General features: G+C 36.6%; 2 protein-coding genes across 2 annotated transcripts in view; one reads left to right on the top strand and one right to left on the bottom strand.

Annotated features, from left to right (window-relative positions):
• Positions 1-12,309: 12,309 nt before the first annotated feature.
• LOC144452148 (N(6)-adenosine-methyltransferase non-catalytic subunit METTL14-like) lies at positions 12,310-77,508 on the bottom strand. Its single transcript, XM_078143185.1, has 11 exons — positions 77,321-77,508; positions 71,533-71,630; positions 70,674-70,770; positions 61,296-61,355; positions 58,263-58,350; positions 57,934-58,024; positions 27,974-28,115; positions 27,716-27,808; positions 21,957-22,073; positions 20,436-20,646; positions 12,310-12,620 (listed from the first exon to the last, which is right to left on the bottom strand). Exons 1-11 carry the CDS (start codon positions 77,381-77,383, stop codon positions 12,310-12,312), a joined length of 1,371 nt encoding a protein of 456 aa, XP_077999311.1. The 5' UTR covers positions 77,384-77,508.
• Positions 77,509-84,855: 7,347 nt separating this feature from the next.
• LOC144452321 (small ribosomal subunit protein mS37-like) overlaps positions 84,856-121,896 on the top strand; it is a 44,936-nt gene continuing 7,895 nt past the window's right edge. The window contains exons 1-2 of the mRNA XM_078143395.1: positions 84,856-85,009; positions 119,668-119,786. Of these exons, the coding sequence (XP_077999521.1) occupies positions 84,877-85,009; positions 119,668-119,786 (252 nt within the window). The 5' untranslated portion in view covers positions 84,856-84,876. The remainder of the gene's footprint in view (positions 85,010-119,667; positions 119,787-121,896) is intronic.

Raw genomic sequence — 121,896 nt, 5'->3', positions numbered from 1 at the left:
ACGTTAAAAGTAAGTCAAATTCAAATGACACTAAATCACCTCATGAAGGTAATCATATTGTATACATGTGTGGTATATGAACTACAGGCATTCATCACTTGTACTATACATGTGGTGATAACAAGATATTGAGGAGATGTGCACTTGGTTAGTTACTGCAAAATATGTATTGAGATACTGAGTTACTTACAAAATGGTGACATGGTGGCCATTAATTTTAAAGTGTCATGTGTACTTATTGAAAGCATTCAACCAGGAACCAGCCCTCCTACCACCTCTTGTTACAACCACTGACTCTGTTGAGATTTGACTCATAATGTTACTTTGTTCATGTTCACTGTCACTACATGTACCATCAAGTTCATGGATCACAACATCATCATCATCACTATTGTCATCTGTTTCACTTTCAGTTGATAAAGTAGCTTTTTTTAACATTGAGGTATCCACATTTGATTTCCTGAGACAGTCTGCCATGATTGCTTTGATTTTATCATCTTTCTTTCCTTTTTTACTTAGATGATGATGATCTAAATATTTTTCTAACTCTTTGACTCTCAGTTGTGAAAGTTTTCCATTCAGGGAAATATATGTTTAAAATGTTTCATATATTTATCACTTGTTATTTATAAAAGTTACATTTATGTATTTCTCATAATTTATATTCAGATGTTGTGTTCATATATAAAAAGAAATATGGTAAAGAGGTATTTACAGAAGTTTATTTTTGAGTAGCCCCCCCCCCCCCCCCCCCTGGCCATCTCCAATTTTTAAGTGACCCCCCCCCCTAAATTCCTCCGACCCCCCCCCCCCCCAGGCCATAAATAATGACGACTCCCTTACCATGGAAATATTATCACTCCATGGTTTTAGTTTACAGTCCAAGACTAGTGGGACCATAACCTAAGGTTAAACCATACACACTGTAAAACTACTTTTAAGGAATATTCCGCTGTACAGTGCACTGGGAGAGACCGTGTGCTATCCAGTTGCTGTAGGTTTTCATACACAATAAATATGTCTAATTTCTATTTTGGGTTTAGTGTAAATTTGCAGAGGTAAATGTCAGACAGAGGTGGAACAAATCATAATCTGGCTTCGATATCAGAACCAAAAGAATTGCAGCACATTTATTGATTCCCCCCCCCCATCACCTAGGTGATTTGTCACTGGTTCTATTTTCAGAATGATTCCAACTTGACTATAAATACTAACTGCTTCTAAGGGAGCCGTCATTATTTATGATTGGGGGGGGGGGGGTCAGAGGAATTGGGGGGAGGGGGGTCACTTGAAAATTGGTGTTGGGGGGTAGCCCCCCAAAAAAAACAAACAAAAAACCAAACCCCCCCAAAAAACACCCCAAAACAAAAAAAACAAAAAACAAGGGGGGGGGGGGGGGAGGCTACACAAAAATCTGTTTCGAAAAACTTGTGTACACAGTATCAGGATTATTTAACCTGTTACATAAAATGTAACTTTATTAACATTTTAAAACATTTTCCTAAATATTTGTTTATGTACTACATGTACAATGTGGAGTTGTGTGTGAAGTAGAAACTAAATTATATAACGATATCTTAAAATAAATATGTGAGTAATATATAACTACTAGTATAAACTCTGAAAGCAAACTTTGAATCAATTTGTTGTCAGGTTGTCACCACGTTTGTAAATATGTACTGAAGTCATTATAATTTGACAGGTGTCACTGTAACACTAGCTTGTCATTACTAGTTTGTTTCAGCTTAGAAGTGCCTCTGCTTTGTATCAAATAAGGTAAAACTTCTGATTGCAAATATATCAATGGAAAGTCTTGACTAGTAAAACACACTGCAAAAAAACTGTCTTACAGTCTCATAAATTTCACCTGATTATTTCACTCTTTGGATAATTGACTACTAAAAGCAAAGCTATGCAGTGATGCAATACCTGTGAGCAGACAGATGACCATTCCAACAAACTTTGGGTAATTTGGCTTACTTTAATATATCACACATTATTGTGATGGTTACCCTTACTCTCACAAGACTTGCCTTGTTTCTGGTGAGTCTAAATTATTTAAATTACAAAGAAGTGAGACAAGGGTTGTAACTGGATTTGTTGTTGCTTATCTGTCTTATCTGTGGCAAAACTTTATCAGCACACTATTGTTTTTCTTTTAATTAAAAAAAACAAATAAAATATAAACTTTGTAAAATACTGATATAATTATGTGTAAATGTAAGAAATTCCTTCTGCAAAAACTGTTTTTCCAATAAAATTTGAATTAAGTGGTGTCAGAAATTATGCACATATTACATTTACTGTATACTGTAAAACAACTGGCACTTGTACAGATCATAAAACTTTCATTACCCTGAAAACTTCGAAAGAAACCTTCAACCCTGCATGCAGTCAATAACATCAGCCAAACACTTAAAAACAATTACATCTAAAAAATCACATATTGGTAATATCCACATCAAGTTATCATTATGATTGGTACAGTGGATTTTGACTTTAAAATTTATGTTGTTCACGTGTGCGCGAGACGATAAAATGAAAGCCATTATGGCTAACTGTCTTCAAAAGTCAGTTGTTGACAAGGGCGGAATGCTCTTAATGAGTATTCTTACTGAAATGAAGTTGTTTTGTAAGTACCCCAATAATCATTAATAATACAATTGTAGCAATATAAATAATATAATTTCCTCTCTTTAATACCCACCACTTCATGTATATATAAAGCAATGTAAATGGGGGCGGGGGGCGGGGGGGTGGGGGGTTCATCCCAATTTCTAAAGTCAGGTGGGGGCGGGGGGGGTCATTGATTTTTTTCCTTGCAGGATGGGGGGCAGTTGAATTTCGACTTCTTATCAACCAATTCCTCCAACAACAACCCCCCCCCCCCCCACCGAACAATAAATAATGACGGCTCCCTAAGGTCCTTCCTTTAACCCATCTTTCCAGTCCTTTCAATAGGGTGAATTTTCAATTCTGTTTTCTTACATTAATTCTAGTATGGTATATCAGGTCACACGAACCAATTTAGGAGGTGGTCAGTGCTTCCTACTCCTCACAAATAGTCTTGCACACATTCGTTGCAGTCACTGTACTTGGCACATACTTATTCCTACCACCAAATCCTTTCATTTTAAGCAGCCACCCCAGTTTGTGCAGTCTGAACTGAAGTCATATCAACTATTTTTATATTGACATATTACATATTCCTTACAGGTAGACATCGAACTGCATTTTCACATATTTGATATCAACAACTGCTATACAAGCCTTGCCTTCTATATCTCTACACCATTCCCTGTTAACTGTCTTGGGGGCATTCATTGCATTCATACTGGTCAGCAGTTACTCTTTCTGCTACTTTTGGGCCTTTCCCCAATCCAGTTACAGTCAGTTGAATTATGAATACTATACATTGGTCTACTATGGTCTGAGATTTAGAATACAAATTCATCACCTAGCTATGTCTGCCGGGTCCTCCCCAGACAGATTGGTGGCAGACACCTGCCAGGTTCTCCCCAGACAGATAGGTGGCAGACACCTGCCAGGTTCTCCCCAGACAGATAGGTGACAGACACCTGCCAGGTCCTCCCCAGATAGCTAGGTGACAGACACCTGCCAGGTCCTCCCCAGATAGCTAGGTGACAGACACCTGCCGGGTCCTGCCCAGATAGCTAGGTGACAGACACCTGCCAGGTCCTCCCCAGATAGCTAGGTGACAGACACCTGCCAGGTCCTCCCCAGATAGCTAGGTGACAGACACCTGCCAGGTCCTCCCCAAATAGCTAGGTGACAGACACCTGCCAGGTCCTACCCAGATAGCTAGGTGACAGACACCTGCCGGGTCCTGCCCAGATAGCTAGGTAACAGACACCTGCCGGGTCCTGCCCAGGTTCTTTTGTATGGTATGTTACTTTCCAGTGCTATATATTTTGTTTTTATTTAAGTGAGTAGTTAGATTTTACAATTGCATTAAAGTTTCATATTTCAAAGACACAATTGCCTTCACTCCATCATTCTACATTTCTGACAAGGACAGTAACAGTGACCAAATATGTTAGGTATAAATTATTATTTGACCGTGTAATTATTATTTGACCTTGTAAATTTCCCTCTGCATAATTCTATATATTTTTACAATGTATACAAAAAAAGATACGATCATCCTCAATCTGATGTAGGAATTAAATATATGATTTGATTACTGTTATCTCTGTTTCCTTCCTACATTGTCATTTGTTTTTGATTTTGTTGTTCTGGGAGTGTGCACCTTTCCCAAGGCTCACTCCCAGAGCAACCAAAAAGAAAACAATGATATATGAAGGAATTAGAGGTATATAAAGCAATGGAACTGTATTCCCATGTCTGATTTTAATTAGATTGTGTCATACTGGGCATCTGACTACATTATGTAATTGCCATTTTACATTACAACACTTAACGTCAATGTCATTGAAGCACAACTGCATACTATGCAAGTACACTGATGTATTTGGAACATCTGGGTGGGTAATCTGAAACGGCTCTGATTTACTGCCATGGCAATCAATGGATTTCAAAGGGTATTTTGGGGTACATGTATATGCAGTAAATGACAGACCATACCAGATGGTGGTTACTATGGCAATCAATGGATTTCAAAGGGTATTCTGGGGTACATGTATATGCAGTAAATGACAGACCATATCAGATGGTGGTTACTATGGCAATCAATGGATTTCAAAGGGTATTTTGGGGTACATGTATATGCAGTAAATGACAGACCATACCAGATGGTGGTTACTATGGCAATCAATGGATTTCAAAGGGTATTCTGGGGTACATGTATATGCAGTAAATGACAGACCATACCGGATGGTGGTTACTATGGCAATCAATGGATTTCAAAGGGTATTCTGGGGTACATGTATATGCAGTAAATGACAGACCATATCAGACGGTGGTTACTATGACAATCAATGGATTTCAAAGGGTATTTTGGGGAATGTGTATATGCAGTAAATGACAGACCATACCAGATGGTGGTTACTATGGCAATCAATGGATTTCAAAAGGTATTTTGGGGTACATGTATATGCAGTAAATGACAGACCATACCAGATGGTGGTTACTATAGCAATCAATGGATTTCAAAGGGTATTTTGGGGAACATGTATATGCAGTAAATGAGACCATATCAGATGGTGGTTACTATGGCAATCAATGGATTTCAAAGGGTATTTTGGGGTACATGTATATGCAGTAAATGACAGACCATACCAGATGGTAGTTACTATGGCAATCAATGGATTTCAAAAGGTATTTTGGGGAACATGTATATGCAGTAAATGACAGACCATATCAGATGGTAGTTACTATGGCAATCAATGGATTTCAAAGGGTATTTTGGGGTACATGTATATGCAGTAAATGACAGACCATATCAGATGGTGGTTACTGTGGCAATCAATGGATTTCAAAGGGTATTTTGGGGAACATGTATATGCAGTAAATGACAGACCATATCAGATGGTGGTTACTATGGCAATCAATGGATTTCAAAGGGTATTTTGGGGAACATGTATATGCAGTAAATGACAAGAGCATATCAGATGGTGGTTACTATGGCAATCAATAGATTTCAAAGGGTATTTTGGGGAACATGTATATGCAGTAAATGACAGACCATATCAGATGGTAGTTACTATGGCAATCAATAGATTTCAAAGGGTATTTTGGGGAACATGTATATGCAGTAAATGACAGACCATATCAGATGGTGGTTATTATGGCAATCAATGGATTTCAAAGGGTATTTTGGGGTACATGCAGTAAATGACAGACCATATCAGATGGTGGTTACTATGGCAATCAATGGATTTCAAAGGGTATTCTGGGATATATGCAGTAAATGAGACTATATCAGATGGTGGTTACTATGGCAATCAATAGATTTCAAGGTATTTTGGGGTATATGCATTTGGGGTATTTGCAGTAAATAACGGACTATAACAAGATTAATTTCTATTTTTATTGTCTTTTATTGTTAAAGGTAAACATCAACTAGTCTTACTTTATAAAATCACTTTGACATGGCTAATATCAATATACTGGGGTAATCTTACTGGACAACCACTGAGCCAAGATGGCCATACAAACAGAGCGTATAACTGCGAAATAAAGAAAACTGACTCACTCCAAACTGTTCTTTATAAATCTACATTAAATTCTTTACTAATGTTCATATCATGGAAACTGAGACAGACCATATAAATAAAGTGTTTTGTTTCTCATCTCTGCCTACATTCTTTACAGATGTTCATATCATGGAAAATGAAACTAAGGCCATATAAATAAAGTGTTTGTTTCTCATCTCTGCCTACATTCTTTACAGTTGTTCATATCATGGAAACTGAGACTAAGGCCATATAAATAAAGTGTTTTGTTTCTCATCCCTGCCTGCATCACCTGAGAACATGTTTCAGAGTTACAAAACCTGTGAAGTGCATATGAAAATGCCAGTTTAAATACCACCAATGGCGTTGTAGCACAACTGTAGTTTTTAACAAGTCATTGAGAATGACATAGTCCCCGCTATGATTGGGTTTTAAGGAATTATCACTACTCTGATCACACAACAACACTTGTGAACCTAAATCAAACAGACTTAGATATGTTGTGTCTGCTTGTTGGACATGGAACATGCCTACAACAATAAAGGATTGGTCGGGTATGGGGGATCATATCACGATGAAAATGGATATGCACATGTATGTCATAGAACACTGTCCTAATACCAACTTTGAATGTGATCTGTTCAAGCATGTCTGAGTTATGGCTTTGGACATAGAAAAATCGCAAACAAAATGGCTGCCAGGCGGCCATATTGGATCGTATCACAACAACAATGAATTTGCACATGTATGTTATAGAACACTGTCCTAATGCCAACTTTGAATGAGATCTGTTCAAGCATGTCTGAGTTATGGCTTTGGACATGGAAAATTCACAAACAAAATGGCTGCCAGGCAGCCATATTGGATCGTATCACGACGAAAATGGATATGCACATGTATATCATAGAACACTGTCCTAATACCAACTTTGAATGAGATCTGTTCAAGCATGTCTGAGTTATGGCTTTGGACATGGAAAAATCGCAAACAAAATGGCTGCCAGGCGGCCATATTGGATCGTATCACAATAACAATGAATATGCACATGTATGTCATAGAACACTGTCCTAATACCAACTTTGAATGTGATCTGTTCAAGCATGTCTGAGTTATGGCTTTGGACATATAAAAATCGCAAACAAAATGGCTGCCAGGCGGCCATATTGGATCGTATCACAACAACAATGAATTTGCACATGTATGTCATAGAACACTGTCCTAATACCAACTTTGAATGTGATCTGTTCAAGCATGTCTGAGTTATGGCTTTGGACATAGAAAAATCGCAAACAAAATGGCTGCCAGGCGGCCATATTGGATCGTATCACAATAACAATGAATATGCACATGTATGTCATAGAACACTGTCCTAATACCAACTTTGAATGTGATCTGTTCAAGCATGTCTGAGTTATGGCTTTGGACATATAAAAATCGCAAACAAAATGGCTGCCAGGCGGCCATATTGGATCGTATCACAACAACAATGAATTTGCACATGTATGTCATAGAACACTGTCCTAATACCAACTTTGAATGTGATCTGTTCAAGCATGTCTGAGTTATGGCTTTGGACATAGAAAAATCGCAAACAAAATGGCTGCCAGGCGGCCATATTGGATCGTATCACACCAACAATGAATTTGCACATGTATGTTATAGAACACTGTCCTAATACCAACTTTGAATGAGATCTGTTCAAGCATGTCTGAGTTATGGCTTTGGACATGGAAAATTCACAAACAAAATGGCTGCCAGGCAGCCATATTGGATCGTATCACGACAAAAATGGATATGCACATGTATGTCATAGAACACTGTCCTAATACCAACTTTGAATGAGATCTGTTCAAGCATGTTTGAGTTATGGCTTGAGACAGGGAAAATTTGCAAACAAAATGGCTGCTAGGCGGCCATATTGGATCGTATCATGAAACAAATTGACGTGCATATGTATGCCACTGTATGTTGCCCCTGTACCAAGTTTGAAAAAAATAGGTCATCTCCAAGAAACGGCTGTGGGCGGACGGACGGACGGACGTTATCTTCACAATATACGTGATCATTGGACTGTTTCTGTGGGCATGGTCTTGTTGCTAGGCAAATATACACGGACACACGGACAGACGGAACCCAATCCATAAGTCCCCGTCCCGGACTTCGTCCGGCGGGGACTAAAAATGTTTATCTATATGCCAGTCCATGCTAACAATAGGTGTTCATTTGCTGAATGACTATCCAGTTGGCTATCCAACCATGTTGCTATCTTTGCGATATACACGATTATTTGGCTGTTGTTAGGGGCGTGGTCATGTTGCTAGATATATTTGCATACATTTGTTAATGTTTTTGTTCACCTGTGTATGAATTCCTGATATCATTTTTGCAACATACGTGATCATTTGCCTGTTGCTATGGGCGTGGTTTTGTTGCTAGGCACATTTGCATACATTTTTAAATATTTATTCATTTGTCTATTAATCTTCGTTATCTTCACAATATACGTGATCATTGGACTGTTTCTGTGGGCATGGTCTTGTTGCTAGGCAAATATACATACATTTTTTGAATGTTTATTCAATTGTCTATTAATCCCTGCTGTTATCTTCACAATATATGTGATCATTTGGCTGTTGCTATGGGCGTGGTCTTGTTGCTAGGTACATTTGCTTACATTTTTTGAATGTTTATTCATTTGTCTTTCAATTCCTGTTATCTTTGCAATTTACGTGATTATTTGGCTGTTGCTATGAGTGTGGTCTTGTTGCTAGGCACATTTGCATACATGTTTTGAATGTTTATTCATTTGTCTTTTGTGTTGTTGTTCTTTGCAGAATACGTGATTATTTGGTGAGCATGGTGTTGTTGCTGGGCAAATTTACATATATTTTTTTTGAATGTTTATTCAATTGTCTATTAGTCCCTGTTATCTTTGTGAAATACATGACCGTTTGACTGTTGCTATGGGCATGGTCATGGTTGCTAAAGATATTTGCCTACATTTTTTGAATGTTTACTCACTTGCCTACCAGATGATGTCATTATTTGACCAAAATATACTGCCATTTGGTTGTTGCTAAGGGTGTCATCATGGTTGCTAGGGCCAATTGTGTCAAAATATATTGAAGAAATCTGCATAATAACACTTCACATTTTTACACCTAATTTGCATATTACTGATGAGATCATTATATGGTAATATTTCTTCATCTATACACCCACAGATGCATCCCTCTTCAATTTCAGCCCAATCTGCTGAGTAGTTTTGGAATTATAGGTTTCTGACCAAAAAGACACATTTATAGTCCTAATTTGCATATTACTAAGGGAGTCATCATGTCATGAACAAAATCTAAATTTACTCACCCTTAACAATATTCCTACAAAATTTCATGCCAATCTGCCCAGTAGTTTTTTTTTAAAGCTAAAATCACATTTTTTGACCCAAAACCCACATCTCTGATGCAATCATTTTCATTTGAACAATTTCCCAACTAGACACCAGAAGTAACCAAATATTAAAGCAATTCGTCTAGTAGTTTTTGACTTTAAGTTGTTCACACACACACACACACACACACACACACACACACACACACACACACACACACACATCCACAGACAGACAGACAGACAGACAGACAGACACTTTGCCATGCCTATAGCACTACTGAACCATAAGGTTTAGTTGTGCTAAAAAAAAACCACACCACATCACTTTTGCATTTCCCTGGGATGAGAAACAACCATTTTTTTCTTGGCCTAACTTTAATGTCACTGTATGGCCTTACTACAATCAGACTAGTAGAGTGGATTTATTGGTAGTTACACAGGATACACAAAAGTAAACTAAACACTAAACACTACAGCATTATTCAGCAGTATATGATATATATATATATATATATATATATATATATATATATAGACAAAACTAGTATGCATTTGCAAGCAAAAGCGTAGTTCCAGGGCACAGTAAGGTAAGAACAAGCATGAAGGCTCTGTCTGAGTTAGCATCTAAGAAAAATAAGGAAAAGTTATTGAGGACTCTAATACCTCCGTCAGAGAGAAACATGCTACATGCAACACCATGTACCAATAACAAGCACATAGTAAAAACATGATTTTGATTCGACAGTTTTGTACAAATAAACATGTCTTCTGTCAAATTAGTTAGTTTTTGGTAGTCGTGTCTTTGCTGATATGACGTACGTGCCACTCTCCACATATACATGTACGTATCTCGAACTCTCTGTAAATTGCTGTTGACATTCATTTCACTCAGAATAACACGATAAAAACGTCTTGAATTGTTTAAACAAGTCATTGAAAATGACATAGTCCCCGCTATGATTGGGTTTTAAGGAACTGGCAGTTTATGTTGTCATTTTCAAACCTGGTTAATGTTGTTTGGCCTCATATGGTTGTTTTTGCTATCATTACTCTGTTCAAGCATGTCTGAGTTATGACTTTGGACATGAAAACTGTGCCAACAAAATGGCTGCCAGGCAGCCATATCGGATTGTATCAAGATGAAAATGGATATGCACATGTATGTCATAGAACACTGTCCTAATACCAACTTTGAACGAGATATGTTCAAGCATGTCTGAGTTATGGCTTTGGACATGGAAAATTCGCAAACAAAATGGCTGCAGGCAGCCATATTGGATTGTATCATGATGAAAATGGATATGCACATGTATGTCATAGAACACTGTCCTAATACCAACTTTGAATGAGATTTTTTGAAGCATGTCTGAGTTATGGCTATGGACATGGGAAATTCGCAAACAAAATGGCTGCCAGGCAGCCATATCGGATTGTATCATGACGAAAATGGATATGCAAATGTATGTCATAGAACACTGTGCTAATACCAACTTTGAATGAGATTTGTTCAAGCATGATCTGCTAGGCGGCCATATTGGATCGTATTATAAAAAAAATTGACGTGCATATTTATGTCATAGTATGTTGCCCCTGTACCACGTTTGAAAAAAATCGGTCCAGGCATCCCCAAGAAACGGTTGCGGATGGCCGGACGGACGCACGGACAGATGGAACCCAATCCATAAGATATACTAATAATATTGATGTCGAAAGACGTCATTGACAAACAAATTTGTCACTAGACAAAAACTAGACTCAATTGGTATACCGCTACCACGTAGTAGTAGTCAAGTATGCTCGACTTCGGAGCAAGTCGCTGTACCTGAAGGACCGGCCCGATCGGCCAGGAGGAGTAAGTTTACACGTGGAAGCACATGTCGTGTGCTTGTATGTTGGCGAATCTATGCGGATTGTTTTTGGTAAATACAGATGGATTTCGTAAATAGGAGAAGTTTAATATTCATCATCAAAGAGCTTTAGCCGTTCATACTTTCAAGGGGTGTGGATAGAAAATCATTGAACGATCTTGAACACAAGAAATCGTGTACTTGTACAGTGCAAGGTCACTGGAAGTACTGTACTTTCCGTACATGTAGTTTTGACTTGCACTTGTGAATTTAGTTTGCAGTCAATTTACCTAATACTGTTAAAAACTGAGCAATGTGTCCCACATGATGAAATATTTTGCTATCCGTTAAAAACAATTTTCGCGTTTTCAAATTTGTGTTACGATCAAAGTAACCAAAATATGAATCATTGAAATTTGAATGTGTAAACACGTAACCTTTGGACTCAGCATTTAAACACGACCCCTCAACTGCACAACTTTTAGGACAGTACCACCTACAACACAATATTGTCAGCTATCAAAAGTTTTTAGCTTATGCAAATAGCAACGGAGGTAGGGGGTCCCACATGACTCGCGTTTGTCGCAATGCATGCTGGGAAACCCGGAAGAAAACTGCGTGAGGACCCCCTACAGAGTTGTAAACCGGAAGTGGATAGAAAGTGAGAAACCTCAGTAAAACACAAGTTACAGGTTGCCCTTAGAGGGCGTCCTGGAACTAATTAGCTGATAATCTTAAAAGTCCTTTGTGTCATTAATGAGTCTACTTTCTATCCTGACAACACAATAATTGAAATATAAAAAAATGATATCTTAAATTCACATATAAACAAAATATTGACTGTAAACACAAGCCCTGGGTGAAGTCAACTCTTACATTTTGGTATGAATTGGTGAACCGAATGACTTATTATGTTATCGTTGTTGAAATCCACCTCTATGTAGCCCTCTACCCCTACCACCAAAACCACCCCTTCCTCCCATCCCACCTCCTCGACCCCCCATCCATGGCCCCTGCTGAGGTGCACCACCCCTACCTCCACCTCTACCAATAGGTCCTTGGTTTCCCCTTTCTTTGATTTTTGGTGGAGGAGATTTTGGTCGAAGTCTTTCAATTTCTTCTGAGCAGCCAGTCAGGAATCCAGTAGGTGTTTTGTTAAAGTTAGATGTGTATGATTCACTGTTATAATTACTATTTGTCAATTGTGGTCCAACTGTTAACCAACCTATCAATAAATAAAGAAATATTCATCTTGAGAATGTAACTTATAATTCCTAATTAAAATGTGCCATATTTTCATTACCTAAGTTCAACCCATATCTTGGTTACCTAAGTTCAACCCATATTTTCGTTACCAAAGTACAACACATATTTTGGTTACCTAAGTTCAACCCATATTTTGGTTACCTAAGTTCAACCCATATTTTGGTTACCTAGGTTCAACCCATATTTTGGTTACCTAAGTTCAACCCATATTTTGGTTACCAAAGTTCAACCCATATTTTGGTTACCAAAGTTCAACCCATATTTTGGTTACCAAAGTTCAACCCATATTTTGGTTACCTAAGTTCAACCCATATTTTGGTTACCAAAGTACAACCCATATTTTGGTTACCTAAGTTCAACCCATATTTTGGTTACCTAAGTTCAACCCATATTTTGGTTACCTAAGTTCAACCCATATTTTGGTTACCTAAGTTCAACCCATATTTTGGTTACCAAAGTTCAACCCATATTTTGGTTACCAAAGTTCAACCCATATTTTGGTTACCAAAGTTCAACCCATATTTTGGTTACCTAAGTTCAACCCATATTTTGGTTACCTAAGTTCAACCCATATTTTGGTTGCCTAAGTTCAACCCATATTTTGGTTACCTAAGTTCAACCCATATTTTGGTTACCTAAGTTCAACCCATATTTTGGTTACCTAAGTTCAACCCATATTTTGGTTACCTAAGTTCAACCCATATTTTGGTTACCAAATTCAACCCATATTTTGGTTACCTAAGTTCAACCCATATCTTGGTTACCTAAGTTCAACCCATATTTTGGATACCTAAGTTCAACACATATTTTGGTTACCTAAGTTCAACCCATATTTTCGTTACCAAAGTTCAACCCATATTTTGGTTACCTAAGTTCAACCCATATTTTGGTTACCTAAGTTCAACCCATATTTTGGTTACCTAAGTTCAACCCATATTTTGGTTACCTAAGTTCAACCCATATTTTGGTTACCAAAGTTCAACCCATATTTTGGTTACCTAAGTTCAACCCATATTTTGGTTACCTAAGTTCAACCCATATTTTGGTTACCTAAGTTCAACCCATATTTTGGTTACCTAAGTTCAACCCATATTTTGGTTACCAAAGTTCAACCCATATTTTGGTTACCTAAGTTCAACCCATATCTTGGTTACCTAAGTTCAACCCATATTTTGGATACCTAAGTTCAACCCATATTTTGGTTACCTAAGTTCAACCCATATTTTCGTTACCAAAGTTCAACCCATATTTTCGTTACCTAAGTTCAACCCATATTTTCGTTACCTAAGTTCAACCCATATCTTGGTTACCTAAGTTCAACCCATATCTTGGTTACCTAAGTTCAACCCATATCTTGGTTACCTAAGTTCAACCCATATTTTCGTTACCTAAGTTCAACCCATATCTTGGTTACCTAAGTTCAACCCATATTTTGGTTACCTAAGTTCAACCCATATCTTGGTTACCTAAGTTCAACCCATATCTTGGTTACCTAAGTTCAACCCATATTTTGGTTACCTAAGTTCAACCCATATTTTCGTTACTCAAGTTCAACCCATATCTTGGTTACCTAAGTTCAACCCATATTTTGGTTACCTAAGTTCAACCCATATTTTGGTTACCTAAGTTCAACCCATATTTTGGTTACCTAAGTTCAACCCATATCTTGGTTACCTAAGTTCAACCCATATTTTGGTTACCTAAGTTCAACCCATATTTTGGTTACCAAAGTTCAACCCATATTTTGGTTACCTAAGTTCAACCCATATCTTGGTTACCTAAGTTCAACCCATATTTTGGATACCTAAGTTCAACCCATATTTTGGTTACCTAAGTTCAACCCATATTTTCGTTACCAAAGTTCAACTCATATTTTCGTTACCTAAGTTCAACCCATATTTTCGTTACCTAAGTTCAACCCATATCTTGGTTACCTAAGTTCAACCCATATCTTGGTTACCTAAGTTCAACCCATATCTTGGTTACCTAAGTTCAACCCATATTTTCGTTACCTAAGTTCAACCCATATCTTGGTTACCTAAGTTCAACCCATATTTTGGTTACCTAAGTTCAACCCATATCTTGGTTACCTAAGTTCAACCCATATCTTGGTTACCTAAGTTCAACCCATATTTTGGTTACCTAAGTTCAACCCATATTTTCGTTACTCAAGTTCAACCCATATCTTGGTTACCTAAGTTCAACCCATATTTTGGTTACCTAAGTTCAACCCATATCTTGGTTACTTAAGTTCAACCCATATCTTGGTTACCTAAGTTCAATCCATATTTTGGTTACCTAAGTTCAACCCATATTTTGGTTACCTAAGTTCAACCCATATTTTCGTTACCAAAGTTCAACCCATATTTTGGTTACCTAAGTTCAACCCATATGCCTGAAGTCATTAACAAAATGTGGATAACAGAACTTACAAAATGTGGGTATTAAACAGAACTTACAAAGTGTGGGTAACAGAACTTATAAAATGTGGGTATTAAACAGAACTTATAAAATGTGGATAACAGAACTTACAAAATGTGGATAACAGAACTTACAAAATGTGGATAACAGAACTTACAAAATGTGGATAACAGAACTTATAAAATGTGGATAACAGAACTTACAAAATGTAACCTATATTAAATAAGGTAATATAGGTTACAATCAAGTAGGCCATTGCTGTAAATAAGGTACTATAGGTTACAATCAAGTAGGCCATTGCTGTAAATAAGGTACTATAGGTTACAATCAAGTAGGCCATTGCTGTAAATAAGGTACTATAGGTTACAATCAAGTAGGCCATTGCTGTAAATAAGGTACTATAGGTTACAATCAAGTAGACCATTGCTGTAAATAAGGCATTATAGGTTACAATCAAGTAGGCCATTGCTGTAAATAAGGTACTATAGGTTACAATCAAGTAGGCCATTGCTGTAAATAAGGTACTATAGGTTACAATCAAGTAGGCCATTGCTGTAAATAAGGTATTATAGGTTACAATCAAGTAGGCCATTGCTGTAAATAAGGTACTATAGGTTACAATCAAGTAGGCCATTGCTGTAAATAAGGTATTATAGGTTACAATCAAGTAGGCCATTGCTGTAAATAAGGTATTATAGGTTACAATCAAGTAGGCCATTGCTGTAAATAAGGTATTATAGGTTACAATCAAGTAGACCATTGCTGTAAATAAGGTATTATAGGTTACAATCAAGTAGGCCATTGCTGTAAATAAGGTATTATAGGTTACAATCAAGTAGGCCATTGCTGTAAATAAGGTACTATAGGTTACAATCAAGTAGGCCATTGCTGTAAATAAGGTACTATAGGTTACAATCAAGTAGGCCATTGCTGTAAATAAGGTACTATAGGTTACAATCAAGTAGGCCATTGCTGTAAATAAGGTATTATAGGTTACAATCAAGTAGGCCATTGCTGTAAATAAGGCCTAAACTAAGTGGTCAATATAGTACCCTAAACTAAGTGGTCACTATAGCACCCTAAACTAAGTGGTCAGTATAGCACCCTAAACTAAGTGGTCAATATAACACCCTAAACTAAGTGGTCAGTATAGCACCCTAAACTAAGTGGTCAATATAGCACCCTAAACTAAGTGGTCACTATAGCACCCTAAACTAAGTGGTCAGTATAGCACCCTAAACTAAGTGGTCAGTATAGTACCCTAAACTAAGTGGTCAATATAACACCCTAAACTAAGTGGTCAATATAAAACCCTAAACTAAGTGGTCAGTATAGCACCCTAAACTAAGTGGTCAGTATAGCACCCTAAACTAACTGGTCAGTATAACACCCTAAACTAAGTGGTCAATATAACACCCTAAACTAAGTGGTCAATATACCACCCTAAACTAAGTGGTCAGTATAGCACCCTAAACTAAGTGGTCAATATAACATCCTAAACTAAGTGGTCAATATAGCACCTTAAACTAAGTGGTCAGTATAGCACCCCAAATGAAGTGGTCACTATAGCACTACAAACTAAGTGGTGAATATAGCACCCTAAACTAAGTGGTCAATATAGCATCCCAAACTAAGTGGTCAGTATAGTACCCTAAACTAAGTGGTCACTATAGCACCCTAAACTAAGTGGTCAGTATAGCACCCTAAAATAAGTGGTCAATATAACACCCTAAACTAAGCAGTCAATGTAACACCCTAAACTAAGCAGTCAATATAACACCCTAAACTAAGTGGTCAGTATAGCACCCTAAACTAAGTGGTCAATATAACACCCTAAACTAAGTGGTTAATATAACACCCTAAATTAAGTGGTCAATATAACACCCTAAACTAAGTGGTTAATATAACACCCTAAACTAAGTGGTCAATATAACACCCTAAACTAAGTGGTTAATATAACACCCTAAACTAAGTGGTCAATATAACACCCTAAACTAAGTGGTCAATATAACACCCTAAACTAAGTGGTCGGTATAGCACCCTAAACTAAGTGGTCAATATAACACCCTAAACTAAGTGGTTAATATAACACCCCAAACTAAGTGGTCAATATAGCACCCTAAACTAAGTGGTCAGTATAGCACCCTAAACTAAGTGGTCAGTATAGCACCCTAAACTAAGTGGTCATTATAACACCCCAAACTAAGTGGTGAATATAGCACCCTAAACTAAGTGGTCAATATAGCATCCCAAACTAAGTGGTCAGTATAGTACCCTAAACTAAGTGGTCACTATAGCACCCTAAACTAAGTGGTCAGTATAGCACCCTAAAATAAGTGGTCAATATAACACCCTAAACTAAGTGGTCAATGTAACACCCTAAACTAAGCAGTCAATATAACACCCTAAACTAAGTGGTCAGTATAGCACCCTAAACTAAGTGGTCAATATAACACCCTAAACTAAGTGGTTAATATAACACCCTAAACTAAGTGGTCAATATAACACCCTAAACTAAGTGGTTAATATAACACCCTAAACTAAGTGGTCAATATAACACCCTAAACTAAGTGGTTAATATAACACCCTAAACTAAGTGGTCAATATAACACCCTAAACTAAGTGGTCGGTATAGCACCCTAAACTAAGTGGTCAATATAACACCCTAAACTAAGTGGTTAATATAACACCCCAAACTAAGTGGTCAATATAGCACCCTAAACTAAGTGGTCAGTATAGCACCCTAAACTAAGTGGTCAATATAACACCCTAAACTAAGTGGTCAATATACCACCCTAAACTAAGTGGTCAGTATAGCACCCTAAACTAAGTGGTCAATATAACATCCTAAACTAAGTGGTCAATATAGCACCTTAAACTAAGTGGTCAGTATAGCACCCCAAATGAAGTGGTCACTATAGCACTACAAACTAAGTGGTGAATATAGCACCCTAAACTAAGTGGTCAATATAGCATCCCAAACTAAGTGGTCAGTATAGTACCCTAAACTAAGTGGTCACTATAGCACCCTAAACTAAGTGGTCAGTATAGCACCCTAAAATAAGTGGTCAATATAACACCCTAAACTAAGTGGTCAATGTAACACCCTAAACTAAGCAGTCAATATAACACCCTAAACTAAGTGGTCAGTATAGCACCCTAAACTAAGTGGTCAATATAACACCCTAAACTAAGTGGTTAATATAACACCCTAAACTAAGTGGTCAATATAACACCCTAAACTAAGTGGTTAATATAACACCCTAAACTAAGTGGTCAATATAACACCCTAAACTAAGTGGTTAATATAACACCCCAAACTAAGTGGTCAATATAGCACCCTAAACTAAGTGGTCAGTATAGCACCCTAAACTAAGTGGTCAGTATAGCACCCTAAACTAAGTGGTCATTATAACACCCCAAACTAAGTGGTCAATATAATACCCTAAACTAAGTGGTCAATATAGCACCCTAAACTAAGTGGTCACTATAGCACCCTAAACTAAGTGGTCACTATAGCACCCTAAACTAAGTGGTCAGTATAGCACCCTAAACTAAGTGGTCATTATAACACCTCAAACTAAGAGGTCAATATAGTACCCTAAACTAAGTGGTCAATATAGCACCCTAAACTAACTGGTCAATATAGTACCCTAAACTAAGTGGTCACTATAGCACCCTAAACTAAGTGGTCAATATAGCACCCTAAACTAACTGGTCAGTATAGCACCCTAAACTAAGTGGTCAATATAACACCCTAAACTAAGTGGTCAGTATAGCACCCTAAACTAAGTGGTCAATATAGCACCCTAAACTAAGTGGTCAATATAGCACCCTAAACTAAGTGGTCGGTATAGCACCCTAAACTAAGTGGTCAATATAACACCCTAAACTAAGTGGTCAATATAACACCCTAAACTAAGTGGTCAATATAGCACCCTAAACTAAGTGGTCAGTATAGTACCCTAAACTAAGTGGTCAATGTAACACCCTAAACTAAATGGTCAATATAGCACCCTAAACTAAGTGGTCAGTATAGTACCCTAAACTAAGTGGTCAATATAACACCCTAAACTAAGTGGTCAATATAAAACCCTAAACTAAGTGGTCAGTATAGCACCCTAAACTAAGTGGTCAGTATAGCACCCTAAACTAACTGGTCAGTATAACACCCTAAACTAAGTGGTCAATATAACACCCTAAACTAAGTGGTCAATATACCACCCTAAACTAAGTGGTCAGTATAGCACCCTAAACTAAGTGGTCAATATAACATCCTAAACTAAGTGGTCAATATAGCACCTTAAACTAAGTGGTCAGTATAGCACCCCAAATGAAGTGGTCACTATAGCACTACAAACTAAGTGGTGAATATAGCACCCTAAACTAAGTGGTCAATATAGCATCCCAAACTAAGTGGTCAGTATAGTACCCTAAACTAAGTGGTCACTATAGCACCCTAAACTAAGTGGTCAGTATAGCACCCTAAAATAAGTGGTCAATATAACACCCTAAACTAAGTGGTCAATGTAACACCCTAAACTAAGCAGTCAATATAACACCCTAAACTAAGTGGTCAGTATAGCACCCTAAACTAAGTGGTCAATATAACACCCTAAACTAAGTGGTTAATATAACACCCTAAACTAAGTGGTCAATATAACACCCTAAACTAAGTGGTTAATATAACACCCTAAACTAAGTGGTCAATATAACACCCTAAACTAAGTGGTCGGTATAGCACCCTAAACTAAGTGGTCAATATAACACCCTAAACTAAGTGGTTAATATAACACCCCAAACTAAGTGGTCAATATAGCACCCTAAACTAAGTGGTCAGTATAGCACCCTAAACTAAGTGGTCAGTATAGCACCCTAAACTAAGTGGTCATTATAACACCCCAAACTAAGTGGTCAATATAATACCCTAAACTAAGTGGTCAATATAGCACCCTAAACTAAGTGGTCACTATAGCACTACAAACTAAGTGGTGAATGTGGCACCCTAAACTAAGTGGTCAATATAGCACTACAAACTAAGTGGTGAATGTGGCACCCTAAACTAAGTGGTCAATATAGCACTACAAACTAAGTGGTGAATGTGGCACCCTAAACTAAGTGGTCACTATAGCACTACAAACTAAGTGGTGAATGTGGCACCCTAAACTAAGTGGTCAATATAGCACTACAAACTAAGTGGTGAATGTGGCACCCTAAACTAAGTGGTGAATGTGGCACCCTAAACTAAGTGGTGAATGTGGCACCTCAAACTAAGTGGTGAATATGGCACCCCAAACTAAGTGGTGAATGTGGCACCCTAAACTAAGTGGTCACTCAAATCAACCAATCTTACCTGGTCTTATTGATTCATCATTGCCAAATAAATGTAGTCTTCTCCTCCCAAGACAGAAATGTTCAATGATGTGAAATATCTCAATAGGTTTCTCCAAACTACCATACTTTGGTTCTTCTGATATGATAACATCTAAATCCACATTAGCATGAATAAAATCACCATCAGTTGACCTCCGCACTGTTCCTCTGATTCCCATCAAACAATGTTCCTGTAGATCATAATCATATCAACAATTAGCTGGTGGAAACTAAGTCTTTGATATAACCCTACCTTAGTTCTCTGAAATATAGCAGTAGGTTCTAAGTCTATGATATAACCCTACCTTAGTTCTCTGAAATATAGCAGTAGGTTCTAAGTCTTTGATATAACCCTACCTTAGTTCTCTGAAATATAGCAGTAGGTACTAAGTCTTTGATATAACCCTACCTTAGTTCTCTGAAATACAGCAGTAGGTTCTAAGTCTTTGATATAACCCTACCTTAGTTCTCTGAAATACAGCACCAGGTCCTAAGTCTTTGATATAACCCTACCTTAGTTCTCTGAAATACAGCACCAGGTTCTAAGTCTTTGATATAACCCTACCTTAGTTCTCTGAAATATAGCAGTAGGTTCTAAGTCTTTGATATAACCCTACCTTAGTTTTCTGAAATACAGCACCAGGTTCTAAGTCTTTGATATAACCCTACCTTAGTTCTCTGAAATATAGCAGTAGGTTCTAAGTCTTTGATATAACCCTACCTTAGTTCTCTGAAATATAGCAGTAGGTTCTAAGTCTTTGATATAACCCTACCTTAGTTCTCTGAAATATAGCAGTAGGTTCTAAGTCTTTGATATAACCCTACCTCAGTTCTCTGAAATATAGCAGTAGGTTCTAAGTCTTTTATATAACCCTACCTTAGTTCTCTGAAATATAGCAGTAGGTTCTAAGTCTTTGATATAACCCTACCTTAGTTCTCTGAAATACAGCACCAGGTTCTAAGTCTTTGATATAACCCTACCTTAGTTCTTTGAAATATAGCAGTAGGTTCTAAGTCTTTGATATAACCTTACCTTAGTTCTCTGAAATATAGCAGTAGGTTCTAAGTCTTTGATATAACCCTACCTTAGTTCTCTGAAATATAGCAGTAGGTTCTAAGTCTTTGATATAACCCTACCTCAGTTCTCTGAAATATAGCAGTAGATTCTAAGTCTTTGATATAACCCTACCTTAGTTCTCTGAAATACAGCACCAGGTTCTAAGTCTTTGATATAACCCTACCTTAGTTCTTTGAAATATAGCAGTAGGTTCTAAGTCTTTGATATAACCCTACCTTAGTTCTCTGAAATACAGCACCAGGTTCTAAGTCTTTGATATAACTCTACCTTAGTTCTCTGAAATATAGCAGTAGGTTCTAAGTCTTTGATATAACCCTACCTCAGTTCTCTGAAATATAGCAGTAGATTCTAAGTCTTTGATATAACCCTACCTTAGTTCTCTGAAATACAGCACCAGGTTCTAAGTCTTTGATATAACCCTACCTTAGTTCTCTGAAATACAGCACCAGGTTCTAAGTCTTTGATATGGCCAGGATTCTTGATATTTGTCTTAATCCAACAAATATCTTCACATCTTCTGTATCCCCAGTCTTTCAAGCACTGTGGAGTATCAGAGAGTAACCAAAAATAAGGGTAAAGAAGTCTGAATAGAGTAACAAAGATAAACCTTGTTTGTATGGAGACATACATACATACATACATACCTACATACACACAACCTTATAGTCCGTCAACCAAGGACAGCCGTGTTTTATTTACTACCCAAGATACATAAGGTTAATATTCCTGGTAGACCCATCGTCTCAGCTTGTAACTGCCCTACGGAACACATCGCGCGTTATTTAGATGCCCTTTTACGACCTATTGTGGCATCTCAGCCTACCTACATTAAAGATACGAACCATGCTCTTAAAGTATTTAATGGCTTCCAATTCCAACAAGGTAAGCCACGATACCTTTTTTCTATGGACGTTAAGTCCTTGTATACTTCCATACCACATAATGAAGGGTTAGTTGCAATCGAACACTATCTTAATTTAAGACCTGTACTTGACCCTCCTACCCACGTACTTCTTAGATTGGCTGAACTTGTTCTCACCTGTAATTATTTTACCTTTAATGACAGGTATTTTGTGCAGAAACGCGGCGTTGCTATGGGAAGTTGTCTTGGACCTAGTTATGCTTGTTTATTTATGTCTTATCAAGAACACCTTATTTTCAGCTCATATCAAGGGATCTTACCTGATCTATATAAACGATTTATTGATGACGGCGTTGGTGCAGCATCACTCAAACTTGAGGACCTTATGCAGTTTATTAACTACATATGTAATTTTAATCCTGCTATTCAGTATACTTATGATATTTCAGAACTAACAATCAATTTCCTTGACATCTCCCTTAGGATTGATGGTGATGATATAGCTACATCTATTTATACTAAACCTACTGATTCACATTCATATTTGCAGTATGGTTCATCACATCCTAATAAGTGTAAAGATTCCATTCCCTATTCACAATTACTTCGTTTACGTCGTATTTGTAGTAGTGATTTGGATTTCAGAAAAAGGTCTGCTGAATTTTGCACGTACTTCCATCAACGTGGTTATCCTATGTCTGTTACCAACGCGGCTTTACATAAAGTATCATCTTTGTCTAGGGAAGCTTGTATCAAATCACATGATCAGAGGAGTAACAACGATCGTCCCATACTAGCTCTTACATACCATCCCTTTTCAACTAGAGTTAAAGACATTATATACAAGCATTTTAATATCTTACGTTCTAATAGGGTTACCAATTCATTGTTTCCTGCAGTACCATTAACAGCTTGGCGTCGTGATACCAGTCTTAGAGATATGATGGTACGTACAGAACAACGTGAATTTGAAGTTAATGCTGGTTCTTTTCCATGCGATCGTACTCGATGTGGTACATGTCGTTTCATTATTAATACTAATCATGTTTTTGGCCCTAAGAACAGTGTGCCTGTTACAAGTAGATTTACTTGTATTAGTACTAATGTAGTGTATTGCATTACATGTCAAAAATGTGGTTTTCTATATATAGGTTCAACTGTACGTCGTCTTGGTGATCGTTTCGTGGAACATCTCCGTTTGACCAGACAAAGGAATCGTAACTATCCCGTATCTATGCATTTTATTACAAACGATCATAATGTATCAGATATGTCCATTTCAGGAATTTGTAAGGTTTCTGGTGATGAGAAAGCTTAACTTTTACACACTAGAAAATCTTGTGATATAAACAAACTTAGTCAGGTGTCTGACATTGAGAAAAGGTGGAAGCATGATGGCGGGGATGCGTATGTTCCACAACAGACAACCAAGGTTCCATAAAAACACTTAGAAATGCAAGTCGATGTAATTAGGGTTCGACAGGATTCATCAAACTTCAGCAATGTATTAGCAAAGTACAAGACAAGATGGTCATATACCTAACGTAGAAGAGTTGTCAAAATTGTCGTCAGAGCTGAGATATATCCGTTGCATTGTGGAGTGAGCAATTGCCGTGATTAATTAGGGTTCGACAGGATTCATCAAACTCCCGAAATGTAAGCAAAGTACGAGACAGGATGGTCATATACCCAATGTAGAAGAGTTGTCAAAATTGTTGTCGGAGATAAGACCATTGCATTGTGCAGTGGGCAATCGTTGTCGGAGATAAGACCGCTGCATTGTGCAGTGGGCAATTGTTGTCGGAGATAAGACCGTTGCATTGTGCAGTGGGCAATTGTTGTCGGAGATAAGACCGTTGCATTGTGCAGTGGGCAATTGTTGTCGGAGATAAGACCGTTGCATTGTGCAGTGGGCAATTGTTGTCGGAGATAAGACCGTTGCATTGTGCAGTGGGCAATTGTTGTCGGAGATAAGACCGTTGCATTGTGCAGTGGGCAATCGTTGTCGGAGATAAGACCGTTGCATTGTGCAGTGGGCAATTGTTGTTGGAGATAAGACCGTTGCATTGTGCAGTGGGCAATTGTAATTGGAGATAAGACCGTTGCATTGTGCAGTGGGCAATTGTTGTCGGAGATAAGACCGTTGCATTGTGCAGTGGGCAATTGTTGTCGGAGATAAGACCGTTGCATTGTGCAGTGGGCAATTGCCGCAATTGCGCAATTACAGAGGGAACTACGAGGGTCACGGGACTTGAAATGGAGATCCCTCCCAGCGATAATAAAAACTAAGACACAACTCTGTCATAGGTTATATATATATACATGTAATACCCTTAACTAAGGTTTGGACTGAAAGAACAATACTGTGAGTCGTTCTTTTTTCTGTTGGCCAACTTAACACACTTGTATGGTATACAATTGGCGTACGTATGTACAACTGATGTGATGATGCTGCTTAGACATTGAAAATGTAACATGTGTGTTCAGAAAACTGTATTAACTTGACTTTTATGATAAATATCTAGTTCTATCTCTATCGAGTTGACACTAACTAAATCAGAATTGCAGCTGACACTGTTATTGTGTTTTTTTAATTTTCTTTATATTTTGTTGTTGTCCATGTACATGTACATTTAAGTTTGTGTGTGTTTGTGTGTGTGTGTGTTACTTCTAGCATAACAGTAACACTGTGGCTACTAGGATTATTCTATAATTGTTATGGTTTTTAAGTTGTTACTGTCAATCCTTTGTTATCACTTTGATTATACATGTACATGGCAACTCATCTCTTGTATACTAGTACAAGGTATGCAAATCTATCTATGCAACTTACCCCAAAACTCGGGAAATGAATTCAAAAAGTAACAATTTGTAATCTACTGTAGTTATATACCAGGGCTCGAAATTAGCGGTAGTCTCACGTCAATTGAATACCAGTTTTTCCAAAATGACTTCCAAGTTCGAAAACTGGTAGTCATCCTTGACTGCCACGAAAATCCTGGGGACGCTAACCCACCGTATGCATGGAAGGCCTGCTGACAAGTTGGCGATGTAGCGTGAGCGCTGGACTCTAAAGCTACATGTGATTAGATATGGCTGGCATGTTTGATATTGCTTACTTTGTAGTCAATAACAATGGCTTGGTAAAATAAACAAAATACATGTAGCTTATATGTGATGTTACAAACGCCATAACATCTACTCAAACGCAACACTCTATTGATTTCATGACTGTTCATCGTCTTTTCTATGTCACACAGTTGCGATCAAAATGATACAAAACTTAGGAAAATATACGGAATAAAATTCTCCCACCACTAATCGCGAATGTAATAGTATTTTACAACTAGTCATTCAATACTATGATACCTCAATTTAGCGGAAGGATGAAAATTTACGTCGTTTATCGAAGCCCTTAGCGGAGGAGACAAATCCTAGACACAATCAGAATGATTTCCTATATGTTTATAGATAGTAACAGATAAGATTTAAGGGACGTGCCTTGGCGCATACCATTTCTCTCTAGGGTTGGGTCATAGTATGTTATTTTTTAATTTAAGGGAAACTGAAATGGATGGTGACATGTGACGTTTTATCTTTTACAAAGTAAATAATAATAAAGAGCATAAATGCTCAGATTTGAGAGCATTTGTGTTAAAAGTTTGACAAGCAACCCACACTCCCGAAATGGAATGAGCCACTGATCATTACATGTAACTCTACACTTCACACCATTATTGATTCAGTGAAATAAACTACAACATGGAAAGTACATAATTTTGCTGTGTGACTAGCGATTTAATTAGTGTTTTGAAGTTTATTTCTGTCAATCTCTCTCACGTCCTGTATATATGTTTGAGGCCAGTAACTGTTTGGTGTGTGTGTGTTTGTGGGTGGGGGGGGGGGGTGTTTGTACATGTATACATATGTGTGTGTGTGACTGAATGAATGTAAAATATGTGTATATTTATTACCCTATTTACGTGTTATGCCAAAATTTGTGTCAGTTTGAGGTTTCCAAGTGGACATTGCAAAATAAGAGCTTGGTACACACAATACCCATTTATATGATATTTACTTACTATGATACTAATATGATATAACATGTCAGGGGTCGAAATAATGGCCTTTTACTTGCCCTGGGCAAGTGATTTCAAGGCTTGGGCAAGTTATTTTGAAAAGTACTTGTCCCAAGGGGCAAGGAGAATTTCTTATGATTATTGATCAGGGATGTGTTTTTGCCTGTGTTCATGCTGTACTTATCAGACACTGCACATGTCTGATAGGATTTTGGATACATTGTATAACCATGGTGCCAACAAGTCTGGAAAATTATAACATTGTAGCAATATTGAGAAGACATCTTTCTTGACTGATCACTTTTCAAAACAATCTGGACCAGCTGTCCTTGACGTACTTTGTTTACTCTATCAAGAAAACATACCTGGAATGACCAGTGACTCATTGAATATTGTTCATCAATAGTAAATTACAGCATGATTTTTCAGGTTTTGGGTGTTTGAATCAACTGCAAATTTTACAACAGTCATTTTATTTGAAAATACTACTAGGAAAATATAAACAAATCATACTGGGAGAAAAAAAGTTGGTGGTGATGAGGAAGGAAAGAAAATATATTGACATGGTGGAAAAGGAAATACTTAGAAAGATTTTACATCAGTGTTGAAATAAATGTTAATTTTTATATTGATAGCTTATGAAAGTGCTGAAAAAATTATTTTAACAACTACTTTTCACAAGTGAATAAAAAATTGTATGCTATGCTATAGTATGAATATTAATTAGGCCATGAAAATCAATATTATTTAGGACACTTGTTTATTGTGGAGAGAACTTTTCAGTACCCACAGAAACTTTCAAAGTGACATTTTTTTATAATAAACAAAAGAAAGCCCAATCAATCACAACAGTGCATTTGTAAGCCACGCAAAAATACCCCACTAGTTGGAATGGGCAAGCACTTTTTGATTTGGTGAAGTACTTTTTGTTTTCTACTTGCCCAGTGGACAAGCGAAATTTTTTTATTATTTCGACCCCTGCATGTAGTATTTTAGGACAGGTCAAATGTTTGCATAATATGAATGTCACTAATTTCATGGAAAAAAACTCAGGTGTTATCAGAACATTTATTACTTAATGTTTTGTTTATGCATAAATTATTAAATGCTGAAAAAAAGAATGACTGCCAAATAGTCCCTGTTGACTACCAGTTTTAAAAAGTGGTAGTCAAAGTGACTACCAACTAAAAAAGTTAATTTCAAGCCCTGCATACACATTGAGTATTTTGATATGGTCTTACCTTTCTTCCTTCATCAAGTCCATCTGATGATCCACACCATAAAAAGATGAAAGATCTATGTGCAGCAACAGACGGTATATCTAACTTGAAGATCTGAAATCATAAATTTATAATATTATGAGTTTAAATAGACATTTTTCTCACCTCACAGCTCTGCTTGATCAGAGCTGACACACACAGACCTGAAAGAATAATATGCAATAGTTGATGTATACATTACTACTACAGTATGATATTTCACCTTAGTACAGAACTTACATCATCCCAACTCCAAAATTTTTGATTGGCCATGACACCTGGTCTGATTTGGTATTCCTCCAATGGTGGCTCCACCAGGATTACATCAAATTTGCAGTCTAACTCTCTCAGATCAAATGTCTCCAAATCACAGTTTTGATACCTATTAAAATATGAAACATATCATTTAAAATTACACATGCCACATTCCCGTTATCAAAGAGATAAAAGATTTCATAGTTTGGCCACTAGGAGTGCTGTTTGCAAGCCATTATGGGGCCAGACATGTGGGCCAGAGTAGATGAGTATCACAGTATAAAGACAGCAGACAGAGTTACCAAATATTTTCCACACTTTTTCCAGTTGTAGTGTTGTCAGTGACTACTAGTAATCAATACATACCTAAGGGAGTGTCCAGATTTTACTTCCAGGGGGGGGGGGGGGGGCGCTAAACAAAAATTTCACAATTTTCTGGGGGTCTTGGAAAAAAAACATGATTATTTAATGCAACATAAATCGACCTGCAATTCTGCCACTTCTCTAAGTAACTTTTCCGTGAAGATGTGCAAGACTTGTTTCATCACAATCACTATCAGTGTTATCATCTGTACATAAATTTCCTGAGCTATCAGTATCACAATTGCCGCCATCACTGCCCAGAACATGCATTACAAAAGTATCACTTTCATCAGTCTCAGAGTCACTACTACCTGTTTAACTCATGTTTCACTCATTTGCAGTCATTTTTCTAGCTCTAAATTCTAGTGTTCCTACTCTGTGAGTGGATATTATGTCTAATTTTTCTCTTTTTAATGTTCTCTGTTTGGGTAATTTATGCTCATCAAGATATTTATCTAACTCTTTCACTTTCAGTTTTTCAAGAGTTCCACACAAGAACAACTTCAACCAGTCATAGTCATTATATTTTATTTTCTCTTTTTTTTGTTGCTCTTCCCGATGTCTGGATCTGATGTTTTTACTCTCTCCAGATTTTTCAGATGTTTAATGTAGTTTTTGACAACACTTATGCTGACAATCTCGGCAAAACGAGATTTGGCAATTGCATCATGTAATTGTTTGAAGCATACAGCTTTTTATGTTAGCACGGCGATTGGATGTCATCTACAGCTTGCTTTGTGTTTGCGAAATCACCTAATACTGGAAATAGAAGTTAAACGTAAATATCAGTCAAAGTATAACAAGCAAAAATGTTGATAGTTAAATTATTTCAGTTTTTGACTATTCCTTCTAACAATGAAAATGTTCATATTTACACTTGCATTGTTGACAAGCTGAGCAACAAAACAGGCATTGAAACTAAAGTTGTATTCAATACGTATCTAAAAAGTAAAACAGTTGTGTGAAGTATTTAAAGTATATACCCACATTGCCCAATGGAAATATGTTGTTCTTGTCATTGTGCATGAAATGGTTATCTCCTTTTTTAAGCATAATGATTTAACCTGAAAAAAATACACGAGGAAAAGGGGAAATTCTCCGGGGTCTCCCTGGAAGTAAAATCTGGACACTCCTTAACCACTACTATCATGTATTAGTGACTGCCCGTAATCAAAATCTACCTAACCACTACTGTAATATATTAGTGATTCCTAGTAATCAAAACCTACCTAACCACTACTGTACTGTATTAGTGATTCCTAGTAATCAAAACCTACCTAACCACTACTGTACTGTATTAGTGACTCCTAGTAAACAAAACCTACCTAACCACTACTGTACTGTATTAGTGATTCCTAGTAATCAAAACCTACCTAACCACTACTGTAATGTATTAGTGATTCCTAGTAATCAAAACCTACCTAACCACTACTGTAATGTATTAGTGATTCCTAGTAATCAAAACCTACCTAACCACTACTGTAATGTATTAGTGATTCCTAGTAATCAAAACCTACCTAACCACTACTGTAATGTATTAGTGATTCCTAGTAATCAAAACCTACCTAACCACTACTGTAATGTATTAGTGATTCCTAGTAATCAAAACCTACCTAACCACTACTGTACTGTATTAGTGATTCCTAGTAATCAAAACCTACCTAACCACTACTGTAATATATTAGTGATTCCTAGTAAACAAAACCTACCTAACCACTACTGTACTGTATTAGTGATTCCTAGTAATCAAAACCTACCTAACCACTACTGTAATGTATTAGTGATTCCTAGTAATCAAAACTTACCTAACCACTACTGTAATGTATTAGTGATTCCTAGTAAACAAAACCTACCTAACCACAACTGTAATGTATTAGTGATTCCAAGTAATCAAAACCTACCTAACCACTACTGTAATATATTAGTGATTCTTAGTAATCAAAACCTGCCTAACCACTACTGTACTGTATTAGTGATTCCTAGTAATCAAAACCTACCTAACCACTACTGTAATATATTAGTGATTCCTAGTAAACAAAACCTACCTAACCACTACTGTACTGTATTAGTGATTCCTAGTAAACAAAACCTACCTAACCACTACTGTACTGTATTAGTGATTCCTAGTAATCAAAACCTACCTAACCACTACTGTACTGTATTAGTGATTCCTAGTAATCAAAACCTACCTAACCACTACTGTAATGTATTAGTGATTCCTAGTAATCAAAACCTACCTAACCACTACTGTAATGTATTAGTGATTCCTAGTAATCAAAACCTACCTAACCACTACTGTACTATATTAGTGATTCCTAGTAATCAAAACCTACCTAACCACTACTGTAATGTATTAGTGATTCCAAGTAATCAAAACCTACCTAACCACTACTGTAAGATATTAGTGATTCCTAGTAATCAAAACCTACCTAACCACTACTGTAATGTATTAGTGATTCCAAGTAATCAAAACCTACCTAACCACTACTGTAAGATATTAGTGATTCCTAGTAATCAAAACCTACCTAACCACTACTGTAATATATTAGTGACTGCCCGTAATCAAAATCTACCTAACCACTACTGTAATGTATTAGTGATTCCTAGAAATCAAAACCTACCTAACCACTACTGTACTGTATTAGTGACTCCTAGAAAACAAAACCTACCTAACCACTACTGTAATGTATTAGTGATTCCTAGTAATCAAAACCTACCTAACCACTACTGTAATGTGTTAGTGATTCCTAGTAATCAAAACCTACCTAACCACTACAGTAATGTATTAGTGATTCCTAGTAAACAAAACCTACCTAACCACTACTGTAATATACTAGTGATTCCTAGTAATCAAAACCTACCTAACCACTACTGTAATATATTAGTGATTCCTAGTAATCAAAACCTACCTAACCACTACTGTACTGTATTAGTGATTCCTAGTAATCAAAACCTACCTAACCACTACTGTACTGTATTAGTGATTCCTAGTAATCAAAACCTACCTAACCACTACTGTAATGTATTAGTGATTCCTAGTAATCAAAACCTACCTAACCACTACTGTAATGAATTAGTGATTCCTAGTAATCAAAACCTACCTAACCACTACTGTAATATATTAGTGATTCCTAGTAAACAAAATCTACCTAACCACTACTGTAATGTATTAGTGATTCCTAGTAAACAAAACATACCTAACCACTACTGTACTGTATTAGTGATTCCTAGTAAACAAAACATACCTAACCACTACTGTAATGTATTAGTGATTCCTAGAAATCAAAACCTACCTAACCACAACTTTAATGTATTAGTGATTCCTAGTAATCAAAACCTACCTAACCACTACTGTAATGTATTAGTGATTCCTAGTAAACAAAACCTACCTAACCACTACTGTAATGTATTAGTGATTCCTAGTAATCAAAACCTACCTATCCACTACTGTAATGTATTAGTGATTCCTAGTAAACAAAACCTACCTAACCACTACTGTGCTGTATTAGTGATTCCTAGTAAACAAAACCTACCTAACCACTACTGTAATGTATTAGTGATTCCTAGTAAACAAAACCTACCTAACCACTACTGTAATGTATTCGTGATTCCTAGTAATCAAAACCTACCTAACCACTACTGTAATGTATTAGTGATTCCAAGTAATCAAAACCTACCTAACCACTACTGTAAGATATTAGTGATTCCTAGTAATCAAAACCTACCTAACCACTACTGTAATATATTAGTGACTGCCCGTAATCAAAATCTACCTAACCACTACTGTAATGTATTAGTGATTCCTAGTAATCAAAACCTACCTAACCACAACTTTAATGTATTAGTGATTCCTAGTAAACAAAACCTACCTAACCACTACTGTACAGTATTAGTGATTCCTAGTAATCAAAACCTACCTAACCACAACTGTAATGTATTAGTGATTCCTAGTAAACAAAACCTACCTAACCACAACTGTAATGTATTAGTGATTCCTAGTAAACAAAACCTACCTAACCACAACTGTAATGTATTAGTGATTCCTAGTAATCAAAACCTACCTAACCACAACTGTAATGTATTAGTGATTCCTAGTAAACAAAACCTACCTAACCACTACTGTAATATACTAGTGATTCCTAGTAATCAAAACCTACCTAACCACAACTGTAATGTATTAGTGATTCCTAGTAAACAAAACCTACCTAACCACTACTGTAATGTATTAGTGATTCCTAGTAAACAAAACCTACCTAACCACTACTGTACTGTATTAGTGATTCCTAGTAAACAAAACCTACCTAACCACTACTGTAATGTATTAGTGATTCCTAGTAATCAAAACCTACCTAACCACTACTGTACTGTATTAGTGATTCCAAGTAAACAAAACCTACCTAACCACTACTGTAATGTATTAGTGATTCCTAGTAATCAAAACCTACCTAACCACTACTGTACTGTATTAGTGATTCCTAGTAAACAAAACCTACCTAACCACTACTGTAATGTATTAGTGATTCCTAGTAAACAAAACCTACCTAACCACTACTGTAATGTATTAGTGATTCCTAGTAATCAAAACCTACCTAACCACTACTGTAATGTATTAGTGATTCCTAGTAATCAAAACCTACCTAACCACTACTGTAATGTATTAGTGATTCCTAGTAATCAAAACCTACCTAACCACTACTGTAATATATTAGTGATTCCTAGTAATCAAAACCTACCTAACCACTACAGTACTGTATTAGTGATTCCTAGTAATCAAAACCTACCTAACCACTACTGTAATGTATTAGTGATTCCTAGTAATCAAAACCTACCTAACCACTACTGTAATGTATTAGTGATTCCAAGTAATCAAAACCTACCTAACCACTACTGTAATGTATTAGTGATTCCTAGTAAACAAAACCTACCTAACCACTACTGTAATATATTAGTGATTCCTAGTAAACAAAACCTACCTAACCTCTACTGTACTGTATTAGTGATTCCTAGTAATCAAAACCTACCTAACCACTACTGTAATGTATTAGTGATTCCTAGTAATCAAAACATACCTAACCAGTACTGTAATATATTAGTGATTCCTAGTAATCAAAACCTACCTAACCACTACTGTAATGAATTAGTGATTCCTAGTAATCAAAACCTACCTAACCACTACTGTAATGTATTAGTGATTCCTAGTAAACAAAACCTATCTAACCACTACTGTACTGTATTAGTGATTCCTAGTAATCAAAACCTACCTAACCACTACTGTACTGTATTAGTGATTCCTAGTAATCAAAACATACCTAACCACTACTGTACTGTATTAGTGATTCCTAGTAATCAAAACCTACCTAACCACTACTGTAATGTATTAGTGATTCCAAGTAAACAAAACCTATCTAACCACTACTGTAATGTATTAGTGATTCCTAGTAATCAAAACCTACCTAACCACTACTGTAATGTATTAGTGATTCCTAGTAATCAAAACCTACCTAACCACTACTGTAATGTATTAGTGATTCCTAGTAATCAAAACATACCTAACCAGTACTGTAATGTATTAGTGATTCCTAGTAATCAAAACATACCTAACCAGTACTGTAATGTATTAGTGATTCCTAGTAATCAAAACCTACCTAACCACTACTGTAATGTATTAGTGATTCCAAGTAATCAAAACCTACCTAACCACTACTGTACAGTATTAGTGATTCCTAGTAATCAAAACCTACCTAACCACTACTGTAATATATTAGTGACTCCTAGTAAACAAAACCTACCTAACCACTACTGTACTGTATTAGTGATTCCTAGTAATCAAAACCTACCTAACCACTACTGTAAGATATTAGTGATTCCTAGTAAACAAAACCTACCTAACCACTACTGTAATGTATTAGTGATTCCTAGTAATCAAAACCTACCTAACCACTACAGTAATGTATTAGTGATTCCTAGTAATCAAAACCTACCTAACCACAACTGTACTGTATTAGTGATTCCTAGTAAACAAAACCTACCTAACCACTACTGTACTGTATTAATGATTCCTAGTAAACAAAACCTACCTAACCACTACAGTAATGTGTTAGTGATTCCTAGTAAACAAAACCTACCTAACCACTACTGTAATATATTAGTGATTCCTAGTAAACAAAACCTACCTAAACACTACTGTACTGTATTAGTGATTCCTAGTAAACAAAACCTACCTAACCACTACTGTAATATATTAGTGATTCCTAGTAAACAAAACCTACCTAACCACTACTGTACTGTATTAGTGATTCCTAGTAATCAAAACCTACCTAACCACTACTGTAATGTATTAGTGATTCCTAGTAATCAAAACCTACCTAACCACTACTGTAATGTATTAGTGATTCCTAGTAAACAAAACCTACCTAACCACTACTGTAATGTATTAGTGATTCCTAGTAATCAAAACCTACCTAACCACTACTGTAATATATTAGTGATTCCTAGTAATCAAAACCTACCTAACCAGTACTGTAATATATTAGTGATTCCTAGTAATCAAAACATACCTAACCAGTACTGTAATATATTAGTGATTCCTAGTAATCAAAACCTACCTAACCACTACTGTACTGTATTAGTGATTCCTAGTAATCAAAACCTACCTAACCACTACTGTAATGTATTAGTGATTCCTAGTAATCAAAACCTACCTAACCACTACTGTAATGTATTAGTGATTCCTAGTAAACAAAACCTACCTAACCACTACTGTACTGTATTAGTGATTCCTAGTAATCAAAACCTACCTAACCACTACTGTACTGTATTAGTGATTCCTAGTAATCAAAACCTACCTAACCACTACTGTAATGTATTAGTGATTCCTAGTAATCAAAACCTACCTAACCACTACTGTAATGTATTAGTGATTCCTAGTAAACAAAACCTACCTAACCACTACTGTAATGTATTAGTGATTCCTAGTAATCAAAACCTACCTAACCACTACTGTAATATATTAGTGATTCCTAGTAATCAAAACCTACCTAACCACTACTGTACTGTATTAGTGATTCCTAGTAATCAAAACCTACCTAACCACTACTGTAATGTATTAGTGATTCCTAGTAATCAAAACCTACCTAACCACTACTGTAATGTATTAGTGATTCCTAGTAAACAAAACCTGCCTAACCACTACTGTACTGTATTAGTGATTCCTAGTAAACAAAACCTACCTAACCACTACTGTACTGTATTAGTGATTCCTAGTAATCAAAACCTACCTAACCACTACTGTAATATATTAGTGATTCCTAGTAATCAAAACCTACCTAACCACTACTGTACTGTATTAGTGATTCCTAGTAATCAAAACCTACCTAACCACTACTGTACTGTATTAGTGATTCCTAGTAATCAAAACATACCTAACCACTACTGTACTGTATTAGTGATTCCTAGTAATCAAAACCTACCTAACCACTACTGTACTGTATTAGTGATTCCTAGTAATCAAAACCTACCTAACCACTACTGTACTGTATTAGTGATTCCTAGTAATCAAAACCTACCTAACCACTACTGTAATATATTAGTGATTCCTAGTAATCAAAACCTACCTAACCACTACTGTACTGTATTAGTGATTCCTAGTAAACAAAACCTATCTCACCACTACTGTACTGTATTAGTGATTCCTAGTAATCAAAACCTACCTAACCACTACTGTAATGTATTAGTGATTCCTACTAATCAAAACCTACCTAACCACTACTGTAATGTATTAATGATTCCTAGTAATCAAAACCTACCTAACCACTACTGTAATGTATTAGTGATTCCTAGTAATCAAAACCTACCTAACCACTACTGTACTGTATTAGTGATTCCTAGTAAACAAAACCTACCTAACCACTACTGTACTGTATTAGTGATTCCTAGTAATCAAAACCTACCTAACCACTACTGTACTGTATTAGTGATTCCTAGTAATCAAAACCTACCTAACCAGTACTGTAATATATTAGTGATTCCTAGTAATCAAAACCTACCTAACCACTACTGTACTGTATTAGTGATTCCTAGTAATCAAAACCTACCTAACCAGTACTGTAATATATTAGTGATTCCTAGTAATCAAAACCTACCTAACCACTACTGTAATGTATTAGTGATTCCTACTAATCAAAACCTACCTAACCACTACTGTACTGTATTAGTGATTCCTAGTAAACAAAACTTACCTAACCACTACTGTAATGTATGTGATTCCTAGTAATCAAAACCTACCTAACCACTACTGTACTGTATTAGTGATTCCTAGTAATCAAAACCTACCTAACCACTACTGTAATGTATTAGTGATTCCTAGTAATCAAAACCTACCTAACCACTACTGTAATGTATTAGTGATTCCAAGTAATCAAAACCTACCTAACCACTACTGTAATGTATTAGTGATTCCAAGTAATCAAAACCTACCTAACCACTACTGTAATGTATTAGTGATTCCTAGTAAGGGTGAGGTTTTTTTTTTTTTTGTTTCTCATCTCCAATGGAATAGTCAGGCGGGTCGGGCGGGCGAAATAAAAAAAAAAGGGGGGCAAGAAAAAAAAATGTATTTTTTCAGTTCTATTCTCTGTCCTTTCTGTCCTGTTAGTCTCTATACAACTTCATTTCTCTTCTCTTTATTGATTTCCTTGTTACAAGTCTCTTTCCTTCATTTTAGCAAGGTTGACAAGTCTGTAGAACAACTTTGTAAGAAGATGATTAAATACTTATCATCCTGATGGGTGTATATCTGTAGCCATGAACTATTGTGTGATTTTATCAGGAGTACTAATACATTCGTCCTATTAATCAAAGTGGCATTGCCATCGCTAACAATGTTTTCAAGTTATCCAATTTGAACTTTAGTGTGTAACTTTTTGAAACACGTACGTGATTGTCACTGATCAGTGTGCTAGATGAATTTTCATTTATATAAAACATTACTTCTATGAAACATTTTTCTTCAGTGTGAACTTGTCAAAATAATCCACCAGATAACATGTCAAGCATTTCTAGAACTCAGAACCCCTTTGGGATTTACTGTTTAAAAGTAATTAAAAGTAATAATGTAAACATTGGAATGTCTTCAAAGGTCATGCATGTCATGGGTCATGAAACGGCTATGACTTTTACCAATTTTAAGCATAATTTTGAAAATGATGGAAATATTCTGAGCTATTATTGCATTGCAGCAAAATGTACCGCGTGACAGTATTAATTTTGAGCCCTGTCCCTCATCAAACCTCAATGGCTTCTGCCATGATGAAAGACACATGCTGCTCTGACGTAACAAAGGGGTTGGGTGGGTGGGTGGGTGAGAGGGGGGGGTTAGACGGCGGTGTTCTGCCAAGGTTTCCAACAAGTGGGGACACAGGCCCCTTGGTTCCAAAAAGTGGTGTCATTTGACAGGGAGTGGGGTCAATTATTATTGTTTATGAAATATTCATATAAATTATCTCAGACCACTATAGAGATACTGTGGTCTGAGATATTCCATTACGTATAGACCATTACCTAACAACATAAAAAAATTCCATTCATAATAACAGTTCCCAGTAAGCTATTTTTTGAAAATAGTGTACTACACATTACACCTTAGAAAAAGAAGGCAATTAAGATTATGTAACTTTAAGTTATATATATATATATTTATATATATATATATATATATATATATATATATATATAGGAAGTCAGTGGTAAGATTTGTCCGTAGTACAGTGCTCGATACGTCTGCACGCAGAGCGGAGTATATGTTGAGGGTAGAGCCTGTTTCGTGAGTAAATCACTCGTCAGGAGATGTTGATGTACATATATATATATATATATATATATATATATATATATATATATATATATATATATATATATATATATATATATATATATATATATATATATATATATATATATATATATATATGAATGATATATTGTTTAGAAAGATTGGACAGCCGGGTAGTCACAATTTTTAATCTGAATATCAATGAATAGCAGTGCTAAAATTTATAATTCCCTTTTTTCAGACAAGGACAATGACCAACTTCAAAATAAGTCACAGTGAACATATGATTGAATAAAAACTTTGAGAAATCCTAAACTTGTAACCACTTGTTTCATTTTTAAAATTGTTAGTACACTGCTGTGTTTATCATTCCCTCTTCAAATTCATGACATTTTGAAGAAAAAAATCCCTGACTTTAAAAAGTACCAAATGTGAACGAAAAACTTACAAATAATAGTCAAACAAACTTTAAAATAATTTATTTTTTATTAATTAACCGTTACTGGCTGTGTATCATGATTTGGTCCTGCTATATCAAATGACAGCATAGTTACCTACCGTAAACTTGCAATGATACGGAAAGCTGACATTAGGTGTCCTTGAAACTCAGAACTTGAATCTTTAACTAAAACTATCAACAAAGTCAAAGTTGGGATGCTCTGTAAATATTACATTAATTTTTTTCTGATTTGCACAACAAGTTCGTTCTTCATGTCTGACCGGGCGCACATGCATCGGCCGTCTATAGTGGCCATGCCAGTGATTACGCATTGATTCAGTGCCCAACACATGTGTCACTAGCACTGTCAACATCATGCAACACGATCCCCTAACACAGCTTTTTCGGAATCAAAATACACATGTACTCATTTAATTTAACCCATCAACAAATGAAAATCACAACCTGTCCCATAAATTTGGTTCACGAAGGCTTCTGAGCTGTGGCATGGCAGATAGATGTTCCGGTAGCAAGTTCAGTGTTTCGCACACGTCAGTGATTAGGTCAGAGGTCACGACAGTGACAGTAGACAAAACATGTGACGAGAGACGTCCATTTCGACGTCTCATCTAATCCCTCTAATGTTTTAATTTGTAGATTAAGTTTATCAAAGTTGATCTTTTTGTGGCATTTTTTATGTTAACAATAGAACTGCGCGTTGTCACTGTATCTTATATGATGTCAACAAAACTTTCCCTTACGCAGTCAGTATACTTCTTGTGGGATTCACGTCGAGTCAGAGCCTGGCCTGGTCCGGCCGTGGACTTAGATAATTTTGATGTCTGCCGTAAAATGAATGCGCCAAAGCGACGCAAGGTGGGAAAATTATTGCTTCATTTGTAATTTTAGGGGGCCAATGTCGCAAGGTCGTGGCCTCGGCAGAACTGGCCTAAGACGCCATGGGGAACCTTACAATTTTGCTGTGCTCAGGGGTCGGTCGGAAATAAAAAAACTTTTTTTTTTCTGATGTCGGAGCTGCAAATTAGGGTCGGTCGGGAGATGAGAAACAGAAAAATAAAAAGGGCCGCCCTAAACAAAACCTACCTAACCACTACTGTACTTTATTAGTGATTCCTAGTAATCAAAACCTACCTAACCACTACTGTAATGTATTAGTGATTCCTAGTAATCAAAACCTACCTAACCACTACTGTAATATATTAGTGATTCCTAGTAATCAAAACCTACCTAACCACTACTGTAATGTATTAGTGATTCCTAGTAATCAAAACCTACCTAACCACTACTGTAATATATTAGTGATTCCTAGTAATCAAAACCTACCTAACCACTACTGTAATGTATTAGTGATTCCTAGTAATCAAAACCTACCTAACCACTACTGTACTGTATTAGTGATTCCTAGTAATCAAAACCTACCTAACCACTACTGTAATATATTAGTGATTCCTAGTAATCAAAACCTACCTAACCACTACTGTAATGTATTAGTGATTCCTAGTAATCAAAACCTACCTAACCACTACTGTAATGTATTAGTGATTCCTAGTAATCAAAACCTACCTAACCACTACTGTAATGTATTAGTGATTCCTAGTAATCAAAACCTACCTAACCACTACTGTAATATATTAGTGATTCCTAGTAAACAAAACCTACCTAACCACTACTGTACTGTATTAGTGATTCCTAGTAAACAAAACCTACCTAACCACTACTGTAATGTATTAGTGATTCCTAGTAATCAAAACCTACCTAACCACTACTGTAATATATTAGTGATTCCTAGTAATCAAAACCTACCTAACCACTACTGTACTGTATTAGTGATTCCTAGTAATCAAAACCTACCTAACCACTACTGTAATGTATTAGTGATTCCTAGTAATCAAAACCTACCTAACCACTACTGTAATGTATTAGTGATTCCTAGTAAACAAAACCTGCCTAACCACTACTGTGATGTATTAGTGATTCCTAGTAATCAAAACCTACCTAACCACTACTGTACTGTATTAGTGATTCCTAGTAAACAAAACCTACCTAACCACTACTGTACTGTATTAGTGATTCCTAGTAATCAAAACCTACCTAACCACTACTGTAATATATTAGTGATTCCTAGTAATCAAAACCTACCTAACCACTACTGTACTGTATTAGTGATTCCTAGTAATCAAAACCTACCTAACCACTACTGTACTGTATTAGTGATTCCTAGTAATCAAAACATACCTAACCACTACTGTACTGTATTAGTGATTCCTAGTAATCAAAACCTACCTAACCACTACTGTACTGTATTAGTGATTCCTAGTAATCAAAACCTACCTAACCACTACTGTACTGTATTAGTGATTCCTAGTAATCAAAACCTACCTAACCACTACTGTAATATATTAGTGATTCCTAGTAATCAAAACCTACCTAACCACTACTGTACTGTATTAGTGATTCCTAGTAAACAAAACCTATCTCACCACTACTGTACTGTATTAGTGATTCCTAGTAATCAAAACCTACCTAACCACTACTGTAATGTATTAGTGATTCCTACTAATCAAAACCTACCTAACCACTACTGTAATGTATTAGTGATTCCTAGTAATCAAAACCTACCTAACCACTACTGTAATGTATTAGTGATTCCTAGTAATCAAAACCTACCTAACCACTACTGTACTGTATTAGTGATTCCTAGTAAACAAAACCTACCTAACCACTACTGTACTGTATTAGTGATTCCTAGTAATCAAAACCTACCTAACCACTACTGTACTGTATTAGTGATTCCTAGTAATCAAAACCTACCTAACCAGTACTGTAATATATTAGTGATTCCTAGTAATCAAAACCTACCTAACCACTACTATACTGTATTAGTGATTCCTAGTAATCAAAACCTACCTAACCAGTACTGTAATATATTAGTGATTCCTAGTAATCAAAACCTACCTAACCACTACTGTAATGTATTAGTGATTCCTACTAATCAAAACCTACCTAACCACTACTGTACTGTATTAGTGATTCCTAGTAAACAAAACTTACCTAACCACTACTGTAATGTATGTGATTCCTAGTAATCAAAACCTACCTAACCACTACTGTACTGTATTAGTGATTCCTAGTAATCAAAACCTACCTAACCACTACTGTAATGTATTAGTGATTCCTAGTAATCAAAACCTACCTAACCACTACTGTAATGTATTAGTGATTCCAAGTAATCAAAACCTACCTAACCACTACTGTAATGTATTAGTGATTCCAAGTAATCAAAACCTACCTAACCACTACTGTAATGTATTAGTGATTCCTAGTAAACAAAACCTACCTAACCACTACTGTACTTTATTAGTGATTCCTAGTAATCAAAACCTACCTAACCACTACTGTAATGTATTAGTGATTCCTAGTAATCAAAACCTACCTAACCACTACTGTAATATATTAGTGATTCCTAGTAAACAAAACCTACCTAACCACTACTGTACTGTATTAGTGATTCCTAGTAAACAAAACCTACCTAACCACTACTGTAATGTATTAGTGATTCCTAGTAATCAAAACCTACCTAACCACTACTGTAATGTATTAGTGATTCCTAGTAAACAAAACCTACCTAACCACTACTGTAATGTATTAGTGATTCCTAGTAAACAAAACCTACCTAACCACTACTGTACTGTATTAGTGATTCCTAGTAATCAAAAGCTACCTAACCACTACTGTAAGATATTAGTGATTCCTAGTAAACAAAACCTACCTAACCACTACTGTAATGTATTAGTGATTCCTAGTAATCAAAACCTACCTAACCACTACTGTAATATATTAGTGATTCCTAGTAATCAAAACCTACCTAACCACTACTGTAATGTATTAGTGATTCCTAGTAATCAAAACCTACCTAACCACTACTGTAATGTATTAGTGATTCCTAGTAATCAAAACCTACCTAACCACTACTGTACTGTATAAGTGATTCCTAGTAATCAAAACCTACCTAACCACTACTGTACTGTATTAGTGATTCCTAGTCAACAAAACCTACCTAACCACTACTGTACTGTATTAGTGATTCCTAGTAATCAAAACCTACCTAACCACTACTGTACTGTATTAGTGATTCCTAGTAATCAAAAGCTACCTAACCACTACTGTAATGTATTAGTGATTCCAAGTAATCAAAACCTACCTAACCACTACTGTAATGTATTAGTGATTCCTAGTAAACAAAACCTACCTAACCACTACTGTAATGTGTTAGTGATTCCAAGTAATCAAAACCTACCTAACCACTACTGTAATATATTAGTGATTCTTAGTAATCAAAACCTACCTAACCACTACTGTACTGTATTAGTGATTCCTAGTAAACAAAACTTACCTAACCACTACTGTAATGTATTAGTGATTCCTAGTAATCAAAACCTACCTAACCACTACTGTACTGTATTAGTGATTCCTAGTAATCAAAACCTACCTAACCACTACTGTAATGTATTAGTGATTCCTAGTAATCAAAACCTACCTAACCACTACTGTACTGTATTAGTGATTCCTAGTAATCAAAACCTACCTAACCACTACTGTACTGTATTAGTGATTCCTAGTAATCAAAACCTATCTAACCACTACTGTAATGTATTAGTGATTCCTAGTAAACAAAACCTACCTAACCACTACTGTACTGTATTAGTGATTCCTAGTAATCAAAACCTATCTAACCACTACTGTAATGTATTAGTGATTCCTAGTAATCAAAACCTACCTAACCACTACTGTAATATATTAGTGATTCCTAGTAATCAAAACCTACCTAACCACTACTGTAATGTGTTAGTGATTCCTAGTAATCAAAACCTACCTAACCACTACTGTACTGTATTAGTGATTCCTAGTAAACAAAACCTACCTAACCACTACTGTAATGTATTAGTGATTCCTAGTAAACAAAACCTACCTAACCACTACTGTACTGTATTAGTGATTCCTAGTAATCAAAACCTACCTAACCACTACTGTAATGTATTAGTGATTCCTAGTAATCAAAACCTACCTAACCACTACAGTAATGTATTAGTGATTCCTAGTAAACAAAACCTACCTAACCACTACTGTGCTGTATTAGTGATTCCTAGTAAACAAAACCTACCTAACCACTACTGTAATGTATTAGTGATTCCTAGTAAACAAAACCTACCTAACCACTACTGTAATGTATTAGTGATTCCTAGTAATCAAAACCTACCTAACCACTACTGTAATGTTTTCGTGATTCCTAGTAATCAAAACCTACCTAACCACTACTGTAATGTATTAGTGATTCCTAGTAATCAAAACCTACCTAACCACTACAGTAATGTATTAGTGATTCCTAGTAAACAAAACCTACCTAACCACTACTGTAATGTATTAGTGATTCCTAGTAATCAAAATCTACCTAACCACTACTGTAATATATTAGTGATTCCTAGTAAACAAAACCTACCTATCCTCTACTGTAATATATTAGTGATTCCTAGTAATCAAAACCTACCTAACCACTACAGTAATGTATTAGTGATTCCTAGTAATCAAAACCTACCTAACCACTACTGTACTGTATTAGTGATTCCTAGTAAACAAAACCTACCTAACCACTACTGTAATGTATTAGTGATTCCTAGTAATCAAAACCTACCTAACCACTACTGTAATGTATTAGTGATTCCTAGTAAACAAAACCTACCTAACCACTGCTGTACTGTATTAGTGATTCCTAGTAAACAAAACCTACCTAACCACTACTGTAATGTATTAGTGATTCCTAGTAATCAAAACCTACCTAACCACTACTGTACTGTATTAGTGATTCCTAGTAATCAAAACCTACCTAACCACTACTGTACTGTATTAGTGATTCCTAGTAAACAAAACCTACCTAACCACTACTGTAATATATTAGTGATTCCTAGTAAACAAAACCTACCTATCCACTACTGTAATATATTAGTGATTCCTAGTAATCAAAACCTACCTAACCACTACAGTAATGTATTAGTGATTCCTAGTAATCAAAACCTACCTAACCACTACTGTACTGTATTAGTGATTCCTAGTAAACAAAACCTACCTAACCACTACTGTAATGTATTAGTGATTCCTAGTAATCAAAACCTACATAACCACTACTGTAATGTATTAGTGATTCCTAGTAAACAAAACCTACCTAACCACTGCTGTACTGTATTAGTGATTCCTAGTAAACAAAACCTACCTAACCACTACTGTAATGTATTAGTGATTCCTAGTAATCAAAACCTACCTAACCACTACTGTACTGTATTAGTGATTCCTAGTAATCAAAACCTACCTAACCACTACTGTACTGTATTAGTGATTCCTAGTAATCAAAACCTACCTAACCACTACTGTAATGTGTTAGTGATTCCAAGTAAACAAAACCTACCTAACCACTACTGTACTGTATTAGTGATTCCTAGTAAACAAAACCTACCTAACCACTACTGTAATATATTAGTGATTCCTAGTAAACAAAACCTACCTAACCACAACTGTACTGTATTAGTGATTCCTAGTAATCAAAACCTACCTAACCACTACTGTACTGTATTAGTGATTCCTAGTAATCAAAACCTACCTAACCACTACTGTAATGTATTAGTGATTCCTAGTAATCAAAACCTACCTAACCACAACTGTAATGTATTAGTGATTCCTAGTAAACAAAACCTACCTAACCACTACTGTACTGTATTAGTGATTCCTAGTAAACAAAACCTACCTAACCACTACTGTAATGTATTAGTGATTCCTAGTAATCAAAAGCTACCTAACCACTACTGTACTGTATTAGTGATTCCTAGTAATCAAAACCTACCTAACCACTACTGTGATGTATTAGTGATTCCTAGTAATTAAAACCTACCTAACCACTACTGTAATGTATTAGTGATTCCTAGTAATCAAAAGCTACCTAACCACTACTGTACTGTATTAGTGATTCCAAGTAATCAAAACCTACCTAACCACTACTGTAATGTATTAGTGATTCCTAGTAATCAAAACCTACCTAACCACTACTGTACTGTATTAGTGATTCCAAGTAATCAAAACCTACCTAACCACTACTGTGATGTATTAGTGATTCCTAGTAAACAAAACCTACCTAACCACTACTGTAATGTATTAGTGATTCCTAGTAATCAAAACCTACCTAACCACTACTGTAATGTGTTAGTGATTCCTAGTAATCAAAACCTACCTAACCACTACTGTAATGTATTAGTGATTCCTAGTAATCAAAACCTACCTAACCACTACTGTAATATATTAGTGATTCCTAGTAATCAAAACCTACCTAACCACTACTGTAATGTATTAGTGATTCCTAGTAATCAAAACCTACCTAACCACTACTGTAAGATATTAGTGATTCCTAGTAAACAAAACCTACCTAACCACTACTGTAATGTGTTAGTGATTCCTAGTAATCAAAACCTACCTAACCACTACTGTAATGTATTAGTGATTCCTAGTAATCAAAACCTACCTAACCACTACTGTAAGATATTAGTGATTCCTAGTAAACAAAACCTACCTAACCACTACTGTAATGTGTTAGTGATTCCTAGTAATCAAAACCTACCTAACCACTACTGTAATGTATTAGTGATTCCTAGTAATCAAAACCTACCTAACCACTACTGTAAGATATTAGTGATTCCTAGTAAACAAAACCTACCTAACCACTACTGTAATGTGTTAGTGATTCCTAGTAATCAAAACCTACCTAACCACTACTGTAATGTATTAGTGATTCCTAGTAATCAAAACCTACCTAACCACTACTGTAAGATATTAGTGATTCCTAGTAAACAAAACCTACCTAACCACTACTGTAATGTGTTAGTGATTCCTAGTAATCAAAACCTACCTAACCACTACTGTAATGTATTCGTGATTCCTAGTAATCAAAACCTACCTAACCACTACTGTAATGTATTAGTGATTCCTAGTAAACAAAACCTACCTAACCACTACTGTACTGTATTAGTGATTCCAAGTAATCAAAACCTACCTAACCACTACTGTGATGTATTAGTGATTCCTAGTAAACAAAACCTACCTAACCACTACTGTAATGTATTCGTGATTCCTAGTAATCAAAACCTACCTAACCACTACTGTAATGTATTAGTGATTCCTAGTAATCAAAACCTACCTAACCACTACTGTAATATATTAGTGATTCCTAGTAATCAAAACCTACCTAACCACTACTGTAATGTATTAGTGATTCCTAGTAATCAAAACCTACCTAACCACTACTGTAAGATATTAGTGATTCCTAGTAAACAAAACCTACCTAACCACTACTGTAATGTATTAGTGATTCCTAGTAATCAAAACCTACCTAACCACTACTGTAAGATATTAGTGATTCCTAGTAAACAAAACCTACCTAACCACTACTGTAATGTGTTAGTGATTCCTAGTAATCAAAACCTACCTAACCACTACTGTAATGTATTAGTGATTCCTAGTAATCAAAACCTACCTAACCACTACTGTAAGATATTAGTGATTCCTAGTAAACAAAACCTACCTAACCACTACTGTAATGTGTTAGTGATTCCTAGTAATCAAAACCTACCTAACCACTACTGTAATGTATTCGTGATTCCTAGTAATCAAAACCTACCTAACCACTACTGTAATGTATTAGTGATTCCTAGTAATCAAAACCTACCTAACCACTACTGTAATGTATTAGTGATTCCTAGTAATCAAAACCTACCTAACCACTACTGTACTGTATTAGTGATTCCTAGTAAACAAAACCTACCTAACCACTACTGTAATATATAAGTAATTCCTAGTAATCAAAACCTACCTAACCACTACTGTAATGTATTAGTGATTCCTAGTAATCAAAACCTACCTAACCACTACTGTAATGTATTAGTGATTCCTAGTAATCAAAACCTACCTAACCACTACTGTACTGTATTAGTGATTCCTAGTAAACAAAACCTACCTAACCACTACTGTAATATATAAGTAATTCCTAGTAATCAAAACCTACCTAACCACTACTGTAATATATTAGTGATTCCTAGTAATCAAAACCTACCTAACCACTACTGTAATGTATTAGTGATTCCTAGTAAACAAAACCTATCTAACCACTACTGTAATGTATTAGTGATTCCTAGTAATCAAAACCTACCTAACCACTACTGTACTGTATTAGTGATTCCTAGTAATCAAAACCTACCTAACCACTACTGTACTGTATTAGTGATTCCTAGTAAACAAAACATACCTAACCACTACTGTAATATATAAGTAATTCCTAGTAATCAAAACCTACCTAACCACTACTGTAATATATTAGTGATTCCTAGTAATCAAAACCTACCTAACCACTACTGTAATGTGTTAGTGATTCCTAGTAATCAAAACCTACCTAACCACTACTGTAATGTGTTAGTGATTCCTAGTAATCAAAACATAGCTAACCACTACTGTAATGTGTTAGTGATTCCTAGTAATCAAAACCTACCTAACCACAACTTTAATGTATTAGTGATTCCTAGTAATCAAAACATACCTAACCACTACTGTAATGTATTAGTGATTCCTAGTAATCAAAACCTACCTAACCACTACTGTAATGTGTTAGTGATTCCTAGTAATCAAAACCTACCTAACCACTACTGTAATGTATTAGTGATTCCTAGTAAACAAAACCTACCTAACCACTACTGTAATGTATTTAGTGATTCCTAGTAATCAAAACCTACCTAACCACTACTGTAATATATTAGTGATTCCTAGTAATCAAAACCTACCTAACCACTACTGTACTGTATTAGTGATTCCTAGTAATCAAAACCTACCTAACCACTACTGTAAGATATTAGTGATTCCTAGTAAACAAAACCTACCTAACCACTACTGTAATGTATTAGTGATTCCTAGTAATCAAAACCTACCTAACCACTACTGTAATATATTAGTGATTCCTAGTAATCAAAACCTACCTAACCACTACTGTACTGTATTAGTGATTCCTAGTAATCAAAACCTACCTAACCACTACTGTAATGTATTAGTGATTCCTAGTAATCAAAACCTACCTAACCACTACTGTACTGTATTAGTGATTCCTAGTAATCAAAACCTACCTAACCACTACTGTACTGTATTAGTGATTCCTAGTCAACAAAACCTACCTAACCACTACTGTACTGTATTAGTGATTCCTAGTAATCAAAACCTACCTAACCACTACTGTACTGTATTAGTGATTCCTAGTAATCAAAAGCTACCTAACCACTACTGTAATGTATTAGTGATTCCAAGTAATCAAAACCTACCTAACCACTACTGTAATGTATTAGTGATTCCTAGTAAACAAAACCTACCTAACCACTACTGTAATGTGTTAGTGATTCCAAGTAATCAAAACCTACCTAACCACTACTGTAATATATTAGTGATTCCTAGTAATCAAAACCTACCTAACCACTACTGTACTGTATTAGTGATTCCTAGTAAACAAAACTTTCCTAACCACTACTGTAATGTATTAGTGATTCCTAGTAATCAAAACCTACCTAACCACTACTGTACTGTATTAGTGATTCCTAGTAATCAAAACCTACCTAACCACTACTGTAATGTATTAGTGATTCCTAGTAATCAAAACCTACCTAACCACTACTGTACTGTATTAGTGATTCCTAGTAATCAAAACCTACCTAACCACTACTGTACTGTATTAGTGATTCCTAGTAATCAAAACCTATCTAACCACTACTGTAATGTATTAGTGATTCCTAGTAAACAAAACCTACCTAACCACTACTGTACTGTATTAGTGATTCCTAGTAATCAAAACCTATCTAACCACTACTGTAATGTATTAGTGATTCCTAGTAATCAAAACCTACCTAACCACTACTGTAAGATATTAGTGATTCCTAGTAATCAAAACCTACCTAACCACTACTGTAATGTATTAGTGATTCCTAGTAAACAAAACCTATCTAACCACTACTGTACTGTATTAGTGATTCCAAGTAATCAAAACATACCTAACCACTACTGTACTGTATTAGTGATTCCTAGTAAACAAAACCTACCTAACCACTACTGTAATGTATTAGTGATTCCTAGTAATCAAAACCTACCTAACCACTACTGTAATGTATTAGTGATTCCTAGTAATCAAAACCTACCTAACCACTACTGTAATGTGTTAGTGATTCCTAGTAATCAAAACCTACCTAACCACTACTGTAATGTATTCGTGATTCCTAGTAATCAAAACCTACCTAACCACTACTGTAATGTATTAGTGATTCCTAGTAAACAAAACCTACCTAACCACTACTGTACTGTATTAGTGATTCCTAGTAATCAAAACCTACCTAACCACTACTGTAATGAATTAGTGATTCCTAGTAATCAAAACCTACCTAACCACTACTGTACTGTATAAGTGATTCCTAGTAATCAAAACCTACCTAACCACTACTGTAATGTATTAGTGATTCCTAGTAATCAAAACCTACCTAACCACTACTGTAATGTGTTAGTGATTCCTAGTAATCAAAACCTACCTAACCACTACTGTACTGTATAAGTGATTCCTAGTAATCAAAACCTACCTAACCACTACTGTAATGTATTAGTGATTCCTAGTAATCAAAACCTACCTAACCACTACTGTAATGTGTTAGTGATTCCTAGTAATCAAAACCTACCTAACCACTACTGTAATGTATTAGTGATTCCTAGTAATCAAAACCTACCTAACCACTACTGTAATGTATTAGTGATTCCTAGTAAACAAAACCTACCTAACCACTACTGTACTGTATTAGTGATTCCAAGTAATCAAAACCTACCTAACCACTACTGTGATGTATTAGTGATTCCTAGTAAACAAAACCTACCTAACCACTACTGTAATGTATTCGTGATTCCTAGTAATCAAAACCTACCTAACCACTACTGTAATGTATTAGTGATTCCTAGTAATCAAAACCTACCTAACCACTACTGTAATATATTAGTGATTCCTAGTAATCAAAACCTACCTAACCACTACTGTAATGTATTAGTGATTCCTAGTAATCAAAACCTACCTAACCACTACTGTAAGATATTAGTGATTCCTAGTAAACAAAACCTACCTAACCACTACTGTAATGTATTAGTGATTCCTAGTAATCAAAACCTACCTAACCACTACTGTAAGATATTAGTGATTCCTAGTAAACAAAACCTACCTAACCACTACTGTAATGTGTTAGTGATTCCTAGTAATCAAAACCTACCTAACCACTACTGTAATGTATTAGTGATTCCTAGTAATCAAAACCTACCTAACCACTACTGTAAGATATTAGTGATTCCTAGTAAACAAAACCTACCTAACCACTACTGTAATGTGTTAGTGATTCCTAGTAATCAAAACCTACCTAACCACTACTGTAATGTATTCGTGATTCCTAGTAATCAAAACCTACCTAACCACTACTGTAATGTATTAGTGATTCCTAGTAATCAAAACCTACCTAACCACTACTGTAATGTATTAGTGATTCCTAGTAATCAAAACCTACCTAACCACTACTGTACTGTATTAGTGATTCCTAGTAAACAAAACCTACCTAACCACTACTGTAATATATAAGTAATTCCTAGTAATCAAAACCTACCTAACCACTACTGTAATATATTAGTGATTCCTAGTAATCAAAACCTACCTAACCACTACTGTACTGTATTAGTGATTCCTAGTAAACAAAACATACCTAACCACTACTGTAATATATAAGTAATTCCTAGTAATCAAAACCTACCTAACCACTACTGTAATATATTAGTGATTCCTAGTAATCAAAACCTACCTAACCACTACTGTAATGTGTTAGTGATTCCTAGTAATCAAAACCTACCTAACCACTACTGTAATGTGTTAGTGATTCCTAGTAATCAAAACATACCTAACCACTACTGTAATGTGTTAGTGATTCCTAGTAATCAAAACCTACCTAACCACAACTTTAATGTATTAGTGATTCCTAGTAATCAAAACATACCTAACCACTACTGTAATGTATTAGTGATTCCTAGTAATCAAAACCTACCTAACCACTACTGTAATGTGTTAGTGATTCCTAGTAATCAAAACCTACCTAACCACTACTGTAATGTATTAGTGATTCCTAGTAAACAAAACCTACCTAACCACTACTGTACTGTATTAGTGATTCCTAGTAATCAAAACCTACCTAACCACTACTGTGATGTATTAGTGATTCCTAGTAATCAAAACCTACCTAACCACTACTGTACTGTATTAGTGATTCCTAGTAATCAAAACCTACCTAACCACTACTGTGATGTATTAGTGATTCCTAGTAATCAAAACCTACCTAACCACTACTGTAATGTATTAGTGATTCCTAGTAAACAAAACCTACCTAACCACTACTGTAATGTATTAGTGATTCCTAGTAAACAAAACCTACCTAACCACTACTGTGATGTATTAGTGATTCCTAGTAATCAAAACCTACCTAACCACTACTGTAATGTATTAGTGATTCCTAGTAAACAAAACCTACCTAACCACTACTGTACTGTATTAGTGATTCCTAGTAATCAAAACCTACCTAACCACTACTGTGATGTATTAGTGATTCCTAGTAATCAAAACCTACCTAACCACTACTGTGATGTATTAGTGATTCCTAGTAATCAAAACCTACCTAACCACTACTGTAATGTATTAGTGATTCCTAGTAAACAAAACCTACCTAACCACTACTGTAATGTATTAGTGATTCCTAGTAAACAAAACCTACCTAACCACTACTGTAATGTATTAGTGATTCCTAGTAATCAAAACCTACCTAACCACTACTGTACTGTATTAGTGATTCCTAGTAAACAAAACCTACCTAACCACAACTTTAATGTATTAGTGATTCCTAGTAATCAAAACCTACCTAACCACAACTGTAATGTATTAGTGATTCCTAGTAAACAAAACCTACCTAACCACTACTGTACTGTATTAGTGATTCCTAGTAATCAAAACCTACCTAACCACTACTGTAATGTATTAGTGATTCCTAGTAATCAAAACCTACCTAACCACTACTGTGATGTATTAGTGATTCCTAGTAATCAAAACCTACCTAACCACTACTGTAATGTATTAGTGATTCCTAGTAAACAAAACATACCTAACCACTACTGTACTGTATTAGTGATTCCTAGTAATCAAAACATACCTAACCAGTACTGTAATGTATTAGTGATTCCTAGTAATCAAAACCTACCTAACCAGTACTGTAATGTATTAGTGATTCCTAGTAATCAAAACCTACCTAACCACTACTGTAATATATTAGTGATTCCTAGTAATCAAAACCTACCTAACCACTACTGTACTGTATTAGTGATTCCTAGTAATCAAAACCTACCTAACCACTACTGTACTGTATTAGTGATTCCTAGTAAACAAAACCTACCTAACCACAACTTTAATGTATTAGTGATTCCTAGTAAACAAAACCTACCTAACCACTACTGTAATGTATTAGTGATTCCTAGTAATCAAAACCTACCTAACCACTACTGTAATGTATTAGTGATTCCTAGTAATCAAAACCTACCTAACCACTACTGTGATGTATTAGTGATTCCTAGTAATCAAAACCTACCTAACCACTACTGTAATGTATTAGTGATTCCTAGTAAACAAAACATACCTAACCACTACTGTACTGTATTAGTGATTCCTAGTAATCAAAACATACCTAACCAGTACTGTAATGTATTAGTGATTCCTAGTAATCAAAACCTACCTAACCAGTACTGTACTGTATTAGTGATTCCTAGTAATCAAAACCTACCTAACCACTACTGTAATATATTAGTGATTCCAAGTAATCAAAACCTACCTAACCACTACTGTAATGTATTAGTGATTCCAAGTAATCAAAACCTACCTAACCACTACTGTAATGTATTAGTGATTCCAAGTAATCAAAACCTACCTAACCACTACTGTACTGTATTAGTGATTCCTAGTAATCAAAACCTACCTAACCACTACTGTACTGTATTAGTGATTCCAAGTAAACAAAACCTACCTAACCACTACTGTAATGTATTAGTGATTCCTAGTAATCAAAACCTACCTAACCACTACTGTACTGTATTAGTGATTCCAAGTAATCAAAACCTACCTAACCACTACTGTAATGTATTAGTGATTCCAAGTAATCAAAACCTACCTAACCACTACTGTACTGTATTAGTGATTCCTAGTAATCAAAACCTACCTAACCACTACTGTACTGTATTAGTGATTCCAAGTAAACAAAACCTACCTAACCACTACTGTAATATATTAGTGATTCCAAGTAAACAAAACCTACCTAACCACTACTGTAATATATTAGTGATTCCTAGTAAACAAAACCTACCTAACCACTACTGTAATGTATTAGTGATTCCAAGTAAACAAAACCTACCTAACCACTACTGTAATGTATTAGTGATTCCTAGTAAACAAAACCTACCTAACCACTACTGTAATGTATTAGTGATTCCTAGTAAACAAAACCTACCTAACCACTACTGTAATATATTAGTGATTCCTAGTAATCAAAACCTACCTAACCACTACTGTAATGTATTAGTGATTCCTAGTAATCAAAACCTACCTAAAGGACCTTAACCCTAATAATATAATATAGTATGTGAAGAGGACGTTGTCAAAATCCACCAACGCGAAAGTTCAAAGCTAGTCTACGGCCACGTTCTGTGAAACTTACAGAAATGTAATACCCGGAAATCGCCGATGCAATGTCAGGCATCTGACGTGAACTCTCAAGTCTCGAAGATAGCGTGGTTCATTTTCGATGCGCCAACGTGTTGATTAAATCGTTTTATTTTTGTAAACATCAATTTTTTTCGATCGGCTAAAACAATTAGCCTGCAATACTTTTAGATATTCGAGATTTGTATGTTTTTTTACATGCATGGTACTTGAACATCGCCATCGCGTCAGGTACACTTGAAGGCTGTAGTGTAGGCCGCTTTACTGTAACGTTTTTAGCCGATGCACTGGTCAAAATCAACGTGCATAAGTCCGGGTTCAAAGGAGGTATTTTTTACTTTTTATTGGTTATAACCAAATTTACCGAGTTTGATTGGTTTTGTACAACAACACAGCTAAGAGATAATGTCACGTCAGTCATTGCAAAGAGGCCTACTAGCTATGTCTCATTTGCATTTGTAAAGACACTCTTCTGTAATCCTAGATCCTGTTAATCTTCTTTACGTATGCAAATCCTTGTACATAAACATTCAGGAATGAAACCATATAAAACACACATAGCGTTAGAGTTCATGTCATTTTTTTTCATTTCAAGTTTATTAATGGAAAAAATAAACGATTTTCAAAAAATCTTTTAACCAAATTATGGCACATACCATGAAGCTTCATAATGAGCAAAAAAAAAAAAGAGGCTAAAATTCACCAACGAACCTGCATCTCATCCTTAATTAATTTAAGGAATACATAAAATCAATTGTAGACTACATAAAATTAATAACAGTGCATAAAATTAATCAAAACAAATTTAAGTAATTCATAATATTAATTGCAGCAACCATAAAAACTAATTCAAATCAAGGAATGCATGAAATTAATTCTAGACTACATAAAAATAAGTCCAGTACATAAAATTAATCAAAACGCATTTTATTAATTCAAGGAGTGCATAATATTAATTGCAGTCATTATAAAAATTAATTCTAGACTACATTAAATTAATTCTATCACATTGAAATAATTTGGGGAATACATAATGTTCATTACAGCAGTAGTTTTATTATATCTACATAATTGTGACCAGAATGGGCCCCCATAGACTGTGAAAGTAACGACAGTCAGGGTTAGGTGCCAATGGACTGTGAAAGTTATGACAGTCAGGGTTAGGTGCCAATGGACTGCAAAAGTTATGACAGTCAGGGGTACATGACAAGTGAGCTAGACCATCATGCATGCGATTTGTATGCTCGCATATACATGTACCTTCAAAATTATAACTGTGAATAGATGTTTGTACTTTTAGTAGTCTAAATTGTGATTATGATACGGCAGGGTCACAAACCACAATAACTAAATGATGTATGCCCGGACGCTATGCAGAGAGCAGATAAACTTAGACCCACGTACGCTATTACAAGCATGCACCAACAATTCGGTAAATTATGTGTACTAATCCCTGGCTTTTGAGCAAAAAGAAAGAGACGCGATAGCCATCAAATATTTTCTCCAAAAGTGACGTATACAACTAATGCATGAGTAGAACCATGGATGTATCATGGATGTATTAGGAGTAGAACCAACAACAATGTATGTGTCGGCGCCTTCGATCTCCTCGCATACAAATCATACTGCATTTTGGGTAATCTGATGTGCTGTGGGGTAGGTGCCAGTGGCCTGTGAACGTTATGACAGTCAGGGGCATGTGCCAGTGGAGTGAAAGTTATGACAGTCAGGGGTAGGTGCCAATGGTCTGTAAAAGTTATGACAGTCAGGGGTAGATAGCAATGGACTGCGAAAGTAATGACAGTCAGGGGTAGGTGCCAGTGGAGTGAAAGTTATGACAGTCAGGGGTAGGTGCCAGTGGAGTGAAAGTTATGACAGTCATGGGTAGGTGCCAATGTACTGTGAAAGTTATGACAGTCAGGGGTAGGTGCCAATGGAGTGTGAAAGTTATGACAGTCATGGGTAAGTACCAATGGAATATGAAACAGGGTTCATACACTTAAAACAAAATAAAATTCCACGACTTTCCAGGGGTTTTTCGTCAGTTTTCCAGGGGTTTTCATATTGATTTTGGCCATTTTCCAGGGGTGTTGAGCACCAAAGTATATTTTTTGAATGACATCTAATTGTCTGATGCAGACGAGAAGAAATTAACAAGGGTTCCCATAATATGTCACAAAACATTTTAAAGACAATCGACGCTAAGCAAGACACTGGTTTCAAGACCACGTTTGCATGCTAAGATTAACGGAAAAACCTCTGTCCTATCCCCTAAGTAGTCGTTTCATCAAGCCGGTGCATTGATCGTGTAAGATTTGAGTCACAGCATTCATCATTCTAAGTCAGAAATATCCAGAAAAAAAAAATTGAAAACTAAAGTTTGTCCTCATTATTATATGTTTGATGTGACTAGATTTAGAGGTCACTAAAATAATTTTTTTCTTCAAAGTTTTGAATAAAAACGTCATTTACGTAACGAAATTTCGCACTATGTATAACTGAATACGTTCATCCCTCGTGTCTCGATGTTTATGTATGGATGCCGCGCCACGTGTTGCAGAACATCGCGATTTCTCAACTCAACTTGACCATTTAGGAATGTTACTGTTCTGTACTGACAAACATTAAAAAAGTAGTTTATTCTTTTAGAACATGTAAAACAAATACCCATTTATCGACGACATAAAAGTCAAAACCGTACTTCCACAACCCGGAAATATTCAACTGCACTTCCCTAGGCCCTAGTATTGCCATGCATGAACTTGTAGTATGTTGACTAGTGCGCCAAACTTGTAACAATTTCTAATCGTGGTTGGTGATCGGGCAGGTGGTGATGCTTTGATACTCACTACAATGTTACGATAATCTTGCTAACAGATCTACGGTTACAATATTATGTCGCTGAAATGACGACTGGACTCGGAATAGCAATATGCAAGATCGAAACAAACATAGTGGCACCCATTCAACTACGCATACGCACGGTCTGTGGGCAAAGTGTCTCATGGAATGATCGGTTGACTGTCTGGGTTTAATCATTGTGATTCAACGTGGAGGCGAAAGACTCTGAAAATATTTTCGCGATTTCACATTTACGAGACTCGGTGTAGTGAATCATATGAATAGATGGCTTGAGCACAGACATGGCAATCGTCAATATTAATCAATCATGATCATTTTCCAGGGTTTTCCAGGGACGGTTTGAAATTCCAGGGTTTCCAGGGTTTTCCAGGACCATGTGAATCCTGTGAAAGTTATGACAGTCAGGGGTAGGTGCCAATGGACTGTGAAAGTTATGACAGTCATGGATAGGTGCCAATGGACTGTGAATGTTATGACTGTCAAGTTTAGGTGCCAATGGAGTGAAAATTGTAAAAACAGTCTAGTGTACAAAATTACAAACTTACATGGGTGGTGTATTTGTTTGTGCAATGAGTTCATCCTTGAGTCTTATTAATTCTTTTAGTTTGGGATATTCTTCAAATCTGTCTACAAGACCTGTTTATGAAAAAAATACCAGAGATATGTCAGATATTTAGTTCGTGTGATACATACATGTGTATGCATGTATAAACTAACTCTACAGCTTGCATAACATGTGTGTGTGTGTCTGTGTATGTATGTATGTGTGTGTATGTATGTATGTAAACTAACAAAATGGTGTGTATGTGTTTGTGTGTGTGTTTGTAAACTAATAAGGTCTCAGTAGTATAGAGATGTCTCATACTTCACTTACCAACATCGCGAATAAAGTTCTGAGGTCTCTGTCCTGTGTCAAGGAAATGTTGACAGTAATCATTATGTGGATTAGCACTTTGTGTTCCCTGAAAAAAATAATATATATTAAATAAATCAATGAATGGTATAAAAAGATAAATATTAAATATGACAGATCAGATATTGGCATGAAATATTAAATAGCATGGCATGTAATAAACCATACACCATGGCATATATGCTGATGATACTGCAGTACAGGCTATTAGTCCTGATATTAATGAAATTGAATCCAAACTCAACCATGATATCAAATTAATCACACAATGGTGTGAAGGTAATGGCATGTGTTTAAATTTGGAGAAAACAAAGGTGATGGTCATAGGAACATCTCAGAAAAAAGCAAGCATGGATAATTGTATCAATGTTACATGTGGCAGTAATAAGCTAGAATGTATTTCAAATGAAAAGCTCCTGGTGTAAATATTGATGATGCACTGACCTTTTAAACGTAAATGTAAATGTCATCTTTTAGAAAATTGTTAGTTTTGTAGTCGTCTCATTGTTCTTCTGGCTTTTGCCATTTTAAAGCCTTTTGTATTCATTTTATTTGTTTGTATTTTTACTTCTTGGTATTTTTAATATATATATTGTATATTTTTATCTCAACACTGTGTGAGAAGAGCCTGTGGCTCAACAGTCTATCAAGTTTAAATAAAGTAATATTTAATATTGCATGGTCACCCTCCCTGGTGAGGGCCGTGGAAATCCTTCAGTGGAACTAGTCTTAATCCAATGGCCCTGACACACAACATATAAACTCCAAAACAGAAAATAAAAAATAAAAAACATATCTGAAAACAAGTGTTCTGTAAGAAATATATACACTAAGTTACATACAAACCCTCCAAAAAACCAAAACAAAACAAAACAAAAACAAAACAAACAAGCCCTTAGGTCTTAGATACGATGTGATTTCTTAGTTCCTCTTTGAATGATTTTCTTGAATTTATACATTTGAGGGATGGTGGTAATGAGTTCCAGTGCTTAGTTATGGCGTATTGGAAGTTGTGTTGAGTAATTCTTAAACGGGTTAGTGGTATACGGAAATTACCCTGATATGCTTGACGTGTTGAATATGTTGTTACAGGATACTGGAAGTATGTCTCTATATTGTGGGGTAGTGGTTATTCATCAGGTCAAAGGCAAATATACAGGTCTGGAGTAAAATTCACATAGTTGAAAGATGTTAAGAATGTCAAGTTTTCGGAATAGTGGTGCGGAGTGAGCATGGAAGTCAGAGAAAGTTATAAGACGAACGAGTTTCTTTTGAAGATGGAAAAATGGATCCAGAATAGTTAAATAAGTGTTGCCCCAGATTTCTATGCAACCTCTGACCCCGTACATTTCTAATTTGCGTAATAAAATATCGTGATCTATAGTATCAAAGGCTTTTTTAAGGTCTATGAAGACACCAATGATCGTATTTCTGCTATTCAGACTTTCTGTTATTTCCTTAAGGATGAAGAATGAAGTCATAACCAGCGGATTTGTTTGTATCTAAAGATAATAGTTCTTCGGCAACATACTCAGCAATAACTGGATGAAAAAAGAATGAGTTGCTATAATTTCCTGTTAGGTATTTTTCAAAATCGACATTGCATGATATTTTTGAAGCTAAATTTGGACCAATATCAGTAAAATATTTACAAAAGGTTTCAGCAATCCCTTTGTTGTCGGTTATGAACTCATCCATAACAGGGGACTTAAGTTTACTTGGTGTAGTACTCTTGTTAATACAACATAACATTGACATGTAATAACCCAGTACAGGGCATAACATTGACATGTAATAAAGAGCAGCACCCTAGTGCCCTAGTGTTGAAGAAGCAGGAGGTAACTGGAGTACCCATGGAAAAGCTGTGTTGTTCGACAGGGTCAAACTGAGCATCACCCTTCTTACATGCAGACCTGGTTAAATTTTTAATCAACCCCAGCCAAGACCAGGCAGGTTCGAACCCAGACTGCAGAAGTAAGAGGCGTACGAGCTAACTGCTCCGCCACCCACAACCCAGTCCTATTAAATATCGTAATTCTGGTAGTTTTCCTATGTATGTAATTTAGTAAACCAAAGCGATAAAACCACCCAGTTCTGGACCACTGAAAATTAAAAGGAAAACATGCTAGTCCCCCAAAACGCCTCTAACATACAACTTTTTGAAATTAGATGTCCCATCGATTGATAGATATGGTTTGGGATGATCACTGTGAAGATAAGAGCATGTTTTGGTGACTGCATCACACAGTTCGATTTGCTATCAGTTGAACTAGCTAGCCCTGAGCTATGCAAATTGGTGAGTGGGACCAGAATGTGAAGTCATTCCTTGGTGCACGCCTCTGCAGATTTCAAGTTCACGGGGTCATTTCAACTGCAACTGTGCAGTTTATCGATATTGTATACTCTCGATTTGGAGTGTTGTGGAACTGTGTAATAACCCAGTAGAGAGCATAACACTGACATGTAATAACCCAGTACACAGCATAACACTAACATGTAATAACACAGTATACAGCATAACACTGACATGTAATAACCCAGAACACTGCATAACACTGGCATGTAATAACACCATACACAGTATTACACTGACATGTAATAACCCACTACACGGCATAACATTGACATGTAATAACACCATACACAGTATTACACTGACATGTAATAACACAGTAGAGAGTATAACATTGACATGTAATAACCCAGTACAGGACATAACATTGACATGTAATAACACCATACACAGTATTACACTGACATGTAATAACCCAGTAGAGAGTATAACACTGACATGTAATAACCCAGTAGAGAGTATAACATTGACATGTTGTAATAACCCAGTACAGGGCATAACATTGACATGTAATAAAACAGTACAGGGCATAACATTGACATTTAATAACACAGTACACAGCATAACACTGTAAATTTACAATATTATTGCATTCCTGTATATAATTCTATTCAGATAAGACTCAATAACAAAAAACAAACCTTCAAGAAAGTACTTGAGTCAATATATTCCTGTTCAGCATGTTCTTCAAACTCTCCTTGCTGTAAACAGGAATAATTCAATAAATCATTAAAGTGATGACACTACTTCATTATCAACTTACATGTATCAACTCTATGTATGTATGCTATCATTACTTCATTATAACTCTGTATGTTACCACTATGTCACTATCAACTCTGTATGTGTGTTACCACTACGTCACTATCAACTCTCTATGTTATCACTACTTCATTATCAACTCTGTATGTATGTTGTCATTACCTCATTATCAACTCTGTATGTATGTTATCACTACTTCATTATCAACTCTGTATGTATGTTGTCATTACTTCATTATCAACTCTGTATGTATGTTGTCATTACTTCATTATCAACTCTGTATGTATGTTGTCATTACTTCATTATCAACTCTGTATGTTGTCATTACTTCATTATCAACTCTGTATGTATGTTATCACTACTTCATTATCAACTCTCTATGTATGTTATCATTACTTCATTATCAACTCTGTATGTTGTCATTACTTCATTATCAACTCTGTATGTATGTTGTCATTACTTCATTATCAACTCTGTATGTATGTTGTCATTACTTCATTATCAACTCTATGTATGTTGTCATTACTTCATTATCAACTCTATGTATGTTGTCACTACTTCACTATCAACTCTGTATGTTGTCATTACTTCACTATCAACTCTGTATGTATGTTATCACTACTTCATTATCAACTTTGTATGTTTGTTGTCATTACTTCACTATCAACTCTGTATGTATGTTGTCATTACTTCATTATCAACTCTGTATGTTGTCATTACTTCATTATCAACTCTGTATGTATGTTGTCATTACTTCATTATCAACTCTGTATGTTGTCATTACTTCATTATCAACTCTGTATGTATGTTGTCACTACTTCATTATCAACTCTCTATGTATGTTATCATTACTTCATTATCAACTCTGTATGTTGTCATTACTTCATTATCAACTCTGTATGTATGTTGTCATTACTTCATTATCAACTCTGTATGTATGTTGTCATTACTTCATTATCAACTCTGTATGTTGTCATTACTTCATTATCAACTCTGTATGTATGTTATCACTACTTCATTATCAACTCTCTATGTATGTTATCATTACTTCATTATCAACTCTGTATGTTGTCATTACTTCATTATCAACTCTGTATGTATGTTGTCATTACTTCATTATCAACTCTGTATGTATGTTGTCATTACTTCATTATCAACTCTGTATGTATGTTGTCATTACTTCATTATCAACTCTCTATGTATGTTATCATTACTTCATTATCAACTCTGTATGTTGTCATTACCTCACTATCAACTCTGTATGTATGTTGTCATTACTTCATTATCAACTCTGTATGTTGTCATTACTTCATTATCAACTCTATGTATGTTGTCATTACTTCATTATCAACTCTGTATGTATGTTGTCATTACTTCATTATCAACTCTGTATGTATGTTATCATTACTTCATTATCAACTCTGTGTGTATGTTGTCATTACTTCATTATCAATTCTGTATGTTGTCATTACTTCATTATCAACTCTGTATGTATGTTATCACTACTTCACTATCAACTCTGTATGTATGTTACCACTACGTCACTGTCAACTCTGTATGTGTGTTACCACTACGTCACTATCAAATCTCTATGTTATCACTACTTCATTATCAACTCTGTATGTATGTTGTCATTATCTCATTATCAACTCTGTATGTATGTTGTCATTACTTCATTATCAATTCTGTATGTATGTTGTCATTACCTCATTATCAACTCTGTATGTATGTTATCACTACTTCATTATCAACTCTGTATGTATGTTGTCATTACTTCATTATCAACTCTGTATGTATGTTATCACTACTTCACTATCAACTCTATGTATGTTGTCATTACTTCATTATCAACTCTGTATGTTATCACTACTTCACTATCAACTCTATGTATGTTGTCATTACTTCATTATCAACTCTGTATGTTATCACTACTTCACTATCAACTCTATGTATGTTGTCACTACTTCACTATCAACTCTGTATGTTATCACTACTTCACTATCAACTCTGTATGTATGTTATCACTACTTCATCATCAACTCTGTATGTATGTTGTCATTACTTCATTATCAACTCTGTATGTATGTTGTCATTACTTCATTATCAACTCTGTATGTATGTTGTCACTACTTCACTATCAACTCTGTATGTTGTCATTACTTCACTATCAACTCTGTATGTATGTTATCACTACTTCATTATCAACTTTGTATGTATGTTGTCATTACTTCACTATCAACTCTGTATGTATGTTGTCATTACTTCATTATCAACTCTGTATGTATGTTGTCATTACTTCATTATCAACTCTGTATGTATGTTGTCATTACTTCATTATCAACTCTGTATGTTGTCATTACTTCATTATCAACTCTGTATGTATGTTATCACTACTTCATTATCAACTCTCTATGTATGTTATCATTACTTCATTATCAACTCTGTATGTTGTCATTACTTCATTATCAACTCTATGTATGTTGTCATTACTTCATTATCAACTCTATGTATGTTGTCATTACTTCATTATCAACTCTGTATGTATGTTGTCATTACCTCATTATCAACTCTGTATGTATGTTATCACTACTTCATTATCAACTCTGTATGTATGTTGTCATTACTTCATTATCAACTCTGTATGTTGTCGTAACTTCATTATCAACTCTGTATGTATGTTATCACTACTTCACTATCAACTCTGTATGTATGTTACCACTACGTCACTATCAACTCTGTATGTGTGTTACCACTACGTCACTATCAACTCTCTATGTTATCACTACTTCATTATCAACTCTGTATGTATGTTATCATTACTTCATTATCAACTCTGTATGTATGTTGTCATTACTTCATTATCAACTCTATGTATGTTGTCATTACTTTATTATCAACTCTGTATGTATGTTGTCATTACTTCATTATCAACTCTGTATGTATGTTATCACTACTTCACTATCAACTCTGTATGTATGTTACCACTACGTCACTGTCAACTCTGTATGTGTGTTACCACTACGTCACTATCAACTCTCTATGTTATCACTACTTCATTATCAACTCTGTATGTATGTTATCATTACATATCACTACTTCACTATCAACTCTGTATGTATGTTATCACTACTTCATCATCAACTCTGTATGTATGTTGTCATTACTTCATTATCAACTCTGTATGTATGTTGTCATTACTTCATTATCAACTCTGTATGTATGTTGTCACTACTTCACTATCAACTCTGTATGTATGTTGTCATTACTTCATTATCAACTCTGTATGTATGTTGTCATTACTTCATTATCAACTCTGTATGTATGTTATCATTACTTTATTATCAACTCTATGTATGTTGTCATTACTTTATTATCAACTCTGTATGTATGTTGTCATTACTTCATTATCAACTCTATGTATGTTATCATTACTTCATTATCAACTCTGTGTGTATGTTGTCATTACTTTATTATCAACTCTGTATGTTATCACTACTTCACTATCAACTTTGTATGTATGTTATCATTACTTCATTATCAACTCTGTGTGTATGTTGTCATTACTTCATTATCAACTCTATGTATGTTGTCATTACTTCATTATCAACTCTCTATGTATGTTGTCATTACTGTATTATCAACTCTGTGTGTATGTTGTCATTACTTCATTATCAACTCTATGTATGTTATCATTACTTCATTATCAACTCTGTGTGTATGTTGTCATTACTTTATTATCAACTCTGTATGTTATCACTACTTCATTATCAACTCTCTATGTATGTTGTCATTACTTCATTATCAACTCTGTATGTTGTCATTACTTCATTATCAACTCTGTATGTATGTTGTCATTACCTCACTATCAACTCTGTATGTATGTTATCACTACTTCATTATCAACTCTCTATGTTGTCATTACCTCATTATCAACTCTGTATGTATGTTATCATTACTTCATTATCAACTCTGCGTGTATGTTGTCATTACTTCATTATCAACTATGTATGTATGTTGTCATTACTTCATTATCAACTCTGCGTGTATGTTGTCATTACTTCATTATCAATTCTGTATGTATGTTGTCATTACCTCACTATCAACTCTGTATGTATGTTATCATTACTTCATTATCAACTCTGCGTGTATGTTGTCATTACTTCATTATCAACTATGTATGTATGTTGTCATTACTTCATTATCAACTCTGTATGTATGTTGAGTCACTACTTCATTATCAACTCTGTATGTTGTCATTACTTCATTATCAACTCTGTATGTATGTTGTCATTACTTCACTATCAACTCTGTATGTATGTTGTCATTACTTCATTATCAACTCTGTATGTATGTTGTCATTACTTCACTATCAACTATGTATGTATGTTGTCATTACTTCATTATCAACTCTGTATGTATGTTATCACTACTTCACTATCAACTCTGTATGTATGTTGTCATTACTTCACTATCAATTCTGTATGTATGTTGTCATTACTTCATTATCAACTCTGTATGTATGTTGAGTCATTACTTCATTATCAACTCTGTATGTATGTTGTCATTACTTCATTATCAACTCTATGTATGTTGTCATTACTTCACTATCAACTCTGTATGTATGTTGTCATTACTTCATTATCAACTCTGTATGTATGTTGTCATTACTTCACTATCAACTATGTATGTATGTTGGCATTACTTCATTATCAACTCTGTATGTATGTTATCACTACTTCACTATCAACTCTGTATGTATGTTGTCATTACTTCACTATCAACTATGTATGTATGTTGTCATTACTTCATTATCAACTCTGTATGTATGTTGTCATTACTTCATTATCAACTCTATGTATGTTGTCATTACTTTATTATCAACTCTGTATGTATGTTATCACTACTTCATTATCAACTCTGTATGTATGTTGTCACTACTTCACTATCAACTCTGTATGTATGTTGTCATTACTTCATTATCAACTCTATGTATGTTGTCATTACTTTATTATCAACTCTGTATGTATGTTATCACTACTTCACTATCAACTCTGTATGTATGTTGTCATTACTTCATTATCAACTCTGTATGTATGTTGTCATTACTTCATTATCAACTCTGTATGTATGTTGAGTCATTACTTCATTATCAACTCTGTATGTTGTCATTACTTCATTATCAACTCTATGTATGTTGTCATTACTTCATTATCAACTCTGTATGTATGTTGTCATTACCTCACTATCAACTCTGTATGTATGTTGAGTCATTACTTCATTATCAACTATGTATGTTGTCATTACTTCACTATCAACTCTATGTATGTTGTCATTACTTCATTATCAACTCTGTATGTATGTTATCACTACTTCATTATCAACTCTGTATGTATGTTGTCATTACTTCATTATCAACTCTATGTATGTTGTCATTACTTTATTATCAACTCTGTATGTATGTTATCACTACTTCATTATCAACTCTGTATGTATGTTATCACTTCACTATCAACTCTGTATGTATGTTATCACTACTTCATTATCAACTCTGTATGTATGTTATCACTTCACTATCAACTCTCTATGTATGTTGTCATTACTTTATTATCAACTCTGTATGTATGTTGTCATTACTTTATTATCAACTCTGTATGTATGTTATCACTTCATTATCAACTCTGTATGTATGTTATCACTACTTCATTATCAATTCTGTATGTATGTTGTCATTACTTCACTATCAACTCTGTATGTATGTTATCATTACTTCATTATCAATTCTGTATGTATGTATGTATGTATGTATGTATGTATGTATGTGTGTATGTGTGTGTGTATGTGTGTATGTATGTATGTATGTATGTATGTATGTACATATAAGTTATCAGCTGGAGTGTAAGCAGGTCAGTTTTACTCTTCCTTTCAAAACTAAATATCTTACAAACTAATAAGGTTTACATTTTGTAATTTCTTCTCACACATAACATTCTTTTCTTGATTAACTATGAAAGTAACTGGAGCACATAAAAACAATTCAAACAAGAATGATCATGGTATCAATTTGAAAATATTTTAGCCAATAAGAAGATTATATAGATGTAAGTAGTAATATACAACTGTGGAAACTGAGCTTTTGGCTTACTAACACAGACACAAACTAAAACTTGTAGCTTACTAACACAGACACAAACTAAAACTTGTAGCTTACTAACACAGACACAAACTAAAACTTGTAGCTTACTAACACAGACACAAACTAAAACTTTTGGCTTACTAACACAGACACAAACTAAAACTTTTGGCTTACTAACAGACACAAACTAAAACTTGTAGCTTACTAACACAGACACAAACTAAAACTTGTAGCTTACTAACACAGACACAAACTAAAACTTGTAGCTTACTAACACAGACACAAACTAAAACTTGTAGCTTACTAACACAGACACAAACTAAAACTTTTGGCTTACTAACACAGACACAAACTAAAACTTGTAGCTTACTAACACAGACACAAACTAAAACTTGTAGCTTACTAACACAGACACAAACTAAAACTTTTGGCTTACTAACACAGACACAAACTAAAACTTGTAGCTTACTAACACAGACACAAACTAAAACTTGTAGCTTACTAACACAGACACAAACTAAAACTTGTAGCTTACTAACACAGACACAAACTAAAACTTGTAGCTTACTAACACAGACACAAACTAAAACTTTTGGCTTACTAACACAGACACAAACTAAAACTTTTGGCTTACTAACACAGACACAAACTAAAACTTGTAGCTTACTAACACAGACACAAACTAAAACTTGTAGCTTACTAACACAGACACAAACTAAAACTTGTAGCTTACTAACACAGACACAAACTAAAACTTGTAGCTTACTAACACAGACACAAACTAAAACTTGTAGCTTACTAACACAGACACAAACTAAAACTTTTGGTTTACTAACACAGACACAAACTAAAACTTGTAGCTTACTAACACAGACACAAACTAAAACTTGTAGCTTACTAACACAGACACAAACTAAAACTTGTAGCTTACTAACACAGACACAAACTAAAACTTGTAGCTTACTAACACAGACACAAACTAAAACTTTTGGTTTACTAACACAGACACAAACTAAAACTTGTAGCTTACTAACACAGACACAAACTAAAACTTGTAGCTTACTAACACAGACACAAACTAAAACTTGTAGCTTACTAACACAGACACAAACTAAAACTTGTAGCTTACTAACACAGACACAAACTAAAACTTTTAGCTTACTAACACAGACACAAACTAAAACTTTTAGCTTACTAACACAGACACAAACTAAAACTTGTAGCTTACTAACACAGACACAAACTAAAACTTGTAGCTTACTAACACAGACACAAACTAAAACTTGTAGCTTACTAACACAGACACAAACTAAAACTTGTAGCTTACTAACACAGACACAAACTAAAACTTTTGGTTTACTAACACAGACACAAACTAAAACTTGTAGCTTACTAACACAGACACAAACTAAAACTTGTAGCTTACTAACACAGACACAAACTAAAACTTGTAGCTTACTAACACAGACACAAACTAAAACTTGTAGCTTACTAACACAGACACAAACTAAAACTTTTGGTTTACTAACACAGACACAAACTAAAACTTGTAGCTTACTAACACAGACACAAACTAAAACTTGTAGCTTACTAACACAGACACAAACTAAAACTTTTGGCTTACTAACAGACACAAACTAAAACTTTTGGCTTACTAACACAGACACAAACTAAAACTTGTAGCTTACTAACACAGACACAAACTAAAACTTTTGGCTTACTAACACAGACACAAACTAAAACTTTTGGCTTACTAACACAGACACAAACTAAAACTTGTAGCTTACTAACACAGACACAAACTAAAACTTGTAGCTTACTAACACAGACACAAACTAAAACTTGTAGCTTACTAACACAGACACAAACTAAAACTTGTAGCTTACTAACACAGACACAAACTAAAACTTGTAGCTTACTAACACAGACACAAACTAAAACTTTTGGCTTACTAACACAGACACAAACTAAAACTTTTGGCTTACTAACAGACACAAACTAAAACTTTTGGCTTACTAACACAGACACAAACTAAAACTTTTGGCTTACTAACACAGACACAAACTAAAACTTGTAGCTTACTAACACAGACACAAACTAAAACTTGTAGCTTACTAACACAGACACAAACTAAAACTTGTAGCTTACTAACACAGACACAAACTAAAACTTGTAGCTTACTAACACAGACACAAACTAAAACTTTTGGCTTACTAACACAGACACAAACTAAAACTTTTGGCTTACTAACACAGACACAAACTAAAACTTTTGGCTTACTAACACAGACACAAACTAAAACTTGTAGCTTACTAACACAGACACAAACTAAAACTTTTGGCTTACTAACACAGACACAAACTAAAACTTGTAGCTTACTAACACAGACACAAACTAAAACTTTTAGCTTACTAACACAGACACAAACTAAACTTTTGGCTTACTATTACAGACACAAACTAAAACTTTTGGCTTACTAACAGACACAAACTAAAACTTTTGGCTTACTAACACAGACACAAACTAAAACTTTTGGCTTACTATTACAGACACAAACTAAAACTTTTGGCTTACTAACACAGACACAAACTAAAACTTGTAGCTTACTAACACAGACACAAACTAAAACTTTTGGCTTACTATTACAGACACAAACTAAAACTTTTGGCTTACTAACACAGACACAAACTAAAACTTTTGGCTTACTAACACAGACACAAACTAAAACTTTTGGCTTACTAACACAGACACAAACTAAAACTTTTGGCTTACTAACACAGACACAAACTAAAACTTGTAGCTTACTAACACAGACACAAACTAAAACTTGTAGCTTACTAACACAGACACAAACTAAAACTTGTAGCTTACTAACACAGACACAAACTAAAACTTGTGTTGTTTGTGGGGATCTCAGTGCCTTTGTTGTTGTCACCCTGTAATCAACATACATGTAGTGCAAATATAGGAAGTCTCCAAAAATGTACTCAAAAAGATCATTGGAATAATCAGAAATACCATCCTACATGTACTGTGCTCACAATTAACCAATTTGTTCACTCAATAGCTTATATCAATGCACCACAAAATTAGTTTTAGTTTGTGTTTGTCTTGATTGTCATACTTTGTTACTATCAGTATCTCCAGATAAATTCCTGCCAATTGGATCACTTGCTACAGCTCTACGTTTAGCAGGAGGTGTGTTCAGACAATCTGGTGACCTGTTTCAAAATAATGTATTAATTTAATATGCTGTTATCAAGTTAAAATATTAAACCTGCGTTAGCCACAACTGGGATATATTTTTTTCCATCAAGTAACGAAATATATATTCAGTGAAACTTGGTCAACTATTTACAAAAAGACATTCTATTATCCGTAGGTGGTGTACTGACAAGTGTGCATTACATGTATGAGCGAAAACTTAATGGTTTGAATCTGTCACCATGTTAAAACTGCACTAGTTTGTAACTGTAGAGTAATTTTTCATTCAGGCAACTACAATCTATTCACTGAAAAGTGTTGAAATACAATCATAAATTAGAGTCATTGTAGATGTTAATCAGTGGCTGGGCTTATCCATAAGTATTGGAGTTACATGTACATGTACAAATTTAAATTATGATTGCCGTTGAGGGCACCAAACATTTGGTGCGGAAAAAGCTTGCTGTCATGTGAATGCTAATGTATCAACAAGTCTCTAGGGATTACTACAATTAACCTTGGCGCCCACCTTGTTAAATTTCAATTGACATATCTACACTTAGTTGATAATGTATTCACTATTATTACGAGAACACCTACATGTAGATCACTCTACTCATGTCACGGTAGCTGTCTCCAAACAATTTATTGTGTGTGTCCATGGTAACAGGACCTCCATGTTATCATGTAGATATCATAATTGTGAGTTTAATCAAAATTATTTCAATGCCAAATAGGACCTGATCTACTGATTACAAAGAAAGAAACACAAAACTTACCCAATGGAACCATCTTTTGAGGGAGCTTTGTCACTATCGTCACTCTTTTCATCTTTATTTGTTGGTGACTTCACTGCTGAGGGATCTATAGCACCAAGCTACATGTTTGTGAAATTACACAGTTAGGAGTGTCTTAGTATATTCCTATCTACCTTTAACCATTGAATGGGTGCTACATGTACAATGTATGCTCAAACCTACATGTAACATTGATACTTGTTTGAATACAAATGTGTTACAGAGTGGCCATACCTTATATTACCAGGGGTAAACAAATCAATTTGTGAACTGGTGGTCCCCGGACCAGTGCCTTAAAAAATCCAGTGGTCCTGCTGAATGTATTAGTGGTCCTGCTAATGTGAAACATTAAATCTTACCTATGAATCTGTATATTCAGACGACTTTTTAAGATAGTTATTAATAGTAAGGTACTGGTCCGACGGACCAGACAAGGTAAAATTTGTGTGGTCGCCCAAAAAAATTGCTAGTCCCGGACCCAGGACTAGTGGATTTGTTCACCCCTGATTACCTTATGTTAATACTGAACACAGGCTCTGCTGTGCCTCTAAGTTCATCTCTTAATTATCCTCAACTTACGCAGATTTGCCAGTTCCATGTTGTTTTAATATTTCACTTGTATTCCACACAGATTCTAGCTGCAATAACTACATGTATAATGTTAGTTTTGATTGTGATTTTGTTTTTGTTTTTGAGCTTTTTTCGTTTCGTGGTTTAACACCAAAACAATGGTTGTTTTGGTGTTAAACCCTGGAATGAGAAAGTTCAAAGACAGAGTGAAAAATGCATCAAAATGAAATCTAAATGCTACTTCTAAATCTAAATCTAAACTGCAGCTTCATAGATTCTTGCTTATATGATCTTCTGCCTGCAAACGGTGTAAGGAACTCAATTCTAACAATGTAGCTGCAATTGTAGCATTTGCTTTGATTTTGAAAGTTTTTTCTGAGTATATTATATGAGATATATTAGTGGGTGAAAGTCTGTGTGTCTGTGTGTGTGTCTGTCACTGTCTCTGTGTGTCTGTCTGTGTCATCATTTTCTCCATAACGGCTGGCTCAATTCAAACAAAATTTTGAAGACGTATTCCGTAGGGTAATGGCAAGACCTAATTAGGTTTTGGTAAAAATCATGTAATTAATGGTTTACGAGGAATTAGGCTATATTTCAAGAATGCACACTTCAAATTCATTATAACTTGGTACACACATTTGCGATACCATAGCGCACTTGTCCTGAAAATATTACTAATGTAGCTTTCAGTTTTAATAAGTTATTGGCATATTTTCGGTAGCCCATAAAAAAGAAAAAATAGTTTCTCATCAGGAAATGTTGTCTAAAGTGGTGCGATGATGCGATTATTTTTGTTTACATTCTCAACAAATGTTAATCAATCTACTTATCATTGCAGTTACTGTTCTTTTTATTTAGTACTTTACAGCAAGTGTGTATGTGGGGCAGATGTCATAGGCTAGTTCATGATTGGTTTTGCAGTTGTCTTCACTGGTGGCAATTAATGTAGGGAGAGTTACTTTTGTGTTTTCCCTTTCATCTGCAGACTGAATTGGCTGGACAAACATGAAAAAAAAATTAATGGGGGAAGGGGGTACTTAAGTGATGGGCGCTGACCAGAAAAAAAATTTTTGGCCTTTAAAACTGTTTCTACGGCGAGTGCTATGCTACAACGTTCTATAAAGCGTCACATTACATGTTGTCATTGGCCAGGAGATCACTAACAGCAATGGGCAAATAGCAATCAATGAGAAAAAATAACTTATTGCATATGTTCTGTTGTATTCCAACAATTGTCTGTAGGAATGACAGTCTCAAAACTTTGCCTTTATGGAAGGCATTCAGTTTAAATCTGGTTTCTGCTGTTTTTATGCTTTTTGTAGTTCCAATGTTTAACTGGAAGCAAGTTAAACATTGGAATAACAAAAAGCACAATAACAGCAGAAAAAACCCTCAAAATCAAAGCAAATGCTACAATTATTGCAGCTACTAATAATGTACATGTACCTAAACACCAAAGCCTGAAAAGGACACTGTCAGAATCATGTCCCGACTTAATCTGTCTGCAAGCAGCACTAGAACTACATGTACAATGTAGGCCTGCAAAAACTATTTATTTATTTGAGATGTCTACAGTATTATTTCCATTTACAGACACTCAGAAAAACACTATCACACACGATTGTGCATGACCTTTGTTGAAGCTTGGTCACTAAAGGTCATATACAGGTTGGGGTCATGTTGATTTTATCCGAAGCATTGGAGTGCCGATCTTTGCCAAAGCTTTGCACTGCTAACCTTTGTCGAAGCATTGGAGTGCCAATCTTTGTCGAAGCATTGGAGTGCCAATCTTTGTTGAAGCTTTGGAGTACCAAACTTTGTTGAAGCATTGGAGTGCCAATCTTTGTCGGAGCATTGGAGTGCCAATCTTTGTCGGAGCATTGGAGTGCCAATCTTTGTTGAATCTTTGGACTCCTAATCTTTGCTGAAGCTATGGACTGCCAAGGTGAGTTGAAGATCTTGCAGAGCAAGGTTTGTTGAATCTTTAAAGTGTACATGCAAAGGTACATACTTTTTTTCGTAATTATGTTTATTTTGCCATAAAAATAAAGGAAATCGGGTTTGTAATAGTACAATATAATTCTAACACGAGAAATTGCGCGAAAAATGAGGCACTCTTGGCTCAGCCACAGAGCACCTTCAGGTAAGTACCTCTCATTTGCATATGGATAGGACAGGATTTGGAACTTTATGACGTCAATGCAGGAACACAAACGCATTCGTCAGTGTATCTTTACATGTAAAGCCATTATGGTCGAACCAGAAGGTCAACTTCAAAACACGTTTTCGCCAGAACCCGACATTGAATATTGATCAGATTCCTCAAGTGTAGAGCAATACACTCCAGCAATAACATCTGATGGTGTGATTTAGCCAAATTCATTCGAACCGACCGCTAGCAGTAACGATAGTTCCTCTGGTAGTGAATGAGTGAGGAAGGTGTGGTCCGAACCACAGAGACTGAATGACACTGCTTTATAAGTTTTTTTCTGATGTAAATTTCACAGACAAATGTCGTCATGGCTAGTACACATTATATGTAATAGTATACCTGTGTTTAAATATCCACCATGCAAGTTTAGTGCTTGTTTTCTGACTATGCCTTGCTGTCTTATAAGTTATACCGCGTATGTCCTAGTGAAGCCGTGTTGTTTACATAAAGTGAATGCTGCTATCAGCGTCCTTTGTTGACATAACTATTCAATGGGTGGAAAACAGCTCCTGCAGACAATGTAATCAAAACGAAAATTATGTAATATTTCCATACCCATCAAACATACAGAGATCGAATGAGAATGGCTTCAAGAGTTCCCCATAATATTCTCTCAAGTTGTTCAAATGTAGTATGTGTCGTAACAGTACATTCAATCTATGACCATTCAAAATCTTCGCGAAAGTAGACCCACAAATTCGTTAGAGCAGAACGTTTTGTTGGATAACCGTCCCTCTTGAAAGCTATGTGTACACGTACTTTATTTCATTTTTTACTGCGTTCATTAACATCCACACTGTGACATGAAGTGGTTTCATCTTCTTTCAAAGCACGGCCCATGTTCACTGAAGCCGGTCGTACTGTGGTGTAATTGTGTATTGTCTCCGACCATTTTTGTTTGAGTTTTTTATGGATAGACATGTCTTACGTTGTGGAAGTTATTTGACCTGGGAGCGTGAAGCTTAGTGCTGACTGTACTTTGCTGTGTCCATCCACTTTTGACATGTGATTGGCATGACACAGTAATTGTTCATGTAGACAAAACAATGGAAACAAAAATAGCAACATTATAATGAGCGTTGCGTCTTTTTACTTTGATATGATTCCGACGATGTATGTGATGAATCACAATGAGCAACATGAAAATCAAAACATACAATCGGACTACGCATGGTTTAAAAACAAATGCTATCGTAATGAAAATATTTTATGAAGCTAACTTGCTTTCTTGAAAACATCATTTCAAATTATTTTATTTGTCTTCCCTTTTTCGCTTTGATCATGGCTACACCGGTGGCGTGGAGAACCCCGACCCTGGTAACATTTACTGACTTTCACTGTATGGCGTCACTGTCCAGTTTTTAGTGATTTCAACTGCCTTCACCCATTATTACCTACTCAGTTATATCACTCGGAAATGTGTGTAGGGTGATGTTTCACTGCGGGTGCTGCTGACAAAACACCAAGGAACCATTGTTGTCGGAAGACTAAACTGGTACACCACAATATGTACAGTTACAGATAATACTATATGGCAAGCGTAATTAGTAATTCATAAGTAAACATTACACAAAGGCTTAGAAGGCTTTTGTAACACGTGGGACCTCGACACTTTTCGTGAGCTGGTTGAGGTGCCGAAGTTAGTCGAAGCACAGGGGATTAAGGGGGCAAGTATTTTTGCGACTTTCTTGCCAATGCGCGCAATATTTAGAGGTATGAATGCAATTTCATTTATTTTTATGGCAAAATAAACATAATTACGAAAAAAAGTATGTACCTTTGCATGTACACTTTAAGGTACCAACCTTTGACCAGTCTTACACACCAATGGCAACCTTTGCCAAAGGTTCAATAACTTTTACCTCATGTAACTTACAGTGTATGACGTTAGAAAGTTGTCGATGTGGTTGCTCAATCCATCAATTTTTACGCTTAAAACGCATACAGGCAAATATTCTTTGCTGAAGCTTGTATTGAGGTTATCCGTTCAAATCTTCACTGAAGGTTTTTAACCTTTGAAAGTACTAGCTTCGTAACTACATGTAGTTACGGACACAAACCTCTGTCGAAGCTTCATTACAAATCATTACCGAAGGTTCTTCGGGGGCAACTTCCTATAACCTTTGAAAGTAAGCTTCATAACTAGTTACGGACACAAACCTCTTTCGAAGCTTCATTACAAATCTTTACTGAAGGTTCTTCTGAGGGTTACCGGTCAAAACGGCCCCAACGTCAAAACGGCCCCGCCTTTAATGGGGCCGTTTTGAAGCGGGGCCGTTTTGACTGGTTAAAACGGCCCCGGGTCAAAACGGCCCCACTCTCCGCAAGCATGCTTCAGTATGTTCTCAACTCTACGCTGCCGTCAGTGGTACCGTACTTCGCTAAGAACATCAATGCCTTTAATGTCACGTCGACGAAGTTCAAATGTTCATTGTGGTACCTTCATTGTTGGCAATTTACGCAATAACGTAGTTCTTACTAAACGTCTTACTATACACATGACAAACAAACAATATGAAAAGTGAGAGGGACATAGGAATAGTGTGCGTCGTAACTGGGTTTTCGTTTGAGTAGTTTGTATTTCCAGAACGATAAACTGTGTTGACTTTTAGACTTTTAAAGGCGGGGCCGTTTTGACCATTAAAGGCGGGGCCATTGGGGCCGTTTTGACCATTAAAGGCGGGGCCGTTTTGACCTTTGAAAGGCGGGGCCGTTTTGACGTTGGGGCCGTTTTGACTGGATACCCTTCCGAGGCAACTTCATTAACCTTTGAATGTAAACTTCACATAAAGCTTTGCCCACAAACCTCCGTCTAAACTTCAGAGAAAACAATAACTGAAGTTTTATCGAAAAAAATAATTTGAATAAGCTTGCCAGTGAACCTTAAAGCGACCATTGAGTGTCACGAAGGTTTGGCAAAGGTGTTGCACTATCGCGTGTGTAGTACTAATAATAGTCAAATGCATTCAAACGTAATAAACTTACTTTGGCTAAAACTTCCCGTCGCTGCTTTGATCTTTCCCTCATAGCTTTCAATCTGTCCGCCATGCTTAACTACACTCAAATGCAACGGTCTGTGAGAAATTCCACAAGTTCTACTGACTTGTGGAAAGTATTAATTTCAGTTTGCAATACAATGCCAACCATGTACCATTCAGTCAAGTGTGGATCACGTTCGCCGCCATGTTAGATGCCGTAAGTGGGTATAAAATTTAAATAACAACAATTATTAATAGTCTTTTAAATATGATATGCGAGGATTGAAAATAAAATATTTCTGGAACTTGATTTCTTTTAAAGTAAGCTATATAATAAATACTTTGAATTAGGGCTGAAAGATTGATAATTGTAGGCTATACCCTCTCGCCGTAAAAAGGTATGTAAGACAGTACCGTTGGTCTGGTCTCAGAATCAGAATCAGATTCACATTGGAGGACAATATGAGCCCAGTCTCATATTGAGCCTCAGATTCAGTCTCATATTCGAAAACATTCATTCGTTTGTTTGTTTGTTTGTCTGTTTGTTTGTTTGTTTGTTTGTTCGTTCGTTCGTTCGTTCGTTCGTTCGTTCGTTCGTTCGTTTGTTTGTTTGTTTGTTTTCGTAAACATAATTAACTAAGCTTGAGTGCCCTTAGTCTTGCTGCTAGACGTTCGGATGTTCCATCCTCGATAGCGTTGTTCGGCTGTGTGTCGTATTTTATCGGAAGAACATCCGAGGGCTAGCTGATAGACTAGAGTGCCCTGTGCTTTGACCTCACTATCTTGGCAACAAACTTTTATCTCTGATTTTCATGTAGTCTTGTGGCTAGGCACATTAGAAGGGCAGGTTGTTGTGAGGCAGAGTGTGGGGAACGGTGAATAGAGAGAGAGGAGTCACTCCAGTTGTGGCTAAAATCAGAATATTTTATTTCACAGGATAAGTAATGTTAAAAGCTCAGAGTATAGGAAGTGGGTGGTAACTAATATTGGTACAATGGATGTATGACCGTGTTGATAGATATATACAACATCTGTTTACATAAGCGATGATATTACTGACATTTATGAGATTTATGAGAATATTCTTGAAGTTGAAATGACCTCTGATGTCTCCGACAAGTCTAGAATTCTAAACTGGTACAGTAAATTACGTTTTAAAAACTTCATTACAGACTGTTTTAAAGTGTATGTAAAGTTTCCGATTTTTTGCATTGAAATGGCGTAGTTTTCATAGGTGATTTAAGATTTGTGTGACATTTTTGACAAAAGTACGATATTAATTACGAAAAAATGATTTTTTGGGAAAAATTCCGGAAATTGCCGAAGTTGTTTACGTATTTCATGACGTCACAACCGGAACGAACTTCAAATATGTCCGATTACATAACAAGCGATAGTGATTCTAGTCGAATCACGTTCTACTATTTAGAAGTCGAAATTGACAATGACAACAATACATTCAGTACTAGTGATGACGAAGAAGGTGTGGTAGTGGGGGATGCTTGTATTGTACTATATATGTATGAACCACTACCACAACCACGACTACAGCCAAACAACAATCCCCACCTGCAGATGGTCATTGACGATGTTATTGTCGACAGACTAAATAATACTGACCGGTAACAGGTATCTAAAGGTACCAAAAGTGGTAAAGTGCTCGGTAAAGTGCTCGATCGAGCACTTTGCTAAAAACAGCGAAGTGCGCGTATGGCGCCTCCAACGCCCAGTCTCAATTCTAGCCTCCATTTTGACAGCTGTCCGAAGACGTCAAATAACGCACTCCCATACAGTCGAAAACTTCGAATATTTCAGGAAGAAGAAACATTTTGTTCGGCGTGCGTCACAGACTTCATACTGGAGATTTAATGGCAGTGACATTTGTAACATGACAAGAAATAGTATAAAGGAAAACTGAATTTCTTGGTGTGTACGTGTGGGGTTTTTAAGTGTGTGTCTAGATGCGAGAGCGAAGATTTTTCTTGATCGTTGAACACGAAAATAAAGTCTGGGTGTAAGTTTATATCATGTTCAGTATATTTCTATTGAATAGATTCACTTCTTTCAGTATTATCAGATCGTTAATAGATGACAAAAAATATTGCTATCGAAAACATAAGTTCGAAAACATTCGTGTGAACAATTTTAATTAACGCTTCATTGCTGTTAATATTTTGATAGAAATCTATAAATAACCCGTTACTAAGCTTACTGTTTTGTAAATTCCATATACTTGGTACTGCCAACTTCTTGACTGAAAACAACGACAAGAAATAATCCATGACTTCGCCAGATCTCAAGTAAACCATCACTACATTACTGTTTACTGAATTTTTTTTGCATTCCTAGACAATCACCAATTTCAATATCGTCCCTTATGCAATTCCTGTTCGCTCAGAAATTATATCCAATGTGGGAAATAATAATAATAGCCATCGGTTATAGTTTGGTTCGGTCCAGAGGAAGTGACTTCATAATGCTACAATTAGCGTAGTGTGACGCCGACGTTCATGGAGCAGTAATAACCGTCACTTCGTGAACTGGATTGCATATCATTAATAAAAATAAGAAATGCAGATGACGACCGTTCGAGAAATAGCGATAGGAAATTATTTATACGAGAAAGGTACGTCGTGGAAGCTCATAGGCAGGGTTGTGATAAGTGGGAACGACTATAGTATGTCTTAATATAAAAGTACATCGCAAGTTAACATGGAATGCATCCCCAAAATAAAGTGCATATTATCAAACTTAGCTTTTTAGAATCCAGCATGGCTGCCAAATCATGTGTTAACCATCTGCGATCCGGGGAAAAGAAAGGGGTGTCGGTTTGTTTAAAAACAAACACAATGACCCCCACATTTATTTTGTCATTTCAGAGAGAGGAGAAATTTTACAGATTTTACAGAATAAATATGTCCCCGAAGGCGCGTTCTACCTCGTGTAAGTCACCAACAATGTTACAACATGATTTTGCACCATATTCTTTTTCTACTACTTCTAGGATTAGAATGAAAATAAGCACATAGGTGATTATACTGAAAGATGGATACTGGATAAAGATTCAAATTTATTTCAAGACGTTACGATTGATATATATATATTTCCCGCTCTAAAATAGGCTAGTCCTTGTTTACTGAGTAGATTGCAGATTCTGAAGTATAGTCCCAACCACAGGCACTAGTTTCCCGAGATATGTATCAGAATGTTTCCATCAAAATACAATAAAATGTCCATAATATCGATGATATTGACGTGTTTTAGCCAATTGTATATGAAAGGGGTAAAATAACACTTGTTTCTGTGATCGCGCAAGTCCACCCACCGCGAGGTATAGACAAGGTTTGCAACAGAACACACAACACCCGGGACACAACCGTACGACAACGTGAACTTTCAACCGACCGTTTTCGTTTTACTCGGCAAACATTTAATAAACTTCAGATAAACCGTGTCGTTGTTACAATCGGTCAAAGATATCAACCGATTTCTGACGCCATGTAGGAGAATTGGAGCAAATAAATTCTTTCTAACTACCTTCCATGTATGTGTCTGATTGGATATCGCCGATAACAGCACGCTCCATAAACATTGATATCCAATCACATTCATTTGAAATACGCAAATCATACATTTTATTCCATCCTATGTGACTTAGTCCAAATACAGATACTTTCAGGCAGACACCAACCAAATTCATGGACACTGATACAGACGTTCGCCCACATACAATTTTAGGGACTTTCAACAAATACCCGTCGTCCAAATTCACAATAACTTTTGAGACAGACGCTCAAAAACCAAATTTATGAACTTTCAAACATTATCATACTTTCATACAGACACTCGTCGTGGACAATAAAATATAAATAATCTATACGGGAAATTTCCGATATGCTCGTCCGGTAGTGTTCTGGCGAATTACCTAACAAAATCTTCCGATTTTGATACGAAACAGCGAGTGTCGAACAATGTGTCAAACCAAGTTTTGAGGTAAATAGCAAATATGACGATTTACTAAAACACATTATTGAATACTACATGAAACCCCATCAGACACACAATTCCTGAACAAAACCGGCATCATTTCATTTTCTAAAAATAACGTACATTTTCGTGAGTTCGAGAGTCTTGAGTGATCTGGCTTACTTGCGTCCTCTCCGCCTTGAAATATTACGTGTCTAATGTCTTATTGGGAGACACGTTCAGACATCGGTTGTATAATGTACTAGTATTTTATTTCATAACTTGACTATAAACATATATTGAGCTTCCCATTACAGTTGTAATATTGCCTGGAAATTTCACTGAAAACGTTGTGCCACAACCTTCTCAACACGAGTCCGGGGTCCTACACGCTCATAAGGTAATTGAATATGCGGTCTATACTTCAACAACGATACTGACGTCGGTCAAGCCCGGCACACTTTGATCAAGACTGGTTGTGCTTTGTTGTAAATAGAGTACAGTACTTTGGTGAATGTTCAACCCTGAACTAGGCCTGATTCATGTTAGGCTGAATATATATATATATATATATATATATATATATATATATATATATATATATATATATATATATATATATATATATATATATATATATATATATATATATATATATATATATATATATTGTTTTTGGAAAAAGATTGGTCTGATCTTGTCACACGGGATCTTCCATCCACGTATTTGGAGGCGCCATACGCGCACTTTGCTGTTTTTTGCAAAGTGCTCGATCGAGCACTTTATCGAGCACTTTGACAATTTTTCCACCTTTACATACCTCCCGGTAATTTATGATAATAAAAAGTAGATATTTTAAATTAGCAGATGAAGGAAAAAATTGGGTCGAAATTTAGAAAGTAGTTGTCCCATTGAGATCATAACACCGTAACAGTAGTACTATTTAGTGGGGTTATATCAACTTACTGACTACCTGACTGCACAGTGTGTGTGTACGTATGCTAACTGTGTTTGAACCGCCATTCATATATTTCATGAGAACATCTATGTAATTGAAGGTCTTATCGGTTGTCAATCTTTAAAGGATTTGTGTAATCATCATTACCAGAAAATATCAGAACAGTTCAGGAACGGCCAAATAATTTATTGACGCTCACTGAGCATATACACTGCGTTCCATTGTAGCAGGGTGAGGTCTACCGCTAGAGCACCCAGTACAGTTCCGCATGACGTGTGACTAGACACGCTCCCGAGAACACACAAGGAATATAGTAGTATACAGCCTGACGAACATCTGGCTCTGTTCTCACTCTCAGTCTCATCCAACTGCTCTCAACCTTGCTAACAATGCATTAAATTTTGTATTTATAAATGACTGGTCTTCATTCACTGACAAGGAAACCAAAAAGTCATACAATAAGGTCATGAATATATCTGAAAGGAAGTGCACTGTACTATAGTACCGTAGTACGTACGCACTGATAAGTAGATTGATTAACATTTGTTGAGAATGTAAAAAAAATAAGTGCAAATGTCGCACCACTTTAGACAACATTTCCTGACGAGAAACTATTTTTTTCCTTTTTAGTGGCCTACAAAAATATGCCAATAACTTGATAGAACTAAAAGCTACATTAGTAATATTTTCATGCAGGACTGGTGCGCTTTGGTATCACAAATGTGTGTACCAAGGTATAATGAATTTAAAGCGTGCATTCTTGATATATAGCCTAATTCCCGAAAACCATTAAATACGTAAATTGCTCATTGATATTCACGGGATTTTTACCAAAACCTAATCAAGTCTTGCCATTACCCTATAAAATACGTCTTCAAAATTTCGACTTCCACCCACTAAATACATCTCTTCCTTACGGAAGAAGAAAAAAAATGGATGCCGCGATCGTGTTCCGGCAGTGACGCAATTTTCCGAAGACTCCCGAAGCAAAATGCTCATCGCAGATTTCCCCCCCAAAAAATCAAATTTTCACCATTAATATCGTACTTTTATCAAAAATTCCATACAAATCTTTAATCACCTATGAAAACTACGTCATTTGCAGGCAAAAAGTCGGAAACTTTGGAAACCTATTTACATACACTTTAAAGTAATGAAGTTTAAAACGTAATTTACTGTACCAGTTTTCTATGTAATGTTCCCCATGCAAGCTGAGACACCTCCCAACAGGCACTTGTTTTCCCGAGATATATAAATATCAGAACGTTTAGGGACCGGTCAGTTTCTTCGGCCGGGGGGGGGGCGTTGGATTTGTAGGGGGTCACCTTGTTTTTGAAATTGGCAGTGGGGGGGGGGGGGGGGGGTCATGCTGTTTTCAAAATTGTGGGTGGGGGGGGTCATTGTGTTTTGGATTGTGATGGAAGAAAAAAACCCTTTTTCTACAATGGCTTGTCTGAAATGTGGTACATGTAAATATTTGTTCTTATCCCTTTTTCTTACATCAATTCTTTAATATTACTTATTAGTTCAAACATAATATACATATACATGTATTACCAAGCTACCACACTAGTTACGGAACATGTCGTGTAAATGCTTGGCTGTTTCACAATCAGTGCTTCACTTATATTGCACTTTGGGGCAAAAGTCAACTTGAAGTTTTCGTAATGGTAATCTTCATAGATAGTTTATAAAAGAAGTTAATCTAAATTGTTCTACTTGTCACTATGAATTTGTCAGAAGGGATTAATACACTTTCTAGTTTGGACACTACATGTTATTACCAGAATACAATTTAAAAACTCTATAATATTGATGTGTATAACCAATATTGTATGTGAAGGGGGTAAAATAACATATGTTTCTGTGATCGCGCAAGTCCGTGACTCACCGTACCGCGAGATATAGTACTCACCGGGAGATATTGTCTGTATCTCGCGGTCCGGTGAGTTATAGTCTATATCTCGCGGTGATACGGGGTATGAGTGGACTTGCGCGATCACAGACGCGTGTGTTATTTTACCGCTTTCATATTTTAATTAGATATACACGTCAATACTATCGATATTTTATTGTATTCTGATAGAAACATGTTCTGATACATATCTTGGGAAACAAGTGCCTATGCCCCTCCGCGGCCTCCCCCATCAAATGAGCATCCTGAGCCTGAGCTGCAGCGGGGCGTTATTAGGGAGCCTTCAGTATTTACAAGTGGGAGGAATCGGAGGGTGAGTCACATTTCACAAACCTGTCCTTTTGGGAAGGGTCATATTTTGCGCTACAATGTTTGGGGGAGGGTCACATTTTACAATCCGTAGTTTTGTGACCAAGTTTTACAAAATGGGGCAAAAGGGCAGGTCATTTTTTACAAATGGAGAAAGGTCATGTTTTACTTAACAGAGAATGTGTGATTTCCTCCGGCCTTCCCCCTTATAAATACTGAAGGCTCCCTTATTATTTCTTGTTTGATTGTTTTTTTCTGATGTTATCGTGATAGTTCGAATATGATATGAGACTGAACCTGAGGCGCAATATGAGACTGGCTTCATATTCTTCATATTGGCCTCCAATGTGAATCTGATTCTGAATCTGAGACCAACTTTACACTCGTATATAACTCGTATAGCATAAACATAAAAATGCCGAGTCCAAACTCAATGCTGTGGAGAGCTCGAATGGCTGTTCCTGCCAACATACATCGACCGAAAGTAGCAGTCAGTAAAAAACCAATATTGAAAGATGAAGTATCCAACAAGAGTGATAATAAAGGAAGTAAGTGCCATTATGTATTATCTCAGACCACTACAGTGGTCTGAGATCTACAGTCTACAGAGATCGCGGTCGTGTGTTCGGCTTTAATTTACATTGTAATTTGTAAAGTTGGTAATTTTGTAGTCAAAGTCTGGACTCGATTCTGGCATTGTCCTAGCCTGGCCCCAGTCCCTCGGGAAATTATTTTTGTCTCACAATCTTGCGATGGTTTGAATTTGTTATTCATCACAGATTTTGGGAAGGAAATTTGCATATATATAGTCGAGTCTGCTGACAGGCGCCGGTCACGAGCACGTCGTGCTCGTACCCGGCGCCTGTCATGAGTACGTCGTGCTCGTGACAGGCGTGACCTTTGACATCCATTAAAGGCCCGCCTTCCCTATATAAGCGGCGAAGGCCCTTTGTGGTCATTTTGCTAAACAATAGGGACGTGGTAACAACCTAGCAACAGCTCCTGCTAAACTGTAGTTTTGCGACGAGTATAAAGTTGGCGTCAGATTCAGATTCAGATTCAGATTCAGCTAGCGTCATATTGAGCGTCAGATTCAGCGTCAGATAGCCTCAGATCCGAAGACACCCGACGGACTCAATCAAACCTGAAATAATACCGTTGAGACGACAGGGAAAGATTCTGCTTCACAACCTTTTGATGGAAGATGGAATGTCTCTGCTTGCACAATTTTAAATTCAAATTTTTAAAAATTACATACGCAAACTTAGCTTTTACTGACACCATGTACATTATTGGCAAAACGTATCAACCAACAAACATACAGTGGCTGAACTTGGGGCTATCAATGTCTCGGTTGCAAGTATTTCAACTCTATTTGACATATTTTTCCCAAATAAAAATTGTGCAAGCAGAGACATTCCAACTTCCATCAAAAGGCTGTGAAGCAGAATCTTTCCCTGTAGTCTCAACAGTATTATTTTAATTTACTGATAGTAGATAAGGCGATGTTTGTAGGGCGGAGTAGCCACTAATGCGAGAACCTGGGATTGAAAGCCGGGGCTTTAAGACGTGTTTATGTTTCGGCGTCAAATACACGTTCTTATTACCTTTAGAATTGATCGCTCAAACATCAGTTCTCAAAACTGTTAATTTACGTTTTGATAGTATCTGTTTTTAACAACAACTGCGACTTCAGCCGCGTACACATGTGTACACTGTCATGACCACATGTATGATGTATTACACAAAACACGATCCATGTGCAACGGGTAAAGGTACATGTAGTTAATCTAAAACAACTAAAGTTTGTTGCATCAATAACATTCATTATTGTGAAACTGGCCAGAATTGAAATAAGATGGTACACTATACTGTGAGCATGAGCAAAATAGCTTGAGGAACAAAAACGTGAGGAAAAGTGAACGCATATTTCCAATGGGTCAGTCAGTAAGTATATTACTTCTAGTACGAGCACACATGTTGACGTCGACCTGCTGTATTACAATGTACATACGTAGACGTGTTGTTCTCAACTTTTTAGGATACATGTGTACTCAGACCACTAAAAGAATATATACTACAATGTACGATGAAGTAAATTGAATCTTTACAACAACAACAACAATATAACAACGTTACAAGGCGATATAGAAAAGCTGGTTTAGGTTGAAAAGAAATACAAATACACCATACATCATGTATGTATCGGCTGGCAAACGATATGTAACCCCAGCTCCATCATGTCAGTTTCACACTTGCTCACGATTTATTTAGACATTTTTTGAAAGTTATGTGTATTCAGGGTATGAAGGCAATAATTTCAAAGGTAACCAGAGCATGTTTTCCATATCAATACACATCGATTCTGTAAAAATCCTGAACCGTCACAACCACGTCCGCTGCGGCCAAGTCTGCTGACAGGCGCCGGTCACGAGACACTCCGATATATACTGTAACAATCTTATTGGCTGGGGTTGTTTAATTGTGTTCTATGTTTATTTTGATTATTAGTCCTGGACTTAAGGATTGGGTTCCGTCCGTCCGTCCGTCCAGAGCAATTTCTTGGAGATGCCTGGACCGATTTTTCAAACTTGGTACAGGGGCAACATACAATAGCATACATATGCACATCAATTTGTTTCATGATACGATCCAATATGGCCGCCTAGTAGCCATTTTGTTTTCAAATTTTCCCTGTCTAAAGCCATAACTCAGACACGCTTGAACAGATCTCATTCAAAGTTGGTATTAGGACAGTGTTCTATGACATACATGTGCATATCCATTTTCGTCATGACACAATCTGATATGGCTGCCTGGCAGCGATTTTGTTGGCGCAGTTTTCATGTCCAAAGCCATAACTCAGACATGCTTGAACAGATCTCAGCGGGGTTGTACTTCCATGATAGTACAAAGTTGCACTTATAATGAGGTCAGTATTTGCATATGAACAATGGACACATTCGAAGAGTTGCGTTAGCCCTTTGTGTTGCGCCTCTTCTTTCGCCAGCACTCAATTAATAAGGTTGATATTTGCATATGAACAATGGACAATTTTTAAGCTTAGTGTTAGTCACTAGAACACTTTGTGTTGCGCCACTGCTATTGTGAACGTGCGTTAACCCGGCGTTAACCCGCGCTAGCTAATCGGAAACTTGGGTTAGAGCTGTACTGTAGCTCAGACATGCTTGAACAGGTTCCCCCCCCCCCCCCCCCCTGTACCCGACCCATCCTTTATTGTTGAATGGTTTATTCCATCACATTATCTTGAAGGGTAGGCATGTCCCATGTCCAACGAGGAGACACAACATGAGTAGGCATGTTTCATGTCCAACAAGCAGACACAACATATCTAAGTCTGTTTGATTTAGGTTCACAAGTGTTGCTTGATCAGAGTAGTGATATCAACGAAGTGACAACATAAACTGCAAGTTCCTTAAAACCCAATCATAGCGGGGACTATGTCATTCTCAATGACGTGTTATTATTATTATTATTATTATTATTATTATTATTATTATTATTATTACAAGTGAAGGGGTTTAAATATTATATAATAATAAAGCATTGTGTGAGAGACAATTTAGAAGAATGGTGCCTTTTTGTCCTATTGTCAATAAAACGTATCCGTTTGAGCATATATTAGCTATGCCTGCTCATATTTGCTATTTGCTATGCCGACTGATGTTTGAGGGCGCCCTTTCACAACTTTATCTGTACATTCTTAATTCAGCATTCAATTTGTGAGAGTCTAAGGGTGACCTTTTTTTGTTTCTCATCTCCAGTGGAATAATCAGGCGGGGCGGGCGGGCGAAATAAAAAAAAAAAAGGGGGGGGGGGGCAAGGAAAAAAATCTGTATTTTTTCAGTTCTATTTTCTGTCGTGTCAGTCTCTCTACAACTTCTTTTCTCTTCTCTTTATTGAACTCCTTCTTTCCTTCATTTTAGCAAGGTTGACAAGTCCGTAGAACAACTTTGTAAGAAGATGAATACTTATCATCCTGATGGGTGTATATCTGTAGCCATGAAATATTGTATGATTTTATCAGGAGTACTAATACATTCGTCCTATTAATCAAAGTGGCATTGACATCGCTTATAATTTATTCAAATTATCCAATTTAAACTTTAGTATGTAACTTTTGAAACACTTGTGTGATTGTCATCAGTGTACTAGAGGCATGTTCATTTATACATATCATTACTTCTATGAAACATTTTTCTTCTTTGTGAACTTGTCAAAATAATCCACCAAATAACATGTAACCATTTCTGGAACTCGGAACTCCTTTGGGATTTACTGTTTAAAAGTAATTAAAAGTAATAATGTAAACATTGGTAACATGCCATGCAAGTCTTGCAGTACAGTATACATTATGTGTCTTCTGTAACTTGTAAGTGTTATTACTAATGATACCAATAGGCAATAGCAAGACGTTGTTGCATAGTGTCGACACTGACAAATTACATTCAAACATTCCAATGCTTAAACTATTTAAATCATCAATCACTGCTCCTTTTGAGTCATTTTGTACAATTTTTGTAATATCCATGCCTAAAACCTGTGTTTATGACACAATAGAAGCTTGTGTAATTTGTCCCTGATGATACAACTGATTTAAAGCTAAAAACTGGTCAAGAAATTGTTTTTTTGAGGAATGCAGTATGACTTTTACCAATTTTAAGCATAATTTTGAAAATGATTCTGAGCATTACATTGCAGCAAAATGTACGCGCGACGGCATTAATTTCGAGCCCTGTCCCTCATCAAACCTAAACGACTTCAGCCATGAAAGACACATGCTGCTCCGACGTACATGTAACTACACATTACTCCTTAGAAAAAGAAGGCAATTAAGATTATGTAATTTTAAGAGAGTATATTATATATTGTTTAGAAAGATTGGACAGCCAGGTAGTCACAATTTTTAATCTGAATATCAATGAATAGCAGTACTCAAATTTATAATTCCTTTTTTCAGACAAGGACAAAGAACAACTTCAAAATAAGTCACAGTGAACATATGATTGAATAAAAACTGTGAGAAATCCTAATCTTGTAACCACGTGTTTCATTTTTAGAACTGTTAGTACACTGCTGTGTTTATCATTCCCTCTTCAAATTCATGACGAAGAAAAACGAACATTTTGAAGAAAAGTACCAAATGTGAACGAAAAACTTACAAATAATACAGTCAAACAAACTTTGAAATGATTTATTTTTCATTAATTACCGTTACTGGCTGTGTATAATGATTTGGTCCTGCTATATCAAATGACAGCATTAGTTACATACTGTAAACTTCATACGGAAAGCTGACATTACATGTAGGTGTCCTTGAAACTCAGAAATCTTGAACTAAAACTATCAACAACGTCAAAGTTATTATTTTTTTATTTGCACAACAAGTTCAATCTTCATGTCTGACTGGGCGCACATGCATTGGCCGTCTATAGTGGCCATGCCAGTGATCACGCATTGATTCAGTGCCCAACATTTACATGTCACTGTCAACATCATGCAACACGATCCCCCAACACAGCTTTTTCGGAATCAAAATACACATGTACTCATTTTGTTTACATTAATCTGACCCATCAACAAATGAAAATCACAACCTGTCCCATAAATTTGGTTTACTCAGGCTTCTGAGCTGTGGCAGATAGATGTTCCGATTTCCAGTAGCAAGTTCAGCTTTTCGCACATGTCAGTGAGTAGGTCAGAGGTCGCGACAGTGATAGTAGACAAAACATGTGACGAGAGACGTCCATTTCGACGTCTCATCTCAGAGACTCCCTCTACTGTTTCAATTTATAGATAAAGTTTATCAAAGTTGATCTTTTTGTGGCATTTTTTATGTTAACAATAGAACTGTGCGTTGTCACTGTATCTTATATAATGTCAACAAAACTTTCCCTAACAGAGTCAGTATACTTCTTGTGGGATTGACGTCAGGGCCTGGACTTAGATAATTTTGATGTCTGCCGTAAAATAAATGTTCCAAAGTGATGCAAGGTTGGAAAGTTATTGCGTCATTTGTAATTTTACGATGGGGGCCCAGGGAGGGGTTGGGGCAATGTCGCAAGGTCGCCTCGGCAGAACACTGGTCTAAGACGCCATGAGGAACGTTTGATGTTCGTTCGACCCTTACAACCTTGCTGTGTTGAACTCAGGAGTTGGTCGGAAATAAAAACAGGTTTTTTTCTGATGTCGGAGCTGCAAATTAGGGTCGGTCGGGAGATGAGAAACAGAAAAATAAAAGGGTCGCCCTAAAATATAATAAAAGTAATTTCAAAATTGCATGTCAGGAAAATAAAAAAGTGAAAGGGTTTATAATGACGATAAAAAAATAGAAGGATGAAGTTTATACGTCCCTGGTTGAACCTTGTCGTAGCATATGAATTCAGAGCCATGTTTACATGTAAACACACCCTGTCTCATGTCTTCTACCTACAGCACACTACTTTCTAAATATAACATGTCACTGAAATGAACCAAGTGGAACATTCTAATTCCTGATTATTGTATTCTAATCGAAAGTGATCTGATATTTTCGTACTCGCGAACTTACAGAAATCGGATGAGAAAGGGCTTCACGAGAAGACAACACATGAAGCAATGTAATAATGTGGGCGGAGTTCACTGATCATGGATGGGTTGTCTCGGAAATGTCCTTTTTTATGTGTACATGTATGTACTCCAAAATGTATGGTTTTCAAAGTCGCTGCATCTCTTTGATTTGTTTCTATTAAGAAAAATACGGCAGTCTGGTTTTCAATGGCCACATCAGTATCGAACGAACGCAAGGTCCCCCTTTGAACTAGACGTATTATCATGTGCCGTCGCAGTACAATATACAATGATTACTCACAGTGTTACAGCGAAGTGGCTAGCTAGCCTCACAAATAGCAAAGTCATCGGAAATATTGTCGGATGTACTATCTCTGTTGATAACTGTGTACTCACTTTTTTTAGCGCCGCTGTCAGCGAAAGCTGAAAGCGTAGCTTTAGGTATAGGTTGGTATAGAGTATAGTTTTAAGTGAATCATAGGTGTCCATCAAATTTTTATATTTTCATCATCTCCGAAAGTAACAGCCAGAATACTTCGATATTTGGTGTGCATGCTTCCTGGGGGAGGCTATTCAGATTTGTTCATGCCAAGTTGATCTGTGCCATTTTCAATTTTTTATGAATTTTTTTTCAAAAGTGATATTTTCATCATCTCCTCGAATACTACTTGTCAGATTGCTTTGATATCTGGTGTGTTGATGCACAGAGGGTAGCTTACTTAGATTTGTTAATTTCAAGTCAGCACGTCTTCTTTTCTATTTTTGATGATTTTTTTTGTAATTTGAAAAAAAAATGAATATGTTAATGAGCATTGTGATCGACGCCATATTGGAAATCAGACCACGGGACTTTAAGTAAACTGCCACTTTTCAAAAGACACTATTGACGTCAAACAAGCAATGTAATATGTGCTATAGTCATAATTCTACGCATTGTGCGCCCAAATGACAAGCGTTTGTTCGAAACAGGGTTGTAAACTTCAAATCCAAATTCTGCACCCCTTCTACATAATCAGCCAGTCCGCAACATCCTCATTTGCATGCATCGTGTGCATCTAATCTATCCTTCAGATCGCGACCATTACTCTTTGAATGGCTGCTCACAGGCCTTATTTTGGGGTATTTTCAACTTGCCGTAACTTTCACTAGAGTCCACCATTTTAGATACTGTAAATGCCTAAACCTCAACTGACATCTCTTCTTTTGTAGCAGCAACACAAATTTTGGCATTACATTTAGGAATACCGATTTTCCGACGAATTCGGGACACATACTTGAGGCCCTGAAACTTCGACCCAGTTTTTCGCTCATTAGTAGTTTCCTTAATACGGACCGGAAAGTTTTTACAAATTTCATAAAAAGGTGGATGTTTATGTGTTTTAAATAACTATGGCAAGTAAATTTAGTAGGATCGTTGTGTAACGCTCTGTTCAAGAATTTTTGGTAGAAAACGACTGATTTGACTAGAAGCTGAAGCTGACCTTGTTTGACCAGGCGATTTTCCACAGCAAGTAGCAACACAAGTAGCAACAAGTTCTTGGTACTCACTAAAATCACACTTCAGACCCACTATAAAAGTTTGATGTTTTCAGATAACATGTAACTTGTGATTAATTCTATATTGTCGTGCAATTTGGAGTGACAGTGAACCAGAATGAAGACAACTCATGTAAGGAAGGCATGCCTAGGCATGCGGTTGAAGTTATGCAAGAGCAGTCTCACTGCCAACTGTGAATCGACCAAACTTTGTTTATTGGCCGACAGTTTACATGTAAAGTTAAACGACATGAACGTGTCTTGCCATTTCCAAAATGCAAATATTTGGCAAGTAAAAATAATTAAAATAATTACAACTTTAATTTGGCTTCAGACTTTGCATTATGTTTTTCGTATCTTTCCCCGTTTTACATGTAATTTTAAATCCGAAAAGGTTCTCTCTGGTCATGTCAGTGCTTACATACGACAGGTGGTGCACAAGTCTATATTGCTGACTTGACTCTAAACAAATAGTAGGGACAATTGTCAGAATCGAGTCCCGGATTACTCCGTATGCAAGCACGACTAGTCAGTGATCATACCGGACTGCTTTGAGTACGAGCGAGACCGCGAGGTGAGGCATGTTGAGGTATTTTGTTGAGAATTATAAATATTGCGAAATGTCAAGTACAAGGTTTAAATACAATGGAATGATGAAAAAAAATTGGCTGAGTCTGCTGACAGGCGCCGGTCACAAGAAACTCCGTAAATTAAAATATCAGACGATGTATGTATTAATCGCCATCTTAGTTTCCGTACGGCGACAATTTCAAGTACCCGGATGCACGAGGGACTAACCCGGAAGCAAGTCGTTGTCAACCATACGTTACAGTGGTAACATCGTCCGAGAAATCGCTGCGTTCAGAGTGTCATTATTCACAGAATTGTTGTTTTCCAGTGAAAACCCGTCTTGAATTGTATTAAACTCCAACAAATGAAGACATGTCAAGTTATATTTTGAAAGTTGTATCGCTAGTTTGAGACGATTTTCTCACGTACTATCGAGGCTTACTTTGACTTGGACCTTACTCCAGTTCAGCGGGAAGTTTAGCCAGTCCGATAGTTCTTTCTGGTTTAGTTTACAACACTTTTGATCACGCAGATTTTGTTATTGTGATGAAAAGAAATAAAAAAAAGATCACTTCAACCATTTCGTTGTGTTTTCTTTGTGAAAGGTAATCGAACATGAACGAGTGTTACCACTGTAACGTATGGCTGAGAATGACTCTCTTCCGGGTTAGTCCCTCGTGCATCCGGGTACTTGGGATTGTCGTCGTACGGAAACTAAGATGGCGATTAATACATTTCTTCCCTATATCTACTACAACTAGTACAATTTGAATGTTGTTGACTTGGTAAATTTGTTACAAAATTGAAATTCAAATTGCCTCAAAATTATTTTAGATCCCTAGTTTATTTCATTCATCATTAAAATTTTCCAGGGTTAAAGCTGTAAGACACTGGAATTATTTATAGCCAACCTCAAAATCCTCTTTTTTTTCTTTTTCTTGTGTGCATTTCCCAGTCATTTGTTTTCTGAGATTGTGTGCAATTTTTCATAACAGTAGATTTTTTAAATAAAATGGTGACTATGGTATAAAAGTACAATACATTACCAACTTTCTGTGTAAAATGTGTTTTATAGTCAGACATCATATGAAACCACTAACCACTTTTTACATCGCTAAAACAAAACTGCATAGTGAAGAGCTGAAGAACTGAACCACTTCTACATGTTACCAAAATTAAAAATAAAATTAAATAAACAGCAGAGCTATTCTGACCGATAGGTCGCTTGTTTAATTATTTCCTTTTCTATTGATTGGGTTCATTACCATCCACACAGCAGCAGTTTTGTCATCTTTCAAAAAACTACCCATGCTTACACTGTGTGTCATGGTGCCGTATATCGTCTACCACTATTTTTGTCTCGTAAAATAAAATAAAATTTGAACATGCTGAAGAGAACTATGGCTAGGCATGTCTTACAGTGCTAATTATTGTTTTATTTATTTATTTATTTATTTATTTATTTATTTATTTATTCATTTTGTTTTGATTTTTGACGTGGGAGTGTGACATATTCACTGCACTGTGCTATGTCCATATGAACGTGTTTTCGCCGTGATGTATGTAATTTTCCAGGTAGACACAACAATGGCAACATCATCGTTGCGTCTTTTTACATTGACTGCGTCAGTGGTACATGTTATTGTATCAGAAGAAAAGCAATCAACTCTCGGTAGTCTGCTTGAAAGCAAGACAAACAATCCGGACTACGCATGCATTACAAAATATTTGCAATGCCCCTTTCTGTTTTTAAGTCAACTTCGTGTAAATTTTAGCAACTTGTAAATTACTGATTATTCCTAGTCGTTTGGCAAAGTCATGTAAACAATAGCCTAGTGAATTGGTTGCTATCATTGGCAATCTCGCTTGTATATAATCATGATAATGTGTGTAACTGCACCGCTGCATACGTGTATACACACATAAATGCAGTGCATGTGATAAAAGATAATTTCTACATTGTATTACATTCTAGTGATGTCAGTCACCTTGCGCGCGCAGAGTATAACAGTCACCATCTTTATCACGCGTACACTGGTCAGCAAGCCTCCCGACTGAGAAATTCTGGATAATAATATCAATATTCCTGTAACAATCGCAGATACCGTGACCGTGACACATATTTCCAACTATATTCAAGGTCAATAACATTGAAATTGTCATGAGTCTTGCACTGGGACCCGGAAATACGTACGTACGCATATACGCACATCATGTTGGCAGATGAGTTGGAGAATTTGAAGCAGACAATATTTTAGATAAAATCCCAGTACAAACAATAATATACAGTATGGAGTCAATGATCGTGTCAACTTGTATTCAAATGTATGTGTTCACATTTGGAGATTTTGTGATGAAAGACTGAACCAAGTTGTGAAGATAAGAAAACATTCACATGGAAGCGATTCCACCCTAAATTGGTAATGAGCAGAATTGATTATTTTCTGACAAGTGATAATTTACAGTCAGTAATAACTGGGGCATCGAAAGTACCGTGGGTATGTTCAGACCACTCGGCTGTAGTGTTGTTAATGAAATGGGAAGAGACAAAAAGAGGCCCATCATACTGGAAGTTTAATAACACTCTCCTGAGAGATTCAGATTATATTGAACTAATGGAAGAAAACCTTACACAATGGACAAGTAATCCAGAGTTGCTTGACCCTGGGATGGAGTGGGACTGGGTGAAATTTAAAACTAAAAAGGTCTGTATGGAGTATAGAAAAAGAAAGCTAAGGAAAGAAGAGAAAAGATTGATAAACTTGAACATAAAATACAGGAAATGGAGGATTTGTTGACAACCGACCCCAGACCCGAGATGTCTAAGTTCCAGAGAGGAACTTCAGATGGAAATGGATCATGTTACAGAGAGGTGTATTATCAGATCAAGATGTAATTGGTATGAACTGGGGGGAAAAAACAACAAGTATTTCCTAAGTTTAGAGAAATCTAACTGTCAAAGGTCACAAATCAACACATTGTTGTCATCAAGGACACTGTGATCGTTGGTAATAAAATGCATAGATACGTCGTGCAATATACTACATTAGTTTTAGTACTAATACAAGTAAATGTACTCGTAACAGGCACACTGTTCTTAGGGCCAAAAACATGATTAGTATTAATAATGAAATGACATGTACCACATCGAGTATGATTGCATGGAAATGAACCAGCATTAAATTCCAATTCATGTTGTTCTGTATGGACCACCATATCTCGAAGACTGGTATCACGACGCCAAGCTGTTAATGGTACTTCAGGAAACAATGAATTGGTAACCCTATTATACTCCGTTCACACTAGGACCTATTCTCCATAGAATCAGTGACTTAAATTAACTCTGGAGGTAATTTGCGTGTGTGAATGGTCGACTCCGGAGAATCTGTGGATTATTTTACTGCGGAGGTTTTGGTCGATTCAGCTCCGCAGATCCTCCGGAGGCAAGGATTAGCTTGTATTAAGTTGTAGGTGTGAACGCTTTACGTCGGTGTAAGCGCCCTCAATCGGTGTATTACAGTCATTGCACTAATTTCCCCGGACAGCAAATTACCGATGTTGCCAGCTAATTAGTGCGCAATATTGAGAATTCGATGACAATTACCGAGCCACATGTTTATATTGTAAACTGATGTCACCGCGTACTTAGGCCTTTCTTGTTTATTAGAACAGTGGTGTGTAGCACCGTGGGTGAAGTCATAAAACTTTGTCCAGAAGAAACCATTTCATGTACTGGTTATAAGTTGGCATAAACATATTTGTATTTATATACTCAACTTTACTATCACACTTTGGTAAGCTTGCTAATCTTTATTCAGAACCACCTATGTATAAAAAAAACCATTGAAGTCGGCAACAAATCATAAATATTGTTATTATTATTGATGTACCACACCACATCATCCCTTCAATGAATCGGCCTTCCATGTAACGTTTACGTGGTTCACTCAAACTATGTCTTATACAGACTAACTGCAATAACTGTAGCGTGTACTGTGATTTTGGGGTTCTTTCCTCTGTTTTTGTACCTTTTTCCGTTCCGATGTTTGACTGGAAGCAATCCCTACAATTTCTCCAGCGGTAACGCAAATGGCCGAGGTCACACTGAAAACGCTGTTTCAAAATGTTGCTACTTTTAGGTTTTCCTAACCGTCGAATTGCAGAGCCAAACTTACGCGAAATATTATTAGGAGGACGAGACTCATTAATTTGCTATTTCAACCACCTTATTGCCCAAAATTTAACACGTGTGAGATACGTTTTCGTTATCTGAAAAGATACCTTATGTTTAGCACACGATGTCTTCGCCACCGTATTTACTGCTATCAAAGAGGTTGTTGCCAAGATAGCACCGTAATTTGCGTAAATTATATTCTCTTCAGATTTTGTGGATTTCCTTTGTATTGACTCTCGATTATAAGTTTTAACGGTACATTTAGGCCGACATGCGAGCATCACAGCCATAAAAGTTCAAACGCTGTGAGCATTGGAGGTACATGTATCTGTGAATATATGGTTTGTGTAAAAGTTGCTATTGATGTCTACATTTTAGGTACTTGTCCTCAGGTTTTAATTTTACGATATTTCCATCTTGAAGTTTTTTTACTGAGACTGAATGTGAATGTACTCGGAAAAGTAATGGGGTGACTGGGGGAACCCGTCCCTTTTTACATGTGCAAGTCAGATGGCGTCACGTAATTAATCTGCAAATAAATGCAGCTAGTTCTCAACATAACGTAATTACATGTACGTACAGTTAGTGTTCGGTAGGATTTTTTTTCATAGCAGACGACTGATGTGCAAAGTGAAATTGATAACATATATTGGGTCATTTCACCAGTGCCGTAAGTGTTTGGAAGTTGAGTATTGCGTGAATCATTTTTGACTTTTTTACCAGTGAATGTCTACGCCACACTAATTCCTCTGAAGATTGTTCGGTTCAAATAAATTAAAGTAAAGACGATACAAGATTTGATACTTACTGATATTGTTACATGTACAGTAACAGACATGCACACAGTTCCCTATCCCCACTGCGTAGTGTTGTTTCGATTGATTTAGTTGTGGAGTGTCTGAGGGTCCAGAGGTCTGGTCCCCCATGTTAACGCAATAGGGTAGGGATAATAAGCTCCTCACGGTGCTATATGTTCATTAGCATGATGTAGTACTATGCATTGTATCAAGGCTGGGTGGGTGGGCGGGCGTTTTCCCTCCTCCATGTGATGTGACATCTGGGTGTTTGGGTTCTCCAATTATATACCCCTATCTCATGTATATTCATATGGTCTCAGCCAATCACTACGTAGTGTAGATAGTTCCCTATCCCCACTGCATAGTGTTGTTTTGATTGATTTAGTTGTGGAGTGTCTGAGGGTCCCATGCCCATTCCCTATGTTTCTTAGCTATTGCCCACACATATACCAAACACTCTACTCCTCATCAATCATTCCACTATTCACACTGTACTACCTCCATGTAGAGGGAAATGTTATATCTATTTTATTGCTTTATGTTATAGTGTACAGTAGCTATGATCGGGTCACCACATATGTACGTGGCCTTGTGATAACTCCTCTGTCCATCCCGTCTTCCCGTAGCGCATGTTTTTTTTTTTTTTTTTTTTTTTTTTTTTACACACGGCTTATCAGTTATAAGGAAAGGCTTGCGATGCTCCTCTGAGTTCGTTGCAGTGTCTAAACGTGTCTTGTATTTCTTCGAGTGTGGCGTCTTTCAGTGTCATTGCTGTAGATGTAGGTAGCATAACCTTTGCCAGTTGCATGTAGTATGAGGCAGTTTTTCGAGATTTCCAACCATTGTGTTGCATGATTTCTGACATTGGGGTGCCTGAAAGTGCCAGTGCAATTGCGCAAGAGCTTCTAAATCCATGGATGGTTTCTAATTGGAATATGCCAAGCTTTCGTAGGTATGATTGCAGCCTCGCATTTGCCGTGTTTGTGGTCATCGGTATGTTAATGACTTTCTTTTCCCTATTGGTGGATCTAAATAAGAAACCTGGTGAAAGGATAACACCGATTGACATACTAAGGTCAAAATATTGACGGATTGCCATGACTGGGCATAGCTTAATCGTTTTGTTTGGTAAGATTGTGACGAGGCGAACGCTTCCATCTCTGAGTGTTTTCCCCCATACATGGTTCAGTATGAGGCCCCCATTCGGCAGAGCTGTTATATCTTCTGTTTTTACATTCGTCAGTAGGTCACTTGCCCTGTCCCCTGTGTACATGAGAGTGAGGAGGAGAGCCTTATCTCTAGCCAGCACGAATGAGTGGAATGGGTTCTGGTTTATATGTTCTGGTATCTCAGAATCAACATATCCAACTATCTTGTCGATTTTTTCCACCAGTATTGGGACTGCTTGCTTGGGGAGCATGTTAGCTTTCATCTGTTCCTCAGTGACGACTTTCAGATAGTCTTTGACTATTTTGCTGGCAGCGGGGTTTCCTATTCCCAGTCTACAGTCCCACTCACCCCCTCTTCCAATATTTTCAAATATTGATCGTATCTGTCCGATGTATGAGTCTACCGTTTTAAAGGCCAATCGTTTAGGGCATTCGCAAGGTTGGTCTTTGGTTTCGATACAGTTGTCCCTATGAAGCACCGACCGACCATGTCTGTCTTTCCATATCAGGAATTTTACAATATCTGTAGGTGATGCTGCAATGATGGGCTTTTGAGGCGTCATGCCCCCCAAGAATGCTTCAATTTCTTGTTGTAGGCGAACTTTTCTCGTGGTATACGGTTTGGATTGGATTTGTTGGCTTATTTCTTGAAATCTTTCATCCAGTACTTCCATATCGATTTTCGGCATATTTTCTACTTGTACTTGTGTCAGACCAGTATTGCTAGCACTTCCACATTGTTGACAATAGTTGTGACCTATGTCATTTGGATATTGACATTCTTTACAGCGAACTGCTGGTAGCCATAGTCGTGGTGCCCCTACCAGTTTATCGCCCCGTAGACAAAGTCATACTTTTACTATTAGTATCGTATCCACGAGAATTTTTCTTCGTTTTTTTTTTTTTTTTTTTTTTTTTTGTATTCGCGTAAGCTTAACTGGTTTGGTACATGGTTGTAATGTCATAATCACCGCTGAAGAAGTTAGTGTTGGAAATCAAGTCTGAAGGTGTACATGTCATAAAATGATGTCATCCGTATCCAACCCTTGGTTTTCATTGGCACTTCAAATGCTGTCTCACCGGCGGATACCAGTCGTAAACACCCAATTGCCCTTCTTTTCAGGAGTGGCCACCAGTACAGTCGGGGTGATGTTTTTGGCACAACAATTGTGACAAGTGCATTTCGTTCCTCAAGAAACTTTATAATTGGCCCTATGAGTTGGAATGGTGGGTAGACATAGCAATTCTCGCCTTGTGTGTTCTGAGTGAAGACGTCAACCCCGTGTGACCCCGGTGTCTCCCAGGGGGTGAAGTGTTTCAGAGGTTGCCCGTTTTTCTGGGTATTCGAATCGAGTGCCATGAGATCAATAGAATGCCCACTGGTTCCGCCAAACCTTTCCTCTATAACTTTCCATAGCCGTGGGAGGAGTTTTGCATCTCCCGCACATAGTTTTCGGGAGGGTCTGTCTGCTGGGTTATTACTCGATACGATATATGACAGCTTGAGATGTACATCTAGTTCTGTTACGGTTTCAAATAGTCGCTTGGTGGCGCTGTTTAGGTTGGCGTTCCTACTTCCCACATTTTCCCAACAGGCAATTAGGACTTTGTTGTCTACCTGTGCATTTACCCTTCTTCCTGTAACTTTTTCTTCAAACGCTTTTAATACACATGTCAATGCCTCGGTTTCTTTGTAGGCTATGGACTTACCCAAGCTATGATTTGGCCAGTAGTCACCTATCTCTATGGTTTGCCCTCCTGTTGAAACTGTGCCTCCCCATCCCGACATCGATGCGTCGGTAGCTATCGAGATTGATGTATGTTTCTCTTGTATCCATGGCAACCAGTCCTTCCCATCATCTATACATCTCCAAAATTTTATTTCGTCCGCCAGGTCTCTCGATATGGGGATTTTTGTTGCTGATGCCTTTTCAGCCTACGATATTTCTGCCGACATTTGACGTATATACAACCTAGATGCTGGGATGACTAAGGTGAACGCCACACACTTTCCCACGAACCTTTGGAGTGTTTTCATTGAGATGTGTTTTTCTCTGAGGATATTTTCTCTGATTTCGAGAAATTTTTGTTTTTTTTGATAACGGGATTGCAAACCCTTGGCGTATGGTGTCTACCAGAAAACCTAAGAACTCTATAACTGTGACTGGGATGAAGGTACACTTGTCTAGACCCACGAAGTAACCGAGAGAATTTACTATGTAACACATAATATAACAGGCGGCATCAGCCTTTTCCTTGTTGGACCATGTATTGTTTATTATTAACTGTCCTGCATGCCTGTCATCAATATAGAGCGAGGAGGGTACGCCATATTTTCTTATTTCGTTCATCACACAGAGTCCCATGGTCTGGTAAACAAACGGTGAACATTTCCAGCCAAAGGGGAGGGTTGTATATACAAGCCACCAACCTCCCCACTGTATACCCATCATAGCTCTGCTTGTTAGTGTCATGCTCACATTGTCATATCCAGATTTATCATCAATTTTTGTTTGATAGTGACCCTTGTGAAGATATCGGGGCAAGTTAACTATCTGATCTAGTTGAAATGGTACATCTCTCATCCAGTTGTTGATATACCGTTGGTCATGACATAGGCATGGTTTTGTGGGCTCAACTGTTAAGGGCATGACAATATATGGAGGTGGTACTTCTCCCATTCTCCCCCACACTTCGATTGCTCCCGTTCTCACTCTCTCTAGTAGTGTTTTCGAGATGAATGCAACGTGTTTATTACAGTTGGCATTATTCGGCAAGTAGATTGGTGGTGGGAATGCATGGTCATATGGTTTTTCCCTAAATGTCCCTTTAAATGGGACGATGAAGTCAAAAACTGAGACCCCATTTTTTATCCAGTTCATTACTTGATTTCTCTGATCTTGACCTTGTAGTAGTTCATCCCATAGTGCTACTTGTTTATGTACCTGACCCGCCACAAAATACCCAGGGTCGCGGAAAAGCAATTGTCTTGCTGAAGCTTTTACCGTACCACTTGCAACCAGTTTTGGGTGGGGTCTGGCCATGCTGGGGGGAAGTCTCCCATTATTTTCCCACCCGGTCCAGCTAACCTTGCGAAGTAGTCCATCCTTCATTGCTTCCCTTGGGTCAAAGGTTATACTCTTTTCCCACCTAGCAATATCTGGAAATTGGTAGTTCCACTGTAAATTATGAAGATACCAGTCATTAGAGTTATGCAAAATAGACCTCCACTGGGACCGCTAGAAATAGTGACATTTTCTGAGGGGTATCGAGATTACCCCCAATGCGCCCTTTTTTTGGGGGTGTTTTGTTTTTGTTTTTGTTTTGTTTTTTTAGGGGGGGGGGGGGGTAGACCAGGTTTAGTTACTGGTCTCCCCAGGGCTGCCTTAGTCATATAAACAGTATCTCACATCCACGATCATTCATTACAAATCACATGTATTCCATTCCAGAACATTCGCATATGCAAATAACTACATTGAGTTTTCACTTTATAATCATTCTTTATTTCTGTCATTTACAGAGGGGAACACCCATGACATTAATTTTCTTCCAATCCATCTCCTCCATCATTATTTATTTATTTTATTTTATTTCATTTTATTTTTTCTATTTCATGATCAGTTCCGTTTATCTTTTGTATCTATCACTTCTATCTCTCCTGTCCGACCCACATCGATCATCTCTTCAAGGATATGGCGATGTGTTGCTATAGCAATGTCGAGAGATATGTCCCATTTTCCCACAGGTCCAGCACTTGGGTCGTCTTGGGCTTGGGCCGTCCTGATGTTCCAACCGAGGGCCGACTCACTGCCTTTTTGACTTTTGCTATCTTCTCCACAATGTCTGCCTGCTCCTTATTTCTGATTAACGTCATAAACATTGTCGGTAGTGCTGGGGAATCCCTTTCCTTCCTTAGTGCTTTCAACATTGCTGTATATCTAGGGTATTCTGGGTATCGTGCCTCAAGGGCAGCGTCCGCTACCAATTGTAGTCTGGCCAAGGCCTCCTCAGGCTGAAAAATCGCCTCATCTCTCTCGGCATAGAGCTGCAGTTCGACCAAAGTTCTCTGTAGCCTCTCACCTGCCTCCCTTTGTTGTGTTGCCACCTGATTAACAGACAAAGGTTGTACATGTTGCTGCTGTGCTTCCTGTAAAGGGTACAAGGCAACGTTTCAGATTATATGGCACCAAATTTTTGCAAAGAACATGCAAAAACGAAAAATCACGCCGATTGGGCCACCATACTTTGAATATTATCGAAAATTAGCGCACCATGCACTCTTTGCGTGTCTCAGCAACAGGACACCCCATGTACTGTTTTAGAACGTGTCTCTCCCCGGGACACCCATGTACTATTCTACGCCGAGTTGTCTCTGTACTATTTAACGCGTCTCTCAATGGGACACCCATGTACTATTTCACGTGTCTCTCCACAGGACACCCCTGCGCTATTTTTACGTGTCTCTCCACGGGACACCCCTGCGCTATTTTTACGTGTCTCTCCACAGGACACCCTTGCACTGTTCTAAGTGTCTCATACGTGTCTCTCCCCGGGACACACATACTAGTACCATATCATTGCCGTTGTCAAATGTACTACATCATTATCATAAACCCCGTTACTCACAGCAGGACATCTATATGCAATTTACATATTGTTACGTGTTTCACACCTGGTAACACCCACAGTCTTTGGGCAGAGACACTTACCTTCTAATACCGGTGACGTTGGACACCTGTTATCTTTCGTGGGCCTTTTCATCTAATGTAAAGTGGGGCACCTGACTTTCACGCTATACTTCAATGAGCCCCCAACTCCATACACTGACTTTATATCAATACAACACCGTCAGAATGGGTTTGTTCATTGATTTTACACTATTTCTCGAATTTCCGTAAAGTGTCGGGGATATTCGGGACTCTTGTTGTCATTATCAATTCGAAATTAGTTTTTAGAAAACCACTACAAGAGTCGTATATACTTACCGAGGGATTATCAGTTGTATTAGGGTGTGGTCCTATGTGAGCAGACGCCGAACTCGGAGCAGGGATACCACGTGCACTTTGTACTTGTCCACCCTCTGGCCTTGGTACATCCTGTTGGCGTGGTCTAATCGGTTGCTGTGGCTGGGTTGATTGTTGAGACATCGTGCATACACACCGTGAGGAGCTTATTTTATACTGAGCAGTAGTTTTCCCTCCGCCATGTGATGTGACATCTGGGTGTTTGGGTTCTCCAATTATATACCCCTATCTCATGTATATTCATATGGTCTCAGCCAATCACTACGTAGTGTAGATAGTGCACAGATCACATACGGAAGTGCAAATTTGCCGCCATAACAACGAAAGGCCTAGCGTGGGAAGTATTTCAGAAGGCATTGCCTGCTGTCACGTTGCGATATTATTTTTTTATTAGCGGGTTGTTCACCATTTCCATCACTCCTACCTGGCTTACTAGCCGGAGAAAAGAAATTAGTTATTTGCCGTTTACTCCCGGGGCTAACTCATACTGAAACCGGCGTGTTCTCCGCTGTGTAGGCTATCTGCTGTACTATGTCGACATGTCAAACTATCATTATTTGAGAAGAGACGTTGAATGCCAGGGGCAAACGGGAGTAGAGAATGAAATTTAAAAAACAGAAAATGGCAAAATTATGTCGAAATCAAAGGCTTGCCGACAGTCATGTACAAGAAGAATGGTCCTATCAAATCTGTGTACACTGCTCATGTGAACGGTCGTCCATTGCTATCTAATGGAAGTGTCAATCAAAATTAATGTCAACAACGTTGTCTATCTGTATGCTTTGATACATTCGGAGCCAGAGTACATCAGTCCTGACAATGTCAATCAGAATATTTAGTCTACAATGCGACGTATAAATTACTTGCAAGTGTGACCGTCAAAATGAGTTGGTAAAAAATTACCGACAATTTCTTAGGCAGATTACTTTGTGAATAGCGTTTCAAGAAAATGCATGCATACATCTATTTTTTATACGGTGATACGGTGACCTAGGATATTTCTATACACATCTCAAACACTTTGTTGTTCTTATACCCATGACACAGCAAGCAGTCACCCCCTTCGATTTCAGAAAGTATATGTACTTGAAATTTGTCGCGCAATTTGTAATTGTGTAAACATTGTAACATAAATACGGAAATGAGTTTCTGTTGAGTCTGCATTTAGCAACATCATATACAAAATAAACGTATCTCGGTAATTGTCAAGTGAACTCTCAATATTGCTCACTAATTAGCTGGCAACATCGTTAAGTTGCTGTCCGGGAAATTAGTGCGATGACTGTAAACGAAATCACTTCCTGTTGGCTGTAGAAGTCGCCATTCGAATCAAGGTTATCAATCGTCACAGAGCATAGTACAACATGTCCCTCGCTAATAGTAATACACCCATGGTCCACAACAGCGAAAGAGGTAACAACTGGTGTGACTGAATTCAGAATTTGTACGAATAGAAAACGCATGAATTCACGTTGGTCGACATGTCAACGTCGAGCGTGTTGCTTGGCTTGTCGAAAGTTAAACTGGGCATCACGACGCGATGACGAGTGAAATTGTTAACATGCATGAAAAGACGTCTTCGCTTATTTCTCGAACGCATGAACGTATACAGCAATACAATGCACAAGGCAGTCTCTACAACTCATGTTGTTTACAGTGATTGCACTACGCACTTATTGTTGAACTTATCGTTTACGCCTTCGGATAATGGTGTCACATTCCATGTGTGAACACATACAGCTGATCCCCTCTGTTTACTAATCGTTCTCACCTATTTTTCGCCGGTGAAAAAAAAACATGAAAAAAGCAATATGAACATGCCTTTAGAATGTAAGATATTAAAATGCTTGTATATAATGTTTTTAACTCTAGTGGAAAAGGGATGGTATGTAAGAGCTAATATGGGACAATCGTTGTTACTCTTCTGATCACTGAATACTGAATAGCAGGATTAAAATTACATATGTAGTTAATAAACTGCATAAGGTCCTCAAGTTTGAGTGACGCTGCACCAACGCCGTCATCAATAAATCGTTTATATAGATCAGGTAAGATCCCTTGATGTGAGAATAAGGTGTTCTTGATAAGACATAAATAAACAAGCATAACTAAAATGTAGGTCCAAGACAAATTCCCATAGCAACGCCGCGTTTCTGCACAAAATACCTGTCATTAAAGGTAAAATAATTACAGGTAAGAACAAGTTCAGCCAATCTCAGAAGTACGTTGGTAGGAGGGTCAAGTACAGGTCTTAAATTAAGATAGTGTTTGATTGCAACTAAACCTTCATTATGTGGTATGGAAGTATACAAGGACTTAACGTCCATAGAAAAAAGGTATCGTGGCTTACCTTGTTGGAGTTGGAAGCCATTAAGTACTTTAAGAGCATGGTTCGTATCTTTAATGTAGGTAGGCTGAGATGCCACAATAGGTCGTAAAAGGGCATCTAAATAACGCGCGATGTGTTCTGTAGGGCAGTTACAAGCTGAGACGATGGGCCTACCAAGAATATTGAGACGACACAGGAATATCTACATCATGTACATGCTTTATTACATAGACGACGACACACACAGACATCAAACGATACAAAACAATATGGCAGACACCAGACCCCAGCATGCTCTGCTCCAACCGTACATAATTGCCACTGAGGGCGCTATGCTCAATCCCCATTATAAGGTCATCTCATCACCCCCTCTTTTCTCTGGACATGTCCACATGTTAAGACTGAAAACTAATGATAATGTACATTAAACATTCAAAACTTAAAGAGTTAGAGTCTTGGGTTATAATTTCCGCAGAGTTCATATATTGTTCAACAGTCCGGGTCATCATCGAGATATCAGTCCACTTTCAATAAATTATATAGATATTTAAATAAATAATTTAATAAACTTTCTACTTCCCCCCCCCCCTTTTTTTTTGTTTGTTTACTTTTCTTTCTGCGAACTGTATTCATAGAAAAATAATATATACATATATGTATGTTTGATTTACTTATTCCTGAAAATAAACATATAATTTGATCACAATTGACAATACATGTATAGCATGAAAATTATTCATTGTCGTTCAGTACATAGTCCTGAAGTCTAACCGGCACACGACGCTGTCTAGTTGATCTACGTAATACTGGCTGAGGGTTTTGTACATTCACTAATCCATTGTCTCTTTGTTGGTTCTGTCCCTGGTTGGCAGGTATACCATTATTCTCCTCAGTGTTATCTCCATCATCATAATCAGATTCGGATTCGGATTCGGATTCAGATTCGATATCAGCAACTGGCAACTTTTCCTGTGGTTTATTAACACAATATTCCTCTTCAGTTGTTGCTCTGTCATCATCAAGGGTTTTGGGTGACAAATGTTCAGGCCTTTCTCTGTATAATCGCATATGATCATGATGAATTACTTTTCGCTTTCTTCCTCCTTGGCTAACTCTATACAGAACATCACCAATTACTTTTATGACTGTGAATGGTCCAATCCATCTAGCACTGAGTTTAGGTGAAATTCCTTTCTTCCTCACCATGTTTGAAATTACCACTTTATCACCAATTCTATACTTGTGAAAACGTGTCTTTACTCTAGATTTTTGGCATCGTTGGTCTCTCAATGTAGCTAATTTCTGGTTCACCATTTGTCTAGCTTCAGTTAACTTCTGAAAGTGGGTCTTTGTTCTATCCCTTGCAGTATGTAGTCCTTTGAACTTGGTGACCTCAGTTGACACTGGCTGTAATGCTGTTCTGGCCTCCTGACCATATAACAAATAGTAAGGGGATGTCCCTGTAGCATCATGTTGACTTGTATTATAACTGTGAATAACCTTAGGTAGATGCAAATCCCAATCATCCTGGTTTTTACTTGTATAATTCTTCAACATGTCAACTAAAGTCAAATTGAAATGTTCAGTTTGTCCATTCCCTGATGGATGGTAACTCGATGTTCTGGTTTTAGTTGTGTTGAACATCCGACATATCTCTGCAAGTAGATGGCTTTCAAAGTTCTTGCCTTGATCACTATGCAGTGTTTCTGGGGGTCCAAACAGTAAACACCAATCATTAATGAATATGTCAACAATAGTTGAACAGTCTTGGCTAGGAATGGCCTTAGCTATCACAAATTTGCTGAACCCATCGTTAATAGTCAAAATATAGCGATTACCTCGTTTAGTAGCAGGAAATGGGCCCGCTACATCTGTACTAACCCACTGAAATGGATGTGTGGGTTCAGGCATACGCTGTAATGGTGCCTTCCCCCTTAGTCTGAATTTGTTGTGACTACACTGTATACAACTGTTACACCATTCTTGTACTCTCACTTTCATCTCTGGCCAGTAGAATGACTTTTTGAGTCTTGTCAAAGTTCGTTTAATCCCAAGATGGCCTTCTCCATCATGCACCAAATGTAACACTTCCGCTGCATGTGAATCAGGAAAGACTATCTGTGTAAACTTCACACGACCGACTTTATATTTACAACATTAGTAGATCAGTGTCAGGGTCAATGTGAAGGTCTTTGGCTTTATTCATTAGTTGTCTGACTTTCTTCCCTTCCTCCGATGAATATGTCATTTCCAGTCTAATTAAGTTATACACTCTATTTATGACTGGATCAGCCTTCTGCAATACTTTCAGTTCATCATATGACCACTTACCCTGAACAGTGGTAGCAGCTACTAGTGGTGCTCTGGATAATGCATCTGCATGTGGTATAGTTTTACCTGGACGATATATTATTTCATAGTCATAGGCCTGTAAATCAGCCTGCCATCTTGCTAATCTACCTCTGGGTTCTTTCAGTGATTTAAGGTAGGTCAAGGCTTGATGATCTGTCATAATATGAAATTTGGTCCCATACAGGTAACTTCGAAATTTATCTATTGCCCACATTACAGCATAACATTCGCGATCTGTTGCTGAATAGTTCCTCTGTGATTTATTGAGTGTTGCACTGGCAAATGCAATAGGACGAGTTACTCCATTCACTGTTTGTTCCAGAATTGCACCGACACCCACACCACTAGCATCTGTTGTCAATGTAAAAGGCACTTTAAAGTTAGGAAACGCTAACACAGGTGCAGATGAGAGTTTTACCTTCAAGTCATTAAATGCTTTCTCACAGTGTTCAGTCCAGGAAAACAATTCTACCTTAGCTGTCAGTTTGTGTAGAGGGGCTGCTATTGTGGAAAAGTCTCTGATAAATCTTCTGTAATATGACGCCAGGCCCAAAAATCTTCTTACTTCTGCCACTGATGAAGGTTTAGGGAACTGTTTCACAGCACTAACAATTCTGGCACTAGGCGAGATCCCAGCAGGTGTTACATGTTGGCCTAAGTACTCAATTTCATTCTGGAGAAAATGACATTTCTTGGGTTGCAGTTTTAAACCAGCTTGACGTAGTTTCGAAAGGACCACCGACAACCGCTCTAAATGCTCGTCTATTGTTGACGAATATATCAAAATGTCATCTAAATAAATTAATAGTATCTGCCACTGTGACATCTCTTTACTGAAAATGGACGTCATCAATCGTTGAAAAGTTGCTGGGGCACCTTTAAGTCCAAACGGCATCACTTTAAACTGGTGTAAACCTCTGTGTGTTATAAATGCAGTTTTCTCTTTAGAGTCTTTATCCATACCAACCTGCCAATAGCCTGCTGCACAGTCTAGAACACTAAACCATGAACTCTCTCTGAGACAGTCTATTGCGTCGTCAACTCTAGGCAGTGGAAAAGCATCATCCTTAGAGACAGAATTTACTCTGCGAAAATCAACACAGCATCTTATCGACCCATCCTTCTTGGGTACTAAAATAACAGGACTGGCCCATGGGCTAGTACTTTCTTCTATAATATCTCTCTCCAACATGTCGTCAATAATTGGATCTAGTCTTTCTCTCTCATGAAACCCAGTTCTACGTACTCAGGACCTCAGTGGATGTGCATCACCCGTATTAATATCATGTTGAATCAAATCTGTTCTTCCTAACTCCCCATTCCATGAGAAGACGTCTCGGTGACTCTCTAGGAGGTTAGACACATCCTGTTTTCTCGATTCATTTACCTTTGTGTTGGCTACCATTGATTCAATAGTTACTTGTGGTTGCTCACTAGTTTTCTGTTGTAGGTCATTATGTCTCTCAGTGATTTGTGCAATGTTTGCAGCGTCAGCTGTGGTACATGTAGATTCAAAGTGTCCTGTATGAGATCCACGATACAGTTTTATCTTGTTAGGGTGGGGGTTACACAATCTCACAAATGTTGTTTGATCATCACCTATTGTGTTTAGCGATGCTGCACAAGCAACTTTCTTCTTTTCATACAGTTCCTCATCATGCTCAATAATTCCACGCTGACCTGGTGGGGCTGGAACTCGCACTTGACAGATCTTTTCATGCCGAGGTGGTATTACAGTACTTGTACACAGTGTGACTCGACAACAGTAAGGAACATCACTTTCTGGCAATGATACGTTGGCATTACTAAAGGGTTTCTGTTTATTAAACTTCACACTTTTGTTCACAAAATCAATCTCCATACGACCCAATTTCTCCATTATGTCAGTTCCTAATAGGAATTCATTGCGCATGAATTCTGGTGACATGACATATATACGTGTCGAACCAATGGAAATACCTTGCACTGTGAGCTTCACCTGTACTTGACCCTCAAAATGAACTGTAGTTCCATTCACGGCTTTCGGTTGGATTAGCACAGGACTGAGTTGAAGTTTACGTAGGATTGGCAAATCAGCTCGAGCTATTGTAATCTGGGAACCTGAATCAACAAACATGGTAGTTTCTTCACCGTTTATTGTTCCGATCACATTATACTGGTCACCACATGGTTTGGTATGTATAGCTGTTAAAACTTGAGGTACAGAGTTGAACTGTTGTTTAGGTGGTGATACCTGAGCTGTAAGGCCCCAGTCAGACAGTACCGGGTTCCCCCAGATACCCTCACCTTGAAAACGATCAGATTCAACTCCCCTCATGGCCATACCATTCTCTGAGACCAAGGACTGGCCACCACCTTGACCCCTATCTAGTTTGGGTATACACCAGTACAAGTTGCTGCTTTATGTCCAAATCGGTGACATCTATAACACTCCATTCTCTGTGGGCAGTTTCTCCAAAAATGCCCTATCTTACCACACTCATAACATTGACTACTATTTCTGTTTACCCTCCTATTTGGAGGCATACCTCTACCTCTACCCCTATTGTAGTTTGAGTTCCGATACACACGGTTTATCTGTGCTTCAACCATAGTGGAGATAGTTTCTTCTAAATCTTTAACTGCAGTGTCTACAGCTGTTATAACAATTTTGTTCATATTAGCTTCGACTTGTGATACTTGAACAGTTTTCTCAGTGACTTCCTTTGTTTGATGTTTCTGCCAATTAGTTGAAAATTCTATGACATTATTAAGACTGGTTTCAGCAACTTTATAATGGAGAGCTGTTGACAATTGTTCACACAAGTCACTTGGCAGGCCAGCGATGAACTGTCCTTTAATGATGGACTCGAGACCACTACCAATGCATTTTGGAAATGCTTCAGCTGCTAACCTTTTCAGTGAGCGTACATACCTTCCGATATTCTCCCCTGGTTCTAGCTTACGGCTATGAAATTCCCTTTGAATTGTCAGTTCGTCTTTCTTCCTTCTGAAATTACTTCTTAACTCGTCTTTTATCTTCGCAACATCTTTTCTGTCATCTGTTGACATAGACTGGACCACTACGGCAGCATCACCTTTAAGACATGTGCGGATAACAGCAGCAGCCTTTTGTTCCTTGCCTTCCGCTTCTATTATTGCGTCGAATCTGTCCAGCCATTGCTCAAGTTCGCTATCCTCCTCTCCAGTAAAATATTCTAACTTCTTGGCCATTTTCTACACCGCTGCCACCATTGAGACGACACAGGAATATCTACATCATGTACATGCTTTATTACATAGACGACGACACACACAGACATCAAACGATACAAAACAATATGGCAGACACCAGACCCCAGCATGCTCTGCTCCAACCGTACATAATTGCCACTGAGGGCGCTATGCTCAATCCCCATTATAAGGTCATCTCAATATTAACCTTATGTATCTTGGATAGTAGATTAAACACGGCTGTCCTTGGTTGACGGACTATAAGGTTGCGTGCTTCTGTTGGTAATTCGCCAGCGGATATCATGACATTCACAAGCCATTAACGGTCCAAGTGCAACAAACCCGCGGGCTTGCCTGACGAAAACGGGTGTCATAAAAGTTGTTTGCATCTCTAAAGCTGTTTGTAGTGTTACTTATAATAGCCTAATAAATTGATAACAACTGATATAAGACGGAGATAAGGTTTGCCTCAATACGCCGTATTCCGGTTATCGAAGAAGCCCCGAAAAGATAAAAGATATGATTGTTTGGCCACTAGGGGCGCTGTTTTAGAACCGGAAGTGAGGGCCAGAATTGTAGAGCATTGTTGCAAAGCATAGAGTCTATAGGCATCGTAACCACTGACTAAAGATTTTCTGTCATTCCCCGTAACTTTACGCTATAATATTGCATTATCGCCCATCAAATAACGAAATAGCAAATTAACCTCTTGTTCTCCTAATATTTCGCGTAAGTTTGGCTCTGCAATTCGACCGTGAGGAAAACTCACGTTTTCAGTGTGACCTCGTCCATTTGCGTTACCGTTGGAGAAATTGTAGCGATTGCTTCCAGTCAAACATCGGAACGGAAAAAGGTACAAAAACAGAGGAAAGAACCCTCAAAATCACAATATTCGCTACAGTTATTGCAGCTTGTATAAAACCAATCTGATTAAAATCCGATGTAGATGTCGGCTAATCGTTCATTGCTATTTTACTTTCGTTATTGTGCCTGAATTGACCTTCGTGGTACATGTTTGATCGCCTCCTCTACCGATCAGGACAAAAACGTAAACATGAACCACGAAGGTCAATTCAGGCAAAATAACAATGAACGATCAACCGACATCTACATCGGATTTTAATCAGATCGGTATAAGACATGGTATGATGAGTGAACCACGTAAACGTTACATGGAAGGCCGATTCATTGAAGGGGTGGGCGGTGTGGTACATCAATCACAATAACAATATTTATGATTCGTTGCCGACTTCAATGGGGTTTTTTATACACTGATGGTCCTGAATGAAGAATAGCAAGCTAACCAAAGTGTGATAGTAAAGATGAGTATATCAATACAAATATGTTTATGCCAACTTATAACCAGTACATGAAATGTTTTTTTCCGGAAGTTTTATGATTTCACCCGTGGTGCTACACCAATGTTCTAATAAACAAGAAAGGCCTAAGTATGCGGCGACATCAGTTACAATATAAACATGTGGCTTGGTAATTGTCGACCGAACTCTCAATATTGCAATGACTGTAGCTGGAAGCTGTTCAATCTGATTAAAATCCGATGTAGATGTCGGCTAATCGTTCATTGCTATTTTACCTTCGTTATTTTGCCTGATATTATTTTTCTTGGTACATGTTTACATTTTTTAGCCTGATCGTAGAGGAGGCGATCAGGCAAGCTAAAAAATGTAAACATGTACCAAGAAGGTCAATTCAGGCAAAATAACGAAGGTAAAATAGCAATGAACGATCAGCCAACATCTACATCGGATTTTAATCAGATTGGAAGCTGTTGTCAGATTTGTAATTTTCTAATCGTTCTTTTGTCAAGCAACAGACACCAGTAAGGTAAAGAAATATGTTTATCATGTCTACATCGGGTATATTTCGAAGGTCCTCCGTCCAACTTTCAATGTTTCCGCTGTCGATTAGTTCTATCTTTTGATGCTTGACATCCACTATTCGTCTCCTCTTCCGTTCTCTCAGAAAATTATCATTTTCTAGTGTTTCAAGACCAAGGTTGACAGCATTTCTGGCGATATCTAGTAGATTTAGAAGTAGTAATTTTCCACTCTTTTATGAATGCACGGAGTTCTTTTACGCCCATTTTGTTGACAGCTTCATACATCGCCATACTATTAGATGCCATGACGAAAATTCTGGCCCTCACTTTGTCAGATATGGTGCGCCCTCTCGCGATACTTTCCTGCGAAACAACCGGAAGTTCGATAACCGGAATACGCCGTATTGACCCACTCCTTAGAAATGATCTTACGCTGTGAACTACACTGTTTACTTGTGTTATGTAAGAGCCCATCATCACATGTGTAAATATTGGTACTCTTTGATAACAAGTGGACTTGCTTCTTTAATGGCTTGTCCCAGTAATGTAAAAGCGTTAACAATATCCATAATTTCGCGTTGCACGTCTTCTGTAGTATCACCTTCCAATTCCTGGTAAAAATCTGTGTTTAAAAGTTGTCTCTCTGCCTCAGCTACATACAGATCTTTATACCAAACAACTACCGCTCCGCCTTTATCAGCAGGCTTAATAACAATATCATCGCGCTTTCTAAGAGATGAAATAGCATCGTGTTCTTCCTTAGTGATGTTACTGAAAGGGAACTTGTTATTAAATCCGTGATAAACGGTTATGAGTGTGAAAAGTTCTAATATTCGCACGTACCAAACAGAACCCAATAGAACACGCCTAAATTAAAAAAAAAACTGATTAGATTGGGAATGACGAGAATAATCTATTAATTCCAAGGGGTTCCAGCATTCCGAGACGGAAATTGATTTCTTCTTACTTTAACCTCTGAGTCAATACTTTCTCATCACCAGAAACCTTACAAATTCCTGAAATAGACATGTCTGATACACTGTGATCGTTGGTAATAAAATGCATAGATACGGGATAGTTACGATTCTTTTGTCTGGTCAGGTGGAGATGTTCCACGAAACGATGTACAGTTGAACCTATATATATAAAAAAACACATTTCTGACATGTAATGCAATACACTACATCAGTTTTCAAAAAGGTTAGGGTCGATTTCTAGATTAATTTCCTAAAATTTCAGGTAGTATAGGTGTGCTTAGAGAATGATAATGACTTCGTTATTTGGGGAATTTTGTATTTTTATAAAATATTGACACAATGACAGTCTTTTTATTTTATTTTTTTTTAAATACTGTTTTCCATCTTTGCCTAAAAATCCGACATTTTGGACTCCCATGTCTGGTCCCTTTGTTAAAAATAGTGTTTGGCCCCAATTTTTAGATGTAATTATAAATGGTATTACAACCTGCAGTACAACCTCTAATAAAACTGTGTGTGTATAATCAAATACATTTCAAATCAAATACAAATTAATTGTATGTTATTTTCAATGGTTTTATGGATTCCCTTACTACATTCAGATGTAGCAAAAACTATAGTGCTCCTAATCCTATAATTTAATTCTGAAAAGTTTTTATAATGAAGATGACAAATTGATTAAAATGCATTTTCAAATAACAGTTAAAGTGCTGTGTTTGTTTATCAAAATGTCCCCTATGGTGAATTCAGGAGAAAATGAAAGATAGGTCTAATGCTAACCCTAACGTGATATACAATTATCCATCCTTGAATACTATATACCAAATACTAAATGCTCACTTTCTTATTCTAAAATACTGAACATGGGGCATGTATGGACATGTGGATGGGGAGATATACATGAAGAGGCACCCCCACCTGCAGTAGAAATTGTTAACATATTACAGTTGTTAAGGGGTCATTTCACGACACCAAAATGACAATACACTTCTTAAAGTGTATCACTCAAAATGATACTACGGTCAGACAATATGGTGTCACTAAAACATCGGTGTCAAAGGACATTTATTGATAAGTTTTGCCCATACATGTAGATTATTTTGACATATTTGTCAATTTTGCTTTAAATACTAATTGATTGGACTTTTGTACGGGAGGTGGCGATCACTCAGAACAAAAACAAATGACACAAAACGATGGAAATAGAGATAAATAAAGCATTTAGCCGCTTTCACCACATCGGATTTTAATCAGATTGTCTTACTAATGTATAAAAAACACACAATAGGATCAAAGATCATCATTATCATGGCGTCTTCCATGAGGGTCTAAAACATGTCGTAAAAACACTCACACGCTCAATTTGAGCTTATAAACTGAAACAGTGAAGTTATTACAAAGTTCTATATACCCTACCACTACTGAAATTTAGATTTTCACCACGATAATGCATGCCAAAAACCAAAGTTGAAAATCAAGGAGAGTGGAAAACAGCGAGCCAAGAATTTGAAGAAGTGATGGCCTCAGACCACTATGCATGTAGTGGACTGAGATATGGCTTATGGTATTCAGCAAAATATGTTACATGAATCTAAATTCCAAATTACCAAAGACAAATGTGAGGAGAACAGAGAAGGCCACAGTAGGTACATATGCCCTAACAGTCTTGTAATATTCATGGCTGCCATGTTTCATTTTTGTTTCGTTTCGTTGGACCTGGCTTATGGTATTCAACGAAACGAAACAAAACGGGGCAACTGTGAATGAAAAATGTTACCTGCTATGGCTTTCAATTCTGTCTACCTGAATTCACAACATGATGATCCCATTGGCAATATGCAAATTAGGTCTAAAAATATCTCAATTTTGGTAAAAAACTTATTACTACCGTTTTCTCAAACCCATGGTCCCAGGCCACCTTCACCACGCTCTTGTACAGTCTGACCGATCAACCATATTTGGAAGTGTTCATTTGCATGCAACTTAAATATTTTGTATGATGCCAACGTCAACCAATGACAGCACACTAAATTATTTCCGAACGTAGCGTTCGTTCAATTTGTCAACAAAATATACAATTTTTAAAAAAATATGAAATATTCAAAAAATTTAAAATAAGTCAATTATGACACACAAAAAACGTTTGGTGGATGTCAGGTAACTACATGTATAGTCATAAAATATACTTTCCAGCCCTACACATATCCCAGTAAGAACAAATGTTATTGATGCTTTCGTGAAACATTTATGTTTCAGTGAGGGTACTATGGCCAGTTTTGTCAAAAATTATTTCATTCATTACAGATACATTTATATTAGGCCAAACAAAAAAAATTGTGTGGTTCTGGTTACCCGACCGACCCTAATTGTTAACCCCCGACTGCCGACTTTTTATTCAAGGTTTCGGGAAAAATACCGAAAACCCGAAAGAAAATCGGAAATTTACGAATCTCGCAAAGCACAAGATTTCGGGCGAGAGTTACGACATCCATGCTTTAAAAACAAAAATGGCCACTAGCTAGTGCGAACACAGCGTGTTTTCGCAGGAATAGGATACGACCACATTCAGCAAAAATCTGTACTGACTGCTGTTAACTCAGACAGGACATTTGAGCAATTGTTAGAAGACCACCGTCCAGGTTATTCGGAATGCACATCTTACCAGATTCATATTGAATGTTCAAGTTCAATGAATGGCCCGTGGATGGAAGTTACTCAAAGCAATATTCAACTCGGCACCGTCAGTCAGAACTTTAGTATTAAATACGTACGAGTTCAATGTCAACGAGAACCTGTTTCTCGTGAAATGGAGGATATTGTTGAGGAAACCACAACGAAAGCCGTGAATGCATTGAAATACTAATGGCAGGTGGACGGGAATTTGTTTGGAAGAAACCCTCTTCAAGGTTTGTTTTTATTTTTACTCCGTTCGTTTGTTTTTATTTTTACTCCGTTGTTTTGGGTTTTTTTACTCTGTTCTTTCGTTGTTTCGAAGCATTTTTTGTGCCATTCTTTTGGAAAAATAAGACATTGTAAGGGAAGATGAATTTGTTGTGGGTAAACGTGACGTGATTTTTGGAATGTTTTGTTTGGGTTTTTTATTCTATAATGCCACTATTTTCATACGTCGTTACAGGCTAGGCGCAATAGTCAGACTTTTTGCGCACAAATTTTTAATTAAGGCATGCGAGGTTGAATATTCAATTTTACTTCAAAAATAACTCCAGCTTTAACTCTATGAGTGTATATATGTTCGTAATACTTTGAGGTGGGTGAGTGAAAAGTATTTTTAATAAATGTCCATTTAATTTCTCTTGTCTGTAGTGGCGTTTCACTGACCAAAAAACAAGAATTATATAACTCATTGGTAGATCTGTTTGAGAAGAGAGGACTGGATTGATATTGGAAGAAAAGATGTATGTTACCACTGTGGTGATGTTGGAGCTGAAGTTGATGCTGAACTAAAGAAGCGCTACAAAACAGTCTTACCTATTTGTACTACCTGTAAAGACAATGGGAACCATTCAGTTGTTTAACGCCCATTAGAAAAGAAACGTTGAAGTGAAGAATATAATGTATAAATGTGCATGAAATGTATGAACCTGAAAAAATAACATTCAGAGTTAGATGTTGATTTTGTTATTTTGCAGGCCAGTAAAACCAACTGGTCAGTGTTATTGTGAAGGAATCTGTATTACTGAATTATCATATGAAAAGAAATAAAAAATAATTTGATTTGTGAATTTATGTCTGCTCTGTACATATATATTTGAGTTGCTAGTTGTATTTTCAACCCCGTCCATACCTGCAAAATAGAAATTTAAAAAAAAAAAAAAATCCCTACCTACCTACCCTTATTTTCAAGACCATGTAATAGGAACCACACAATTTTTTTTGTTTGGCCTCATCATGCAAGAGAGACAACTATAGTCTATGCCAATTTGAAGAAAGAAGGTGTACTGTTTTGGTGTCATGACAACATTCCAGACATTTATGCGAGTTGTGTTGAAACAAAGCTATAAGATGAGGTTACAATATTGCGTTATCACCGTGAATGCCAAAGTACATGTACAAGTACCCACAGACATTGCTATAATAAACTTCTACAAAACTTCTACAAAGAACATGAGTTTAGGGATATCTGGGGTAGATGATTGAAAATTTATCTTTTGGTAGATTTTATATCCAATTTAGATCAAAATTCATGCTTTTGCGTTTTCTAACTAGACATCACACTAGTAACCATGATAGAGGTGAATGAAGTGAATCGAGTTTGATCATGGTTCGGTACATTTTCAAATAAACTGTCACTGGGATTGTTATAGAATTAATGCTTCTTTTTAAAGTCATAGAGAGTGAGTACACAATGACATGTCAATCGTCAATGAGTGATAAAACCATGATAAAATAATGATAACATCGTTAAATAATGATAAAATACATAAAGGAATTGTAATTTGGCAGTGATCTCACCCCATACAATCATACATTAATTTATAATACTTGTATGTCACAATTTATATTTGCTTCTAAAGTGAAGCTACTACTTTAAAGAGTTGAAGATTATCTTGACCATACACATCTTCATTTTCTCTTCTTTTGTGGATTATACATTGATTTATGTGGAATACATGTATCTGTTTCTCTATTAGGTGCAACCTGTATACAAGAAATGTCAGTCCTTATGTCATGCTGGAGACTCCATGATTACAATGATACAAAATGTGACAAAGAAATCACAGCATTTCAAAAATGTGCAGCAGCAGCTGAGGTATGAGATACAACTTCAAAAACTGATTATATTCAAAATAGGGTCATTCAATATTTTATGGGGTGCCTAAATTTGCACCTAAGTTAGCTTTTAATGAAGATATAGGATAGGTTAGAATAGGCTGCTGAAGATGTTAGATTACAGGATCACAAAATCAGTGTTTCAGATTACAGGATCACAAAATCAGTGTTTCAGATTACAGGATCACAAAATCAGTGTTTCAGATTACAGGATCACAAAATCAGTGTTTCGATTGGACTTCACCTTATTTCATGAATCAAAAATATGGTGTCATGATGTGCTTAACATTTTCTTTGAATTAGGGTTAGAACATAAATTCCTCAACTTGGAACTAATAACTACATATACTGATGAAGCAATTGCATTATTAAGAAATGTTCATGCCAACCAATTGAAATCAGAAATAATGACAACACCCTACTTGAGAGCATACATGTATATTACATTCAAAAAAAATTATGGGAAAAGAAAATGATTTATTAGGAGGAATGTGCAGTCCAAAAATTGGCAAAATGCTCCATAATGGCTCTGTTTAGACTTAAAACAGAAACAGACAGATTTTGCAATCTTGGAAGTCGAAGACGGGAAATGTGACTTTTGCCAAAATTCACCAGCGGATGAAGTACACTTTATGTTTTATTGTAATCTATACAGGGATCTTGGAAAGCATTACTGGATAAAATAATAACTTTAACAACAAACTTCAGTCATATGCACATAAGCGATAAACTACAACATTTAATGAAAAAATTTCCCATTAATGTCGCAACTTTTTACAGGAAGCATTTAACTATAGGAAAACTTTTATTTACAATTAAAATGTATGTGATAATTATTTATTTATTTATGTATTTAATTTGATATTCTTTGTGTCCAATACACCCAGAGGGCTGGATGTGGCTCTTTTTTAGCACAACTGAACTGATAATGTTCAGTAGTGCCATAGGCAGTGTGTGGTGTCTGTCCGTCCGTCTGTGTGTGTGTGTGTGTGTGTGTGTGTGTGTGTGTGTGTGTGTGGACAACTTAAACTCAAAAACCGTTACACCGATTGCCTCGGTATTTGGTGGGTCCATTACTTTTTGTGTCTAGTTGAAATTCTTTAAAGCAAAATGATCACATCACAGATATGTGATTTTGGTCAAAAAATGTGATTGTTGGGCAAAAAACTTAAACTCAAAAACTACTGGGCAGATTGGTCTTAAATTTAATGGGAACGTTCTTAGGTGTGTGTAAATAAAGATTTGTCAGTCATTTTGTACAATTTTTGTAACATCCATGCCTGAAACATGTGTTTATGACACAATTTAAGCTTGTAATTTGTAACAAACATTGTGAGCCTATGCTGCGTGAAGCTGTGACAATTTCATTTATTGCACATGCTCAATGAACAAAGAACGTCTTCCACATTACCATTACGGAGTCGGTCATTTCCCCGATGATACAACTGATGTAAAGCTAAAATCTGGTCAAAAAATTGTTTTTTTGAGGAATGCAATATGCCTTTTACCAATTTTAAGCATAGTTTTGAAAATGATAGAAATATTCTGAGCTATTACATTGCAGCAAAATGTACTGGCCCAGTTGGGCAGGTCTTTCAAAAATCTTCCGGTCCAGCCTGAAGATTTGGCAGCCCGGGATGCTTGGCTGGCATTAATTTCGAGCCCTGTCCCTCCAACCTCAATGACTTCAGCCATGAAAGACACATGCTGCTCTGATGTGACAAGGGGGTAGATGCCATGATGAACATTTGATGTTCGTTTGAACTTTACAATCTTGCCATGTTGCTAAGATGAACTGAGGGGTCGGTCGGAAATAAAAAAAGTTGTTGTTTTTCTGATGTCGGAGCTGCAAATTAGGGTCGGTCAGGAGATGAGAAACAGAAAAATAAATAGGGTCGCCCTAATATGCAAATTCTGGCTAGAAATTTGTCTTTTTGGTCAAAAATCTTTAATTCCAAAACTACTGAGCAGATTGGGATGCATCTGGGGGTGTATAAATGAAGATATATTAAGCATATAATGATCTCATCCATGATATACAAATTAGGTGTAAAAATGTGATTTTTTTGTCAAAAACTTATATCTCTAAA

Source organism: Glandiceps talaboti, chromosome 22, assembly GCF_964340395.1.
Source record: "Glandiceps talaboti chromosome 22, keGlaTala1.1, whole genome shotgun sequence".
Classification (NCBI taxonomy): domain Eukaryota; kingdom Metazoa; phylum Hemichordata; class Enteropneusta; family Spengelidae; genus Glandiceps; species Glandiceps talaboti.
The sequence above is the reverse complement of the archived record's forward strand: the minus strand, read 5'-3'. Positions and strand labels throughout refer to the sequence as shown.

Excerpts from the sequence above, each read along its gene's own strand:
- LOC144452148 (XM_078143185.1), bottom strand. The coding sequence starts at position 77,383 with ATGGCGGACAGATTGAAAGCTATGAGGGAAAGATCAAAGCAGCGACGG. Across the intron at positions 58,351-61,295 it reads ACTCAAGTACTTTCTTGAAG|GGAACACAAAGTGCTAATCC; the intron begins GTTTGTTTTTTG and ends TATTTTTTTCAG. Across the intron at positions 28,116-57,933 it reads CAAACAAATACACCACCCAT|GTATCAAAACTGTGATTTGG; the intron begins GTAAGTTTGTAA and ends ATATTTTAATAG.